This window comes from Aulonocara sp. 'chitande type north' Nkhata Bay, linkage group LG20 (assembly GCF_057382095.1).
Source record: "Aulonocara sp. 'chitande type north' Nkhata Bay isolate Kocher_YH1m ecotype deep benthic linkage group LG20, A_spYH_male_GT1.1, whole genome shotgun sequence".
In the NCBI taxonomy this organism is placed as follows: domain Eukaryota; kingdom Metazoa; phylum Chordata; class Actinopteri; order Cichliformes; family Cichlidae; genus Aulonocara; species Aulonocara sp. 'chitande type north' Nkhata Bay.
The window spans coordinates 16367856-16512034 of record NC_141363.1 but is presented as its reverse complement, the minus strand read 5'-3'; the positions used below and the strand labels follow the sequence as shown (position 1 = coordinate 16512034).

Below are 144179 nucleotides of genomic sequence, written 5' to 3'. Positions count from 1 at the left end.
GGCTGGGGGCAACTACTCCCACCTCAGTCAGCTGGAGCTAATCTATTAGACAACGCACACTCACACCTTGGGGTATTAAAGCATTAAAGTAAATATACCTACTATTGCAATTACATGGTAGTTATGTCCTTTTAGTATGCAGCTGTGTTAAGCACAGTCATCTGCTGCCATAAAGACACACACACACACACACACACACACACACACACACACCTCTGCTGTAATGGGAGAGCCTGAAAGCAACCGAAAATAAATAAATAAAATAAAACAAGAAGAAAAGGGAGGAGAAAATATCCCCCCTTCAACACGGTGATGAACACATTCCAGACACAATCACCCATCGCTGTCCTTAGTCAGATAAAGAACACACACACACACACACACACACACACACAGGAGGGAGAGCGGTCACTGGAGTCGCCTCAGTGGCTAGGCCTCAGAGTTGGCTTGGATACAAGGAGTGTTTTACTCATACATGTACAGACACACTCACACAGGACACATTCTTCTGCCTTTAACCCTTTGTGTAATCCTTGATTAGCTCTCACACTGGTGCTGAAAGCCTAAAAATCATTCATGAAAAAAAAGAGTGGGGAAAAGTCAACTTGTTTAAAGAGAGATATTATGTGGGAGATAAAATGAAGCACCTCTGGAGTGACAACAGTCAGCACAACACGTTGCTCTACAACAAGAATTTAAATTCAGTTTTAGGGAGGGTATATTGTTGGCTCTGCCAGTACATGTGAAGCTTCGCAGCCCCTTACAGCTGAGAGAATGAAATTAGTCCTGGAGCAGAGCTGCCAAAAGTTATAATCAAGACCAGTATTTTTAGGTTTGGCACCCAACTCAAGGACAAGGAAGTACCGGCAGCGACAGAGAAACAGACAATAGCACCCGCTGTGATAATGCAGGATTTCATCCAGAACTGAATGTCATTTTAATAAAACAGGGAAAAGAAAACCAAATCGTTCCATAAACTGACAACTTTGAAGCGTGACCTGTCCTGTGGATACCTGCCAGAGGAACAAGCCCTCCCCTCCGTTTAGATAAACAACCCGCACGTGTACACCCTGCTGACTGTGCTCAAACAGGAGAAAAAGCAAAGTTTACTTACGTTCTTTAAGCTGTTAGCCGGCTCTAGGAAACCCAAAAAGAAATACTGAACGTGTCAGGCTGAAGGAAGCAGGCAGCAGCTCCGAGCGTGCAAAGCTGTTCTCAGCTGCTGCGAGTTGCCAGTGAGCCAGTACTTGTGTATGAGCCAAATGAACACTAACCTGGAGGGAGTCTCTGCTCTTCAAGCTATAAGACTCTCCCCCGTCTCCTCCCACATCCAAGGGAAGACTCCACCTCAGGAAAAGACCGGAGGAGGAAAAAAACCCAACACTATGTGAACAGGAAGCCTGAGTTTTTCCAAGCAGTGACACAAACCTTCCTGACACTTTAACTCTTTGAAATTGTCCCGTCAGTTACCCAGAACCGTGGCACCGTTAATACCAGAAAAGGTAACGGGGCTTTGTGTATCGCATCCGGATGCTGAGGTATCGCCAGTCACTATAAGGGAAAAATCCGAGAAGAATAAAGCAGTTTCTTTAACAGCTTTAGCAGAATTATCAGTCTCAGGGGGGAAAAAAATGGTAAAGAAACATTGTAGGTCATTGAAACACTTCGGTAATCAGCATCTAGTGGAAGCAGTATGTAAACTGTATGTGTTGCACTCCAAGCAGATTACTTTGCAAACACTGAATTACTAGTTTTTACCTCTTGACCCTCTCGTCCCCATGAAGACTTTTCAGAGCAAATAAATAAATCTAAACTTAACTCTGTGGATTCTATTTTATCATCTCATCTTAACACTGTAGAGATAAACGGCCAGTCCCTCCGGAGCAGAGATGCACTCATCTAACATGTGGACTGTACAGAATTCTGATCTTGACTTAAAAAGCTGCAGCAGATATGAGTGACAACAGCTGATGGGACAGCAGCAGCTAGCAGGAGAGCTAATGTACTCCCAAAAATGCCTGCGACACAGTCTCCCTTTACTTAAATGTAAAGTTGGTCAACTGTGGTCACACCAAGTTGGTTTGACTGGAAAGTTCCAGCAAGAAGACGCCTTGGCCTCCATCTCTTATCTACTTTCACTTGTTATCTTTATTCAGAGAGACATTATATAAAGGTAGAAACTAGCAGGGCATTTGTTTGTGTAACACTTAAGTGTTGTCATCAACTCAATTATTGTTATTTCACTTCCTGCCGTTTTTTGCAGCTCTACAGACGGGTGGAGGGCGGGTGGGGGCGAGGGTCCGGAAAAGGAGAAACTAAACTGTAAATAACAGTTTCATGCAGCAGAGTAATGACTCTCACGCAGAGCTTAAATTAGATTTGTGCCTTAGATAAATATTGCCCATCTCAGGCCTAATTTGATTTGACATTTTCCTAAATGTTAAATACAGATTTAGTACATTTATATTACTGGATTTATTTGCAAAGTTGAAGCAAAGTTCACCCTGATGTTGACTTACTAATAAAAAAAAATAAAAAAATGATTAGGTGCTAGGTCAGTGTTCAGTATCTGTACCCAAAGCCAACATGTGCATCTAATCCCAAATGGAAACGTGGCATCCCTAATCATAAGGGCTTTGTTTGGTGTCAACCTCCAAACCATTTTAATGGTAGAGTTGAGAGGACTACAATTTTCCAGGTGGGTTCCATTTAATTTACCATCTGTGACAACGTCCAAATAAAAACACTCGTGGCTTTCTTCAAGTGAAATATTACCCTTTTCCTCTCCAACAGATCCAGAGATAACGATGTATGCTAGTAAGTGAGAAAGTCAGGAAGGGGAGTGGCTTAACAGACAGTGGGCGAATTCAAGAAAGCAAATATTATTATCAAACAGGTGTGGCTGAGGATATCCTGTCACTGAAGGCAGTAAAACAGCAGTTCAGGAGAAGCCTTACTACTGGAATACCTCGACAGGATTCCTGGAATACTATATATAAAGCTCTGTGTACTATATTTAAAGAACACAAAAAAGCAAAACTTACTTGTCTTCTACATTCAATATTTTTTTTTTGTTAACATCTTCCACACTGTGGCTGAGCTGCTCTTGCTCATTACAGTCTGAACACACAGCGGCGCTTGTTTAAAGGAGCAGTCAGGGCAGGCTGCACCAGACCAACAAACACATACACAGATTCAGGTGCTCACAGTCACAGGTCTGAGTCCGACACACATGAACACAGCGGTCAGTCATTCTTCTGAGGCACCAGCAGTAGGAGGGGACTTTCACTCCATGCTGCAGAGGAAACGCTGTCGACGGCTCTGCATTAACACAACGGGAGTAGGTTAGATAGGACAATAAATAGTTCAGCTGGGTTGACACATTCCAACACCTTCTCTACCTCCACTTAGGCTCTCCTCCCTCCCTTCCTTCCTCTCCTCCCTTCCACTTCATCACAAAAACTTCTCTATTCCCCCTGCGCATAATCTGCTAACTTTTATCCTGTGTCAAAAATTTTCCCCTTTTAGCCTCTCCCTTTCTGTTCCACATTCTCTCGTCACGCATGTAGAGCTACATGATCTCTGACCAGTATGACATATTAGCCTCTTTTCCCCACTACTACCTTCTCGGCTTGACCAGACCATTAGGGTTTTCAATTAGGTGGTAGGACAGGTACCAGGTACTTTTTAGTACCTACTTGACGTAAGCAGGTCGAGATGAAGGGGGGAGTGACATCAATGGATGAGTCATGACAGCAACTCCTTCACAAGAATCAAACCCGCCATTTTTGAAACCCACAACAAGTGAAATGGCTAAACACAAACTGACACCATGGTCCAATAATGAGGTGTTTACTATTGGTTTAGCAGCAGGTATATATAACGACACCCCACGCGCATTATGTTGGTTCTCAAATGTAATGGAAAAATGACCGAAACCCAGTAGAGTAGAGGCAGTGCTAGTGAACAAGAAGCAATTGTGAACACCCTCCAGGCAGAAAAAAAAAAGAAACCAGAGATGTGACAAAAACTGCAATTTCTTTCATGGTCACTTGAGTTTGGCTTTAAAAGGTGAGTCAATCTCAGAGGGATCCCATTTTAAAATACCCAGCTTAAGAGAATTATTACTTTATATATAAGCAGTTATCCAGTTCTCTGTAATGCACCTGTATAGTTTATTTGACTAACTGATGCTAGCAAGATTGCTAACCCAGCTTGCTAGCATTAGCTAATAACTTCTGTGCATTTATTTGGGAAGTTAAGCTAAATCATTACATTTATTTTTATGATTGCCACACCATAAAACTGCAGATCAGCTGAGCAAAAACAACAACAAAAGTTTACTATTTTAGGGTAGAGTCAGCAATTGGCTACTTCAGACTGACATCATTAGCCATCTCAAGCCCAAAAAAAAAACCCCAAACAAACAAATATAATGATCAATGATGAGATGAGAGATGATGATGAGATAGCCTTTATTTGTCAGTTGCAGGTCTTTTGCCCACAACTGAGCATCACATTGGGGAGACAGGTCAAATATCCCAGCATTTACAGAAAAGATCATTTAGAAGGTTTAGTGGAGTTACAAGCCAGCCATAAAATCTAGAGCTGACATATTTCAGAACGATACCTCTGTAACTCTGAACCTAAACAACGATGTAAAACTAAATACCAGATTTTATTATGAAATTATATTAGGATCCTATAAGGACAGGACTATATCGTGTAAAAAGGATGCTGAAGCACCAAGACAGGATCATACTTCTTTGCAAATGCGGAATTTTCTCATATATTTAAATTCATGACTGAGACAGAGACATGGTGCTCTAAGTATCTAAAGCAGTCAGAGAGCGTTCCCTGAACGTCTTCCATTAACACACATGACTGTGCTCTGAGACTCAGAGGAGGCAGGTGGATTAAATGTATTAGTGTGAATGTGTGGTGCCTTCTCATTTGGCAAATACTCTGATCTATGATACACAGATGCAGACACAGGCTCTCATACAATGTTGAGTCAATATTGACAACCCACTGGAAGTCCCCCCCCCACACACACACACACTTTTTGATTCCGAGACCACCGAAAGAGTGTGAGGGGGGATAAAGTTACAGCTCCACCCACTTTCTCTCATACCACAACTATAATCTCTGTCACTTGATGCACACACCCAGATACACTTCACAAATGCAGGGACTTGCTGGGCTAACATGTCACATTACTCTTCCCGTTACATGCTGGCATGTCCAAGCAGGCCCAGTGTCTGTCATCCTGCAGGAATCAAACTGAGGTAACAGAGTAGGAGTGTTCACATAACTCACAGAAAACTTCTCAAAAGCACTGCTGTAAGAGCTTGGATGAAAAGCACAAGAAGTTACGTTCCTGTGGTCCAAGTTTCTCTATAGATACTCCTGCTAGTTCGCACAGTGAAGGGCATTTGCATTCAGAGACCACAGAATTTCAGTGACACTGGACAACTTTAAACTTCATGTTTCCAGCAGTTATTTAAGTGGGCAGGTCCCAAGTTAAACTGAAGCAATTACCAAAGAGCGAAGGTTACCATTGATTGACATATGACAGGGCGGTAAATGGACATCCCCATACACAACAAAGTGCTGCACAAAGAGCAAACTGCTTTCTGTGTGGATGCACCTAAAGTGTTGACCAACACAGAGCAACATGATACTCAAGGACTCTTCACCACACAGTTCTTACTGAGGCAGTTACTCATTGAACATTTCAGGTTTTATTAGATTTTTGCAGGCACTGCTGTAAATGAAATTGTACGTCCCCACTAACCCAGGAAGAGGATTTTATTCATACTGCCCACTTCTACTCTACTCTATTAAAAAGGTACTCCAGAGATTCAGTAATGCCGTTTAAGTAGGAGAATTCACAGGAGGCAGATTTTAAAGCAGTCCTGTTCTGTTCACGTGCACATCCACATTTTAAATTCCAGGACTTGACTGTGACTGTGACACATGAATTGTGTTAAAAGGTACTCAAGTGAACTTTCTTCTGATTGCCTCCCTCACCCCCAGCATATACAAAACACACAGTAAGGAAACATATGATTGGTCACTGGTTGAAATAGGTATACACTGGATTCTACACTTCCCTCAAAGGTTCATCTCATGAATACTTTTTCCATCGTTTGGTTATTTATTTAAACAATTGTACATTCAACCATTTCCCAGGCATAAATACTCCTCAATAGCTATATTGGTGCGATATAAAATCTAAATCAGAATCCTTTAATAATCCCTAAGCAAATTATTTAAACAAATTGTAAACAAAACAAATAAATGCAGCTAATTTTTATATCTGAACACCTGAAAAAAAAAAAAGGTTGAAGCTCCGGCAACAATATGAGTGTTACAAAACTAAAACTACACTTTTCACCCAACAAGTGGCCTTTAACATCCAAACTCCTCAGTGCAAATCCTGTGATGTCAGAGTCAAGCTATGATCCCAAATTCTTAAAGAGAGAAAGAAAAAAAAATGGCAGCATAAAGAAGAATGATGCCGCTATGAATTCTTTGCTGGTTAATTACATTTTTACTTGACCTGCAACCACTCAAGCTCTAAAAACCCAGCAACACAACACGTACCAATGCTGTGCCTCAAAGCAAGGCTACTCACTACAACCCTGCACATAACTTTGCTAATGGTGCATCACGCCTTGTTTAACAACAGTAACTGGATGCTACAGGTCCATTATGGAATTAGTTGGAAGAACACTAATGACTGTGTACCAGATTACATCTGTGCTCATTAAGAACACCGTTTACTTAAGCTTACATCAATCCGCACACTGTTTCAGCGAGCTGGGAAAGGCAGCTCAGGAGTAAACCTGCATTTATTTGCTCTTAGGAGAGCCCCTCCTACAGAGTTGGAAAGTCATTTTCTGACTTGTTTTGAAGTCAGAAACAAAATTGCCCTTAAAAGACCGTGTGCTTTGTTCAAACAACATGTGGATAACAGTTTCCCAGAATATAGCTCATTTACCCGTCTTACTCACGTATGCTGATAATAACTATGTTTTCCCACTATGGTAAGCTACCCCTAACAATATAACCACAAATCTAACAATATGACATAAATAACCCGACAACCTGCATGTACTTATTTTAAAGCACCATGTTAAGTAACTTTACTTTCAGTAGTCACCAGTGAATAAAACTGCATTTATAGAATAAACAGTCAAATCTGACACTTTCTTAAACTTCCCTTCAAATATCAACTTCTCATTGAATTCTTTGCCATTTATCGTCTCACGTATGCATTTCTTTCCAACTCAAAAACTAACTGATAATCACGATCGGTCCTTCCTCATGAAATGGACTCTGTACAACACTACAAACAATTTGCATCTACATGAAGACAGCATTGCAAAAGTGATACTAACATGACACAGCAGCAGAGATCTATAGCATAGCGACATGTTAAAAGCTGTTTATTTAGTTAGTAGGTCAGTAGCCCCTGTGTAGAGGGGGCAGGGTAAATAATGGTTAACTAGAAGCCCGTTTCCAAATAATGACCTCAAAACAGCCAGAGGCACCGATGACAAGCAAGAGGCAGAGTGTCCCACACATGCAGTGATGAAACGTAGACCTCTGAGAATAAAGAAAAGGATGGGTGGCATCCAGACATCAGTCAGTTGTGTCAGCAGGGTGGAGCACATGGAAGATCCTCGCAAAATAAAAATAAAAAAATACAGAAGCGCGAACACACCGTATCACTCACTCACGCACTCACTCACGCACTCACACACACACACACACTTTCCAACAGGCGCAGTCATGTGTGTAGAATCCAAGAACTGATGAGCAAGCAGTCAGTGACACGTCAAAGCTAAGCACAGACTCACCAAACCAGATATTTCTACTTCTGTCGTTGCAACTACTTCAGTGTTAACTGTCTAGATCCCAGTATCTGATCCAACTATGATTAATGGCCCTGTGTGTGTGCGTGTGTGTTCCTGTCTAGCTATCTTTGTGAGGACTGAAATCTGCATTCTACTATACTTGTGAGACCCAAGAGTCACTTGTGAGGACACACTCACCGGTCCTCACAAGTTTGAAGGCCTTTTTGAGTCTCAAAATGTGGTTCTGTGTGTGTGCGCGCGTGTGTGGAGGCTGCTTGTATATAATAGCGCCAAACAAAAACACCATTAACTGTAGATACTGGGAACAAAATACCTTTTTTAGTAAATAAATGCTCGAGTAACACTTTCAGAAACTTGTTTTCCTCTTGTGGAGGCTCGCTCAGCTAGCAACTCCACTGAAAATAAAACTAAAAACAATTAAAAAATAAATTAAAAAAAAAAATCATGGGTTTTCCTTTTAATAGGTCAAGTTCCTCTCTGTGCTATACAGCATCTCTTAGTCACTACACCAACATGAGAGCCCCGAGCTGCTGACCTCGAGAAGTCAGGAGATACAGAGGCACAGATTGCCTGGACCAGAAGTCACACTGACCTCATTTCTTAGGAGGAGACTTGACTAAACTGTAAGTACGGCCGCATGACTCCTACCATCTGGGATATTTGGACCAGAGAGGGCTTAACCTGACTGGGAAATTCAAAGAATTCTCTCTGTAAAAAACAAACAAAAAAACAGCATGAACACGAAAAAAAAATAAACATGTAAAAATGTTTTTTTTGATCAGTTTTTAGAGCCTTTGGTTCTAAATAACACTTCTCAGACACTGGGGGCAGAAAATCTGCTTTGCTCAGCTATTCAAAAATAATAATTGGAAAAGACAAAAAAGAATGATCAATCTGCAACTGAAAGGAGACACTAAACAATCTCTGCAAGTATTTTCTTATATAATGAAGCATTATAACCAGCTCCTCCTCTGGTGAGTGCAGCTGGGAGTCACTGCAGCCCAGTAAGCCCATCGTAGAGACACATAAAGCAATTCTCCACTTGCTTTAGGCTCAAGTGTCCTTAAAGCCTTCAGCCGATCCTCACCACCATAGCCAGCTGCAGTACACTGAAATGAATCTTAAATATTCCCCTATTAACACTTTATGAAGGTTGTTGAATAAGTTAATATATCCACTAGACCATAAAAAATTCAACAACCTCACATTAACCTTCACTTACGAGTTCCTGCTTTTATCTCATGACATTAAAATATTGCAATGAAGGACTTTCTTAAAGTAGACCTATAATTGTTCCGTAGATATACTAAATACTAGAGGTGGGAATCACCATACATCCCACGATACGATATTATCACAATACTTAATGCACAATACGATATTATTGCAATATTTTTTTTAAAATATTTTGCGATATTCAGATTCTGTACATAAAGGTAAACTTTATCAATATTCATTTTATCTAATATCAAAGTCTTTCTCTTTCTCTCATTTCAGTCAGTTTTATTGTTTGTATTACAGTCTAGTCCAACTTAACTGAATGCAACCATCTGGTACAATTATAGCTATTCTGAACTATGCAATTTGTGAAAACTATGCAGCCCCTTCAGCAACTGAAGCATTTGAAAGTAAATTAAAACAAAATATAATTTTACATTAAATAAAAAAGTTTTAAACTTAATTAAAATAAAACATGTCTTAAATTAAAATAAGTAAACTGTCATGTTTATTGCTGCCATAAAAAAAAGTTAAACACATTTGGACAGTGAAGGAATGTCAGGATTCTTGCTCAGAAAAAGGATCAACATGCTCTGAAGTCAGAGTTCCAGTCCACAAAACCTTTTTTTGTAACAAAATATCGATTTCTGCTGTCCCTGTATCGATAAATTATTAACAAACAAAATATCACGATACTACACAATATCGATTTTTTCCCCCACCCCTACTGAATATATAAAATATATTTAATATAAAATATTAAAACATGATCAATGTCTAAAAGCTCATCAAGATCAGTGAGTGCATGTAATCTCTGCAAGCATAAAAAGCTCAGACTTCAGACTGCTCCTCATGTTTTGCTTTAGGGCTAGGGGTGTCCAACTCCAGGTCTCGAGGGCCGGTGTCCTGAAGGTTTTAGACGCGTCCTTGATCCAACACAGCTGATTAAATGGCTAAATTACCTCATCAACATGTCTTGAAATTTTCCAGAGGCCTGAATCATTTGATTCAGGTGTGTTGACCCAGGATGATATCTATAACCTGCAGGACACCGGCTCTTGAGGCCTGGAGTTGGACACCTTTGCTTTAGGCAGTCCCACCTGTGAACACAGCAGTCCTGCATAGCTACATTTCAAGTCTACTGTAATGGACAGCCAATCAGAAAAAAAAAAAGTTGCCTCAAAGGGAGCAGAGCTCGTTTCTGAAAGAGGAACTGAAGAGCTACACGAAGGCCTAGTAACAATAAGTAAGGATTATTTTTTAACTGTCCGGGAGTTGAAAACAAGCAGAATAGGTTTCTTTTAATGGCCAAGGAATGAGTTCAGTAAACTCATTTCAATGTACAGTATTGTGCAAACACTTTAAGTCACCCCTCATTTGATTTATTTTGCTTCCAAGGAGGACTTTGTCATTTTTAAAGTGGTCTTGAGCAATAGTTAACCAGGCTTTTCTGAAAGGCTTTCAAAGTTTAAACATTGGCTGTTCTTTTCACTCATTTTCAGTCCACACTTTGTACCTGATCATTTTCAGAGGAATGCTTTCTTTGCTAACCCACTTAACACAGACCCGTGAGTCATTCAAGCATAAAAACACACATAACTAAAGGGGTAAACCAGTGTTGTGTCTACACAACAGAGAATTTAGCAAAGAAGCTAAATTTCAAATTTCTTTAGTTGAATCTATGAAAAGATGGTTACACAGTGTGAACGGTATCCGAAAGCCATGTGCGTAAAAAACAAGAAACGAGGTCATTCTGAGGACCAGGACTGGACTCTGGGTGATCGATCCAAATGAAATATAATGAAATATTTGGTTCAAACTGTCATTAATTGCAGATGAGAGATGTACAACAGTGTCTACAGCCGTTAGTGAAAAATGGTTGAGGCTCTGTCAACCATTTTAACAGAGAGCCCAGGTCGATCCCCGGGCTCTCCACCCTGGTCGTTGTGTCCTTGGGCAAGACACTTTACCCTACCGCCTACTGGTGATGGCCAGAGGGGCCGATGGCACGATATGGCAGCCTCACTTCTGTCAGTCTGCCCCAGGGCAGCTGTGGCTACAACCGTAGCTTGCCTCCACCAGTGTGTGAATGCGAGAGTGAATGAATAGTGGCATTGTAAAGCGCTTTGGGTGCCTTGAAAAGCGCTATATAAATCCAATCCATTATATTATTATTATTATTATTATTGTCTGGGGCTGCATTTCAGCCAGTGCACACTCTGCACCCATTTCCCATTTTCTTAACAAAAATATCAGGAAATAATGGGTGGGTCAAGACTTTTGCACAGTACTGTATATATGGGCACAAGAAAAGATGCTTGACCTCTAATCGCCAGCACATTTGGATGGCTGTGACTCAGCAGACGACGGAGTCTGTGTGATCGTTAGAAAGTGCTATGAAAAAGTGCTTTGAGGGCTTAGACTCAAAAAGCCCTTCACAAGTCCATTTACCATTTACTTGCAATCAAAATGAACATCATATTTAGTGACATGTGAGTAAATAAATCTGATACTAATCTGGTTCATCCAACGTAAAGTAGTTCGTGGAACAGTGTTGCATAACGCCCAACTGTAGCTGTGGCTGCGCTGTATACTCTGGCCAAATGGAGCAGATTACCCTCCCCAGTCTGAATAACAGTGTCAGTGTAAGATGACCTCATCGCCATGTCAGTGCAGATAAACTGCAGGACAGGACGAAGATAAAATTCAAAACACAGGTGGCACCATGGAACAGATGAGAGCCAGAGACAAGTCAGGAAGCTACAAATACACAAAAGAGGAGAAGAAGAGAAAGAGACAACAAGCAGGACTTGGCAAACTCAGCAAAACAACGCAACGCTGACAGCTTCCAGGCAGCAAGTGTGAAAACGCAAGCCTCTGAGTCAGTCCATGTGACACGATGAATAATACCGACTGTTGCAACAAGCGTAGTGGGAGTCTTTGTGCCTCCTACGAACACACCACTCCAAACTCTCCCTTTGTTAATCTTGGCTAAACTCGACTAAAACAGAACTCATTGTAGTTTCTCTCAAAGATGAGTGTTTACATGTAAACACACACATACACACACGGAAACCCAGCGTGCACTCTGCAAAGAAAAACATTTTCCCTTGTTGTTGGCTATATTACAGTCTACAGCTAGTGGAGCATTACATAGCTTAAGCCACACTATTATTTTGGTGGCTATTTGTTGTGATGGATTGTGTGTAGGTTTCAATGGAAAATATGATATTTTGCAGCTAATCACAGGCTTGCTGCCACATAAACAGTGTGGATAAGCTGAGAGAAAACGGAACACGACTAGACTCCAGCGGTGAGCCAAACTATTATGAGTGCCATCTGGGGTAACTTTTCAGATGAGATGTTCCAGCATGTGTGTGTCTGTGTGGCAGCTATGTTGGGCACAAACTGTGACATTACAGTCACTGACTAAAAAGGATTGCTCCCCCCCCCCCTTCCCAGAAAGGCTAAAATTAAGATGAGGCACCACCAGAAGGACCAAAATACTGAAAAGTAAACAACAAGAAAGATTTTTTTGTTCTTAAAAAGATGCTCTGAGAGATTCTGGGACAGCAAAGCATCATTCTGGGTTTCTGCTGGTTCAGAATGACATACATCCCCTCCTCTTACATTAAAGTCCATGAGTCTGATACTTTACTGTGACAAATATATCCATCGTCTTATCTTTTCACACCTGACATTTTGATGATCAAACATGTCTTTTATATTTGGGCAAATATTATGAAATATGTTGTGCAAAAAGAATTTTTTTTAAACAAGAAAAACCTTGCTCATTTAAAGCAGATTTATAAAGATTTACAGTCCCGTGTTAAACGCTACTACGCAACTGGCCACTTTGTTAGGTACACCTGTTTAATTGTTCGCCAACATAGACACCTAATCAACCAATCACATAGCTGCAGCCCAGTCCATTTATCCAAGTCAACATGGTCAACACAACCTGCTGAAGTTCAAAGCGAGCATTTATATTATTTATACGAGCACAAAATCATAACTACAGTCATCTACAATATTAGATATTTACTTCTGCTTCAGGATGCATCAGATAACCTAAAAGACCGAGTCAACACGTCTTTAGAGGGGAGAGGAGGTTCATAAGAAAACAGTGGATTGCTACGTCTAACCATGCACCCTTATACAGTACACAAGCACGGTTTCCGCGAGTGCTATTCAGTGACACGCTCTTCAATGAATTAAAACAAAACCAAACAGCCCTTGTCATTTCCACCACTATTTTGGCACTGCTGGTACCAAGTAGCATGCAAAGTTTCTGAACTAGACAAAAGGCTCTTATCAATGTTAACGCAACATCTTCCAATCACATTAGAAGAGCAGGATCTCGTCTATTGCTTCAAAAACAGTGAAAATACACCCTCGGGCTGTGGTGGGTCTCCGTCTAAAAGCCCCATAAGCTTCTTTCCAGACAACACTAACCCACACTCCTGCTACTATTTGATGTTTCCTCTCTTCAGAAACAAAGTCTTTGCAAATTCTTCAGCAGTCAAATGCGAATACCAGTAGGCCAGAGCTTCACCACTGCTATAAACATGTTTGAATAGTAGTAATGTTTTTCCAGTATAGATGTAAGAAGCAGTCCCATCTACATTAGCTCAATTACAAGCCACAGCAACAACAAAAAAGTGGCAAGTGAGTGACTTTTCTAGGCTGCAAGACACACATTCCTATCCTGGAAATTATTAAGAATGGAAATTACAAGGGTGCGTTTGTGACTGTCGCCCCAGGTGAAAAGTGTTGCAAGGCATTTACCTCACCTCGTGCCCATTACTGCAATCTTTTACCTGCCTACCTCACGCGCAGAATTTTGTAATCAGGTCCCATTGTGGTATCTTAAAGATAACTCAGCTGACCTTTTGACCCTGGAGGAGTGGACAGAGAAATTACCCAACATGATTCAGAGCTTACATCACATACAAAACAACTCACTTTGTCTAGACATGCGTTTGACATAGATAGATTAGATAAAATAGACTATATAGATTGAAAGGTTTAAAAAAAAAACAACAAAAAAAAAACTTAATCAGCTGAAGAGAAGGCTGCTAGTGTCAATACAGGAAGGGACCTCCAATTCAACAGCAATGCATTTAGGGCCGTAACTTCCTCCTTTGACACACAAAAGGGAACCGTTTTCCTCCCCCCTGGCAAAAACCTGAGCTTCAATACATCAACATCCCGAGCACAGTGAAGCTCTGCATGACCTTTAAACCAGACTCACATCCTTTTACACGACTTCCTCTTCTTATGCAACACTTCTTTTGTGCACGTTTCCAGTTAAAGAGCACATTTTCCAGCATGGTGTTCTCCGCAACATTTGAGGCCTGCTGCAAGCTCAGTGGGCCATCTTCCTTAGATGCGACTCCACTAGCCAATACACTGTGGCAAAGGTGTATTCCTCATACAGGTGCGTAACATTAACCTATACAAATGAGCAGTTCAAAAAGATTACTCACCTGCAAAACCAACTGAGTAAAGCAAATACAGTTCGACGTTCAAACAGCTGTGTCAAAGCATTTAAACACAAGTAAACCAACAGCAAGCTAACGGCATTGGAGTTCACTTTCACGAAACTTTCAATGTTGGCGCGGACGAATCCATTAATTAACTCTGAACACACGGTTACATTTGGGCTTTTGTAAAAGGGCACATTTAAAGCTTTGCAGTCTCTCCAATAGCACTGTAATAATGCGTTTACACTGTTGTCCCTTTCATGTTGTGAAATTCCGAGTTCCTTTAATATTGCCAAGTTTCTTTGAGAAAGCTTTAAGGAGCACCCCTAAACCGGTTCCCACTTTGGTACGGTCCGAGCTCCCCTCATTGGCTAGCCGGAGGCATTTGCAATTTTTGGAGGACGCTGCGTGCCCGGTACCTTGGTAACCCCATTGCTCTCGCGAGAATAAAAAACAGGCTCAGAACCGAATTTTGAGGCAGAGGCAGAGCAGATTTTCCAGCAGCCGTTGTGTTCCATTATATTCATGAGCAAAATTGTGGAAATACGCATTTTTCAATGCTATTCTATATATTAAAAAAGGAATATGTATGAGAAATGTCGAACATGCCTGAAAATAGAAATGTTTTTCTAAGGGCTCTGTAATCAAGCAGCTGTACAATCCCCAAATATATCATTATATTCTATATATTTTAAGGGATAATATGCTTAATCCTACACTAACATGGAATCAAAATGACGGGATTGCTATATGACCGCTAGTGTGACTATATGCAAGAACAAAACAATATAGGTTGTAATAACGTAAAGTCGGGGGGAGTTGAAAGTTGGACATTAGTAAGGTTACAACTAGCAGCTCTCTCCCACTGGAAACACAAACTGTCCTTCATGTTCTTCCCACTGAGAGGAGACTAATGCAGGGACACAAGTTCAGCTAATGACAAAACAAGCTGGGGGATGATCTAATGTTTTGGCAACAAACTGCTTTAATTAACTAATTTAGGATGACCTCAGCTTCAAGAAGAGAGGAGTCCTTCTCTTGCCTCTCTCCTCACGTACGTGCAGAGGAGGATGTATCACTTACCGCACCAGTTCCCACGAATCTTTGTTTTCTTCTCCTCATTTTATTCCTCCCTGCATCATCCTTTGAGTTAAAGAGGCAAGGCTAAACGTCTGGATAAGTGTTGATAAGAATGAGAGTGATGCAATGATTATACTTAGCACACATCAAAGAGCAGCCAAGAGCTAAATGTGAGGCGATCATAGCACAATCACAATATAAGTGAGGGTGTATGATGGTGGATGGTTAGTTTCCATGAAATGTTTCTAGAAATGTGGTGATGTGAAAAACAGGATTTCTTCTTGTTCTCTTTATTTAAAAAAATAAAAGGGTGGAGAAAGAGAGTAACACTTGATGGGCAGCATGACCTTTCCTTTCCTGACCTAACAGCACACATCATTACACACATTACACCACCTGTTTCAGTGTGTAAGCTTGTTTGGTTTTCAAAGTAGGATCCAGTCAAGAACAATATAATGTTACACATCATAACAGATTTCAAGAACTATTGAACCTGAAAAGACTGGCTTTTGAAATGTTCTGGTTTCAGCACTAAGGCACAACTTTTATTTTGAAGGTTCTTTGATTCTTGTTTGTGTAACACTTTGCTGTGGTTTCTGTAGATTGCACAGAAAATGCCAACTTATCTGCAGACGCTTGCCAACTACTTAATCTGCTAGCAACTAAAGCAGTCGGAACAAGGTTTTCGATGCAGCACTGAATAGTCACCTACAGACAGGCAGCAACCACTGCCCATCTGGCATACTCACATTTCACCAATGGTTGCCAACCACTCACCAACTAGACTTTTATGATTAAAGCCATCACCTGTTAGTGGGTGGGATATATTAGGGAGCAAGTGAACATTTTGTCCTTAAAGTTGATGTGTTAGAAGCAGGAAAAATGGGCAAGTGTAAGGATTTGAGCTCATTTAACAAGGACCAAATGGTGATGGCTTGACAACTGGGTCAGAGCATCTCCAAAATTGCAGTTCTTGTGGCGTGTTTCCAGCCTGCAGTAGCCAGTATCTATCACCATTGGCGCGCGAGGAGGCATGTTTGGCACATGTGGTCTGATCCAACAGACAAGCTACTGTAGTTCAACTTGCCAAAAAAGGTAATGCTGATTCTGATAGAAAGGTGTCAGAAAACACAGTGACTTGCAGTTTGTTGTGTATGTGGGTGCGCATGTTGACCCCTGTCCACTGCTGAAAGTATCAACAATGGGAATGTGAGCGTCAGAACTAGACCACGGAGCAATGGAAGAAGGTGTTCTGGACTGAAGAATTACATTTTCTTTTACATCATGTGGCTGGCCAGATCCACTTACCTGTGGAACACCTACCATCAGGATGCTCCAGATAAAGAAGGCAAGCTGGCGGAGGCAGTGTGATACTTTGGCAAATTCTCTGCTGGAAAACCTTGGGCTCTGCCAAACCATGTGGATGCTACTTTGAAAAGTACTACTTAGCTAAGTGTTGTTGCAGACCATGTACACCCTTTCATGGAATCGAAATTCCCTGATGGCGTGAGGTACCATTGACCTTTACCCTGCAGACCTAAAAACTTTCATATAACACTATTACACCCAAATGACTTGCATACACCCATACAGATGATGTGAAAACAACACAACTTTTCTTTTTTATGGTTAAAAAACAAAAACACTCGGGAGAGTCAGAGCCAGGAGGTGCTGTTATGTCTTGAAATAGCTTTATTCAGTTCAAATTAACTGATAAAAGACATCAAATAAATAGATACAAAGTCAGTAGAGCGTCTTTGAGGTTTTGTATATAAATATGGCCAAAGGGGTTAAAATGAAAGCTCCAGAACTGTTTTGCTTTTCTAGTGATAGAAGGAGTGTTGTGTGAGTTTGATATCAGACATGTCATGAAATCTTTTTCTGTGACTCTTTATTTTTCATAAACAGGAGTTTTGGTATCAGGTTGTGTGATTGTGCCTTTATTTATTAGAGGCTTTTCTGATTATATAACTGTTTTATATTTGCCACCTGAGGCCTGCATCAAAATACACCACTATGTACCCACTCCTGAAAAAACAACTATCAGACCACACACATTCATAAAGTGAGCTTCCCAATTCATATAAATAGTATATATTTTCTAATCATTTGCCAGAACACTTACATTAGTTTCATATATAAGACTGTTTCAAATCTTATGTAACACAAGAACCATTTCCTCCATGGAGCAACAGTGACAACGTTAGATAGAAAGATCCAGTTAAACAGCAGGATGACTATTGTTTACAGCCTATGCTGGCTGATTGTATTTTCAATGACTTCCAGGGAATAATCAGGAAGCTCATGAGGACTCACGCTCCTTACCTTTTAGGAGAGTTTCCTGAAAGGTATTTCATCGCCATTGGTGGTGTCTGTTTTTGGTCACATGGGGTGTAGCAGGGTGTTGAGATCTTTTAGCCTTCTTCCCTTCCCATAAGTGATTTCTTGATTCCAAAGATCTGTCAGTAATTTTGCTTGGGTGAACTGAATTCTGTAACTGAAACCTCCAAGTTTGACAAATATGCAAAAATAAGAAATCAGAAAGGAGCAAATACTTTTCCACAGCACTGTATAAGCCTGTATCAACTAACAGCCTGTGCAGGGTATACACCCTGTTTGACAGCTGTGACAGGACCCAGCCCCTCAGTGGCTATGGACTGGCACAGTGGTTAAAAAACATGGATAGATGAATGTTAGAGAATGAATTTAAATTTCTGTTCACATAAACTCTTTTAAAGGGGACCTGGCATGCTTTTCTTTAATTTTGTATATTAGATATTGTCAGTAAGAGTGGATGTAAAAACCATCTTGTTTATGAGAGGCAGCTACTCAGTGGAAAGCTGGCTTAAGGAAGTAGCTAAAAAAGCTTTTTTAGGCAGTCAGGGGCTACAGTAAGGTTATGTATAATATAGATAATGAATAGTTCCTATTGTTACATCTTTCACAAAGTAACACTTTATATGACAATAGGAGAAAATACCTCAAGTTATAAAGTCTCGTTGTCTCTATTGTGAGGGGGGAAGCATGCAGGCTCGCAAAAACTCAAATGTACTCGGAAGCAGGAAAAGTTTCATTCAGATTTATAGTATAAAAGGGCTAAAGTGTATCTTATTCCAAAATGCAGCAGTTAATACTGCCAAAATCACGATACTTAAACAAGTGGTTATTGTGGGGGGAAAGCTGGTAAATATAGACAATAAGATGTTAATAAGTGCTTTATAATAGCTAATATGTATCCAACATCCTACTGATATAAGCTAAAAATAAATATAGTTAATGGTTAACTTAATGGTTAATATGTATAACCTAAGATAAAGTGTTTTATCCTTTAAACGGGAAATACACTTAAAAATCAGCCTCCTCTAGAATTCCTAACCAAATAGAGCAACTGACATTAGTGTGTGCCAACAAAAGGAAGTTCATACAGTCGACGTGCCACTCCCCCACCCAATAGTTTTGTTGTTTGTCAAGAACAATGATGTCGTGGTCTTCACTGCAACATACTACTTGCTCTGGAAGTTCCTTGGAAAACCTTTACTCCCACTTGTAAATTCCTTCGAGTCAGGAATGACATGATTTTGCTGAGTGGGCTGGAGCCTGATAAGCATCTTTTTCCAAAGAAGTTGGCCCAGATGCACATTTTTTCCTGCAGTACAAGTAAAATCAGTCTGTGTTTATGTAAACATCAGGATCAAAAGAAAAAAAATGAAGATTATTCACGTCATGTTGGGGTTTGTTTTTTTTCCATTGTACCTGGAAATGTTCAGATTGTTTTCCCTCTCACTTTGAGCATTTATGTTGATTTGTGTTGCTTCAGCTCCCTCCATCAACTGTAGCTGTTTATATGGCCAGTTTCCTGCTATTCAGAGGCAGAGAGGCTACTGCTGAAGAAAGGCTTGGCTCATATACAGGTAGTCCATCACTGCTGACAGCTTCTCTCTTTAAAGTTTTCCGCTCGATTCATCCAACCAGTTATGTCACTTCTCATCGACACTTCACAGTTTCCATCACAAAGCTATTTATGGAGCTGCAAAGGAAGTAGGTGTTTAAAAATAAAATTCTTCTGTTTACTTATCAGAACTCTAATCATTATTTTATTTTAATTTTTGGCACTGGCCTGTTGTTGTTTCTCCGACACACCATCAATCACGCACAGACTAGGGTAATTATCTGACATGGATTTCTACTCCTTTGGCTGCTTAACTTCAAGCCAAGTACGACAGTGAGCCCAAAAGGTGGAGAAAATATCACTAAACAGACAGCAAAAGCAGGGAAACAGAGAAGCTCGATGGGGTGAAGTCTCGAGCAGCAGCAAGCAGGAGTCTGATTTGCCTTGGCGCTCTGGTTAAAACGTGAGTTGCGGACAGAGCAATTGCCCCGGCAGCAGACAAGACTTCCAGCAGGGCCAACCACAGCGTTCCTCCTGGTTTTATAATGGCAGTGTACAGCTGTGTTACCCCCACCAACAGGAATGTGAGAAAAACGGAAAAACTGACACATGCATATAAAACACCAGTTGCTAAATTACATTCAGCCCCTCTGTGAGCTCATGGTAAAGTCAACAAATTTCTACACAGATGTGGCAGCAGCCGCTAACACGTGCTCACACGGTTGCCGTTATTTGTTCACTGTAAACAGCACACAGGATGAAGACGTCGTTACAAGTCAAAGTCACTCAAAGAAAACTTTCTTTCAGTGCGTTTCGTCCAGACCGTGACTGCAAAACGCCTCTGTCTCTCTTACTTTTTGTGGTATCTCGCTGTGCAGATAGTTTTGGGTTTTATTGGCCCTGTGTCTGAGATACCACTAGAAGACAGTGAAAAATGACAAAAACAAAATGTGCCTTTTCTGAAGGGTATAATTTCCACTGGGGATGCAGGAACACTGCAATCTCTTTGTGTCGTCTTACCTAAAGTCCAGATGAGAGAAGATAAACATGTTGATACAATCATCTCAATTATTGCTTTGTACTCTAGGCAATAAGCTTCAACACAGTACTTTGTTTTGGAGACTTTATGCCCCTGAGCCAATATTACAAGCTGCCCTGTCTTCTTGGCTGGAACTGTATGCGGTCTGAAAGACAGACACGCAACACTGGGTTGTTACATAAATGACCATCATCATATTCCGCATGTTTTCTGTAAATACAAACCTGGATCACAGCAGTTTGTGATACAGACACAAACTTTATTGTATGGCAATAAATAACAGTAAAAAGACTGTAAGGAGACTATTGCATACAGCCAACTGTAACTTCCTTTTACACTTGTAAGAGTTGGTGAAGATGCATTCGAAAGCAAAAAGGCAACTCTTTAGTTTCAGTTTGTCTTTTAGTGTCATCTCTCTGCGTTTAGTTTGTTGGGAATGGGTCATCCTTTTTAAGTCCCATGTTTGTGTCTCAGAGGGTCAGATTATAATATAAGGTGTAGAAAAGAAAATGAAGGAAACTAAGCAGAGTTAGAATAATATTGTTGCATAAACTTGGATTTATCTACACTGTACAGATTAGTTAGACTTGTAATAACAGAATACTGCTCATTTCCTCCTCCATTTAAATAATTTCAGGAAATTATTTAATTTTGTTGTCCTGGGACTTTTTCTCCATCGTGTTCCCAGTCACTAAAAATATGATGGAAACCTCCTCATAACAAAAATTAAAAAAAACAAAAACAAATGGTGGTTGCCAGGTTATTACACAGATTTTTTTTTTTCACATTTGGAAACTAGTTGCAAGTATTTACAGCGATCTCAGCAGCTGAGGGTGTGTTGCACACTCAAATCATGGGCAACCACTTTACAATCAATTGCAAGGTGATTGCACAGGAATCACCTTGCAATCACCTCTGACATTTGCAAATAATTGCTGTCTAATTTGTAAACACAGGCAGACTGCTAACACATTGCAATAAATAAGTTCTGATGAGTTCTGAATCTGAGCTAATTTTGTTTCTGGAACCAGCAAATTTAATTTGCAGTCATAAGGTCTGTCTTGATGTAACAAATATGTCATTATTTGTGATTCTGAAGTTACATTAACTACTTAAGCAAGTAAGTAGTTAATGTAAATTTCCGTTTAATGTAAGATTCTCTGTATGTAGATCCCATAAGAGATTTTTGCAGATTTTATCATAGTTTGTTGCATATTATCACAAAAGAACGCATGACATTGCTAACTTGACCCCATTCAATCGCAACCTGATAGCAGACTGATTCTGTTTTATCTGCATTTTATCGTCATTTTTTTGCAACAAAGTCACTTTCATTATGGCAACTGACTACAAGTGTTCGCAGATCTTGTCCCCATGGAAGCAACCATTTAAAAATCAATAAAATACTAATTCCTTGCACATGTTTATAATAATTTTGATTTCGAACTGTTTCCTCCAGTGTGACTGTAGCAAAACAGACATTGACTGTTATTATAAGATTGACTGTTTTTTACATTCATTGGGTTACAAGTGCACATCTTTTTCATTCCGATTTAAAATCTTCTAATTGAAGTGAGAGGATTTGATACAATCTGGTGTTTGCATCCACATCCTTTGTGCTGCACTTTCAAGTTCACTGAGTTAAATGACACAGTTAGGTAGTTCTTGTGTGTGTGCAGGCTCAGCAGGCACGTGTGAAGGAGTGGAGGGGTAAAGGTCAAGGTTGACCATTTCAGGTCAGGTGATCCAAGACAGATGGTGATTTCCTAGGGTTAGGGTGGCAGATTCCTTCTGGGACATCACAGATGCCCAGGGGGTCCCATATGCCTAAAGACAGAATGCTGAATGACTGTATGAATGAGTTATAGTTAGATTGGTGACGGTTAACACAAGCAAGATATTTATACAATATTGTAAACAGCATAGAGTATAACGTGGAAGTAGACCTGGTTCAAAAACTGGAAGGTTTAATGTGTCCCTGAGAATGTGTTGTCTAACATAGTATAACTTTATATGTAGTGTATCTGACTACACTCCAGCTCACTGGGATCACCCTGAGTCGTCTCTACCTAAAGGGTCTTAAGGTGATTGCTCGAGTCCACACCAAACTATCTTCTGGCAGCTGGATAGTGTAGTGGTAAGACTACATGTCTTGGAACAGGAGTCACAAGTTTGATTCCCACCCAGTATCCAGTAAGGGTCCTGGCTAGATCCCTCATGCTAACCACAAAAAAAATAAAAAATCCCTGGGACGGCGCAGCTATGTCTGCAGCCTGTCCACAGCCTGTCCACAGCACGGACACAAGAGCATTTCACTACACATTGTACCCTGTATGATAATACTGTATGTGACAAATAATAAAGTTTGTTTGTTGTTCTAAAACGAGTCACACAGAACAACAATACAAACTAATGCAGGTTTGAATGTGACCTAAAACTTACTAATGATTCCCTTACATGTCACTGTAAAATGAACATTTGGTGTAATAGGGAGTTATAAGGTAATGGAAATGTTTTATTTAAAAGCCTTTCCTTCCTGGAGTTATGAAGAACAGGTGGGCACACAACCACAACTTGCTGTTTTTTTATGCCTCAGCTTCAGAACGGATCACACAAACAAGAAGTCATCTTTCAAACCGCTGGTTTGATGATTTTTCTTTTCCTGTGCTTGGTTATCCATTTCTCCATTTCCACTCTTTGGTTAAAGATAATTTAACCAGGGTTGCTCCTTAGCTAGTTAAAAACAAATTACCCCAAAACGTGACGACTATTCCTGTAAGTAAGAGAACTTTGATGATTCCTAAAGAATATCCCTGTTTTCGATTATTAAAAACAGCATTTCACATTTGAAGCAAATGGTAGTAAATCTATAACTAATTTGCTATAGGGGCTACTGAAGTCAAGGATATCTGACAACAATGCAATCTGTGCCAAAGGTTACTGAAAACTCATAAATAAGATCAATTTTTCTATTATTCTTTGCTCCCCTCCTTCTCCCATATATCTATCCCTTGACCAGCTCCACTTAACTCTTCTTTGCAGACAAACAGCTGCTGCTCGACACCTCCACCAGAGCGAGGAATCATCCCCAGAGAGGAAAAGAGGAGAGGGTGGAAGGATGAGCAGGATAGAGGGAGGGAATGGATGGGTGAGACTAGACGCTCTGGGTTATAGGTCAGGCCTGCATGTGCTTGTGTGCTGACACATGTCCTGAAGACCCCCACACATCTCTGGAGGTCTGACACACACACACACACACACACACACACACACACACACACACACACACACACACACACACACACACACACACACACACACACACACACACAGGCTTCTAAAGGCTTTATGGGGATCCACATTCAACAGACCTCCCCACTTGCACACTTGGGGATTTTTAACCCTGGATGCAGGATACGGGGTTTAGCTTAACAGCAGATTGAGGGTCAGAGCCCAGGGGAGTCGAGGGAGATTTCCTAACCCCATCCACCACCTTTAAGACAAATACACACACCCTGAAGAGATAAGTCATAATCACTCCAATATTTCATCTCCCTCTTTCTCCAGTCACCTTCCACCTGGAATAATACTCATTCTCTGCCTTTGCTGTCACCTCTTTAAAAGTTTTGAAGAAAAGTGCTGCCTCAAACACCTTTTTCTTAATTAAAGAAAATCAGGTCACACAACTTCAATTGGTTTCTACTTGGCAGCCAGGCGGCTGCCATTAGCAAACACTAAAAATGCAAAATGCTTGACACACTTTCTAAAAATTTCCATAACACTGCAATAAACTTGTACTTCTGGGAAAAGGGTAATGGAGCAAGATTGCTGTTTGGTGGGACAAAAAGAGGGCTTAGGGTAGAAGTGTGAACGCTCTTTGAGGTGTGTAATTGCCTTTAAATGAGGCCAAGTTTTTATTCTCAAGGGAACTTTGGCTGGATGACAAATGTCTGATGATGGACACATTGCAGGCAAATGAGAACAGGAAACCTCAGCCATCACCAATGTGCCAGTCATGCTCCATCTGTTACTCCATCATTCCCATCCAAGTTAATACCTCATCATGTTTGTTTGCTAGATATGAAGCAAGCAGTGTATTTCTCAACAGTCAGACCTTTTCAAAAAAAAAAAAAAAAAAAGCATGTGTAAGCAGCACTGAGCATGGAAGTGCAGGTTACTCATTGTAATCTCAGGAAAACATGTACACCTGCACATTCATGAACTTATCCAATCATGCTGCAGCAGCACAGAAGAAGAAATACTGTGGCTACAGGTCAGCAGCATCGACGTTCCCATTAAGTATCGGAAACCAAACAAAATCCTGTTTAGATTCGACATTAAGATGCTTCTGGGTGATCTCACCATAAGTGTGAATGAGTCCAAGTTGGGTCAAAGATTTTCTGGCCTGAGTGATCAGATGTCTGTTAGCGGTGTGTATGCAGATGTGTGTTTGGCCAGATTGAAGCCGAACAGAAGCACACTCTTATTCTAACACATTTGGAAAACACAAATTTGGAAACACAGATAATGTGAGTTGGTTTGTTTTGTTTGTTTGTTCAAAACCAAATGAGCATTCATTGTATTCATTGTGTCAGAGGCCCGCACCTGCATCCCAAAGACTCAAAAGTATCTGCAGCCAATGTTCTGGAGTCAATAAACCATAGGACACCTAAGAAGACCTCTATTTTGGGGGGCACAATGAAGACTTAAACAAATACTTTGGCTGACAGATATAGACTCGGGCTGTGAGAGCTAATGACAGATGTGAACTGATCTACTATGAATTGCTCACTTATGATCGGATTCCTCGAGAGGCATGTAATGCTAGTCGTTAACAAGGCCTCTGGGATTTTGCCATGTTTGTCGGTTGGCAGACAGTTTGGCTTATTTCTGGACCTTCTGATCTACTGGATACGTCTTCACAACTCTTAAAAGCAGAAAAGTATGTCAGGATCGAGTAGAAATAGGCTTAAACAGCAGAAAACCATGCGCTTTCCTTCCTTGCTAACCGAGAACAGAAAACAAAGGCACTGACTTGCAGATTCACCAAAACTGGACAAATGTAGCCTTGTTTGATAAATCCTGACACAATATTAATATTGTGTTCCCATTGAGCTACACTGGGCTTGTTTCTTTAGGCTGTCTTCTGCTAGTCTCTACCTTCCCCCATATCATCATCCATTCCACAGCCATTACCCTATCATAGTGCATTTTCTTCAATTGTAGACCCTCCACTCTGCCTCCCTGTTAATCTAGGACATACGATGTGGAGTGTGTGGCACGTGCTACACTGCAGCAGAAGCATGGACACCCCCCCTGCAGACTCAGCTGCGTGCATATAGAGTCACTTCAACAAGACATGAATTATGGATCATATGAAAATGAATAATGAAAAGAAAATGATATGCATAGCTGGTGGGAGAAGCTTGCAAGGTCCCAATGTTTGTGGTTCATATGGCAACATATTATTTTTCATTTATAATAGTCAGATTCACAGAGATTAAGCCACTAGTTAGAAGCGGGGGAAAAAAAACATTAAAAAAATTAAATGCTGCTAAAACGAAGTGAAAACTCCTCCAGTTTTCTGTATTTTGGATGTGTATTTTACATTGCTACAGTGACTGCAGAGCAAACAAGCCACCATTGAAAATAACTGGGCAAGTGCAAAAAAAAGGGAAAAAGAATGAGGGAAAAAATGACAGAAGCAGGAATGAATTTAAATAAAGCACCAGGTCACTGAAAGTCAAAACATGGGAAAACCTGTACAGAAAAACTATTTTAGTTAACAGGAAGACAACAAACTATTTTTATAATCAAAAGTCCAGTTACATTCTCTGTTATACCTATTCTCATTTCCTTTAGTCTTAAAAGAAATTTTATAACACACAGTGGTACAACACACTTCAGAGCTACACGATATCTGGCACGCTATCTGTATGTATCCATAATGTACGATATATGTATCGTATATGAGTCAAAAACCCTGCAACATACTCAAACGACCTCAGGCCCAGTTCACATTAGCATCTCTCCAGGTCACCTGCTTGGCAACCTGGATACAAAAGCATTTCTTTTTAGAGACTAACCAGCCACGGAGGCTGCAAGCCAATGTACTACTAGTGCCGGTCCCAAGCCCAATTAATGGGGAGTGTTGTTTCAGGAAGGGCATTCAGCATAAAATTTCTGCCAAATCAAACATTCAGCTCATCGAGAATGAGATTTTCATACTGGATTGGATGGACAGATGTTAATAAAAGCACTTCCAGTACTGTTGACCAACAGGGTGCCAGTGGAAACTGTGCTACTGCTGGCTGAAGACAAAGGCAAAGGAAAGAGGGGGGGAGTGTTAGGAGGTGAGAGCAGGGACTTTAAATGAAAGAACTACGAAGTGAGAGCAGGTACAATGGAGAGTGGAAATCCAGTTGGTCCAGTTGGTTTTGAGAAACTGTTTATGTAGAGTGCTACACATGACTGGCTGTGCTAAACAAAAAAACCCAAAAAAACACTTGAACAGGAACTTTATCTTATTGAGTGTTCGTGGCATATTCAAATGATTTGACAGTGACTTGTAAACATGCAAAAACACAAAAGATGAAGTGATTGCATGCCACACTGCTGTGATTGTGCTAGTTATTTGAAAGTGTATTCATGGTGGAATATTTCAAACTGTGTTAACAAACAAATTCTTTAATTTATTTGTTCCACAATCACATCCCTGGAAGCATGTCAAGGTGTGCTTATACGGTTACCATGCAAGTCCTAGGAATAAGTCAACCGTATTGTTCAGGCTGTAGCTTGTTGGTTGATATGATCACTGCACGCCTGAAATTCACTTTCGCTTTTACATAAACACACGCGCACGAGGAAACCAGGAGCTGAGGGGATAAACTACGTTTTTTGTGATGATGATGGAGCAGTGAAGCTAAGTCAAAAGTTAAAGTGTGCACACTTGTGAGCAGTGGCAGTGTGTATGTGCATGAGCGTGCATGCCCACATGCCGCTATTCTAAGTGCAAGTGACACCATAAACGAGGAATCTTACATTTTAATAAGCGATGATCACGCTATCCCCAAGATCATCATCCATCAGCAGAACCCTAATAAAGTGTCAACAGTGGACTTGTTTCACTGCTGAAACTGTGATTTAACATCTGAGGTTGAAGACAAACGACATATTATGAAGCCAGTTCATTTAGTCTGGTTCTCATTTTGTTACTTGGCAACAGTAAGCCCAGCACATGTTACCGTAAATGCCACCCTCTCTTTCATTTGAGCAATATTTCATCACAGAAACAGCAGCAGGACACATGAATAATTATCTTTTAAATAAACAGATGATCATGATTTAACGTTAAATATCATCTCATATTCTTTGATACTTTAACCTCATCTAGTAGCTCTTCATCAGAGAAACTAACAGGTGAGTGGGTTGCATAGGTTCAGTCCCAAGCTCTTTTTCTTGTCCGTCTGTAAAAGAAAACCCATTAGCACTAATTGCATCAGCTTGGAGCCGTTTTATTCCTGTCACATTTACCCGAGGTCCTGCACATCCATGCCCCTTCACAAAATAGCCAGAGTTGACAGAAGTCAGCAGAGTCTGTAGATTAATTGGTATTAAGTTAATTACTGCGTAGATAGGAACCCCATTGGGTCAGGACCCTGGTATTGTGTCCACAGGTGATCAATCATGGGAACCAAAGGTTTCCTGACACAGAGGCTTTCAGCTTTCAGGACATAGACAAAAACCGGGCCACCACTGCCACGGTAACCAAGCCCACAAGCATATTAACAGAGTAAGGCCATGAAAACCAACTAGTTCAGAGTCTTAACAACATCTAACCAGACTCTGAATCTTCACAAGCTCCACTAGTCATTATTTTGTTTGTGTGACCCACTTACATCAAAAGGCTATGCACAAGTTTTACTTCTCCTTTTACTTCTTCTTCACAGCACATTAGTCAGCAGTAAATAACAGTGATGCTGTTTAGATGTATTAATTGCGACAGGATTCAGATTTCTAAGAGAAACACTATTGATACATTTATTTGATTTCAATTCCTGATATCATGATGGGAATTAGGTCAAATTTTCCAGTCATTTCATCAGCAAAGACTCCAACACAAAAAAGTAAATGGCAAACTTATTTATAGCAAAGCTGTGAGCTAGGCCGGAGGCTGCAGTTTGGGGAAAGTTTCACTGAGGACCAGCAGCAGCTCCCAGGCTTGGCAGGTCCAACATTTTCGCCTCTCGTTGTTTGTCAACATGTGTTGACAAACTGAATTATAGGTCAGTTGATTCACTAGCTTTGTTGGGGTAAAGAGTTAAGGAAAGTACACATCATAGGTTTTTACCTCTCAATCGTAAAAGGCTGATGAGGTATCGGCTTACTTGAACATCCGAGTTTGTGAATGCGATAACTTGAGAACAAAGCCATGTAGGATTTTGACATTTATACTGCAGGTGCATCTACTGAGGGTTGCTCCTGGCCACCGCCAGTATTTTTAAAAACTGCTCAACACAGCGAGACTCTTAGCTAATTAATCAAATGTTCTAGTGGTATGATCTATCAGTCATGCTAAACTATCAGATAGTAATATAGTAACATAAATTAAAATAATGCCAATTTGGATTACCTAATCGAGTAAGGAAAGCAATTCCGCGACTTCAAGCAGCGACAGGAGAAACAAGAAGTGGTGACAAAGTGGTCAGGTCCTGAGTTAAACTTAATCAACTCTGAGGAAAGAGGAACTACTAATTTGAGACCAAAGGATTACGGTCACTGACTTATATCCATCCATCCATCCATTCGCTTCCGCTTGTCCTTTTCAGGGTCGCGGGGGGCGCTGGAGCCTATCCCAGCTGTCATAGGGCAAGAGGCGGGGTACACCCTGGACAGGTCGCCAGTCTGTCGCAGGGCCAACACACAGGGACAGACAATCATTCGCACTCACATTCATTCGCACATTCACACCTAGTGACAATTTGGATTATCCAATTAACCTATCCCCACAAGCTGCATGTCTTTGGACGGTGGGAGGAAGCCGGAGTACCCGGAGAGAACCCACGCAAACACGGGGAGAACATGCAAACTCCACACAGAAAGACCCCGGCCTGATGTTGGAATTGAACTCAGGACCTTCTTGCTGTGCGGCAACAGTGCTAACCACCGTGCCACCGTGCTGCCCCCGTGATAAATGTCGTGATGCATGCTCAGTCATCCAGGTAAGTAAACTAGCACAACTGACTGAACAATGGGCTGTGAGGTCAGTTCCTTAATCATTAATATGCAAATTCTCATGACCATTGATCAACAACTACCGATCAAAGCCCAGTGCTGCTAGTTTCAGTCACTGTGCAATGTACCGTTTATAAGGTTGGGGAAACCTGCAGTCAGCTGAGACTGAAGAGTTTTTCCACTGAAAACGCTACGCCCAGATGAACAGAATCAGCCTTTTGGCAAGGTGATAAATATTACATTGTAGGCAACTTCATACCAAAATGTCTGCTAACAACCAACCATCAGAGATGCACGATGAATGAGTGTCTTGGAGTGTAGACAACCCTTTATGTATCACACAAAGAAAGTCAAGAGAGCAAGGTTGCTTGTTTGGCCAGACTTAAACACCAGTTCATATGATCGTCCTTGCACATACATGCTAACATGAGGTCATGACTGCTGAGCGAGGGAGACTGCTGCCTCGGTTGGTTTTGCAAAAAAATGTGAAAAACCTCAGCAATTGCTTTGTTTCCTGTTTTGGTTTGTATTCATGTTCCAAATGTGATTTTTTTCTGAGCTGGGACTACCAGAGGACTGCAGCACGTTGAGTATGCCTCAGTACAAGTATAAATAGTTATGGGAAGATTTGGCATTTTTCCATACCTGTACTTCTTATAAAAGTCTTCTAAGAAACTTCCTATAAAGAAGAATGAATCTATGCTTATGAGTTTAAAGCATTGTGCTGAATATTAGCATTCCATTAACCCTGTTGCTTTGGTTGCATTTGAACTAATCGCAATGAGCATGTTTAATTAAATTAATTATCATCAGGCAGTAATATCTTGGGGACTGAACACTCACAGAACACCTCCATTTGATGATTTTTGTAGTAACTTAAATATATTTCAAGGCGACTTGAATGTGCTCCTGTAACTTCTCTCAGTGTGATTTCCTTTTGGACAAACAAACAGCAAATCTGGATCAGCTTTCCTGGATGAGAGAAAATAGCCAAACCACAAAATGTGGGTGAGAGATCTTGCCCAATGAAATCAAGACAGCACAAAGCCTGCAGAAACAATGTTATCGCACTACACCAGAACTAACTTTAGAAATTTGGGAGCGAACTGAGAGGAGCACATTACTGAACAAGCTACTGATGAGTTTGATTTCTAAGTTAAAACGAATCAAATTATCTTTTTCATTTCAAACTAAAACATGCTGTTAAAATGAAACTCCTCCCTAGGACTGAGAGGGACAAGAAACTCTCAGGGTCAAATGTAGAATCTGTCCTGGGTCATCATGCTGTACGGGCTGTAAGACAACTCATGATCATGTCGCCAATGTATTTTAGGAGATAAAGTGTAAGCAGGGAATGTGGTGACATTGAGCTGGAAGTCAAGTCTATTCTTTATGGACTGAAGAATACAGCCAAAGTATGAAATGTATACGTGAAGAGCAAAGTGACCTCAGGATCATTTTATTTTCAGATGTTGCTGCTGTTTCCAATGTGAAGCTTTGCAGTTCATTGGGAAGCAGAAGAGATGAGGTCAGGGGCCTCCGAATCTATGGCCCTGAGGAGGAATCTGACCCTGAAGCAAAGATATTTGTCAGTGTACATGTTCATCTATGATGAAACGTTATGACAAGGCCGAGAGGATACAATACACACAGAAGGAGTCTAGTTTCCCTGAGAGGATTTACAAAGTTTCAGGCAACAAAAGACCAAACTTTAGAGGAGGCACAATTGTGTACAAGGTCAGTGAAAAGGCAGGTTTTATGTGAATCTGCCTTATAAAAGCACAGAGAGAAGTGTAGAAACTGAAAGACTAGAATTCTTATTGAGTTCTGAGCTCAGTGAGGCTAAACTAAATATGTCAAGCTTCTTAGACTAAGCTAAATATATGACCTTTTCCTAAAGCCAAAGTCTGTATCCATTGCTACCTAATTAATGCATATATATACAGTGGGTCAAAAAAGTATTTAGTCAGCCACCGATTGTGCAAGTTCCCCCACCTAAAATGATGACAGAGGTCAGTAATTTGCACCAGAGGTACACTTCAACTGTGAGAGACAGAATGTGAAAATAAAATCCATGAATCCACATGGTAGGATTTGTAAAGAATTTATTCGTAAATCAGGGTGGAAAATAAGTATTTGGTCAATAACAAAAATACAACCCAATACTTTGTAACATAACCTTTGTTGGCAATAACAGAGGTCAAACGTTTACTATAGGTCTTTACCAGGTTTGCACACACAGTAGCTGGTATTTTGGCCCATTCCTCCATGCAGATCTTCTCGAGAGCAGTGATGTTTTGGGGCTGTCGCTGAGCAACACGGACTTTCAACTCCCGCCACAGATTTTCTATGGGGTTGAGGTCTGGAGACTGGCTAGGCCACTCCAGGACTTTCAAATGCTTCTTACGGTGCCACTCCTTTGTTGCCCGGGCGGTGTGTTTTGGATCATTGTCATGTTGGAAGACCCAGCCTCGTTTCATCTTCAAAGTTCTCACTGATGGAAGGAGGTTTTGGCTCAAAATCTCACGATACACGGCCCCATTCATTCTGTCCTTAACACGGATCAGTCGTCCTGTCCCCTTGGCAGAAAAACAGCCCCATAGCATGATGTTTCCACCCCCATGCTTCACAGTAGGTATGGTGTTCTTGGGATGCAACTCAGTATTCTTCTTCCTCCAAACACGACGAGTTGAGTTTATACCAAAAAGTTCTACTTTGGTTTCATCTGACCACATGACATTCTCCCAATCCTCTGCTGTATCATCCATGTGCTCTCTGGCAAACTTCAGACGGGCCTGGACATGCACTGGCTTCAGCAGCGGAACACGTCTGGCACTGCGGGATTTGATTCCCTGCCGTTGTAGTGTGTTACTGATGGTGACCTTTGTTACTTTGGTCCCAGCTCTCTGCAGGTCATTCACCAGGTCCCCCCGTGTGGTTCTGGGATCTTTGCTCACCGTTCTCATGATCATTTTGACCCCACGGGATGAGATCTTGCGTGGAGCCCCAGATCGAGGGAGATTATCAGTGGTCTTGTATGTCTTCCATTTTCTGATGATTGCTCCCACAGTTGATTTTTTCACACCAAGCTGCTTGCCTATTGTAGATTCACTCTTCCCAGTCTGGTGCAGGTCTACAATACTTTTCCTGGTGTCCTTCGAAAGCTCTTTGGTCTTGGCCATGGCGGAGTTTGGAGTCTGACTGTTTGAGGCTGTGGACAGGTGTCTTTTATACAGATGATGAGTTCAAACAGGTGCCATTCATACAGGTAACGAGTGGGGGACAGAAAACCTTCTTACAGAAGACGTTACAGGTCTGTGAGAGCCAGAGATTTTCCTTGTTTGAGGTGACCAAATACTTATTTTCCACCCTGATTTACGAATAAATTCTTTACAAATCCTACCATGTGGATTCATGGATTTTTTTTTCACATTCTGTCTCTCACAGTTGAAGTGTACCTCTGGTGCAAATTACTGACCTCTGTCATCATTTTAAGTGGGGGAACTTGCACAATCGGTGGCTGACTAAATACTTTTTTGCCCCACTGTAGCTGACAAGTGACTGATGGGGACAGATAATCAATCAAGCAGTCAAATGTATTTCACAGAATTTTGCCTGCAATTATTCATACTGCTGCTAGAGCTGATTTAACTCCAAAATATAAATATAGGTCATAATAACAGATTTTCATGATGCTGCATCCTATTTACCAGGAGAGATGTGAGTGTGAGGAGCTCATGTCATAAGGTAACTCAGAATGGGTCTATTTCTTTGTGTTGAAAGGGGTCAGTTGAGGTGGTTCGGGCATGCTGGCTGGATGCCTAATGTTGATATATTCTAAGCATGTCCAACACCCAGAATGTGGAGGGATTATATACCCCATTTAGTCTGGAAACATATGCATTCCCGCAGGGCTGAGCTGAGACATCCGGCGAGAGAGAAGGACTAAAGGGCCATTTTGCTTACTCCAACCCAATTAAAGAGTAGCAAATGAACAGATGCAATATATAGAATTAAGCTCAGCACGCACTGCAGTAAATGATCCAAAAATCAAATGTAGCTCGTATGTTTGGCTACTAATGTGGATTATGCATGCAGAACGAGCACTTGATCCCAGTCCCTTTCATCCTTAGTCATGCTTTGGTGTTCTCTTTGAGGGGATGCCAACGAGGGGGCGATGGCACACTGCTCACCGATACAACCCAAAGCAGCAAGGCTCAATATTACAGAAGGGACTGGGAAGTGAAAGCGAGCACGAGCAATATTGCTAGTGTGGGGGCAATTGGGAGTATGCCCCAGTTATGTACAATGTTGCAAGGGCAGAAGTGGAGGGGACAGTCGTGCAGACTCACGTGCCAACGCACGCTGTGATATTTTGCCAAGGTCCAGACAAGTTATACAGGAAGAACAAGGCCAAATAAAACACGTTGAGACACGCTGAGGGTAAGCTGTGACAGACAGAGCCAGGCACGAGTCTGAGGCTTTCGCACACACACAGAGCACGAGGGCAGGCAGCGGCAGAAAGATCTGAGGCCACACGGAATCAGAATGAGTTCTTGCTTTCTGTGACCTACATACACCGTGTTAAAGGAATTAAGAGTTTGTTGTAGACGCATTTGTGGCTCGTGACTGACGAGCAGACGCTCAGTCCTCGATCCTTGTGGGTCTCTGCCCTGCGGCTCCCCACAATAACATATGATCAATAGCACATGAGGAAATGAAAGAAAAAAAGTCAAAATAACAAAATAACTTACAGAGTGCAGGAATCACAGGGTGCGAGTGACTCCCAGAATCACTTTCCTGCAGGGCAAACTCAGTTGATTAAAAAGATGTGATGAAGCCCTCATCTTGACAAACGGAGATGATAACTGATGACAAGGCACTTGCCATCAATTCCAAAGAGCGTCAGTGCTACCGTCTGAGATCAGTGTGCTGAGTGTGGCTTTTGTCAGGACATCAGATGGGAAACATGTTTGAGTAGGCAGCTGAGAGATCTGCCGTTAGGCCCATTTTTAAGGAGGCGTGTTGATGTCTGTGTGTGTTAATGTGCCAGATTGACTCCAAGCTGATTCCCTCCCTTCAGCCCTGATTTCTGCTGCTTTATTGTCCTAAAAAGGCACGATGGCTTAGTGGTGGACAAAGGGGAGAGAAGAAATGACTGATGGCAAATGCTTCTCATGAGAGATGGAGCAACATCTCCAATTCTAATGGGACAGCAGAGGGTGGCTGGGTGGGGTTGGGGGGGTCAAAACAAGGTGAAACCCCAAAGGAAATAAAGCACAAGTGTTTGAGTAGGAACGAAGGGGTAGGCTTGGGGATATCTGCCCCGTCACGGTCCTCATCTCATTTCCATAACTAAATCAGGGACGCGTGCCCTACTGTGTTTGTGTTGTACTGCCAGCTGCTGCCTTCGTTTGACAGACGCAGCACCCTCGCTAAATGTCACTGAGAGAGCTGCTTTGTGTCTGCTGAGATAAATGCATCTCACAAGCTTGATTTTCGAGAGTTTTATCATCCGTGAGGTTGCTTTGGCTGAAAAATGGAAAATCTGAAACTTATGCGTTTCTTTGATTCAAATACTTCTCGAGAACTGAAAGCTGAAACCTACTGGTCGGGCAGCATGTGGCTGCTTAATGACACTGACAGACAACACGAGAAGCTTGAACGCTCACAGGCGCATCTGCGTTAGCTATTACACTGATGTAGAAAAACAGGACAGGCAATGAGCTTCAGGGAAATAAGCAGTATTTTTAAGCTGCGTTGGAGTTCATGAATTATGAAACCATAAAATAAAGGTTTTGTCACGCATTCAAAAGTTACTTTAAGAGAACTTAACTGGTTACATATGTGGTGTTCTGAACGACTGTGCAGATGGTTTTTCTTGTAGTTATGCTACAGGCATAAATGTTTCAGTCAACATCTTCATCTCTGTCACATCCAGTTCTAAAAATAGTATTCCTGTTTTTATTCAGCTAAATCAGAAACTCGAAACGCTGTGACTGAATTCTCAAATGCTGAATGCTTTAAATGGTTGAAAAGGAACTTATATACACCAGTGAAATACGGCCTGGATCAGTTCCAGCAAGATAAATACTTGGCTTTGTTTCAACTCTAACTGACAAATGTGCCTTTTTTTAATGCTTTCATTTTGTAATTATGATGCAAGCAGGGTCGATTCTAGGATCAACCATAATGTTGCACATACAGTGCTTTGAACTTAATATTAACAGACTATGTTTGCAAATCTCTTTAGATCTCGATTCAGTTGCATACAGATTACATTGTTGGCTTCAACGCCATTCAATTTTATTTATATAGATTGATATTACAACAACAGTTGCACTTTATATTTTAAGGCGAAGCCCCAAAATACAAAATTTAGAAGCAACCCAATTAGCTGGATGGTCTACTGTAGTGTCTTAGAATAATTCATAGTAAGTAATCAATATTATTCACTAGATTTAGGATGGGCCCTTTAGAATTTTCCAAAGTAAGTTAAAGAACAAGGAAAGAAAAGAGGACAAACATACACAGCATTGTTTCAGTCTCTTAACCACATACAGCAGAGGCAGTCCACCAAATCATTAAGCACTTACAGCACCATTATTCAGCAAAGACAGTGGGAAATCACCCTGCCTCTCCACACAGCTGGACAAGGAGCGAACTGGTAACAGAGTCGGTTTTACACAAATGTTTTGTAATTCATACAAACCTGTATTGTCCAGACTCAACACAGAGCATTGTGTATTCAAAATTTCAAGAGTGGAGAATAGATTGTAGTCTGTCACATGAATGTGGACAAACATAATTTCTTGAATGTGACATGTCCATTCGTTTCTTTTTGCTCCCTCTCTATCCTCCTCTCAGTCTTTGTGTTGCCACCCAAAAGTTTAATGTAACAATGAAACAGAATATGCTACTAATGTCTAGTGATCTAGCTAAAGTCAAATATAAATAAGTAGACACTTTATAAGTCACAGCAATACCTCCACGTTCAGAACAGTTTGCACTTTTGCTATGTTTCAGTTGATGAAACATAGCAAACAACAACAGCAACAAAAGTCTTATTCAATAATGAATCCGTTAAAAACAATGGCATAAACTAATACTACATGCATTATTATGATTATTATGTTTTTAGTGGTGCTATGAAGAAACCTAGGGGTGTTTAGACTCTTTTTATGGGTGCTCAAACTCACCTATGGTTACAAATAAAGAGATCAGTTCGTTAGTCTAAGGATGTTTGTGTGGTACTGCTGTCTAGTGGGTGTATCTGGTATTACCCCTAAAAGCAAAAAGGGTAAAAGGTTAGTCCATCATTTGCAACTACAGTTTTTTATTTACCATTATCATTTTTTTTAAGAATAAAACCCTTTAAAGTCTCTTCTTGTTTTTAAGGTTCTATACTGATTACTTCAATAATATCCATCTATCCATTCTCTGCCGCTAATCCTTTTTCAGGGTCGCGGGTGGGAGCCTATCCCAACTTGGACTCTTCACCATTGGACCCTAGAACTGAAGAAACTTCTCGGATGAGAGGTAAAACGTCTTCAAGCAACTTAAAGAAGTCCAGAGGCTTTTCTTTCCAAACTCCTTAGACTACATCCTGGACAGGTCGCCAGTCTGTCACAGGGCTAACACATAGACAATCACTCACACCTAAGGGCAATTTAGATTTCCAGTTAAACTAACTGCATATCTTTGAACTGTGGGAGGAAGCCGGAGTACCCCGACAGAACCCACACAAACACGGGGAGAACATGCAAACTCCACACAGAAAGAGCCCGGCCTGATGGTGGAATTGAACTCAGGATCTTCTTTCTGTAAAGAACAGTGCTAACCACAATGCCACCCACTTTAATAATATATGACTTTTCTATTTATGTTTTAAACTGTTTTGTTGATGAATGTTAGGAACCACACTGTGTGTTGAAATTTGCTTGTGAAGGCAACTACTGCTACTGAAAAGGTAGCAGTAGAAAAGGTAGCAGTATATATTTTTTTTTCTTTCTTTTTTTCTTGCAGTGGCCAAGTGAAAGTCCAGACCGCCATTGATTGTGGCGAGGCTTAAAGAAAGTGGAGCATAACTCAGTTAACTCAATTGAGTGACTGATAGTGTCATACAAAAGACAATTACATAAAATTATTGTTCTAAAAGTTATTGTACTAAGTGTGCTCAGGTTTTCCACACACTGCTTTGTCATTTTGGCTCAGTTATTGTTAAGTGATGACACAGTGTAATGTGGCATGTGCTGTTGTTCATCTCATGTTGTATTTATCCAATTTTAAGACTTGATAACGACTAGATCTTTTTTATTGTGTCCAGATATGCAAAACTCTAGAACTGACAGAGAGTGTACTTTGATTATGACTACAGATGGTAGGGAAGGAAGCAGCATGGGCAGGACGTTCCCCCAACTCTGCATTCCTGCCTCACACTACCACCTGGCTGAATTCCAAAACTTAGGAGAAAAATGGCACTTTTTTACTTTGTTTATCTTTTTGATTTCGCTCTGGAAAGTGCATTTAAAATTCTTTATCTACTTAGATGGAACACTAAACAAAGATGGGATAATAATTTATGACAAGATTTCCTTTCTTAGCAAATAACTCTAGCTGTACTTTGACCCATGCTGGCTGGCTTACATTATCAGCCAGCTTTTCCTGCATTTCCCAGACTATAAACTCAGATAGTGTCAGTGAACCAAAGCGTATAATCTTAGGGTTATATAAAACAACATGAGTGAAAGAAACATTCCCGACTAGCTCCCTTGCTTTTTAATAACAACATGTCTGCTTTATTTTCCTTTTTTTAAGTCGAGTTTAACTGAAAAGTGCTTTTTATGTCCCCACCCCCTCATGAAGAAATGTTTAAAAGGTTAATACCACCTTAACTGAATTTTGGGTTCTAGGTATTTTGGCAGACTCACACAACTGAGCAGTGTGAGGTTACTATGAAAAGTCTGTCCTTATTTGACCCCTGTCCTCCTGCCTGCACATAGGAGACTGTTGACCAGCTTGTGCACCACATATAACCCAGTAGCAGTTGGTCACAGCTATGAGATTAATGAGGACCTGGTGCCAGCGTGCACTTGTGCATGAATTAGGGGTAAATCGTGGAAACTTTACCCTTTATTTCCTGAAATCTCTGTCTGACTGTTCATATACAAGCACTCATCTCTCATTTTGTACTGTAAAAGATAGCCCACTGTGTGTCCTAATGTAACCTCCACAAATGTGAGCCCAAAGTCTCCACTCTGGCTGAATGTAAGCAGTGAAGAAAGCACATGGAGATGGGTCAGTAACAGAAGTGTAATGTGCCCTTGTATTGCCTTTGTTCTGCAGTCTAAACTCTGCCTGGCTCCCTTCTTTGCTATCACATGCTTTGCTTGATTGTTTACTTGCACTAGTTTGGTCACTCTCAGTCTAAGCTCCCTCCCTCTCTTTCTCTCTACACTCTTCTTTCCATCCAGCCTCTCTCACCCACACACCAGCTGATTCCTGCTTAGTGTTATGTGGCGATAAGGGCAGAGACGAAACGGGAAAGAAAGCTCTAAAGAGACCTTTTCTCTCAAGATTTGGCTTTTTGCTGCTGCAGCTTTAATTCATCTACTGTGAGTATCTTTCTTTGCCCGATCCAATAAACAGGCTGTAGTGTTGTTTGGCAAGGAACACTTTAGGAAATAGATGAAATAATAGACGAGTCTCCCTGCTCACACAACCCCAAACTGCAAGGGAGAGGAGGCGGACGTGCAGAAAAGCAACATAGATTGAGCTGAGAGATTTCTAGAAGTGTGTCAAAATGAACAGCCTAAAAAACCCACACTTTTAATGCAAATTAAAGTAAATCAGCACTACTGGTTATTTTTGCAGAATAAAAACTGAACTTCAAGATTTGTTGATGCAACTGTATAATTTTTTGTTTGCCAGTGGGTCTTTGAGTCAGTTTTATTCTGCAGAAAGAAACGGTGTTGTAAAGGCAAAACCGAGTCTCTTATTTCTTTCCAAATATGTGTTTGTAACACGGTTTAAATGTTTCCATTTACCTCTGCCCTTGCAGAAGGTCAGCTCAGACACTTCAACTGACTCATGGCCAATTTCCACCATTTTCACTTGCTGTGTATGGGGGTGGGTGCTGAGTAGTGGTTTGCCAATATGAGTGAGGACCAGTTTAAATTACATACCATTAGAGTGAGGGCGTTTTTAGGAAAGTGCGGCACGACCTCACTTTGGCACGGACTTTCAATGCATTATTTGAGTGTTACAATTTGGTTTAGAGTTCAGTTTAGAAATGAGAAAAGGCTGGGGTAAGGGGTAGGGATGTAATTGTGATGGTTATGATAAGGGGCTATGGAATGAATTTCCTCTGTGAAAATCCTCAAAAAGATAAATGTGTAAATTGAGGGTGTATGCTGTGCAGACATACTTGGTACATACTTTGTAGGGACTTTGCCACCTAACAGAGATTTTAGAAACATGTAATTCATTGGACAGATACTTCTAAAAGGTAGTTATTATCTGAAATGAACTAGGCCACTGGTATGGACCCTGCAAATAATACCAGGTAACAGTTTGTTTAGGTAAACTTTAACTATCAAGGATCAGACTTAATTTCTGTCTTAGTGTCTTTCTGTTAAAGCACTGTGCAGAAGTCTTGAGCCACAACTCATTTCTATATATTTTGTTAGCAAAACAGGAAATAGATGTAACGATTTTTGAAACATCCAAACACACATGGAAACACAGTAAATAATATTTTTAAAAACTGCATTGGAAGTGTTTTTGGGATGATTTAATTTGTGCTGGAAAAATGAAGCCATTGCCAATCAGAAACTTCCCAAATTACACTGAGCGTGGATCAAAAGCTGATGTTATATTCCTGTGTTCATAATTTCATCATTGTGACAGAATCCCCAACACCAATGGCTGAAATGTAGCCCCAGACTATAACAGAGCCTCCACCATGTTTCTCAGATGGATGTAGACACTTACTGTTGCACGTCTGTCCTGACTTTACTCACATGATTTGCCTTTTCTCCCCATTTCCCTTCCTTAACGATGGCTTCTTGTCAAATACCCTTCCACTGTGACCATTTCTGGCGAGGCTTCAGTAAAAAGTTAGTGGTTCAGCTTAAGGGTAAAAGCTATATTTCGGGTCCTCGTCTGTTTTTTTCAGGTTTTTTTATCTTTTCCATCTTTTTTTTATTTAAATTTTATCCTTTTTATCATTTCCATTTCTTAAGTAGAATACTTCAGATACTGTTCATCAGATATTGTTTAACTGGGCTTAGGGCTGCTAATTCTACTTCTATCCTCAACTTGTCCAGTTTCCTAAAATCTTTTAAAGGACATGCTGCACACCATGCCGAGCTTCCAGCTAATAACTTTGAGAATCACTTCCCTGAGAATCCCTGTTTGGGTTCGGCAGACAGGGATAAAATTCTATTTATCTATACCTAGGCCTGTCAGACAGTTAAAGGGTTAAGAAACATATATATTTTTGACATAGTGCTAGTACCAAAATGCCTAAAGATACAATTTAAGTTGGCTCTTTGCTAAGCTATTTATGTGTAAAAGGAACACAGGTAGCTCTACTGAGCTAGGTACTACTTTATGCTTGAATTAGGGGCAATTGTAGGATCAAACCTTCAGTGAGGCCTCAATCATAATGTCATGCATACAGTGCCTTCTAATTAATATTCATTATTAATAATAATATTATTATGTGCAATGTTACCATCAAATCTAATTAGTTGGATGACCTATTGTAGTGTCTAAGAATAATTCAAAATAAATAATCACAGATTTCAATATAACAAAATACTTTTAGCCATGAAACCTGAAGCAAAGGCTCAATCGTCTTGGCCACAATTTTCCAAAGTAAGTTGAACTATTTAGCAGATGAAAAGCAGATAAATGGACAAACATGAACATGACTTCATTCTCTTAACCACATGCAGTAGAGCAAGTCCACATAATCATCAAGTACCTAAAATAAGACACCTATTTGTACTTGTTGACCTTATATCCATCCATTCATTTTTTTTCCTGCTTATCCAATTCAGGGTAATGGGGGTAGAGAGGTGGGGTGCACCCTGGACATGTTGCCAGTGTTTCACAGGACTTGACCTTATAACATCTTGGTTTAATAAACAACCCAGAATTTCATGAATACATCCAGTTAACTTCTTTCAGATAATCTATTATAGCAGATCTATTGACAAGTAATTAAAGATTACAACCTGTTCATCTGGACAATATAAAAACTCTATTAGCCCAGTTTTAACCTATTTTAAGCAGACACTTTCATTACAGTTAAGGAATCTCAAATATCTATTGCTCAGACTACTGCTACATAATGTTTGATGTGCACATTGTTATTTAAAAGCTAGCTAGAAATACCGTCTCTGCTTTGTTATGTGCAACAGGGAATCAGACGAATCAGGTGAATCTCATTAAGTGCTTTATAAAGGTGGCTTGGAAGAGTGCCAAATCCTCTTTTTGGTAGTCTGGCCACCTCATTATCTTTTGCTTTAGAGTTGCCAGATAATAAACCATAATAAAAAGCACCTTGATGCATACTCAAACATCCAGTTAAGTAAATCCCAAAAGGCTGATTCTGTTCATCTGGACGTTGCGTTTTCAGTGGGAGAAACGTTTCGCCACTCATCCAAGTGACTTCTTCAGTCTCAGCTGACTGCAGGTGTTGCCCCCCTGGTGTGACAGGTGCCTGGGAGGGGTGCGATCCTAGATCCCGCAGCTGTGTATTGACATAAAGAGGCACAGATCATGAACTTGTTTACGTTTCAACTGCAGGATTTATTCTGCAGATTTGCCTCCCAGGGGGGTTTACGCTCCTCCTGGCCGCTATGCGCCACCTAGTGGTATTTTTTAAGTAATGCCATGGAAGATGTAAAGTGTAATTAGAAAATACTGATTTAACACTGAACGATATAACAAAGACCAAAATATAACTGGGGTGTTCCCTTTTTCCTTGTATGAAGACATAAACTGAACTAACATCCCCATAAGTCTTTTTATCTCTTAACTTTTTAACTATTAGTGTAATCCAGAGGTTAACATATGTTAACCTTTTACACAGGCTTCCCCAACCTGCAGGTGAACGACTGACGAAATGTTTCTCCCACTGAAAATGCTACATCCAGATGAAAAAAAATCAACCTTTTGGGATATAGTAAAAGTACTAACAACAAAGTGTTATTTTGATATTTTATGACATTTTGCATTCCTAGAGATGGTACAGGATAGAATGAAAACAGATTTAACCCTTCTGTGTTCTTGTTGTCATGATGTTACAGTGCAGTCACACAGTCACACAGGTGTTGTTGCTTCAACAGTGTGGCTTGTCATTAATAAATAAGACTTCTGTTGCAGTGGCAAAAAGAAGATGATGAGGTAATTTCATGACCTAAATCACTGGTGCAGATTTAAAACACACTTTACATGAAATACAGCAAACATTTCAAAGTGCTCTGATAATGTGGGGACATTGCTGTGTCTGTGTATTTTTGCTTTCTAAACAGTGTCAGAAATGTTAGCTAATGTAGGCTAGATCACTAGAGATTATTAGCTAAGTTGGATGTACTTTATTATTTTAGTTAGTTAAAAGTTCTGTCCCTGTTCTGGAAAATTGGGCTTCATTATTTGTTTATGGTACAGCTCTAGTGCCAGGTAACAGCAAGTGAAAAAAATGTTGCCCATCAATGGACAGCAGCAGTCTGTATTCAATTTAGATACTGCTATTCATATGTCCAGGTGTATCGACTGTCAGGGTGTTTTTTCACTGTCTTTATTGAATAACGGTCATGAGGAATCATGCATAAATACTTACAGAACAATAAAACTGATGTAAAATTGTTTGATGCAGACAAGATAAAGGAATAAAGCTGCATCTAATAATCTACAATACCACTGTTCATCAGGCATGCACAAAGATTTTATATGCTCTTGAAAAGCTTAAACTCTCCTATCATCAATGCACATAGGTCAGAGGGATCATCCATGACAAGAGAAGTGATTAGTCAATAGACTGATTTCTTATCTGCCAATCGCTGATCTAGAACCTAACATGCTCTGGAGCAGGTTGGGTTTGCACCCTACGTTACTATAGCGATGTTCCCAAGTGAACCACTTTGGTAGTACTGAAAACCCAGTTACCACAGTGATGTTCCCAGGTAAGAAGAGAGCCACCCTGGTAGTAGTGGAAACCCAGAGTTAATCCTGAAGTTACCTGGATTTTAGTGTGCAATATTCAATACCTGCTGCCACTGACATCCAACCACCGCACTGTGAAACATTCTGTTCCGCTGCTATTAGCATACTGTACTATTGTATCATATATACATATAAATACATTTATTTATATCTAAATTATATTTCTTCTGCCTTGTATAGTGTATAGTTTCTTCTATGTTTGCATAGTATAGTTGTTCTTAGGTATACTGCATCTATTTATTTATTCCTGCCACGTCCACCACTGCTGCTGTAACAATGTGAATTTCCCATCTCTGGGACTAGTAAAGGCTATCTTATCTTATATGACAATTAATACTGCTTCTTACTATTACTCTAGTATCAGATCTAGAAAATTTTACATTGGGGGGGCAAGTCAGTCAACTCAGTGAAGTATGTGAAAATCCCCTATATGTAAATGGACTCAACAAAATATCCACAAAAGCACTTTAAAAATATTTATTGTTATTATGTCTTCTAAGAAAAACGTTTTTATGTAGGTAGACAGGTTAGTTTAGACAGGTGCTGGGGGGTAAGGCTAACTAGTACCCTCGAATGTTAAAAATATTGTGTCGGAAAGAGAGATGAAACTGTTTCTTTTCCAGGTTTTATAGCAGTGATGTTAATGCGACATTGCAGAGTAAACATAATTAAGAACACTAATTCTGGCCTTATTGTATTAGTGCTGTGCATCGTGGCTCACTGCAGTGACGGTGACACTACACAGTGCAGCGCCTAATTGTATTTATCAATTACACCCGTGTTCACCCTGCTAGCAGCGTTTGTACGGCTCCTGCTGAGTGTTTTCTTCTCTCTAAAGACTCCAGTGTTTAACCGTCACTGACCTGTAACTCAAGTTACCGCTGAGGTTTGTCTCTACGGTGTCTATGACTATATGCCGGTAAAGTCATAATGATGTTAATGTACATTTACCTGTTTCTAGATGCTGCGTTTGACTACTGGGCGCGTGGGATGCCTCCTGGCCAGGCGCGCGACAGCTGCCGTGACTACCAGCAGCACGAGGATGGCGAGCAAAGGTGAAGATCGTTCAAAGGGGATTTATAGGTCCACTATAAATATTTTAATCTTACTTTTATTTAATAGTATAAGTAAAATGGCATCTCTAAAGTTTTTTCTGTCTCACAAAAAACGGTAAATACTGACAAGACCTTAAATTTTCAGAGCATAAACTTAAAAAGAACAATTTCAGACATATTAAGCTAACATGGAGATATGAAGTTTCTATCACGGCAGAGATGTGGAATTTGAAAAGTAGGCAAACACAGGTGTAAATTAAGGCTTAGAGTTATTGATAAAAACTGAAGTGTTTACCAACAATTTCAAATTCAAATTTTATTTGTCACACACACACACACACACAACCATACACAGTATGACATGGGGGTGAAATGCTTGTAGCTGTACAATGCCCGACCATTAAATGACAGAAGAAAAGTTTTACAATATTTACAATTTACTACAAAAATTTACAAAAATTTACAAATTTCATGCTAAAATGGCTGCAGTTTATATTGTTAATATTAGTAATGGCCGAAACTGACGAAGATCGCCACCATAGAAAAGACGTGATCCAAAGGAATTATGGATTTAAGTCAAGTAATGTGATTTGTTAGTGGGGGGTTTCCCATCATGCAGTATACTGAGTTAAACAGCAGATGGCGCTTATGTACTTTCATAACTACACACTCATCTAGACAAGATGGTACCTGGGCTTATCAATGATGGAGTGGGTTGTGAGGGGGGACAAATGTACACTGCTGAGTATCTTTGTATCTGTGCCTCCAGAGGTGTCCGAGTCAGTGGACATGTCTCAGCCAATGTACTGGGACCGTGTGGACATCCCACTGCCTGACAAACCCTACAAAGATGTCCTGACTGATGCTGACAAGAGCCTGAAGCAGAAGGAGAAAGGACCCTGGGGTCAGCTGACTAAAGAAGAAAAGATTGCCTGTAGGTTCTTTAGTTTAGCTCATTATGCTCAGTAGAAGGGGGGGTGCTGTGTTATTGATGCACTCATCTTACCCCCCTCCTCCCCTGCTGCAGTGTATCGGCTGACGTTCTGCAAGACCTACCCAGAGATGAAGCAGCAGACAGCAGAGTGGAAGACGGTCATTGGGGGCATTTTCTTCTTCCTGGGCTTCACAGGCATAGTGATCTGGTGGCAGAGTGTCTACGGTAAAATCTGACTTTTGTGGTCTGAAAAAATTAAACCAGTCTCTCTCGCAACGTAACACAAGCAATGCCTGTGGCTGAGAACACCAAACCTTTCTTGTCAACATCACACACTTCAGTGTCATTTTTTTTTTCTCTCTCAGCAGACTTTCATTAAGGAAATAACTAATAGCATTAAAGATGGCTCTGGCTCTTTTCTAATCTCCCAGTGAGTCAAACCAGCTGGGCCAGAAAGGACCTGAACAGAGCCTGGCACAGCTAGATGAACATCAGGCTTTAATAATGCAACTGTTTAGTTGGCAAGTTTGTTTGGCAAGTTAATTACAGGTGATACTGGAGTGTGGAGCATCATGTGAGTTGCATTCTTTTGTCCTTGTAGTCTACCCTCCACGTCCCAGGACCTTTGATGACGAATGGAAGTCCCAGCAGCTGAAGAGGATGTTGGACATGAAGATCAACCCCATCCAGGGCATCTCTGCCAAGTGGGACTATGAAAAAGGCCAGTGGAAATAAAGAGGGCTAGGCAGGGGGCTGAGGTAGCACAGTCTGGACCTTTTACCTGAGTGTGGCTCAGTTTGACTATAGGAAGCTGCTATTGCTTTTGAATGCTGTTACAACTGTCAAAACCACTAGAAAGATGGAGCCTCTCTAGGGAATTGTACTCTGTTACCTCTAGCTTTCCAAACAGTATCTTCCTCTAAAGCCACTTTAGCCTTCAGTCACAGGGATAACTCTGTCCGTCCTGATGTAACAAAATAAAGCTTGGCTTTTGTCTGTCATGTGTCAGGTGTGTTTATTGTGGAGTCCTGTGTATAGTAAGTACTTAACTGTGCCATTAACATCTAAGAATATTTACCTCCACCACGGAGGTTATGGGATATGAATAGATTCTTAAAGGTATGGACTGATTTCAGTTTTTGCCAGCAGTGGAAATCATTTTAAAAGGAAATGACTTTAAGTAAATCTGGGTCCAATAATTGTTTTAAAGGATTGTTTTTATAAGGCAAGACTACTGGCAGACTCACTTATTTTGACAAATATGAAAACAAAAAGCCTAAATTCTCAGTATTTGAGAGCCTTTTGTCTAACTTGTAAAGATGCAGGCGATCAGGCTGGCTAAGAAAATGCTCTAGAAGGCTGCGTTCGCAAATGTAGACTGCACATCAGTTTAAAATATGGTAAAAGTACTTTTAGTAAGTTCTTCTATGGAGATTCTGCATAACAAAAACAATACTTGAAGAATACATGGATGTTGGGCATGATGCTACAGTTTAAGGAAATAACACAATATGCTTTTCCTGACAGCAGACTTGTCAGAGTCTTCCGGTTTTGTGTGGTTCATGTTTGAATTATTGGATAGTTGACTGTGTGCGTGCTCATTGCTGTTCTGTTTGAAATTTGGTTTCTCGTGTTTGACTTTCAGATCATTTCCCTGTGGTGAGTTTTAGTTCATGAATGAGTCATGATGCCTGATTTTGCTGTACGGTTATTCTAGTGATGCGTTCAGTTTTGCAATTCTGTCTTTTGATTTTTAGTACCTTTAGTTCCTTCAGTTTGTTCTGTTTCTTCCTCCCTCTGTCTGCTCTTTGTGATGGTGCCTGTTATGGAAGGTTACTTTTTTTTCACGGCTGGTATTAGTTTTACTTCCTGTCTGTCTGTTTTCCCCTGATTCCCTGATTGTTCTCACCTGTGTTAATCACGCGCTGTCTGTTCGTGTTTGTCCTTGTTCAAGCAGGCTCACTAAACTCTTTTATATTTTTCCCTTTTAACATTTGTAGTTTATGTGATTTTGTTGAACTATTTCGTAATGTATTTTATTGAGCTATACTCTATTACAGATTGTCTTTACCCCTCTAAGACCCAACCCATCAAAACATAGCAAGAAAATTCTATTTTTTTGGAACTGAAATGTTTATTAACCCTTGTAACAAAATCCTCTTTTTTTGCTATATCATGTTATGTATGACATATTTTTTGTATCGCATTTGATACATTGGGTGTTTTGTTTTTGTTGGCAACTTTTTGTTAACAACAGTGTTAATTTTAGACAAAATGTTTTTTAAGGTTTTTAAGGCAAGTATCATGTTGATGAGACAGAAGTCTCAGAAACTCATGTAGCAAATATGATACACATGGCATTACAGGGTTAATGTTTCGGCACCTGTAACACAGGAGTTTCACAACTTTGGGGTTAACCGTATCTGAGTTAACACAGTAATATAACAGTAATAACAGTAATATTCGTTTTATTAGATAACCAACGCACTCCCCTGACTCGGCTGTCTATTTATGCAGCAGAAGTTTGCATCTCTTATCTGAGATATTATCACTGCCTGCTGTGTCAGCCCCTTCACCACCCCTGCATCCACCTGCAGGCTCTGAGAGAACAACGTGACTCATGTCAGTGTCCACAGGCAAAATACCAAGTTTTACTATTTAACTCAACTGATAATAATAATAATAATAATAATGGATTACATTTATATAGCGCTTTTCAAGACCCTCAAAGCGCTTTACAATTCACTGTCACATTCACACACTGGTGGAGGCAAGCTACAGTTGTAGTCACAGCTGCCCTGGCGCAGACTGACAGAAGCGGGGCTGCCATATCGCGCCATCAGCCCCTCTGATGACTACACATATATATTATTATACTCTTCTATTGCAATGACTCATTTGAAACCATAGCTTTCTATTTAGCTAGTGAATAAAGTTAATAGAAGTTTAGCACTGTTGATCTAAAAGCTTGACTGAAATCTCCATTGCCTCAGTACATCATAGTTGACCTTTATTTTCGCAACTCCCATTTCCTCCCATCCACTAAGCAGTCTTTTGTGGCATAAAATTAACTTTCTTCTGGCTGATTTCAGCTTCTGGCAAATACCCTGAATATTTAACAGCATATGTTCACGGGCATCTCTGCTCCAACACTCCCCACCACTATCCAAGACATCAGAAAAAGAGACTCGGCATATCTTCCAACAACGGGCTTTATTAGGTTCAGTGTCATTTCAAATTTTACATTGGCATTCTAAAGACATACAAAGTGACCATTGGACATGACAGCAAACTTTAATTTAGACCCAACAGGAACACACCGGATAACTTTTTTTGAAAATGTTTTCTTGATTTGTTTGCATTTCTTTTCATCTACTAGCAGTCCAACAGTCCTAAAGAAAAGAAAAAAAAAACACGACTGACAGTGCACATGGATGCAACGATGGAATTTAAGGCCATTTGAAGGAGCACAGTTATGCTTTTTTTTTTCCTTTTTCTATTTTTTGACACCAAATATAAATAAAGTTGAAAGCCATCAGGTCTGTTTTAAATATTTCACTAAGCTAATACTATTCTAATCAGCTTAAATAACTAGCATATATATGTGGGGGGGTCGTGCCAATGCTGTCACACTTCCTTCATTTGTGCCTCCCTTCTGCCAGAAAGAAATTCACACACATGCTCCCGCACACACGCACGCACACACGCACACACATCTATAAATGGGTAAGAAAAGAGCTCGTTAGAGTCAGGGGCCCGGACAGCAGGGACAAGCCTGTGAGGAGCTTTTGATGGGGCTAAAAAAATAGATATATACTGTACTGGAATGTTTGAGAACATACCCTGGCTAACAAGGCGGTGAGGAGAACACGAGCAAACCAAACGATACTGATTATTCAGGCTATGCGTTTTGTGTGATTTTGGTGAAATATTCATAACCAGGTCAAAAATCAGGGCATTAACAGGAAAAATATGTGGACGGTAACATAAAGGAGCCAATATGTGACGTGAGTGATGAGTCCTTGTTTTGAACATGGAGGCAAAGCTGGTAGCTGGACACCATGATGGATGTCTCAACCACAAATCCTTTTTTCCTCTCTTGTTTGCATTACACTCTGTTCCTTTAATGTTTACTAGGTGTGGCTGAGTGTAGTGCCTCGATGAGAAAACAGCACTCGCCTGTAAAGCTCCACAGTGCTTTATTGTGCTGTAGGACATACTGTTCAGCAGAGAGAGGGAGAGGCTGTTTGGAATAAGATCAAATTTGGAAGCAGTGGGAAGATTCTGGGAACGGGAATGAGTGTACTCCCTTCTCCACCACCACCCCAACCCCATCCTTCCCAGTAAATTAATCGAGCAGTTGTTAGTGCACAACACGCCAGGCGACAAACACTCTTCTGACTTCAGCTTCAAATTAAAGATGGATAGGTGTCTCCTTCCCTTCCTCCATCTCCTGTGGACCGGCTCTGATTGGCACGTGCGTGCATGTGTCTGCGAAGCAGCAGGTGGGCCAGCTGTGACTGACACACGTGACTAAGTGCAGTGACAGCTGGGGGACCGCGGGAGGAAGAGGTGGAGCTGGATGGCGAGGGGAAGAGAAGAGACGGATGGCGGTTTGACAGCTCTGAAGCGTCTGGGGAGGACGAAGGAGGTGGAAAAAGAGGGGTGGGAGGGGTTTGTGGATAACTGGAATTGAGCGAGATGAGATATGAATGTTTAGATTTTGAGTTTCATGCTCCTACAGCCGCTGACAGCTGCTGATTTGCTCAAGATGGTACACAAACACGAAGTGAGACACATTTCTTTAGCTCGCAGACGACGCGAAGCAGAACCGCATCGTCTCCTGAAGGACAGCTGCTTCATCAGTTTGCTACATAAATCTGCTTGCTCCAGTGACGATAACACGAAGCATGAAGTGTGTCACCGATCAGTGTCAGATGTGACTAAAGGCTCAAAAATAAAAATTGATTAGGACACAGTGGGGAAAATAAACTATAGGGAGGAAAAAAACAAACAGCTGTGTGTTTGAACAGTGCAGCTCATGATTAGGATTTTATTGCAAAATAATCTGTGAAAATGACTCAAACACTTTCATCTACACCCCTCCCAAAAAAAATAAATCTTAAACGAATGGTCTATTTTTAAGAAGTTATGGCTGCATCTAGGGGCTGTTTTCATTGTCAGTTAATTAAAAGCAGCATTATAGAAGTTGGACCCAATGACTTTTAGATCAGTAACAATCATCAAACCAGTTGCACCTTAATTGATTCATAATTTTATAGTAATATAAAGTAGCTGTAAATCCTGTGAAGCATCTGCACCTGGAGTATGAACAGGCAATAGACGACTGCTATTAGAGCCACGCTGATAACTGCGTCAACAATTCTGGTAGACCTCCAGCAGTGTTGTGCAGGGGTCATTAAGTCAAATACAGAGCTTTTGGTCATTTATATCAACACTTTTATTATTTAAGCTCTTACCACATGATTATTTTTGAACTGCCGAATCCATCTTTGCTCTATGTGATGACGGCCATGAAGTGTAGTTGAAACCTTGTAAGTGGATCTTGATCATGTATGAATGAGGCCAGTCGCACTCATTCATACAGGATTTGTTCATGTGAGCTGTTACATTGTCAGTTACTGATTAACTGTTCATACACCTGTTACTGATGCCTCATAGGAATTACACTGCAGCAGTGTTAGAATATATGACGTTTTTTATACTGTTTATAGAGGAGGGGGTGTTCAAACAAAGTAGTACCAAACATATCACCCAATGACAATCTTGAAGTGGACCTATTAAGGGCATGACTCACAGTCCTTAGATCGTATACTGGGCTTTGATGCCATTTTAGCCCCCTTACACTTCCTTTCAGGGAAGTTTTATGATTGGCTGCCTCTTGTAAACACAAGGTTTAAACAGCGAATGTGAGTGGCTGCTGTGCTAATAGCAGCAACATTATATGGAGGAGGAGATATGGCACTCAAAGATTCCCAGATAAAAATCTGTGGGAGAATTCTGAGATGCTAATGTTGTTTCCCTGGCTCTCTCGCCAAAAAGCCAATCAGCAGCTGAAACTGGAGAATTATTAGCCAATCATGTGTTTACACGCGTCAGAGAGAAAGAGTTTCGAAACATTTTCACTGTGCGGTGTCGGCCACTTCTCTATCATAGCAAAGATGTTGGTGTTTTGATTTTTCATGGTGGGAGGAGCACAGATGTTGATCGCGTCAGCTGATGACGAAATGTTCTGAAACTCCGCACACTTAAATTTGAAGCCCCATTTAATATGAGCACCACCACAGGACATATGCATGATAGGTCCCCTGTGAGATTAAAGACACTTCTTTCAGTGTAGCCAAAGCATGCCTGGAAACAATGAAGCTCTAGCTATTGCATGAATTGCTACAGTAATGGCTGCATTCTTCAGCTACTGTATGGTGAACATTGAGCGTCTGAGCCATGGCACCCTGCTCCTATGAACTGTGGTTGAACTGATTCTGACAACCTGCCACACGCGATGGTCGAACTGAGGCCAACTATGACCATAAAGCACAGACCAGTCGGGGTGGGATTTTAATAGTTGAGAAATAAAGAAAAAACAAAACAAACAAAACACACAAAAACAAAAAACCACGCATCAACAAACTAGTGGACGCTAATCTGCATGAGTCAGTTTAATCTAGCGCTCATACACAAGCCAACCGGCATGAAAGATAGGGTAAGGGGGAAACCCCCCCCAAAAAACCCAATGTGTGAAGTGATGGGTTATGTTGCTGTATGTGACGGTGATCAGGATGGCTTGCAGGAAACTACGAAAGACTTACAGTAAACTTTCCCCTGACTTTGCTCTCCATATGGCACATACAGAGCTTTACAGAGCTGTGATTGTGGCGTCTGTAGGAAAAACAAGCTTCAACAGCAACACATCTGGAGCCATTAGATAAGTCTGGGTTAAACTGTAAGACTAGAATCGGTTTCAGCTTGTTCTGTTGATGAAAATGGAGAAACAAATTTGTTAAAACTATTACATATAAACAAGGTGTAGGAACGAGTGAAGAATGGAATGAAAGGAACAACTGGTTTCGGAGAATGGAAAACGAAACGTCTTTCAATATCTGTCTTCTTTCTTCTTCTCAACATTTGAGGATTCTTAGTCCACTGTGGGAGCGGATGGGGGGGAGGGATGCAGGATGGTAGGGGTTAGGGGAGTAAACATCGTCAGCAGCTATGATCAGACGAACTGGACCTTCATCTAAATGTTGAGGGTTGTGAAGGAGACGACTGGAGAGCGAGAGGGCTCACAGGCGTTTTTGCGCGATAAGCGCACCCGCCACAACGCCTGTCACCACCGTCATCCCCACCAGCAGCCACTTCTTGAAACTCTCCTGAGACCTCCGGCTTTCAGCCGCCGCATCCTGCCCGAAGATTTCAGCGAAGTGCTCCTGGAAAGAGAGACAAAGACGGAGTGTAAAGGGTTAATGGCAGGGCATCTGATGCACTCTGTGACATGCATGTGGAAAAACCGACAAGTATGCACACTTCCTAAAAATGCCCCATTTAAAAAACAAAACAAAACAAAAAAACCCCTACAGTATCAGGTGAATTCCCTTTGATAAAGGTCCCTCAGCCTCAAAAAGCTGCAGAGACATCCAATGCTGGCTATGACTATCACCACCCACACGCTCATATGTGGAAATTTCCATACAGGTAGGTCAACAGAAAAAAAACCCCTAAAAGACACCTGTAATGCCACATTTAAAAAAAAAAAAAAAAAAAAAAGGAAATAAACCACAACCCCCCTCCCCCCAAAGTCGTCCACTCTTTTCTGGCATCCCCTCAGAACCACTGTTGTTGTTACTGACATTCTTTCCCACTGTTGTCCTCAGACTGCCATGCCTACATTGCCGCCCACTGAAATCATTTCCTGGAATTGAGCTGCTCCGGAGCATACAATTTCTGGTTTCTTGCCACAGGGAGGCGCCAGTCAGGCTCTAATCCAAACCATAACAGCCATCAGTATTCCTCATCCCTCTCAGCTGACTCACTGGTGATGATGCTACATGTTGTTCACAGTTCAGAAGCATCAGTGTTTCACCTCAATAAGCACGATATGAGAGGCCAAAGACCAAATTGCGAGCACTCAATGAGAAAAAGTGAAAATGACTCATTCATATGTCTGATTCTTAGTCAGAGGTAAATACGAAAGGCAGCACACGGGGTCTCTATTCAGCGAGTGGTTGGTTGGGTGGGTGGCGTGTGGGGTGCTGTTACTGGAAACTCTGTATGTAGTCAGTGACACACAAAGACTTTTAAGGTGAAATAAGAGAGTTTGTGTTGTCACTGGAAACGGAGGGTGTTTTTGTACCATACTGAAAGAGCAACTCTCTGAATTTCTGAACACGGTGGCACGTAGAAAAGTAATTTACAAATCTCTAAAACAAACGGAATCCTCAGAGGGAGTGACGAGATGAGTTTACACCTAAGAGGACCAGAATGCAGGATTTAAGAGGCTATAAAATATATAGTTTCTCTCTTATTTATCAGTGCCTGACTTGATGTAACCCACCACTACTTCCAGGAGGTGGCAGTACTGCACCTATAAGGTATTTACATACCAGTTCAAACAAATCCAAGAAGGATAAAAAGTGAAGCTTGCAGAGCCAGACTGCTCTAAAGCCAAACATTTTCCAGGCTGATTGATGAGATGCCCATCGTTGCCTGAGCTGTACCGGAAACCTGATTTGTTCCACACATACTTGGAAAGGACTTCTTCCTGTTACTTCCTTTCATAATAAAAGTCCTTGACTTATACATGGCCTAATTTATGTGCATAAAATGCACATAGGCATGGAGAAATGCATCAAAGTAATTTAAAACCTACAAAAACAAAATTGTATCTTTGATTATATATGTATATTTTTATTTATTCATTTATTTATTATCAGTATTGTACATGTAATATAAGCGGAACGGTGTTCACACACACACAGTAAAGTGTGACTTTAAGATAAAAAAAAAAACCCTGCATCATTCACCAGATTTGATTCACTCTGTTTATAGAATAACTTTTAGCTGGACAGCGTTTAATGATCATATCTGATTGCAGATAAATATAAAAGAAAAGCAGCAATCAAAGTAGTTAACAGTAAACTGGATATTCATAGAGTCAGGCTGCTTGTTGGACAATTGTTTCTTTGCTACTTAGTCTAAATTACAGACAAAATGTCACTAAGACTAATGCTATAAAAAGGACTGCTCAATGCTCAAGCCAATATTAAAACCACCTGCTTTACATTTACTACAGCTTTTGTTTGTGCCTTCTGTTTTTAAGAGGCAACATAGCCACACTGGGCATGCTCAAAGCAAAGGTATTTTCATTTAATCTCCACTATAATGCATCTATGACAGGACCATTATATCAGTGCACTGATTACACTATATGAGATCACTACACATTCATTAACAGTGCGGTTATGTGTATAAAGCTGAGCATTGAGCCATTTATTATTCATCTTCAGTAAACCTTTCAGTAAAATGGCATGTCCTGGTGTAGCACTGCTAAACCACCACAAAAAACCCCAAATAGAAACAACAAATCTAAACAAGAACAGAAGAAGGTTATATGTTGTGTTATATGGAAAATGTTGTATTTTAATCTCAATTCGTGACGTTTGAATGTGAACGAACAGATCATTATTTGAAGAGGCGGTTCACTGAACAGATAATAGTAAAGACTATTCTCGGGCAGTGAGTTGATATCAGCTGGGATTTAGAGCTCTCTCTACCAAAGTTAATTCATTAAATCTGATATCAACTGGATCAATAAAGGTAATGAAGATGCATGTCTGAAAGCTCCTTAATCCTTTAAGGCTGATGCCCCGAAGCCCTTTCACTTTCTGGATCAGAGATCATATGGATCAGAGTGAAACCAGGAAGGGATGGGCTAATGTAGAGAGTGATGGAGAGCAGTGGAGGGGAAGGAAGAGATCCTGAGTCATTCATTGAGTTTCTATTCTGTTTGATCGCGAGCCCCGTGGACTGCTGTCTGGTGTATGATGCATCACTGATGAACCATTACAAACAAACAAAAAAAGGAACTCAGAGGTCCAAAAGTTTTAAGTAACATTAACAAGGAAATCACATTATTGAAATAGCCCAAACGTTTCTACGATGAAGTCATTCACTGGAGCGGGGACTTTGTCCTGTCTGCTACAAATGTAACAGAAGGTTTCCAGGAGGAAAAAAATCTGGTTTGCAGCCATTTCCAACAGTATGCAGTGTGACAATAGATAATATTTATATGTTTTACTATTGACATGTATTAAGTGCTTTCTCCATTTTGGCTCCAAACCTTATGTAAACTTCATAATTGAGACACTTCATTTTAACTACTCTACCTTAACACATTCATTGAAAGGCACAGCATCACTTTCGATCAGCCAGTGATATAAATTCTATAAACAGTGGTCAAACTGTGTTGAAGTGGCAGTTGACCATAGCTGAGCATCCTGAGGCTGGATGCTACAAAGTGAATGCTCTATTTGAGATGTTTGGTATTTACAAGATCTTTGGAAAGCCTTTGTCCAGATATTGTTGGAGTACAAGTGGATGAAATCAAATCTGTCTAAAAATGTAAATGTTTGGCATCATCATCATTAGCAATCAAAGTGTATTCTCAAATGAGATGGACAATATGTCCAAGGGAAAGGAGATGTATAATAAACTAGTGGACCTGAAACTGATCCCATAGGAAAAGTGTGCATAACTGGTAGATTTCTACAGGTTGTATTATAACATCAAAAGCACATGTAAACAAGTTTGCTACAAATAACAATTTAAAAAGCGAGTCCAGTAAAAAAAGATATGTTTCTCAATATTTGCTAAAAAAAGAAAAAAAAAACCTGCAGGGCACAGTTTTCACGATAAATGACTCATCATTGTATATCTGGGTGTGAAGTACTTAAAGTCTATTCATTAAACAGGCTTGAGGGAGAACCCAGAAAGCATGATAAAGAGTCAAAGCATTACCTACTAACACATTGTTTGTTTTGCTCTTTTAGATAGGATTTGTTAACAATAACAAAAGTGAAGTAAAGCAGCAGGCCAGATACCATAAAAAAAAGCTTTTCAGAGAGCAAGTCGAACTAGATTAAACTCCCGAATTAGTCAGAGTACAATATGGTGGAGTATGACGCTGTGCAGGCTAACTGCTTAAACTGACCAGGTAAACAACAAAATTATTCCACAAATTTAAACATTCTAGACAAACTTTTTTTGGGGTTACAAATCTGAACAGTACAGAAAGTAACCAGTGCTATTTATTTACATTGGACCACTGTGGTTTGTGGTCTCTGAGAGTGCGATTCCCAGCTCACGTTAGCTATTTTCATTGATACTTTTGCTCTAAATAAACACACAGCATAGAACCACAGTTACAATGATCTATGATGTGTGGAATTTGAAAAATAAAAAGTGTAACTATTTGTAATAGAAGCAGGTTTAAAAGGCTCACTGGAATCCTACCTGCCTCATTCGTCATGTGTTACCAACTGAAACAGCTCTGCATACCAACAGTATCACCCTCTCTACCTTCTTTAGGGACGGAAAAACATGCCAAGAAGAATGAAATACTTGTTTCTGACCTCACCCAGGACTTCCTACAGGCCTTGATATGACGCATTTTTAGAAAAGATAAAAAAAAAAACTAAAAAAAAAACTGACCTTCTGTTAGCAAGAACGCAAACCACAGATAACAGCATGGACAGATACAAGGGGCTGGGCTAAAATGTGCACTCGAGCAAAGTTGATCTTCAGCACTCTGAGCTACTTTAAAAGTAAAGCAAAGTGGCCACGAGGGAGTGATATATGCTACTTGGGTCAATAATGACGTAGTGTAATTACAGTGGGATACATCATGTAATATGTGCAAGAGTTTTATTGGAGCCTTTTCATTCGTTCTTAAGAATGGGTCAGTCTGGCCATTTCACATCCCTTACTGTCAAGCCTCTCAGAACAATGAGAAGAATGTGGGTGTAGAGAACAATGCTGTACCTTTTGATGACAGCTGCCATCAAGACATGCCAGTCACTGTGCAGGGAGTGCCTGACGAAATAACCTGGACTGATTGTGTAGTTTCTCTCAGTATTACTCAGCATTAGTTACATTCAGCCTTACACTCAGCATTAGTACATTTACAGTTTTTTCTTCAGTTATGGTTGATTGTTCTACTGCAGCTGTTTCACTCCAGTCGGACATTGATGTTCAATATTTTTTTTAAAAACTGTTTCACTGATCAATAATGGGTAGAAAAAGTTGCAGATGGGCTAAATTGGACTTTGCTTCATTGACAAAGGCTATGTAAAACATCAAAGTGGAAGATGGTAAATGGATAGGTTCTTGTATAGTGCTTTTCTACTCTACTTTAGCACTTAAACATGTCTCATTGACACATTCATACAAACACTTTTTTCTACATGCAAGTACCTTTTTATACAGCCAGCCAGGGATCAAACCAACAACCTTTCAGTACTCAAAGGAGCTTGCAAAGAAAAGCGTCTGGACTTCTTTAAGTTACTTGAAGACGTTTCACCTCTCATCCGAGAAGCTTCTTCAGTTCTAAGGTCAAATGGTGGAGAGTCCCAGATATAAACCTAGTGGGAGTAACCCCCCACAGAGGGACAAAAGGACCCCCTGATGATCCTCTAATCACCTGAGCCAAGGTGTGAAACTGGGTGTGGGTCCCAATCAGCCAGAGTTTCGGGTGAGTTCATTGTGAAACCTGGCCCCACCTTATCATGCGAATTCCTGAGATCAGATGGCCCAGGATGTGAGTGGGCATTAAGGCGTCTGGGAAGGGATCTCAAAACTGGATTATAGATGGCAGAGAGTTGGTGTCGTAAACCACCGTCTACGTAAACCACACCAAACGCATGACAAACGCATGGCCAACTCCAATCATATGTGCCACGCCTCAGTCTTTGGCCCACTTTTTAATAATACATCTCATATCACTTGGAAATATTCGTCCCATCTTCACATCTCTAGAAATTTAAACTCCTCCCTTTGTCTCTTTGTCTTCACTAACATAAGTTGCCAATATCTGGATGTCATACAAAACTCTTAGTTTAAAGACTACACAATGCAATGGCATGAATTTAAAAATCCAAAATGCATGGGTACTGTTGCTGCAAACATACAGCAACAGTACTAAAAGCAATTGGCTATTTTTAAAATAAAATAGCACAATTGTTGGGGACTATTTTCAGTTGAGAAGTTATGTGCTGCACATGTGAAACTCACCCAAAATAAAACACAATGTGTGTGTTCATAGTAATGAAGGAACATGTCAGCCAGTACAACCGTGTGTCACTGACTGATATGATTTTTATAGTTTTTGGACAACAATGGGCCCCTGTGGGACAGAGGAGCAAGATCATTTCATTGCCAGTTGTTTGCTTTTTATGGAAGTTGCTGACAATAAAAGAAATGTAGATCATAACCAGACGTAGCACAAAAGCAGAGGAAAACAAGCGCGGGGGTGGCTCTAATTGAATCTACCATGTTCAGCATGCAGGGAGATGTGCTTACAGGCTTGGGAAAAGAGTCAGATCAAGTGGTACAGATGATCTTTAGCTGTAATTTGCATTTCCAGAGAAAAAAACCTTTACGTGTTCTCGAAGTGATGGTGACAGGTTGGTCATCAGTGATTCAGAAGCGATAAACAAGGACACGGACAGACACGTAAAAACCCTTCTTATTTTTCTACTGTAGCAGTGTAAATTCAGAATTTGTGATCCTTGCTGTACCTGTAAAAACTCTTAAAAGTGGGTCCAAACATGCCTTTTTTATACATTGACACTGACACAAAAAACAAGCTACTAGTGCTCTGACACTGGACCACTGGGTACGGGCCAACCACTGTAGACAGTGACTGTGATGCTATAAATCACAAGCAACAACACAGCCTTACTACGGGTGGCAGTGGTATCAGAGGGACCTGGATGCTGCGGTCACGCAATTCAAATATAAATCACCTGCAGCTGTAGCTGCTGCTCTACACTTTTGCATTCAAACACATAATTCAAAGCATGACTTTTCCATTAGCTCCATCTGCGAGCAGATCCTCGTTTTACTTTTAAAACGCCATCAACTGAATGCCTGAGGGGGTCCAGATTTATTTCTATACCAGAATTATCATGCAATTTACTGTGCACATGTCAAGACAGGGCTGCTGGTTTGATACACTCAATCTCCTAAAGTCCCACCTGGCAGGTAAACCCTGTCTTTATCTGCTCTCCCCTTTTTCCTTTTCACACGGTCACGCCTTTATTTCTTTATCTCTGTGTGGCTCCCGGAGGAAATCAGGTGCTAGGCAGCGGCCTGCAGAGTACTTTCAGGCCTCGTCTGTGTTCCCCCCCCCCTTTCTTTTTCCTGTGTCTTTAACTTTGCCTTTCTTCGTTAGCTGGGAAGAAAGGATGGGGGGGATTAGCTCATGAAAGCAAAAAAGGTTGGATATAAGAGAGAGAAAAGGAGGGCAAAGTGAAGAATCACAGGGAGAGAGAGATTCTGCAGTTGGTTACCAAGGCTACTGGGAAGCAGCTGATTAGTGTGTGTGATATGTGAGTGTGTCTGGACCTGCAGGTCCACTTCTGTAGTTGATAAATGGTCCAATACTACATGTGGAGAAAGGAGCATTTTACCGATAATTAGCTGTAGCTTCCCATTCATCAGCTCTGACTTGTCGGTTGCTCTGATGTTGCACCATAACAAGTTGCAACGCTCAAATCCCCTGATGGCGAAACCTCCTGACCATGACACACATGCATAAACATACACACACCAGATGCACATTAACACCTCACACTCACTTCCTTTTTATACAAAATAGGGCGGAAGACAGATGGAAATACAATAACTTGGGGGGGACTGGAAAAAAAAAAAAATCTAGTTTTAATATCAGCAGACCCGTGTTTAATCATTCTGTCACACTGAATGCCGATAGCATCACTGTGTGATACATTCATATCCATATCAAAGTTATATTATCAGAAAGTGTTAAAACCTCAACTATTTACAGTAATAGAAGGTATTTATAAATGCTTAAACTACAGGAAAAGATATCTTAATGATGTCATAAGAAGCAGATTCTCTTACATGTTAACTCAAGCACAGGGAAGAACTGCAGCCCCACCGACTTGTTGACTTCTGTTTGCAAGGGGTGATCAATCATAAGAAAGCTGCCTGAAAGCAGTGGTTCTCAAACTTTTTCTGATATTTCCCAATACAAAGTGCAGTCCAGTCACTAAAAGAAAATCTTGTGCTATGCAAAATATAATAAGGGATCCTAATTTATAGGTAAAGTAAGTATTTTTTTAGATTATTTAATAGCAAAAAAGATTATGTATTAATAACTATATACATTGATTGGTATGTAATTATGTCTTTTAACAAACTAATTCGCATGAATTTAGGATTAATGCATTCAAAATACACAGAGTGGGCGCTGGTTTGTGGAAGCCCCCCATGTTTCCCCAGCATCTTGATACAGTGGCCAAGATGGACATTTCTGTTTTGCCCATCACCGTTTTATATTTGTGGCTAGAAACCGACCACGTGCATAGTATGTCTTATAAGTTACTTTTAACCTAAAGATCATAAAATAGCTCTTTCAAGCCATATATGATCATCTAACATCATCACATGTATATTTTTATCATCTCATTCTCATTTTACCTGCTCTCCTCCACCATTCTCTCTCCTCAGTGTCGATATCATCAAATAGAAGTGAGCTTCACAGACTCATTGACTCATATCGGACTCCTATCGCAAAGTTTTACAGCCTCCTTCAGACTAAATAGATGTGGACACATATTGACAGCTGGGGTAAAGAATGGACTGACAGCCTACACTCACTACAGATCAATGGCACCCAAAGTTGTTTGTCTTACAGTGGCCATGGTAGCTAGGATTACGCACTTGAATCAGGAGGAGTAAGAAAACAGACTTCGGTTAACTGCAATCTGCTTTTAAAGAATAGGGCTGTTAATGAATAGCGATACAGCCAAAAAGATTAATTATTTCTGAGTGCGGTTACTTTATCAGGTTCAGGAAGTAAAAGAAGATGAATCCCAGTAGAAAGTGTTGGGATATATGGAGCTTTAATGGTTTGGAAGTGGAAATGCAGAGAACCCATTGTGCAGTGTTGCTATATCATGGAAATTACTGCTGTGATGCTATTCTGAACCTTCTTTGACACTTTATAAATCACTATCCTAATTACTATATACTACTATTGGTTTTATAAATATAACCCTGTAACTCCATGTGTTCAATCTCAATACAACAAGCAGGTCATCTGTGAGTGTGGATTAAACCTCTGATCTAGACAGCTCACTCATCTGGCGAGGTGCACTTTCTAGTAACCTACAGAGCACATGATATCCACGCCACACTGACCACAATTGGTTGACGCACGAACAGAAGGCCACTGTGACGAAAGTATGCTGACGCTAGAAAAGACTGAAGGTGCAATTCACATGCATTGAGGAATCCACGGAGTGCACTTTGCCAAACTGGAAAATTCTCTATTATGACAGAAAGCTGACAAAGACACAAACACAAATATGTGCTGTTGCAGTGTTTGTGAAAGCAATGTGTGGACAAAAACAGTTCAGATTAGCCAGCTTTGCAGCACCCAGAGATATGGAACAAACAAGCACATAAGCCAAAGTGGAAAGTTACAGGATCTGTAGAAGGTCATACTCTGTGGGGAACTGGGCATCATAGCAAAAGAGAAAAACCTGTCGCAGCAACATTTTTGAGACTGAACATGTGGGTAGATTTTTTTTTTATTGTTTTTTTGGTTTTGTTTGTTAAAAATCCTGATGTAAAATATTTGGGATTCAAGTCTCATCTTCAAAACAAAACCCTGAGAAACATATCTGATATACATACACACATAACTATGCACTGCTCTGAGCATGTTTAGAATTCTTCAAGCATGTGTTAAGAAAGGCTTGTCAGTGTGAGAATAAAAGTGAGGAGTGCTTCCTGGTAGGGCTGTTCGATATGACGATATATATCGGATGACGATATAAAAACGTCTATGTTTCATTTTACGCTATCGTTTGTTTCGTGGTGTCGCACAATAAACTGTTTACGGCAATATATTTTCATCGTTTTGATGGTCACTGTAGTGGCTATATTCATTTCTCAAAGTTCTCTCTTTCTCTTATATAACCACACTACGGACGGACAAGCGCCTGTTTTTATGCGTTGTGGTTAGCAACAACGACGGTAACAGCATCACGTGTCCGCTTGCTTATGTTCCACATAAACCTTTCACAATAAAGCTCAAGATCTTGTTGAGACTTTTCAAAATAAACTGAATCACGTGAAAGAGCAGATTATTTACGGATGAGAATTAAAAAAGAACCGCCAGGTACTAAAAAATAAACCTTAGACTCAAACGTTAGAACAGGCTTTTCCCCGCAGCACGCTGTGTAATAAATACTCACAAAGAAAACGGCGGCTGTTACAACTTATGTCTAAAAATGTATAGTTTCATGCATCGGTTAAAACACTCTACTCCAGCTACATGACGCGCAGCTGGAAACACTTCCCGCAAGACGAGCTGCCCGAGATTCACAGAATTTACAAAAAATGTTACATTTTTGTGATTTATATCGTTATTGGGACGATAGAATTCGGGATATGAGACTTTGGTCATATCGCACAGCCCTACTTCCTGGGCACATCAACAGAAGTCTTTACATGAATAGGCAGATTGAAAGTTAAGGAAACAGAGACCAGTTCTTTTTTTAAAGGCTGCATTAAATCAGAGGCTGACGCATCTTTAAGAGGCGTGTTTCCACGTGAAACATTAATGAGTGAATCACGTGATTCATAAAACAGAAAAGCTGAGAAATGTAAAAGTGACAAGTGAGTGGTGACTGAATATGCTGAAAAGGGAAAAACAAAAGCCGGATTATTGTTTAGAGCTTACAGAGCAACAGACTGGTGATCTCTCTGAGTCACAGACAGGCAGAGCTGCCTCTTAATGCTCTTTAAGAAGTCATCTGGTCTTGGCTGTAGCTGAGCAACACATCCTGTAAGTTGCAAAAGTTGGAATGTGGACACGCGAATGTGTGGCCTTGAGCGCACATGCGTGCGCGCACACGCACACACACACACTGCAATTTCTCTGGGCTCAGAGTACAGCAACACATTTTTTCATGTGTTTTTGTTTATTGAGTAAAGTCACTGTTGGACAGATCTGACTGATGAAATGCTGTTTACAGGGAAACTAAAATGTGACATGCTGTTCGTACTGATGAAACAGAATGATGTCATTAACATTGTTTACATCAGATTGACGTACAGGAAGTGAAAGTGGACCTCTGCCTTAGTGACAAACCGTCCCAGAGCGGATCAGAGAATCACTGTGACTGGGCAAGATCAAAAAGAGCACTAAATTAACTAAGAGCCAGATAAACCTCCTGAATTCAATGTACTTCTAAGCTGTGAATGTTTGCCAGAGCACAGTCCATTATTCTGGCAACGAAAACCTTTGAAACATCCGTTTCATCACAGGGCAAAGGCTCAGAGAGCAGCTAGGAAGGGGCCTTTGCCAGGACATTCTCCTAGAAAAACCTATGTGCAAAAAGATTTTAAACAGTCCTCTGCAGAGATGGAAGAACATGACACAAGCCGTGCCCATTCCCAATATTCTTGATTAAAAGGTGTAGAGTAAGAGAAATCTACACCACCTGCTTATCATCTACGTAGCACATGCGAAAAACGCATGCTTAAGCATACAGGTAAGATAACACTAGAGTGACTTTGCTCTGAATGGCTCTATTAAGGAAAGCCTAAAACATTTTGGAACTGAGCTAACTTAAGATGGAACATTTTTGTGTTCGAATTATTAAGTCAAAAAGTGCTGGACTACAGTGTGACACGCTGGCTCTTTTAACCACTGAAAAGATGAACAATACAAATTCTCAGAAATGAAGTGTTCAAAGCTGCTCACCACAGTTTGTGCAGCAGTGACCAGACCAAAGGTTAAAGATATAGTATCAGGATCGACCTCTGCCAGGTCCTCATTTCAAATGATGTTTAAAAAAGGGATGCACCAATCCAGTAAATGGATTTAGCTAACTATACTACAGGGACAACTAGTTTAACAATTCAGTTCTCAGCTCTGTGCTGTGCTCGCACTAGTCCACGGACTGTTACAACCACAGCTTACATGCAAAAGGCTAACAGGAAAGGGTCAGCAGTTTGGAGGGATTTCACAGCTGTGATGCTTACAGCTTTTCTTTGTATGTTTGCAAAAGTTAAGCATAATGATGCCAAGTGTGACATGACTGAAAAGCTCCACTGCAGAAAGAGAGAATGGATTTGGCCCATATTGGCCGCTTTTCATTTGCTCCCTGTTAAACTCAGAATAAAACTTAAAATCCTGCTAACCAGGCCCCATCTTATCCAAAAGACCTTGTAGTACTGTATCACCCCAATACAGCCCTTGGCTCTCAGAATGGTATCTTACCTGCTGTTCCTAGAGTTTCTAAAAGTAGAATGGGAGGCAGAGTCTTCATATTTCAGGACACTCTTCCTAGGAACCGCCTCCCAGTTCGGATTCAGTAGAAAGACCATCTCTCTATTTTTAAGATTAGGTTTCAAACTTTCCTTTTTGATAAAGCATCTACTCAGAACTGGATCAGGTGACCTGAACCTCCTCTTAGTTATGCTTCCTCACTCACCTCTGTTCACTCTCTGTGTGTATACACTCATCTCCCTCCCCTCACCCCGTAATTAGTCATGGCAGATGGCTGCCCCTCCCTGAGCCTGGTTCTGCTGGAAGTTTCTTCCTGTTAAAAGGGAGGTTTTCCTTCCCACTGTCGCCAAGTGCCTGCTCATAGGGGGTCATGTGATTATTGGGTTTTTTCTCCCTATTATTGTAGGGTCTTTGCCTTACAATAAAAAGCACCTTGAGCCAAATATTGTTGTGATTTGGAGTCATATGGACAAAACTGAACAGATTTGACTTTTTATTCCTCTGAGTTACAAATACAGAATAACCCTTGTTATTGGATCAGTACTCTGTATTGGCAAATCTCTGACGTTCAAGGCGTGTGCACTTTGTGTGCTGACATTTTGAGCCTATCAGGAAGCAGACCCATAACACAGTGTTTTGCAAATGATTTCACCAGTGAAGGACTGAAAGCACCGATTTTCACAGCCTGTTGGCTACAATTTTGTACTGCGAACGGAAGCGTAGTGCTCAAACAGAAAATCTCCCTCTTTCTCGTAGGCTGCTGCCTTTATGACCCCTCTGTATCAGCACAGTGGCCCATTGAAAAGAGTGAGGGTGCTGTCCTTTTTCACACAGTGCTTACGTCACTTTCAACAAATCTACAATTCATTATCAGTATTATCAAAATAAAAAATTATCTCACAGTTAAAACTCAGCATAACATCCCAACTTTGGTCCTAATCTGTCGTCATCATCATCATATGATTAGACTGTTCATTTATTATTGCGAATACTACTTTTATCCCGTCAGTTTGAACCTTTATACTCAGCAATGAGAGTCCAGTTAAGGGGAAAAAAGTCAACAACGTGACTGCTTGTTCCTTTCTCCTTATCAATGTCTTCATCATCTCACGATGAGTTCCTGTTCCTCCTCAAGGCCTTCCGTTCCCGTTTTCATCCTTATCACAGTTGCTAAGGCATTTCAAGGAATAAGAAAGTCAGGTCAGCTGCCAAAAATTCCACATGACCAGGAAGCTTTATTGTAGAGCCAAACGCATTTAGATCTTAGGGATTTAGTTCACGCCTGGTGCCAGAAGCTCACAGTTTCCACAAGCAAGGAAGCTGGATAATACTAAAAAGTACAGGCATAATTCAAGGAAATAGGGAATCAATCTTAATCCAAAAAGATAGACCTCTCGAGCTAACAGTCAAGACCGTGAAAATGGACCCACTGTGAGAGGAAAATATGAAAAATATATGCTGCACTTGCTGATTCCTGAGGAATGGCGCATCCATTCGAATCGTGATGTTTCATATGGCTGGATCTGTTCTTGATTTCTTAAGCAGCTCTGGATGTGGTTTCCCCTCTACTCTGTTTTCTGAGGCAATGAAACATTTTTAACAATGGCTTGACAGGAATTGACTGTCGAGGCTCTGAAGCAAGTCAGGTTTAACAGAGAAACTCTTTCTTCACTGCCTTACGGAAAACTGATGCTCAGCTTACACAAAGCAGTCCCAGAGTGAGAGTAACCTGCACGGATGTTTAGCTTCCTGAAGTGATTCAGCCACTGAACTTCAAGTTCTTGGCTGCAATGTGACATCAGTGGCAGTGTTTAAATTGGGGAGAGGGGGGTGTACTGGATTATTTCCAAGCAAAAAAGGAAGCAAGCAAGAAAAATGAGGAAATTAAATCATTAAAGCACCCTTTAGCCGTGACACTCGCTGGTGTTGTGCCAGCTCCAGTGTGCTTGTATGTACTTTTCCTTCTTCTTTTGGTCCTTGGAGCTGACACTGTGTGTGCGTGTCTGTAAATGTGTGCGCACGTGTTGAGCCGGCGGTGAGACCATGAATTAAAGAAGAGATTAATGAGTCAGGACATGCAGGCTCAGACTCCAATCTGTTCCCTGCCCCACTCTGGGGGCCGTCTCTCTCCACAAAACCTCATTCTGTCAGCAGACGCATACACATACTGTACGTATACACCGCTGAGACCCAACAGGAAGGCCAAGGACTCGAGAACGTTTGTGTGTACATCTGACAGAGAGAACGCAAGGTTGGCAGAGTGTAAAGGCAGAGATAGAGGATGTAAGGGAAGCAAAGACGGCGTGGCAGGATGTCTTCGCTGATATAACCCACTGCCCTGTAGGCCGTCACCCCACCCAGACAACACACCGTAACCCTGAGACCTGCCATCTGTCCGGAAGAGCTGGAAGAGACAGAAATCGAGGGAGGTAACAGACTGAGACGGAACAAAAAGACAAAAAAGGGAGTCAGGGGGTGGGAGAGAACTAAATAAGAGAACAGGAAAGTAGAACACACGAACAAGGGTGAAGCAGGCTGCAGGGGGAAAAAAAGGCTGATGAAAATGACTGGAAACAGAAAAATGGGAAACCCATGATGAGAAAAGAATGTGGAGAGAGGAGAAAGTGGCGGCAGAGGCAGCTTTCCTTTAAACCACACTTCCTATCACTTACTGCTCACTTTCAGAAAGTTTGCCTACATGAAAGAAACCTGGAGATGAATATCTCCAAGCCTCCAAGTTTTTGTTCCCTCTTATTTTTTTCCTCCTTTTTCTTTAATATTTCGGAGCTGATGCAGATACGGTTTCGTCTCTATTGCTTTAAGCCCCTGAGGCCATTCAAACAAACCTGTGATGAATACAATGACGATGGCCTTGATGCTCTTTATCATCATTTAGCCTTATATGAGATTGGGTGCCACATTACCATGAAATAGTCATCAACCCTCGCTATCTGTCCCTCAGCTCTCCCACTTTAATACATGCCACGAGTCTCGCTAATCCCATGATATGCCTCATAATCTCATCACAGATATGAGCGGAGAGAGGGAGAAATGGGGAAAAAGGCAGTAAGAGAGGAGGGTGGTGAGGGATGAAATGCAATGAGAGAAGAGAGGCAGGCAGATATTAGATCTATGTAAAGACATAAGATACATCCATGCATCTCTCTCTGTCTCTCTCTCTCATATACATATGTTTGACATAAGACGAAGAGTGGCCTACAAATTGAGGGGGCAAGCAGACAGCAGGAGAGGGGAGACTGGAGAGAAAGATGTAGGGAGAAGGGGGGGGTTTGCTTGTGACCTGATTTCCCCACTAAGCCACTCAGAAGTGGAGCAGCACGTAGAGCAACTGAATGTAGCATCTCCACCGAGCGCTGCAAACATCCAGCTGTTCTGCTCGTATGCACTCGAAGTGCATGTGTAGAACCATCACGGTGCGCACAGACTGCACCACAAAGCCCGTTTAACTTACTGACCTACATGCATCTCATGCGCATCCTTGTCTTGCTGAGTCACAAGCCTCATGTTCCTCTCTGTCTGCATTTGCCTCTCTAGAAGTCCATGCTTCTTCATTCTGCCAGCGTTTTGGGTGGGTGGGGGGTGCGTGGGGGGTGCGTGGGTAGTTGGAGACACACTACAGTGGCAGTCTGATGTCTACCAGTCTGGCAAAACCGCTCTAACAGCCCGGCGTGCCGCAGAGTGCTGGCAGTATAGACGCACGCACACACACGTCTATTACACAGCTGGATATCCGTCCTGTGTACATAAACAGCGTCTGGATATGGAACGCACAGATGCCTCGCTGCTGTGACACCAGTCTGGGTTTCGAAATCAGAGAGAGAAGATGCTGATAAAGAGAATCAGATGCAGTCTAGATGCAGCACGTGTATTCATTAGGAGCATGTATTGATATCTCACTGCTGTGTTTTCCTGTGTGTGTGAGACGCTTCGGGGCCACAGGTCTCGTCTCTCACATGACCAACCAATGTTACACACACACACACACACACACACACACACACACACACACACACACACACACACACACACACACACACACTTAAAGACTAGCTCTTTCAGCTATTATAAAGCCATTTCATTAGGTATATCTGTTCAACTGCTTGTTAAAGCAAATACTTAAACCACCAATCAGATAGCTTTTAAGAATCTAAACCAGAATCCTTGATTGGTGGCTGTTGACTAGGTTTTCTGTTCTATTTTGATTTTTTTCCCCAGCAAAATAAATGAATAAATAAATAAACAACCACTGCAGTGGTAGCAGATTGTTAATGTGACTCTGGAAATTTGAGGGCTGTGATGTAGATATGGTAAAGAGGATCTACTGAAGCTCAAAGCAGGCTGCTCTGAGCTTTTTAGAAACTCCCAATCTACCAGGATTTTCCCACTCAACCGTCTCTAGGCTTTACTGAGCACCTCTCGGATGTGGTGGAATCGAAGATGTGCAGCTGACCTATCTGCAGCAACTCTGTGGCACTATCACGTCAACATTGAGCAAAATATCTGAGCAATGTTTTCAGCACCTTGTTGAATCTCTGCATGAAGGATTAAAGCAGTTCTGAAAGCTTAGTACTAGCAAGGAGTAGCTAATGAAATAGCCACTGTGTGTTTATATAAAAATAATCAAAGAAGAATTTTCAAATATTTTCTCTTTCCTTAGTTAGACGATGAGAAAGTAGAAAGCCTGAAATTATCACTCTTCCACAAACTAAATATCCATCAATACTCAGACACGATAGCTAACACAAAAAGCATTAGCAACGGTACAGCCCAGGCTTGGATTTCAACAATAAAGCAAAGCAAAGCAAGAAAACGTCCATAAAAGATGACTTTTTGAATGATTTATTGCTCGTATGAAGTTCTTTTTGTGAATCTCACATTTTAAGCTGATGAAAAAAAAAAAGAAAAAAAAAAAGAGCTTTTGGTCAACAAGAACCTTCCAGAGCAGGATTGTCAAACTCAAATACACAGTGGGCCAAAATTCAAAACTGGAACAAAGTCGCGGTCTAACATTAATATTTATTGAAAAAACAAAATCTTCCTCCAGATATAAGAATGAATCTTTTCTTATGGACCCGGTCGCAGCAGATGGCCGCCCCTCTCTGAGCCTGGTTCTGCCGGAGGTTTCTTCCTGTTAAAAGGGAGTTTTTCCTTCCCACTGTTGCCAAAGTGCTTGCTCATAGGGGGTCATATGATTGTTGGGTTTTTTTCTCTGTATCTATGAAGCGCCTTGAGGCGACTTATGTTGTGATTTGGCGCTATATAAATAAAATTGAATTGAATTGAAACAAGTTTTGCTGAAAAACTGAATATGGAACAAGCAAAGCTTAATACTAGACAATATATATATTAGCTGTATAATACCATCAGGCCAGTTATAATGGCTTCGCGGGCCAAATGTAATTAGGCTGCAGGCCAAATTTAGCCCGCGGGCCAGAGTTTGACACTTATGTTCTAGAAGAAGTAAAAGTCTTTCCATAGTTGAACCCGGGGAGTGTTTTTTACTGCTTCACTGAGGTGTTGGCTGATTGTTGGCTTCGGCTCCCCCATTGTCCTCTAAATATACACACACGAACATAAGCGCCAGACAACTTTAAAAAAAAACAAAAAACACACAACTGGTCCCTGTCTGATGTTCCTGTCATGGAGCTGGTGGCGCCTGAATCATACAATCTGTTTGCTGCCATCCTCAAGCTGTGATTCTGACACCCACCACTGACTACGAGCACGCGCGCTAACACACACGTCCGGTGTCACAGATCATGAAAAACTAATGCGCGAGCTTTAACGTATGCACACAGAAACAATAGAGACATGTCCACGGGTGAGCAGCTACATTCAGAGATCAATCTGCATAAAGCCGCCCACTGCAAAAAGCCAGTTATTGATGCCGGTCCAACAAAAGTGCCCGCCATTGATCCAAAAAAAGGAGGGGGGGGGGTGTCTCTGTGTGTGTCACAAGTCAAAGAATGTGACAATGACAAAGTTGCTTTCATATCAGCGAAGGCTTTGTCTGCGATGCAACGCTGTACCTGTGGGCACAACTAAAAAGCCAGTATAGCCCATTTTCCTCTGTGTTTGTGTCTATGTGGCCACAGGTTCTTTGTCTGAGGTAGTCACATGACCAGTCTGACTTGGCGCCGTCCCCTCCCCTCTGCAGTGCGCCACCATACAATAAAAACGATACGATATATGAGACAACAACCACCCACGCTACACGTGTGCTTACAAACAAACACCCCATCAGTCCCTGGAAACTTTGCTTCGTGAGCAGAACGCCATCCTTAATGCAAAAAAACAAAGAAAGCGCCACGAAAATATAAAAACGTGTCTCTTAATTGGCCGCATGTGAGCTATTAGTGATAAAGCGGAGAGGAGGAGGAGGATGATGTGGAGGGAGATGTTAAAGAAGAAGGAAGATGAAGGAACGGTGGCAGCTGCGTGGGAGGGGGTGGGAGTGAGTCGGGATCAAGTGGGAGGGAATCGATAGTGTTGATGATGATGTTATGGGTGATGTGGAGGACGAGCACGGGAACACGGGTGCACAGGGTTAATGGCGAGATTGACGAGGTTTGCGGCAATGTGCGAGCTGGAACACGTTTAGCTGCTGTGGTCTTTGGACTGGACGTAGCTGGGTGCCGAGGAGGAGGGAAAGGAGTGAAAAGGAGGACAAAAAGGGGAGGAAGGGCACAGATGGAAAAATATGGGACAAAAAAAATTTCAATTGTCGTAAGGAGCTGTGCATTTAAAGGAGAACGAAGGACACGGGAGGGAAACAGAGGGAGGGTACAGATACTCAAGGTTGGAAGGGGGGGTGGCGGTGGGGGTGGATGAGGGGTTGGGGGCTTTGAAGCAGCCAGCTTAGGTCCCAAGGGTGCGATTTCCTGCTCCAATACATTAGGACAGTCTGACAGACGACTCTGTGGATGTAACTGTGTATCCTATGTGCATGTTAATTACAGAGAGAGAGACCGAGGGTTAAGTAAGTCTGCAGAGGAGAGAGCAGCACAAAGGCAACTCAGGTGTTTCCCTAGTCAAAACAAGTCAATGCGCTTACCTTCTGTGGACCCTTAATTACAGCCTCGGTGTCTAACCACTCTACAACAGCCTACATTCATAATCACATACATCAACACTGTGTGTGTGATTAACAATCTCTCATCAAGAGGCTGAAAAATAAAGAAAAACACAACGACGTCTTGACTGTCTGTAGGTTTCGGGACAATCCCACCACGTACAGAGGAACTTCTGCACAGGAATATCCTTCCTGTAACTCCCTGCTATTTCTGCTTTTGTATTCAGAAGGCCACTTTTATGATAACAAAGAAACAAACTGTAAGAAAGTCAGTTTGTTTGTTTTAGTGCCAAAAAACGAATAGAAATTCTAACCCTACAACTAGAAATAATTACATAAACACTTCAGGACAAAGAAAAGCTGACTGAAATTACTTGAGGACCTTTTCTGAATAATTCGGGCAGCTCTGACAGAAAATTGAGAAAAGAGATAGTTCAGAATAGTTTTTTGTCATAAAACATGCAGTTTATTATCTGTCCTTTGCTTCCAAAGGTCGACATTTATTACATTTTATGTTCTGGGTTTTTTTGCTGTCTCTGTGCTGCTTAAAATAAATAAATATATAGCTACCAGAAAAATTTCTAAAACAAAAGGCTGCTGACGTTTCTAACAAAAGTCACTTACCATCAGCTCATTGTGGAGGGAGTGATATACTGAGTGTAATACTACACATTTGTGGCAAAGAACTTCTACAGTAGCTGTAAGAATTGTAACAGTGTATAACTGTTTTTGTCCAATTACAGAGCTTTACAACACTGAGGTTACACGTTACATCAGGCTGTAGATACAAACTAGGTTCTTGTTAGTAGGATCTGATGAGGTTTGTTCACAATAAGAAAAGCCAGACTTTCATTTAAGTGCGAGTGAAAAACGTGGCATATAGTGTGCACAGCCATAAGTGGCTGATTAAAAAAAAGAAGAAGCAAAGCTGAAGTAAGGATTTCACTGCTCATTTTTCTTGTAGTTAACTTTTCCTTCACCTTAGCAAAAACGTCAAAAGTACAAAGCACAACAACTGGACTAATGGGCTTCCTTAGTTTCTCTGCATACACCCCCACTCGACCCATCCAGCTCCAGCCAAGCATCCCCAGACTGTGGCAACATGGTTCTTCTAAATGAGTTTAGGCTTTATTAGTCTGTCAGGGAGGGAAAAAAAAGAAAGAAAAAAAAAAAAAAACATTGTTTCCCCCAGTAGCAGGTTGAGATATTATTCATCTATAATTGGTAATAACCCTGTACCCCCACCCTGAGGCGGCTCAATCTCCACTGAGTAATCACTGCCACTGCCTGCTCTGCTGGAAACAGCATTATTAGGTCGATAGCACTGTCTCTACTGCTGCTGTCTGCCAAGGAGGTTTATTATCAGACAATATATGGCTCTGCTCCTGTTGTTCTTTAAAAACCACAAGCTGTGGCTGAACGGATTTATCTCGCACACCGAGCTACCATTAAATATCGCGGCGTCCTGGACACAGGAGGCTCCAAAATAAGCTCCGGCGGGATCATTTAGGCTGAGGCTTTATCAGCTTTTATGACAGCGACACTTGATCAAAACACCGTTCACTTTACAATATTTAAACTGGCACCTCGGCTGATTCCACCAGGTCAAAACAATGTCACAGGTTTTCTTCGCATCAACGTTTTAAAAAGCAGCGATTCAGATTCCAACTCTCACACTTCAGTCTATAAAATTACTACTTCTTATTTCACAGAACCAAAGCTGAAGATATTATTTTATTTATTCACTTTTTTAAGCAAAAAGAACAATTCTTGCTAAGATTTCTCTCTAATGATGGTGGAGTGTTTAATTTTCACTCAGTGTGACATGCGTGACATCTCGTTTATTTCAAAATGTGTCAGGTTTATATATTAACTTGTGCTTTTACAATTTTCTGAGAGCGATCCTGGTTTGCACACCAACTTGGTTTGTCCGGCTCAAAATGGGCTCGACACGGTGACTGTGGTCATAGCCAGGATTAGTCTGCACATAACTTCTGTTACCTAACGTAGCACAAAACTGGACATTACATAGATGGATTTTTTTTAAAATGCATTAAAGCTCGAGTGACTAAAATCCAACTTGAAATTCACAGTACTTTAAAAACACTCCTGGGTTTGTTGTCACTAAATTTTTATATGCAGTAAAAACCCTGCTTAACAGCTCTCTGTCACCTGTCTGAATTAGCTGGCTTTTTATTTTATGCAGAAGAGTCAAACTACTGATCAGAAATCCCCTTTCATGGGAGTGCACACGTCGCCTGATAAAGAAATCCTGGGTGATAAAAAAAAAACAAAAAACAAACCTTATCACTGATAAGAGACGGGCTATACTGAACTTTCTTTGTAGTAGCCCTACTGATATTTAAGTCACTGAGTATTTTTCTTGGAAAAAAACTGAAACAATCTGTGTAAATCATAGACCATCCACAAAACTGTGCTGCATTTCTGCACAGTACTACTGGAAAACAAGCTGCTTTGATAATAAGTGTTTAGTCTTATGAATGCGAGACTGTTTCTGAAGCTTTAAAACCTGCTGTAAATTCCCAACTTTTGGGAAACTACCCTGAGCCGTTTGGTTCTTCCCAAACAGTAAAAACGTGCGATAATAAGATAATGAGAAAGAGTGATTGCTGAGTGAAACTGAAACAGTGACCTTGCTGCTGCTTAGGGCGGACTAATATTTCATCAGCTAACACTAAGGGCACACCTGCCTCACAGCTATACCCACATCTGCCAACGGTTTTGTGCTTCATCCCTGTGAGGAGGCGTCAGGGGAGGAAAGGAAGAAAAGAGGGAAATGAAAGACCAAAAAAAAAAAACAAAAAAAAAACAAAGTCTCATGTGGGTTTTACTCAGAGACTCTGGTGCGTTTCAGGGAAAGTGTAGGCTGTCTTTGAACAGACAAACCCACAAAAAGAAGGCAATGACACTGTGACAAAGGGAGGGGGGAGGCATAAAAGATAGAACTGCAGTGGTAAACCACCTCCTGAAGTTTGTTTTAGTATGAATACCTCGACTCAAAGTGTGTCAGCTCACAAGCAACTTACACAGGACACATGTCAAAAGCAGCTCTTTTCCCCCTTAAACGAGCCAGTGGAGCACCATTATGAAAGTGACTTATAGAAATGGAAGAGAAGGGGGAACAGAGGGAAGGAAGTGGCATCATGTGCTCAACATCAGGCAGAAGTGAAACCGTGCTGGCAGATGACATCCATTGAACATTTCAGATGAAGTCATTCATATCTCCGAGTCTAGGTTACACTGACACGCAGGCCACTAACCGCAAGCTTCTATCTTCAGCATCTTAACTAATTAGTCTAACTTGTTGCTAAGCAAAATGCCTTCGTGTTTGAGAGTGTGAGCGTGGGGTGCCTGGATCATTTCGACTATGAGATCATGGAGATCATGACATATGTGTTGATAAGACTGCGATGACAACACTGAAAACATCCATTTGCGGTCAGGATGTGAAAATCGGATGAAGCATCAGATTAACCTGTAAGCTCTCGGCTCATCTATCGTCACCATAAACGTCTAACACGTACCGAGTAGCCACTAACACTTGATTACATATTTGGAGAAAAACAGTTGTTAATAGTGATCGCACTTAGACGTTGTATAAGTTTAGGAGACAGTAGTCATTAACTACCGTAATGTCCAAGTGGTCACTGTGTCATTCAGCTATAGATACAAAAACAGTAATGTTTCCATGACTGAGTTTGGCTATAACTGTCAAATAAAATCGGATATTGCGACATTATTGCAGTTTGACAGGGAGCAAGAAGTGAGTGCGGAAAACTTCATAGCACTCAATCAAGAAGCTAATGAGATATTGTGCCACACCACGTGGCTACAAACAAAAAACAAAACAAAAAAAGGTGTCATTTTGAGCTCAGACCTACAGGTGCTTTGTCATTGGATCTCTCAGCAGATAGTCAAATAATTGCATTATTAGCATTTAAAAGCAGCAAAGCTCTTACAAATCAGATCCTTGTCAGTCGCTTCCATAACCTGACACCACTTGATAAGGTGGTGAAAGAAATGCATATTTTAACATCTACAGTATAAACAGCAGAGCAATGATCTTTCATGTTGTTTTTTTTGGAAGCTTTTCAGCCACAGGGATGTTGGTTTTTATAGAGTCGACCTTTGACCTGGTGTTATAGAGCACTGGTATAAATATAATCAGCCCCTCTTCTCCCGCTCTATTACATACCATCAAATAGCTGAGACAAAGGGAAAGAGCTGACCTTATCTGTCCTCAAAGTGTGCACGAGCACACACAAACACACGCTGGTACTGTCCGTACCAGTGTGGCTGACTTTAAAACTAACCCGAGGAGGAGGGAGGGGGGGGAACCTGAGCTTTCATCTGCATGCAGCTGCCTCGGTGAAAGACAACTGAAGAAAAAAAAAAAATTGCACAGATAAAATGATCAGAGAGTGGAAGAACGAAAAAGAAAACAAAAAAAAAAACAAAGCACAGAGCCGATAAACTGACCAGAGCAAAACAAAAGGGCTATCTGTAAAAGCCTTGGACTTTATCCTGCCCTGTGATGACAGAACTTCGATCCCCAGGCAGGCAGCAGGAGACTCCCAGAACCCTGATTTAGGCTGTTAATCTCCCACTTCGATTCAGCTCATTGAGCAGCGTGATGCTGATCAATTAGAAAACAGCTGCACTAGCTGCTGACCACACAGGCACGCTTGTTTTTACTGCTTTTAAAGACAGATGTTTCTTGAAGCCACGTGTGTTCCAATTTCCATCTTCATCAGATCCAATCTCAAGTCTCTTCTTGGCAGGTTATGGAGCCAGCCACTGTCTCATGTCGACTTGTTAGATTACCGAGACACAACAAAACGATCCTCTAGAGGTCAAGCCACACAGGCAGGAAAGCCTCACAACTAGCACAATGGAGCAAATCTGCTCTTGACAGGGAAACGGCACATATGATCAAAAACACCGCTATCACTATAGCAACAAAAGCAGGCGTAGATGGGAAAAGTAAGGGCAGGTTTTAACCTTATTTTCCACCTGACTGCATAGTAAAAGTGGCAGCAAGGAAATTTTCCATGCTGGCGACCTGAGCTTACCTTGCCTGTGTAATTAAAGGCCGCAATGTTAAAGAGCCCTTATATGAAAGAGGCTATACAAGCAAATGGCATGCGCGCTTCTGTGTGTGTGACTCACCCATCCTCCTTGGCTCTGGATCCAGGGCTGAATGTGGTTGTCTAGGTAGACCGTCATCCACTCTACGATCCTGCCCACCAAGGGGCTCATCTCCTTCTCGACGCACTCGACACACAGTGCCCCGCCGAACGCGAAAAGCCCTACGATGCGGCCCCAGTTAACGCCGTCCCGGAACACCTCGTCCATCACGTTCTCGAAGCTTTGGTAGGCCGTGGCCGGCGTGATGTGCAGCTGGCTGTGAAGGTCGCTGAAGGCACGAGCGTATCGCAGCTCGAACTCATTGGCCGTGTCCCGGAGCGCCTCCTTCACTGCGTCGAGGTCCGTCGTTGATGGCGGCTGCTGCTGCCGCCGCTGCGGGGATGCCGGTGGGGTCCCGGGACTCGTGCCATTAAAAGTCCCATTGGCGTGTGTGTCTATTCGCTGTTCCTCATCCAACCCCGCTGCCCCCCCATCAGTCCTGTTCGAAGGCTCGTTGAGTACTATGTGGTTGAGAGGATAGTTTCTCTGGGAGAGTTTATACCTTATGTAGAAAAGCACAAGTTCTCTGTTTTGAGACATTTTGTATTTAAATGTGCTTTTTTTGTTTTCCCCTCCTCTTTGCTCCGGCTCTTCTCTCTGCTGGTCAAGCCTCGCTGTGTTAGAGTGTACACACACTGCGCCAGGCTTTTTTTTTTCCTCCCGTTTTCTCTGCTCAGACCACCATGGTCAGCTGATATCCACGGGACACTTGGGGGGTGAAAACCAAACCTATACAAGGCTGCACAGCTCAGGCCCTGCAGAGACACAACGATGAAAGGTCAAAGTCTGGATTGCTTATATCCAGGATTACGTGTGCGTGCGCGCGTGTGTGTGTGTGTGAGACCGTGTAAGGAGAGTGGAGAGCGTAGGGACGACTGTGAACCTTCAAATTAAATTTGGACAGGTAGGGTCAAAGTGCGTCTCTCTAATTGGGCTGTTACATATGAAGCAGATGGCGATGATATTAATGAGACGACAGCAGAGAGAATGTGTGTGTACACACACGTGTGTGTGTGTGTGTGTGTGCGCGTGTGTCAGAGAGCGAAAGAGAGAGACAAAGTTAAAGGAGGTGTGAGGAAGGTGAAGCGAGATCAGAACGACAGTCTGGCTTGAAGCTCCACGTAGACATCCTAATCAGTGACCTCTGACCTCTGAGGGAAGCTTTCACACATCTTGTTTATCCCATCTCCAAGTACTCCGTTATTCTCTCGCTCACACACGTGCCCTTAAATCTTCACACAAAACTGACTCTGTCATATTTCCAGCCTCCTCCTCATTACTGGCATTGGAGGTTGCAGAAAGCATTAACGATGCATGTATATGAGCTTGCATTATGGGCTCTTCTGACAGCTTTAGCATGAACGTGTGGTGACAGTGTTGAACTGCAAAATAAAATGTGGTAATAAAAACTGTATGGGAGATGCCGTGCTGCCACTCTCCGCCGGCAGGTTTGTTCTCATCAAGTTAACTTACGTTTATGTTTCAGCGGCTGATTAAAAACAGCCTGAGCGTTGTTAAATATACAAAATGTCATAAACTTCCTCTGAACTCAAATTCTGGGAAACTATTAGCAAACACATGCAGCAATAACCTCAGTAATTTGGTTCTTTTAAGCAGTGATGTATCAAACTGCTCTTACTTAAAACATTCTGCTCAGATAGGTTACGCACAGGTCAAACATATGTTTGGTTACTTTGTCAGCGAAGGAATTTTTAAAACATGTGAACTACCACCGAGGAGAAAGGTCAGCATACCGAACAGGTACGCACCCACAGATCAGCTTCATATTTGAATTGGCCTTGTTGACTCATATCAGTTTACAGATATCAATATCGATACTTATCTTTAGCTGACAAACCTTAAAACATGCGTTTTGTTGTTGTTGTTTTTTTATGTTAACGTTAAGTTTAAAAATTAAGATAAATTAATTTGTGTTTCTGGAACAAAATGCAAACAAAAAGTTACAATAATAATAACAAAATATTTGTATTAGCTATCAGCCAAAATTTTATTTCAAACATTAGTATCAGCCATATTAAAGAGTAACAGCCCCCCCCCCCCCCCCCCCCCCCAAAAAAAAAGAAAAAAGAAGAAGCAGCTTTGATTAGAAATATATCCAAGTTAGGAGGAAATGAACATCCGTTTCTATCAAATCAAATCTTCTCCAGTTAACATTTTAGGCAAAACCGATTTCCAGCAACAATAATGTGGGGAATGAATGTTTTATTATTCACATGTATAACAGAAATTTGAATATATCTGGAGTTGTTCCAAATAAAAACATTTGGGTTGTGGAAAATACAGTCTGGCAAGGATATATCAGCTTTTTTGTCAGGTTACATTAACAGAAATAAATAAATAAATCACAATTCATATGTGAATAAGAAAGTCCGTGGAGAAAAGCTCCTGCAGCCTCAGTTATTACTTTCACATCCCTGACAGCAGCCTAATAACATTAGCGATGTTCAGTAATACAAACTGCTTTATTAATTATTTCCGTTCCCGTCCTGAAGCCTCTAAATTGAGTTTAGGTCCCTGAAACAAAGACTCTGAGAGCAGTTGACTGGTCAGCCCCTTCTGTATTCTGCTGTCACCGTACCACACTCACTGGTACACACAAAAAGACGTGGGAGGGACGTGACCCGCCGGTGATCCCAAACTGTCTGCTTATCGTGAGGGAGTCTGACCTTTCCTGTAGCAATACTGACATTTACGTTGATACGTGGCGGAACCTAATAATCAGGGTGGCCGACCGCTGGGAAGGAGTTCCATGCAAATAGCGCTGGTGTCATTACATAATACAATATACTCCTAACAGCACAATAGAAGCACGATACAGTGTCAGCTGGCTCCGAGCTATGGCAGAAACTGCCCCCCCACACACACATACACAAAAAAAACCTCACTGAAATACACCCAGCTGACTACTTAGTCCGCATTTGGGTGGTAAAAGTAACAGAAAGAGCCCGTTACAGCACATAAAGACCCACAAGGCAGCAGTGTTTACAATGGCCACATGGTCCCCAGCTACCTACACGTGGCTCGGGTTTTAATGGGCCAGCACTGATGTAAACACCACACAGCTCCTCAAGGAATACCAGCGAGTCGTGACCAAATGTAGCGCCCGAACGCGACATTAACTCAAACATTAACTTGTTTCAGTTAAACTGCTGATGTTTTTACGGTGGAATTTAAACTGTCCTTTTACACATTAACCAGTCAGAGCAGTGTTGAAACATGCTACTCCCTCTGGTGGCGCACTTAAAGCTTGTGTCAATTCCCCCACCGTCAGGATATTGATTATTATTTACATTTTTATTATTAAGTGGCGTTTTAACACCGTCAAAGATGTAAATATAATAATTAAAGATCATTCCCGAGCGTCTTACCAGCAACTCTTGATATCAAACCCGGGGGGAGTGCTCTTCTCCGTACACGGATCCTCTCGGTGAAAACGTCCCGAATCAGTCAGACAAGCCCGTCTGTCGCTTTACGTGTACAAAAGCTGTCAGAACACAAGATAGGTACTTTGTGCTCAGGACTGTATTTGCACGTATCCTCCTACGTCCCCCTCCTCTCTTTGCATGGACAGCCCTCCCCCGATTGCGTAACACCGACGCTTTTATGGATGCCTGTTCACGATCGTGTCGAAAATTCTCGTACGTGCACGACTTAAAAACAGTACACGTATGCTATTACTCGCTCCAGTAACCTCTTAGAGATAATCCAGGCGTTAGATATTTTAAATGTTAACAGCTAACAACACGTTAGAAAGATCGATGCAATTTATTACATTTTTCAATTCGATTCAATTGAAAGGGACGTTTCTTTGCACTGTCACTAGTTGTTCATGTATCTGCCTTAACGCGTTTAGCACAATAAATTACATATAAATAACAAACCTGAAGTACCGGTTTTCACCGTAGTTTAAATAAACTCCACTCTGTCTCTGTATTCCGCATACATTTTGATGTTTCTAATGAAAACTGTAGGGGATCCCGTGAACGCAACACAATTCCATTCCAAGACCTTTAATCGCGTCTCGTTAGAAAAAATGCCACTTTGCGACAACACCCTGCTTTATATAGACGACACCACCCCCGCAATTAGCATTGCAACACTAAAATTCCTAAGTAAGCCATTATGACAGAGACTGCTCCGCCTGTACTAACGCGGCTGTAGCCAGCTTGTGAACATGGCTGTCACTGTCATATACATGTAGTCGCACATTCGCAGACTGCAAGATTGAAAAACATATTTTCCGAGGCAAACCCTTTTACTACAATGAACACGTATAGTTTGCACAAAGCAGAATTACATTTGACCCCGAAAGCTTTGTGGAGGGAACGAAAGTATCGCTGCGCGTTTTTTCCCTAATCTGTCGACCTCTTTCCTCTCGCAGGATTCAGATAGGAAAATCCACCCTCTGCCATTCCTCCTCACGTTATTTCACCGACGCCATCAGCAGAGGGATCAGAATTACACTTGTACATCGAGCAGGAACTCTTACTTGTAGGGTGGTCTTCATAAAATCATGTCTGGTGGCTCAGAATCCAAACCCCGGCTGGATCAACCCTATCCGTCATTGCTGGCCCGTCTTGCGGAGGAGGTCCAGCTCAGCTACTGGTTACCGCAGATCCGCCCACAGCTACGCTTTCTACGTAACCGGTGCCAGTCAAGCCTCACTACAACTAGCGGGATCATTGCTTTTTTCTAACGTCAACACTCCGCCACAAATGCATTAACTGAGCCGTGCCAGTGTCGCTGAGATTTTCGAGTGCTTCCCAGCGTGAACTACGAGCTAGCCAAGGCTAGCTTGTATGAAGCATCAGCTAACGCTAGCCGGCTAATATTAGCGCTAACTTGCTAAAACTGCGCTAGTTGTATTGCTGAAGCGTCACATCTGACACACAGACATAAATTATTTAAGTCGACTATTTATGGCAACTATCACACATTTCATTGTTTACATATTAACTTTAAGGTTCATTTCTTTTTACTTTGTTTTTTGTTTTTCATAAAAGGGCCCATGTAGCAGCTGTTTGGCATTTTACACTTTAGATAACAAAAGACGTGAGAGGTCTCCATAGTAACCTTTGTTACCCCAAAGCCTAGCAGGCTTCAAGGTGACTACCAGTTTGATTGCAGTGCCACCCTGTGGACATCTTGATATACCCACACACTTCTACGTTTTTAAACATTTAGTGTTTAAATTGGCTTTATTTGGTCATATCATAAAAAGCACGTGCAATAACAGCAAATTTAATGACGACTCCATTCCACACCGCATTACCAGCTTCCCTTACCATTAGAACTGGAGGTCAGCAAACTCAGCGCTTAATGTTAGGTGGTACCACCTGTGTTGGTCACCCTCTAAACAGCTTTAAAACTGCAGCAACAGACACTGGAGTAGATCAGAACTCAGGTTTATTGATTACGTCACCAAATGCTTAGAAGATTACATCACAATATTATGTATAGAACCGTAGATCACTTTCATTTCTATGTATCTTACATTGAAAACTTTACAGTCTGTATTTTTTTTTTTCATTTACTGTATATATTTATATATATTTATATATTCCCTAGATTTAGGGAAGTAGACATCCATAGTTGCGAGGGAAGGAATGCTTTTCAAAAAATATTTAAATGCACTTTAAATAATTACATACATCCTTCTTTTAAAAAACAAGGCATGGAACAAACTCGAAATGATCCAGGATGCAGAGATGCTGGAGCCTCTGTGGATGCAAGTTTTGGTTTTGCTCTGTCAAACTAATGTGGAAGAGGGTCAACACTAAAGGGAGTTCTAGGCATCCAGTGCAAGTCGTTACACTGTGTCATGTTAATACCTGAACACACTGTAAAAAATAAAGATATGGACAACTCTAGTATTCTAGTCCAACTGATGGATGTGTGGAGGTTTTATGAGTCCACTGTACAGCCAGGAGAAGTCGACCCCAGTGTAAGGCTGACTGGGTCAACACACGAGGGAATGCACAGCAGAGGGAAGCAGCCAGTATATCAACCATCCGTACACTGTAAACCAGCAATTATCCAAACAATAACTAAAGAAAGTGAGCCAAATAAATATGTAAAATCTCATTGATAGGCAAGAGGTGACAAACGTGACGGGATGGCCGTGTCACACAGATCTCCCAATTAAAGAACGCTGATAGTGTTATAAGAGGCGCAGATGGGTTTTTCCTGCAGCTGTGAGGTTCAGCCTTTTCAACAACCTCCTTGATATTAACACAGATATGAGAGTTCAATAATGCTTCAGGATTGACATTAACACAAGGAACTTATTTTGATTAGATCACCTTTTTTTCTTTTCCCCAAACAGGCACAGGTGGCCAGATTTCATCTTTTACTAGAACAAATGCAAGGAAATCAAATTCAATGAGATTTTTCATTTCCTTTCAGCATATAGACATTTTTCTTTTTGTTTTAAAGTATTTAAAAAATTAGGCAGGAAAAAAAAAACGCTCAAAATCTGTGAAAGGGTTTGCAATAATATCAATAAATTATTTGTTTACAGTTTTTTCGAGATGAGAGTCAGGGGGATGATAAATGACTACAGTCAGCAGAGAGTGCCGGTCACAGTGCTGTTCATTTCCGAGATAAAGAGGACGGCCAGGGGTCCGGGCGAAGGCGTTTCTGGCTGCCGAGCGCAGCCAAAAACAGGAACACTCAATGCAGAGTCCCAGCAGGAAAGCTTGTCTTTATCAGCCATCTGTGATCCGATCCAATCAGAGGTATAGTGTCTCTCGGGAGCTGTGTCCACCTTCTCACCAGCACTCGCCGTTTCCCTATTCACCTGCCTTCTTAGGATGCGGGAGTCCGGGCCGGCGCGCCCTCTGGATGAGCAGCAGCGATGTGGAAGACGGAGCCGATGCGCAGGAAGAAGCGCCTGAGGACGGCCCGCAGCTCAGGGATCAGGTCAAACTGCATCATCTCACACAGGTGGGGGTAGTAGCAGGAAGCGTGAGGCTTGAACTGGAACAAACAGGAGAACATTTAACTAAAGACTAAATGACCAAAAAAACCAACCAAAAAAAAGTGTATTTGGAAAAATATACAAAAGGAGGGGTGGTTGCTGACCACTACGTTCACAGCAGGCTGTTTAATTAATATGTCGACAGTGATGCATGTTTGTTCCTGGTTTTTTCCTGCCTTTAACAACAATTTCACGGAATTATGAAACTTTCCCAAAACGCAAAGTAGGGATTGCATAAGAAAGCGGTGCCGGCCAATCCACTGTAACAATACTGGTCTAGTTTTTGTTGATGCAGTGGTTTGTTGGCTGGCTGCACGGCGCCAACATTTCCTACTACTTGTGGCTGCACGGTTCTGGTTTTGGTCTAAAATGACCTGGAAAGGCACCTCAAGTCATGCGCTGCCATGAATCGTTGTGCACATTCTCTAAATACATAATTCATATGTACTCACAAAAATGACATGAATTCAAAAGGATTGAACTAATAACATATTTTTGCTTGGGAAGAACTGATCTTTTTTTTGTACTTTTATTGTTATTCAATTCAGTGGGGAGGACGCAGCGTGAGTTGGAGTGTAGCACAGGTAAAGCTTTACTGAACAAATACTTTATCTAACACTAAACTACTACTAATACTCTTTCCCCAAGTTGTTACTATTGTGTATTTGGAGGTGTACTCTGTGTGTGTGTGTGTGTGTGTGTGTGCGTGCGTGCGTGCGTGCGTGCGTGCGTGTTCCTGCCTTGTCATCGGGCAGCCGCAGAGTCCTGGTGAGCAGCAGCAGCAGCAGGCTGTTCCAAGCCTCTCTGTGGCTCTCTGAGGTCAGACTGATGAAGTAGCCCAGAGCTTCATTACACACCCTGAGAGAGATGACACAACACAGACGCACATAGACGATTATGACAAACACAAAGCTGTCAGTATCAGCGTTGCTACACGAAACTGATTATCAATCCGCATCATCTTTATCGTAGAAGCAGCTATATCATGATGATAAACGTCTCACATGTGTGTTCTTGATGCAATACATGAGTCATCTCTTACAGCGACAAACACGACGAGGTGATATGTGCCCGGCTTTAGCGTGCCAATATATTACACGAAATGCGCACGCAGAGTACATTCATAAATTTATAATGAGGTATGAGCTGTGTGTCAAAACACAGGAACAAACAGCAGCGCTGCCCTTTCTGCCAGTGACACACTCGGTGCTTATTTATCCAAGGTTTAACATTTAACCGGTGATGACACACAGGAAACACTGTGAGAAAGTGCAGGAGAGTGCTTCACTCACAGCAGCAGGCGTGTCTGGATGTCAGGCCACGAGTCCTGCAGCTGAGGGTCCGAGTACATCCTGAACAAGATCCTGAGGCTGCAGGCCAGACTGCTGGTCTCCTGCTTCAGTAAGTTGGGCTTAGATTTCCCTTTAAACCCTGAAAGGTCACCAGAGAGATGACAGCTGTTAAAGCAGTAACAGAGGCTTGTAGTTAAGACGTGTTCACTGCATATCACGGTTTCCTCCACACTGCCTTTCCTTTCTGTATATCTATTGTTTATCAAAAAAAACAAAGGAAGTGAAAATAACACTGGGCTGGATATAACATTACTCTTCCCATAATTTACTGCTAGTTCTCCTCTATTTAATGTAAAGCTATAAACAAAGAACCTTCTGAACTCTAACGTGCACAGGACAGAGAATCCTGGGGGCTTTCCCTTGGTTTTTACCTGCCCTCCAGAGTGCCGTCCTCTGTTCGTTATTGGAGTTGAAGTCCTTAGCAAAGGTGTGTGACTCCAGCAGGCAGTCCAGCAGCTTGAAGAGGTGTGCGGACGTCATGTGTCTGTACATGCCCTGATCTGGACCCGACTCAGTCTCCGACTCCTCCAGAGCATCCCGCTGGCAGGAGGAAAAGACTTTAGCATATATGATTTTATAATAGTTTTAAAAATAAGGCTGTACAATGGGACACTGGTCATTTCTTGTCCCTAGGCCACTGGCGGCCTACTGAAACCATCTGGGACTACGTAGACACTTAATTGGATGAATTCGAGCTAACTACAAATTTTTAACAAAACAATTTTTTTCCTGAAACATTTGTCTGTGGCTGCTCCACCTTATATTAAAATTGTAAAGGTGAAGAGCAGTAATGCATTTTCACTCTCTTTTCTTTGGTTCACCTCTTCAGCTCATTCCGGGTTATGATTTTGTGATTACGCCAAAAAGTGACACATTGATAGAGTGGGTGAGGTGCCAAGCTTTACCTGCGCAGCAGCCATATTATCAGCATCCTCCTTCTTGCTGGTGGCTGGGTAGAAGACAATGTTGTCCACGGTCTGTATTAATTCAAGCTGCACGACACATTTGATCAGCAGGCCTGCAAACAGCCTCTGGTCTGAAACTCCTGCAGCAGAGAAAAGTATAAAGGTGTGGAGATATGAGCACTGGAATTCATGCTGCGATTATTCATTTTACAGATTGAATAAAAAAGCATGCGCTCGTGTGCTCACTGGCATTGCTTCTGCCTTTCCAGGTGTCGTCACTGGACATCTGGCTGTGTCCTCTCTCGGAGAGCGCTCGGTCGTAGCTGCTCTGTGACTGAGTGTCGAAATCAGCATCCTGGAAATGTACAGGAGCGACAAAATACACCATGAACACAGACACAGGTTAGTGTCTGATTTAGTGGAAACTGTGTGTAAAGGAGAGTTCTTTTCATTGGTTAAAAGTAAACTGTATGAAGCATGCGCAGAGCTGCTGCTGTGCATAGTCATCGTTTAGTCACAGGGTGAACTTGATGAGGTTTTTTGTTTCCTCTTACAAAGTGTTTTGCGTCAGCTGCTTCCTCATCCTGTCCAGCCGGTCGCCAAGTCAACAAACTGGTTTGGAAAGCAAAACAAAAAACCACAAACATGTGACAGCATAAACACAAGAGTAACTTTTACATACACCAAGTTGTGAATCCCCATTAACTCAGTGATGCCATCTTTGACACTTCAACTGAACTTGAGTATAGAGGACCAGCACTCACGCTTGAGGGCTGGTGTTTTGGAAGATCTCCAGCATACAGGAGCATGTGATGTCCCACACCTCAGGGCTGAACTTCTCCCCATTCAGGATCACCAGGTTCTCCAGGCAGTTTGTCCCGGACCGAGCCAGCTGCTCGTTGTCTGCAGAAAAGACAGAACAACTTCAGAACGCATGTGCTTCACACACACTGGTGCGCTGCCTGTCAAAACCTTAAAGCTGTGCATGAAGTAAAAACTGAGGAGAAAATTCTGCCCGCTCCAAGGTGAACCTGTGCGGCCTAAGAGGTTGACAACTGTAGTTTGAGCCTGGCTGGGGAGCTTTGTTTGCATCTCACCTCTTTATGTGCCACCATTTTTATGAGTTTTCTTTAATAAAAAATAAATAAATAAATAAAAAAAATCCCAAAATACAAAAAAGAAGACTCACTTTTATTTCATTTATTCATGTTCATACACATAACTGAAATATCACCTGCTCTAACTCTGGGCTGTGAACATAAAATTCTGAGTCTCTGTCCATTAGAGAGAAAAAAAACGCAAAACTATATTAATTCAAAACCATGTGATTTGCAGACTCTCTTTGGCACCTATGGATGCCTTTCAGCAGCTCTGCTAGTTTTCAGGCATCTTTCTGCAAGTCCTACTCTGACCCTTTACACTTTATGCCTCTGTAAAGTCTACTGTATCCCTGTTAAGTTGAAACTGCTAGCCATCCTCTTCCACTTATCCAATTCTGGGTCGCGGGATTTCTGGAGAGTCTATCCCAGCTGCTGTAGGGTGAGAAGCAGGCTACAGTCTTGACAGTCCTCGCTAACTGCATGTCACTGAACCCCCCACAGAGACACAGGGAGAACATGCAAACTCCACTGCCCTGACTTGAACCACTGACTTTGTTATGTGTCCACAGTGCTAACCACTATCCCAACACTATTTCCCAAAAAGCAGCAATCCCTTCAAGGTAAATTTTAATCATAGGGAAGAGAACAGAGACAGGGAACCTAATCTGATGAACAAGTGGCACATAGTGAATGGAGATTGTGTTGGTGTGGCCAAAATACACCTTGTGTCTTTTCTACTGTTCAGGAGAACTCAGAACTTTAACAGTAGAACTCATTACTGGTTGATAAAACTTGGAAGATGGATTGGTATTTGTATGCTTTAGGAGAGTTTTTTTCCTCATCAATAAAATAATCCAAAGAAAATAAATGTTGTTTCAGAGGGCAGAGATGTTCTGACCGCTTAGTATTCTTCCAACATGTGAGATATATCATCAGGACACCAGCCTGTACACCTAAAATAGAACAGGTGTTAGCGCTCTGCCTCATTTAAAGGTTGTTTGTCAGGACAGAGGCGTGTAATGAGCGATGACTATGATGAACACCTACCTTGCCTGACACACCACTGGAGTTGGGTGAAAATGTCAGCCAGTAGGATTTCACTGAGAGGCTCATAAAACTGTGTGAACACGTCACAGATGGCATACAGGGCATGGTTACACGTTGTCGTCATCCACTCAGTTTTCTGGAAGCAAACAATAGAGGAGCAGGGGTTTTTGTTTTTTTACTTTTTTTATTGCTTTAATTCCTCTGTACATAAATAGCTGAACAGCTGAAATCACACACAGCACTGACCTCTGTCTGCTGTTCGGGAAGCTTCATGTTGTCGAAGATGCGAAAGACAATTCGGAAGAGGTCGTGCCACCAGTGCTTCTCGAAGGTGTGACCGTAACTCTTCATAATCTCAAACATGACTGTGAGACCTCTGTCGGGAGAAACGGTAAACGTCAGTTTTACTGCATCATGGCGCAACCAGAACAGAACTGTTACTGTCTATAAAGTGCAAAAGATGCATTAAAACAGCTGATCCAACATTGTGAGTCTTTATGTAAAGGTCTGCAGTGTGACAAAGAATAATACTTGGCTTGGTTTGTTCCATTTAGCATTTATTTATACATCTAAAGTACTTTGCAAATATATGACCTCCATCTGATGGACAGTCTGACAGTCACATGTGTTCCTTCATGTTTCATCACATTACTTGAAAACTGTGTGGGTATTGTTCACTGGTAGGCTCAAGTTATCGAAAGAATAGAAGTCACTGGTGGAATGAGGCTCTATGTTTATTTGGTTATTTAAAAAAGAAAGAAAAGTACCCGATAGACTTCAAGGTTTGTCTGTATTCATGTGACAATCCTGGCAGTGTCTTGTGTGTTTTTGTAAGCCCAAAGAGCGAGTATTCAGCTCTGACTCCTGGAGGTTTGGGGTGGATCTGTTAGCTGTGCGTTACACCCTGAGCACTGTATTTTTAGTCTATATTTGTTTACCATTTGGAAAATGTATGACTGTGAAAAGCCTTGTTTCCTTAGCAACTAGCACACAGAGTATTGCATTGTAACCACTGAAAAACAGCCAGCTATATTAATTTTTTCTTTTTCTTTTTTGTATGACTGGGCTCGGTGTCGAGTTAAAGTGAGCATTTTATCTTCATGATCTCTGCACAGATTTATGGGTGCGTTTTATAGTTGGGTCAAACTCTACGACCTGGTGCGGACATCCAGCTTGCAGCGGTTGATGATGCAAGAAAGTTCAAACAGGATAGGGAACCAGCCGCGAACCCAAACCCGGTCGCCAGGGGCAACATTCATGTCGTCACTCGTGTATTCCCTCAGGGCCTGCACATGGACACAGCAGGAAGTCAAGAAATGAGGGGAAAAAAGGAAAAATAAAACAACAGAGTCAAGAACCAAAACTGGTGTTTTCCCAGCTCGGGCGGTGAGCACCTGTGGTCTGTCAGAGACGTATTTAGCACAGTGTCGGATGAGTCTGATGGCCTCCATGCTGGTGTCAGGAAAAGCCGCATTGCACACAAACTCTGACAGGCACTTCACTGCATCCTGGAAGGAGTCGATAGCAGCTGCAAAGTGCTCCCGGAAGGTGTTCACTGATAAAAGACAAAAGCATGCAAAGTAAGAATGATAAGGTCCTGATCTGAAATCCCTCTTCTCCAACTAAAGTCAAAGCAGCACTTACACCTCATGTCTCTGTCAGATGAGCACTTGGATGGTTAACATCCTGCTACCTTGTTATTATTATTGAGTAAACATACTCACAGACAATGTGGCCAGTGGTCTGGAAGGCCAACTCCACTATAGTCTCATCATGGTCCGACGCTGCCTGATGAAACACTGAGAAGATGTTCTTCCAGCCTGAACGGATGTTTGCCGCCTGGGAGTTTACCATCTGAGCCACACACCTGATCACCATGTCTCTGATAGTGGGGGATCTGAGGGGGGGGGTTAGAGCTGTTAGCCTCACAGCCAGTAAGCAAACTGCTACTCCTCTTTTATCCATAATATCTGATGAATATAAGAGGTTCATGTAAACCACTCTGAACCCTTCTTACTTCAATAACCTTTTATGAAAACGAGAAAGTACAGTTTCACATGACTCCATAGAAGCATTCGCTACCTGTTTTTCTTCATGATGTGCTCAAAAGGCCTCAGGAAATCTTTCTGGAAACGGAAGTTAGCCAGCTCTCCCTTCTCCAAGAACTTCATGGACAGCTGTCTTAGTGAGTCCACAGCAAAGATGGCAACATCCTCATTAGGGTTACAGCCCACCTACAAGGACACACCATAGATAGCTATCAGTTCAGTTCTGTTTTACAAAAATACTGATGGTGGCAAACACGACAGGACTGGCACCTGCTGCTGAACCCACCTACTTCAAGGTCTCATGTGTTGAGCATTTAGAGATGCTCTGCTGCAAACCTCGGTTGTAGCAAGTGGTTACGTTTGAGTTACTCTGGTCATTTTCTGACCGTTGACATCATCATCAAGGCATTTTTACCCAGAGAACTACCGCTCACTGGACATTTTCCTCTTTTTCAGCTTAAAACCCTAGAGACCACGCTGTCTGGCATCATCAACAATGCCCTGCTGAAAGCCACTTAAAATCACCTTTCTTCCCATTCTGATGCTGTGAATGTCGGCGGGTTATCTAAATCCACTGAGTTGCTGCCATGAGATTGCCTAGCTATTTGCATTAACGAGCAACTGAACAGGTGTACCTAATAAAGTGGCTGTGAGTGCAACTCTGAAGCAACAGATCTTAATATAATGACTGAGATTAGGGGGTAATATCAGTGCATAGTGTCATTAATGACAAATGTCAGTCTTGAAAACCGTCCTACCGAAAGACAACGTCATTGTCGGCACATTCTGTAGATACACAAAATTTGCAGGCAAACAACAAGAACTGTGGCGGTAATAAATTTGTGTCATCAAGGGTTCAATACAGGACAAAAGGCGGTGCACAGAATGATGGCAGCACCACCCAAAGGACACTTCAAGACAAGCCTTAAGGCTCTGCACTTGATAAACATTTTGAAATTCCAGCTCTGTGGATGCTTTGCGACACTGACCTTGTTGAAGTGGTCACCTATGACCTGCCAAATTCTGGACCACTGCAGCCTGATGCGGTTCATGTTGTAGTAGGAGATTTCCACAATCTTCTGCAGGCTGAACATCCTTGGCTGGTGTGCCGAGGCCAGCTCGTCCATGGACACCGCACACAGCCACCGCACAAAGTCCACTGGAAACAATTAAATGGGAAGGTGCTTTGAATTACTTTCTTTACATCAAACATGAAAAACCAAACGGGGATCATTTACACAGCAAAGTAAGACACACTCACCGATGGCATTTCCATCTAATCTGGTGGAACCAGTAAAGATCCTGCAAACATCAAAGTAGTTTTAACATTCAATCGTTATAATGGACAAATGATGTGTGTGTGCAGTGTCTGAAGACTCTGACTCACCTGTCTACAGCTACCACCACACTCTGAGAGCTGGTCTCTCCTACTGACTCCTGAATATGAGCCATTTGTCTCTTATCTTGACTTCCCACCAGGTTACCTGCAACAACAAAGACATTTAACACATACTTATATATACACACACACACGCACGCACAGGCAGCCCATAGACACACCAAAATATGTTTTAAAGACCCAGTTTGAATGCAGCATATGTTCTACATAATCCATTGTATCCTACCCAGGCCCAGGGGCATGAACTCCTCTGTGCCGGAGGGTAAGCCTTTGATGCCACCTTCCCTGTCCCGGACCACCCCTGAGATGTAGCGCGTCTTCACCCCTGTCCCAATCAACTGGGCAAGCTCCAGCTGACTAATACACCTCAAGATCTACAAAACAGGCATTAAAACAATAAAAATACACCATTATAGAGACATTTACGAAGAAACAGCCTACATGCAGACATTAAATTACATCTGTCGCTTGTTAAGAAATTTTAATTCGCACCTCATGCCAGGAGTTGCCCAGGTAGTTTCCATCAGTGTGGGCCACAGTGATCAGAGTCTTAATAGTGTCAATGTTCTTCTGCTTCATCTCTGTGATGCTGGAACTGGCTGTCAGGAGGGTGAATCTGGCCAAAGCCTGAACGTACGCATCTCGCTCCAACTGCAGACAGAAAGGGAGTGAACACATACTCGTGTTTTCACGCTGCCTGCACTGAATTGCTTCCAAAGGAAATATTAGAGATATGATCATACGTGAAATATAACCAGTTGGAACAGTTTTCTACAAACTGTGTGTAAACATGAGCAGACCTGCATACTGAAGATGCATGCGATCCTGATGGCACACCGAATGCCCTCCAGACACAGTGATGCTACCTCAGGGTCGTCGCAGTCCTGCAGGCCCACGCTGAATGCAGCCAGCAGTGGGGTCCATGCCAGCTGGAACACACACAAAGTATCATCTCATTTTACAAGTTGTATCAGTTTCTTACTTGTTATTAATTTCACAGTTCTCATCCTAGTTGCAATATTAGTGACAATGCTCCAGGGCATCGTCTGATATAATTTAAGGTGTTAAATATAAATCTGGCAAGAATCAGCACGGAAAGATGGTTGAAATCTGGTTTTCTGCTAGGTCACAGTAATGACAATGCGCTTCAACAAACAATTTTTGTGTCTTTATTGAACATTCTCAGTCCAGATGACTGATGTTTTCATTAAAGCTTCATTTTTGTTAATTAGGCCTTTCACCTCACTGAGCATTTTGCATTGTACCACCGGTGCTACCTTCGCTGTGTGCACACTTTCAGTGCAATCATGGAACTTCATTCTTTATTGATTAGATTGGCTTTGGCTGATGTTATAAGTCAACTGTTCCACATTTCATTTCCTAACTCAGCATGTGAATGCTTGAATGAATATTCCCACTGAGCAAGAACAACACGACAACTTTTCCTTGGTTATGCAAATGAGGAATCAATTAGAAATACCTTAAACATGGGCCTGACGTGCTCCAGGTGTGTAGCACTGAAGAAGGGCGCCTGAGCATGGCTGACCGCCTCCATTAGAGCTTTGGCGGTCTTCGCCATCTGTTCCATCTCCATGTTGTAGAGCAAACGACGCTGCTTCTCACTGGCCACACCTGATGGAAGGTCGACTTTAATGTTTCTGACTGATTAAAAATGCACAACAATAAAGCGTCACTACTGTTTCTACTATTTTGGTGAGTAATCCTGGAGTACTTACTCTGCTTGGTGGACTTTGGAGTGATTGAAAACTCTTTGCTCTCCTTCATGGCTATCTTCTTGCCTGCAATTTCATCATATATGGAGGACAGATACTCCTCTGGCAGGTCCTTACTGTCATTAATACCTCGGTTCATCTTAATGTACTGCTCTTTTGTCATTTTGTTCTTCACCTATGTAAACAAAGAAGATCAGGGCAGACAGTAGGAAGGGATTCATTAAAAGGAACATCTAATTGCATATAAACAGAACTTAACAACAACATAGACTATTTCTACTTTTCAGGGAACATTTGCAAAGCCTGTCACCGGTTACTAAAATGTAACATCAAAAATAATTTTCATGTAAATGAACAAGTTTCATCATATACATATCTGGAAGCAGTGACCTTAGAGGAAGTGCTTTCTAAAGATTCAGTCTGAATATTAGTGCAAAAGATACTTTAAGAATGATCATCCAGTTAGAGAATATCTATAAGAAAACATTAAATAGTCAGAATGTCAGATCAACAGAGTGACTGAAAAACTTGAAACTCGAAATAATAGAACCTTATTGTATATTTTAAACAATATTACGTTTTAGTGATTACACTGTGGTGGACTGTTTATGGCTGAAGTTAAAAAAAATAACTTTTTCGTCTGCAATTAGGGTATTTAAAAAAAAAAAAGAGTAAGTTATAGCAGATTCTGCAGGAAACACAATACACCTTTGTTTTCTTTGTCTGATGCTGTATTACAGTCTCTGGCTCTCAGTCTTCAGTCTGCATGCATCACTGCACACCATATTTCTCGCCTGCTTCTCTCAGAGTTTAAATTTCAAACCTAGTTTCCTCTGTTACGGCGGTCTGTCAGCAGCAATAATTTGGGGCGGTAGCTATTTAATGAAGGCAGCATTAAACCAGACACTGCCTGGCACAGCACCCACATTCATTTGAATGATGCTACTATAATGACACAACGGAGCTCTGCGAGCTAAAGGATTGGGCTCTGCTTGATGGGACAGCTCACAGTGACAGCTTGCTTGAGTTTTAAAATCTGGTCATGATCCTCTGTGCTTTGAATCCTGATAACATGTTAAAAATGTTGAGTAATGCTTCTTTTCTTCCATTTTCTCCACAGATAACCTTGCTGTCCTTCAATAAACAACAACACAAAACTGTCTCTTACTCCTCAGTGCCTACACAAGGGATCCAAGTCCTTAATGAACATTTACCACAAGCAGTTAAATTGACTGTGTGACAATGACTGGTGATAATATGAGTGCAAGGACACAAAAAGAATCAACAGTTCTCACCTGAGGACTATGCAGGTCTGTGGTGAGCATAATGATTGAGTATGCCAGCACGTACGCAGTGTCGGCACTGGCAAACAGAGTTTGTCTGCAAAGGAGGACGCATACCAACATTTAGTGGTTGCTCTGTTCTATTTAAATGCAAACTCCAGAAATAAACAGAAGTAAATCTTTCAAGCACAAATATATTGACAGCAACCCGTGACAGTAGTAGGAAACAGTGGCTCTTACCCCTGGTTACACTCCAGGTACCGAGCAGCAAACTTCTCCATCAGCCTGTCGATCTTCTGGGCCTCCCCTGGCAGCCTGAAGCCTTCCAAGAACATCCTAAGTGCAGAGACAAAGTCCCGGCCACAGAAATCCAGCTGGTCCACGTAGCAGTACATCACTTCTTTGTTGAACTTGATGTTCTCTCCCAGGAACTCGCCTACCTGCGTCTGTGGATGCACAGACGATGGGGATTTACTAACTTGAATTAAGAATGCAGCAATAAGTGTGCAAGTCTGTAAATCTGTGTAACCCTCACTGTGTCCAGTCTGTCTTCCTGGTGGAGGAACTGGGCGATATCCTCAGCTTTAGGACCCAGCATGCCCTGATCCTGCAGGTACTGGATACCACGCTTTGGCTTCTTGTTGAAGCTGCAGGAAAATAAAATTTAAAAAATCAACAAAACTTTTGAGTGGACAAGAACAAGGGGAAGTGCAAACATTGCACGCAGGTCCATTCGCATGTTAAACCACAAGCAGGCTGAGAAAAAGAGCTCACAGTTCAATGCCGTGCTCAATGATGTCCTTCTGCTGTTTTATGACCTCGTACTGCTCTGGGTGGTCTGCCTGGGATACAGCAACACTGGAAGAGATGGTAGAATCCAGCGAGCTGATGCTGTCCCGACGTCCCGCCAGCTGCTCTGGGAGCTTCAGCTCGGCCCCCTCGCTATCAGACGGATGCTCCTGACCTGCAAACCCAACGCACAAGAATAAATGCATCTAAACTACCCACTCTGATTTTCATTATTACTACATTCACTTTGGAAAAAACACTTACCCAAGTTAGCTTGAAGGTTTGGATTGACATACATGTCTTTGCTCCACTCCACCATACATTTAAGGATGGACACCAGACACTCCAAACCCTTTTTACGTAGACTCAGCTCCTGTGGAACAATACAAGCTCATGATTATGGTCACACGCTCATATAATATGGCCTGCAATGCTATAGCTAAATCCTATAGACCGGACACACCCAAGTCCAGAGGATAAAGCTTCTGGGTCTGAAATACCTGCAATTTTACTAATGGCCAGCAGGGGACAAATCAAGCTGTGAATACAGTCTTTGAGAAACTGAACCTACTTTTCACTTGATCCATTACATCGCCATGGGTGCCATCTATGGGCTACATCCTTCTTCTCTAATAACACTATGGCTCTGCCTCCTTACAACTACAATTTTTAATAACTAGGCTGTTAAACATAACTCTGAAACACTCAGGTGTTGCTAAGCAGAGAGATCCTACTTTGGCACAGATTATCCTAATGAAATGCAACACAGTGCACACATACCTGCAGGGGTGTCATCCCGAGCTCCTGACCACTCCTGCCCTGAGCGATCTTGGACAGATCATTGACAAGACGCTCAAAAATGTTGGCAGCATTCAGGTCACAGTCGTAGTTTACATATATGTCAACAACACACTGAGCATCTGGGAGAAAGGCAAAACGAATTAAGAAAAACATTTCAAAAAGGTTTTTATGTCATATGTCTTGAAAAATTCTGGACTGCCTTGAGCAACCCCTCGCTACAATAAAATGCTTAAACTAATGCTGTGCTAAATTCATTAGTGCCAACTGAAATAGCAGCTAAATTTCTGCATTTGATGAAAAGGTAACAAAAACCCAGAGAATGGCAAATCATCATTTATCAAGGCTATTTTGAGACTTGCATTTCTGCTACCACTTCCTACTGCTCTCTGCAGTTACAGAAATGTCAAGCCTGTGCTCTTGTTAATAAGCGACTTTCAACTACATCTTAGTCATAGAACTTAAGTATAATGAACTTGTATCAGTGGACCTGTACCTGCACAGATGCGTGTTAGCGTCTGGATAACCATCCACTTGTGCTCAAAGGAGCTGGTCGACGTCTCCAGGATGGTCAAAAAGATCTCTCGGAAAAACACCTGAATCGAGGAGAATGAGATACTCAGGCTTTAAAGATATAGCACCTGCTGTGGACAAATGTCCTTCAAGGTGATTAAATTAACTTTTAAATGAAGATTTTTTGTGCCAATCGACTCAATCCAGGAGACAATGCATATTACTATCCAAGTGTTTTACCTCAATCTGCATCTTCAAGTGGACTTTGAAGTGGGAAAGCAGGGTGAGGAAGATGGCCAATGAGAGTTCGAAGACCTCAGGTACAGAGGAGACGCCATTTTTGGACAGTGCCACACACAGATACTGCTTGATGGCATTCACAAACATCTCGTGGGTGCGAAACACTGGCCCGGCGCCCTGCAGCACGGAGAGCAGCAGCTGCAAGGAGACAATCTTGGACCGCAACTCATGAGACCTGCAGATTAGAGGAAGGGTAAAGACACAAGTTCATACACGTAAACGATGTATAGTTTAGGGGTTCATCTCAACCTGGTATTTGATAAAGGCTAGGACGCCTTCTCTTTAATCTACCTGGGCTCATTTTACTCTGCCCTATTCACACTGACTGGCCCAGCAACTAATGTTACAGTAATTAGAGAAGACAGGGTCACAGCAGGATGGAAAAGGGTAAGTTCACTCTGCAGAAGCCAGAGGCGGTGATATTTTTCTGGGCAAACTACAGTGTGGCAAGTAGATGCTAAATAAAGTGTCAGGGCAGGGGATCTAATGATATCATCATGGGGATTACATAAACTTAAAATTCATAATCAAGCATCCAGGTTAAGTTAAAATATTATGTGACAATGTCAGTCAAGTCATAAAAATGACTCACTTTGGGTCTGGAGGGCCATCAGCAAGGGGCTTCATGGAAAGCTTACACAGAGAGCGGAACACCAGAAATGCATCTTTTTGCAGGATGTGAGAGAAGCGAGCAGCGTTGTGGGGTCCCTGCAGGCCCTCAGCATCCTGAGACAGATGAAGAGAGTTAATCACACTCTATACCATACCTTAAAGGCAACAAAATCTCTAATTGGTCTAGCCTCAAGCCTTTATATACTAAAAGAGGCTCAAAGCAGAGCACAAGATGCTACATTAATGTTTTAAATGATAGCTTCATTTAGGGAACAACTTTAAAACAAAGCTCCAAAAGCGGAATCGAACTGAAACATAATAAAATCCCAAAGTCGAGAAAAGGGCCCAAGAAGCTTTAAGAAGATGTAAATGCACACATGGAGGTTCCAATTTAGTTTGTTTCAGTCACACTGCTTAACTTTTTTTCCTGAATTAAGAAATATGCTATTCACTCGGATTTTAAGCGAGACTGCACACTACTAATGAACATCTGATGACACTGACACTGCTCACCAGCATGTCTGTGGAGGACAGTGAAGACCGGTCCTCGATGATACCATTCATCTGCTGACCTTCTGTTCTGACTCTGGGGGGAGCCACCTCTGTCTGCTCAGTGGCAGGGTGCGGTGGGTGCTCGCCTCCTGGAGAAGAAGCCAGAACAGACGTTTTCAGGTCATTGCAATGACAACTGAGCAGACTGTGAAGAACAGAAGATGCAGGATACACTAAAAAGAGAATAGGAATATTAGAGGAGTATCCCACCTGCTCCAACATGGGTCTGTGTTGGCTGTTGCTCTCCCTTCTCTGCTGGGTTCGAGTTGCTCTCTGGTTTGTCCCCTTCGTCACCTTGCTGAGCTGCTGTGGGAGAAGTCTCAGCACCCTCCTCCTCAAACACTGAATCTGACATAAAGAGATAACTGAATTTATAGATTCAAAGGTTCAAGAAGCTAATCTGTTTGAATCATTGAGGATTTTCTTGAAGTGCTTCTTAGATTTGACTTTTATTACACAAACCTGTTGATGGTGTGACCTGCTCTGCTTCTCCATTAGGTGGAGTATTTTCACTCTCGACTTCTCCATTGACTGACGGTGTGTCTGGCTCTTGGTCCTGGTCCAGATCAGGGGCTGGAGATGGGTGTGTGGAGCTGCTGGTATTGGTGGTGAGATCTGGAGTACTCGCTGCCGGGGATGGGGAGTTCTGTGGCTCAGGAGTTGACGTATGGTCAGACCGGGGGGAGCCAGACCTCCGGCTGCTTGGGACAGGAGATGGATTTTGCTGGGGCAAACGTAGGCGCTCCTTCTCCTGCTCCTGAGCCTCCAAAGCCTGTGGAGGAGGGAGACGATGAAGGGACTCCCTACAGTGACACAAGCTTATCAATCCTCGGGTTGGATAAGCTAAGACATTTAGACATTTTGACACAGAGTAACTGTTGCAACAGTCTCAGGTGGTCGAGTCTAAATGCATTGAATGTAGTGTTATCAAAGTAGATGTGACATTTTATTTATTTATATATATATTTAATATTCATATTTATTGTTTATTTTGTCTGTCTGCCACAAGTAGGACAAATGAATGCTTGGGTAATGGTATAAGTCTTGGTCGTGTTTTTCTGGCCAGTACAGTGGTGTAGCGGTTTGCGCCGTCCCCTCACAGCGACCATGTTCAAATCTCCTGGCTGCGCTCAGTTTTCATGTTCTCCCTGTGACTGCAGTTTAATGGATCTGAGGTAGTTAAAGTGGATAAATAAAATACTCTACACTGTGGCTTGTAGTCTGAAGTGCTTTGAGTGGTCAATAAGGCCAGAAAAGTGCTATATAATTTCCTGTCCAATGAGCAGCTAATTGGAAGCTAATTATTACAGACTAATTACTGTTCCTGCCTGAGACAGGACAAGGTTACAGCTGTTTACAGCTCATTAGGTACACATGGCTTAACTGTACGGACTCTGGTTACTACTGCAGGTAAGGCTGAGGCTTCTATAATCAAAACTGTGATGGCGACTTATTTTCAGTGAATCCAACACTAATCAGTACAGTGATCCTTTAAGCAAGCACACAGTGCCCTACACTGTTTAACAGAGACTTTACTTTTTGAACAATAAGATTAGAACTTCAGGCTGCAACTGTTTTATGATGAGCAGCAGCGCTTTGTAACAGTGTTAGACTGACAGCCTGGTTTTCCATGCGGGTGAAGATAACGTTGAGCATCTGGGTGAGGGTGGCCTTGGCCGTGGTCTGGTTGATGAGGTTGCGGCTGGCCAGGTAGATGTTGTAGCAGGTCCTGACGGTGAGGAGGACTGTGCCCTCGTGGATCTCAATGTGCGGGGAGGTGACCGTTGTCAGCAGGGCCTGCACAGACAGAAGAGGAAGTTGAGACTTATCACACAGGATGTCTTATTCAGACCATGCTGCTGAATCATCGCTGGACTTCCCTACTACAGCTTCTCTACTCGTCTCCTCCATATTTGGTGCAGAATTAAAATCTTTAAAGGCAGTTTCACTTGATCAGTGTAAATGGGCTGTAATGACGGTCAAGGCTCCTTCTACAGTTTATGCAAACAGATGCTGATAATCTGTCCTATAAACCTTTTGTCAACAGTGATGAAACAGATTCCTTCTTACAGTAGACTTTGTCCTTTATGACCAACCAGGATGTTTATTTCAGGAGGTGGGCGGAACCTCAACAAGCAGCAGCAATGATAACCTACCATCTAAAACGCAAATATTAAGAAAGATGAGAAAATATAAAATGATGTGTGACATATCATGGGTGAGCTGACATCATCTTTCCTATAACAACGGTCCAGATACATAAGTTTAAAAAATATAATGACAGACATCTGACAGTGTTTAAATAAGCTAGGGGAAACTTGGAACAGCAGGTATTCTATTCATCTTTGTCTTTTCTTTGATCCTGAAATGATGAAGACACAAATGTGTCTGCAGTTTTACCCCAATAACCAATCCTCTCTTACTCCTAACTCACATTAGAGACACAGCATAGAGAAAGAAGCCTTTGAGCTTGGCGGTCTGGGCTCTGACATGTTAGTAAACAACAACAACGACAGCTGGATGATCTGAAGGCTGCCAGATGTGAGGTGAAGCACTGGGTATACCTTGATGATCTGTAGCTGGACTCCCTCATCGGTTTGTGGTCCCTGGAAGCAGTTGCAGATGGTTTCCACCAGTCGGTCGATCAGCCTCTTCCCAGGAGTTCTGCTGTCCGGAGCGTTGCCTGTGATGTGGCCGTAAGCAATCAGCTTCTGCAGTGGCGAGAGAGAGTGTGTGGGTCAGGGCGGCAGGGTGTGGAATGCTAGAGTTAGTGTTATTCCCCTTTTGGATACAGTGTTGTCCAAAAGTCTTGAGCCACCCCTCATTGGGAAATGGGTGCAAGGACTCATTGAAATAGTATGCAAATATAAATGAAAAGTTATATGTGGGACTTTTGACCAAAACTGAACTAAAGACAAATAAAAGAAAAAAAAAAGAAAATTGTGGAATTTAAAAATCTATCCTGACAGCGGGGCACAAACGAATGTAGTTTTTCTTTTGCTAAATGATTAAAATATTCACAAACGGATTTAATCATTTATTATGAAAGCACGAAGTGCAGTTGTGCTAGAAATGATAATTATTTGTTTTCAAAATCTACTTTTTTCCTACTGTCTTTTTTTTCTAAATACCAAAAACACCAAAACTACAACGTTACCCCATCAATTGGGTTGCCAATAGGTAGATATAGCGCGTCGCTCTGTAATGCAGACATATCCATCTATCCATCTCTCATTTAACCATTAATTTATCATGAATTGAACAGTTCGATCCCTATATGGACCTTTATGTAGCCACCTCTTTATACAAACCACTGGTATATGGACGGATGAACAGACATCAACCCAGGTCTGTTCATCCTTTCCTCAGTAACGCTCCAAATACATTTGAAAATGACTGAAGCTATGAATGTTTACAACTGAAAGAGATCTACACACACTTTGAACTCTAAACTATATATAAATATAGATCAGAGATCCTGTGTCAAATGTGAGCTGTGGAGAATCTGGAATTTCCCCTGGGATCAATAAAGTACCAGTTTATCTAGCAAAATGCCTTTCTCTCTCAAAATCTGTCTGTGTTCATTAAGCACTTCTATATCTACACGTTACTGTCCACAATTTAATTTGAATGTAGCAATTAAGAACCTGTGTAACAAACAAACAGGTGTTCTTTACTGATCAATAAGCAGTAAACCTCAGTATGTACGAGCAGTGTACGAGTGAAGGGTCATATTTTGGACAACCATGAGCCCAAATACCTCACATGATGTTAGCACCTCAATAACTCAGAGCACATAACAAGTTTAAAGAAAAAGAAAAAGAAAGGAAGTCTGTGTTTGCTTGCTTAGGCTGTTGCAAGTCAGTACCTTTGTTCCACAAAAGCAGAGTAAACGTACTTCACAGGTTACAGCTGGCACAACAATACAAGTGTAGCTACTATGAAAATCTCCTGACATCTCCGATTGTGGCTCAAGAGTTGGGAGTTCGCCTTGGGAGTTCGAGCCCCGGCTTGGACAGTCTCGGTCGTTGAGTCCTTGGGCGAGACACTTCACCCGTTGCCTACTGGTGGTCAGAGGGCCCGGTGGCGCCAGTGTCCGGCAGCCTCGCCATTGTAGCCAGGGTGGCTGTGGCTACAATGTAGCTTGCCATCACCAGTGTGTGAATGTATGTGTGAATGGGTGGATGACTGGTTCTGTAAAGCGCTTTGGGGTCCTTAGAGACTAGTAAAAGCGCTATACAAATACCATGCCATCTCCGTGGCACATGTGCATGTGTGCGTGGAATGCAGAGCCATTGTTCTGCGTAAATGTCAGACAGGTGTTTCAAGATTTTACCTTGCAACCTCCAGTTGGGTTATATAATCATTAAAAAAACCTTGCTGTGTTTTACTTACTGAATGCATAAGCACAAGAAGAGTGAGAGTGACAGGTGTTTGTGTGTGTGAGTGTGCGAGAGAGAGTGAACTTTAACCTGCAGACAATCCAAAGAGGTGCTAACTATCCGGGGGGACTTAGACTGACACGCCAACTCAAAAGGGAGCACATATTTATCAGCCTCGATGTAGTTGGCTCTGGGCGGGACCACGGTACCATCCCTGGAGGAAGGAAAGGAGAGCAAACAGCTGAGAGACCTGGCAAAGCTGCATCAAGAGCAGATTTCTATACACGCAATGTATAGAGTGTAAGCTGTGTAAGCTGGAGATCCTCAACTTCATGATAATGACACAGATTATGTGAATAATTCAAATGTTATGTCAAATCTCTTATTCTGCAGTCCTATTATCATAGTCCAGAACTCTCACAGCACAACGACATTCAGTCGAACAGGTGGCTCGTCTACGGCAGAAGGCACATTGCATTGCAAACACTATCCCATAATCTAAATAAAAATAGAATGCAATGATTTCTAAATCATTCAAACTCTATATTTAAAAAAAGCTGCAAAAAAGACATCATATCAAACACACAACAAGGATTTTATTTGTTGTCCCAACACACCCTTGCTCTGAATTTCATGTCAGCAATATGTTTCAATAAACTGAGACGGAGCCATTAAAGGACTGGACAAGTTCCACAGATCTTTAGAAAAAAACTTCCCTGATGGAGTAATTGTGTTAACTGCAATAAGTAAACTGATTAGGTATAAAGACAGGATCCCACAAAGGCTGATTCATTTAAAAGTAAATACAGAGGGAGATCCAATGCTCCACGTATTTACTGCTAAATTAAAGTAAACGTTTCTTTATGGATTTTCTCGTCTACAGTGCAAAATATTAACAACAGATTCAAAGAATCCAAAGAAGTCTGTTAGCAACAATATTAAATTGCTGTGACCTTGTAGGTCAGAAATCCTGCAGTGGAAATCACAACATGGACTCTTTTTGAAAATGAACATGGCTGCAGGCTTTTCCAGAAAGTAAAACAGAAATGTTGGCTGAGCTACTTTGAGACAAACAGGACAAAATAGTAAACCATCCTGTGATCTGATCAATCAATGTGGAGGTTATTTTTCAAAATGATGGAGTGCAGTTGAATTAATCCTGAACAACTGAGGAGCTGAAAGTCTGTACCAAGCAAAAACTGGAAAACAACTGGTCACTTCCCATATTTCTTTCAATAAAATGTCATCTTTTAACATTTGATATGTTGCCTTTTTACCATAAGGAATAGATTTTTTAAATACATTGTTTACAAGCAGTCCTACTATTGCAGTCAAATCACAATGAAATTCACAAGCAATCCTTATTTCAAGTTCTTACCCAAAATACCAAGAAGAAGGAAAAAAACTTTCAGAGAAAAAGAAAGCTTTGTATTTAGGAATACTCACTTTTGTTTCTCCAATTCTTCCTTGATTTCATCTGTTAGAGGAAAGCACAGGAGATTAAATGTTACTGAGGTCTGAACGCTCTGCAGCACACTGCTGCCACACCACACCACACCGCTGCGTGCCACAGCACATAAGTGTGACTCTTGATCCAGGGGTTACTAAGTTGAGCATAAATTGTAGTAGCATTATATGCTACACACAGGAAATTAGTATGTGCAACACTCACTACAAATGTCATAATCACTATTCTAGACTAATATACTTTAAATGGTGACAAAAACATGTGATTCTCCTTCCTTTTCACACAGTAAGAATGTGATGTGAGGTCAGTTCATTCCTCCAAAGTGTATAAATTAGTACTACACATAAATATATAAAAAGGTATGAATAATACTCACACGCTTTTTTAGTCACGTGGCTGCTGCTGACAACGTTCGTCTCTTTCAGCATACCTAGTTCATCATTAAATACAGTACCGTGCAAAAGTTTTGAGCCACCACTGAACCCTTTGTTTGTTAAGACACTTAACACTGACCAGTGACTTATTCAAGCATAAGAAGGCACCTAACTCAAGGGATGAACTAGCTTTTTGTCTACACATGACAACTTAGCAAAGAACCGGTTTTAAATTGGACCAAAAACACAATTTGTTTTCATTTCTTTAGGGGAATCTATGAAAAATGCCAATGATACCACAGTTTGACAGACATAAAGAATTATTGCACCAACAATGGAATTCCCACAGAACTATAACCCAAAAACTTTGCATATTTCACCATGTTGTGCATTGTGTCCTTAAAGGATTTGAGGAAAGTTGACAAGTAGAAGACAAAAGAAGTGGGAGGGCTAAAAAATAAACAGTATCTGACAATAATGTCCTTAAGAAAATGAGAAATTGCAGCACAGACCTGACACAAGACCTGAGAGATACACCTGACCCCAACCCTTCAGTTAATCCACCTACTGTTTGCTGAAGCCTCATTAGAATTGGTTTAAGTGGAAAAGGCTGCCAAATTACCCATATCAGGACAGAAAAACAAACAATGGAACACTATCAGTCACAGACTGGCCTCCACAAAACCCGACCTAAACATTATTTTCGGAATGTGGGATGATCTTGACAGAGAAGAGATCAAAAGGCAGCCAACATCCAAAGAAGAGCTTAGGAATACGCTTCAAGAAGCCTGGACAATTATTCCCAAAGACTGGTTAGAGAAATGCCAAGAAAGCTCGTCTAAGAGAGTTGAGAGAGCGTGGAAAAATAAAGATGGTCATAGCAAATAGTGACTTTTAAGCTCATGAGAGTTGCACAAACTCTGTTTCCACCTTATATCCTGTAGTTTTCATTTATGTTTGTGTAAGTTTAAATAAATTGCTGCACCCATTTCCCATGCAAAACAAAGAAATGAGGGGTGGCTCGAGACTTTTGCACAGTACTGTATAAACTAATGCAAGACAGCTTAGCTTTCTGAACAAGGTATTTGTGGCAGTGAGGGAGAAAAAACTGAGGTATTCATGAGACTTGCCTAAGGCCACATTGACTGAATATCGGGAACACACTAAACACAGCCGTGAGGCGTTGAGGGAACACGTGTTGTGTTCAAGTGTCACATATGAGAGTCAAACACGGACAGAGAGCACACAGAGCAGCCCCGCCTCGCCCACCACCACTCAAACACGTCCTTAAACTGCCTGCACCCTAATATTGTGGCACAAGTTGTTTCCCCAATTTCTCAATGATCTAACAAAAAAAAAACCCGACAGAGACAAGCACCTTAGAAAGCAACACCACACTCCGGGCAGCTTTTAATGTCTTTAAGTCCAATAAGACACTGGTCGCTGACTGTCACACAAACAGGCAGAGCAGTCTGAGCTGAAATACACACAGCAGTGCCGTAATTAAGTAAACAGCTCGGCGTGTGCAACACTATCTGTGACTGGGTTGAATGGAAAAGAACGAACGTCAGAATATCCTGGAGTTAGGTAGCGTGTGTGCGTGTAGAGCCGGACCAGGCTGTCTGGCTAGTTGACAGTGCTACGTACAACACAGGGATTGGTCTGTTTAACTAGCTAACCTAGCTACAACTAGCTAACGTCAGTTAGCTACGTTAGCATGTTACCCTGCCGATGCCCGTTTAGAATGCGGCTGTGGCCGGATATCAACATAACAAAGGTTATAATTGGGAGTGAGAATGGTGTCAACACATAATTATATGTCTGTAAACATCAACGGGGAACCAAACAGGCGATAAAGGCCATTCAGTTGCTAACGCTAGCTAACTGGGTATCTCTACCATAAAGGCAGACCTCAGAGCGAAATGTTTCAATGAAACGCGACAGAAACATAAGGCTCGGCGAGCCAATGTTCATAACAAACCCACTTACCTAGCGCCACCTGGCAGGCTTTACGCAGCTGGCTGTGCTGGCTCCTCTTCACCTCCTTATCCGAGAGGATTTTCTCCAGCGCCCTGGACAGAAACATGCTCTTGGTTTTGCTGTTTTCTGCCTTCGACTGCGAGTACTGCTGCTGCTGCGGTGGCCGGTGTTGTTGCATCTCTCGATCTTGTTGCCGCTCCTCTCTCAGGCCGTCATCTTCGGCCTGGTCCTGCGAATTAGCAGGTGACAAGGAAAAGCTAATGAAAACCAGGCTATCACAGTACGTCCAGTAGAGCTGCTACCTCAACTCAGCGCCGCCATGCTGGGTACACGTCATGTCACATCACGTGATTCTCAGCTGTGTGGATTTTGACAACGGCACCTCAGGTAATCGCTCAAACCTAGTTAAATAGAGTTATATCAATGGAAGAAAAATGTATATTGTTCGAATCAGACATAATAAATGATAAACATTCCGTTTTCAAAGACTTCGAGTTCTGTAACTTAAGTTAAAATACTCATTTTAATGTTGAATATTAAGCTCGCTCACGTCCTGGAATATCCTGCAGATGGCGCCCAAACTCCACAAAGTATTTATATGAATGCTACTCAGTTCATCTACCGCACATACTACCTGAAAAGCAGGTCAGTGGCATCTTCAGGATTTTTTTTTTTTTTTTTTTTTTTTAAATTGGAGCAGCACAGGAGGGAACAAGAACCAAGCAGGATGTAACAGCAACTGAATTTTTAATAAGACCTGCTTGCAAATTGGTTAAAAATTCAGCCACTTGTAACAGTTTTTATTTGTAGACAGACCCCCAGCTTCCATAACCTTGATTTAGGCCGCAACAAAATCCAACCACTGACTATTGCTACATATTAGTTTATTTTATATTTTATCCAGTTCCTCCAATCAGCAGTTACAGGTATATATATATAGATAAATAAAAGCATCAATATGAAAATACTGACAGACAATCTTCATTACAAGTCTAAAACATAGAATTTATCTGGCAAGCAACAATCATTGCTCGATCACTTAAAAAATTTCTGACAGAGTAAAACATTTAGCCTGTTTCAAGGTTGCTTTAATACATGTTTTTATTCCACAGAAATCATAATTCACAGTATGAAAAAAAAACAAAAACAATAATGGTGTCATGTCTTGCACAGACTCTCCTGTTGCTTCAGCCAGAACCGTAAAATCACCTACTGAAATCATCTCTAATGGACAATAAAAATCTACTGTACCGTGAGATTTATGACCAAAAACAACAATCACAGATAAACAATATATCAGTTATAAAAATAAAGTCATAAAATGTGTACAAAGAAAGAAAAATATGCCGACATCTGATTAGAGAATAAATAAAAATGTTGCTGTGGTTACAATCCCAGTGTCCTGTGGTAAAAGTAGAGGAAATAAATTAACAGTGACTTCTAAAAGCCTTCCATCCAAAGTACGACTCATCGCTGTGCTTTAAGATCGGGAATGAAAGAAGACAAGTCCCACCAGCATGTGCTGTACCATAAAAAGGCCCAAAACACAGTACCTTACACATAAGTTACAATAAACAAGTGGGTGGTTATACACAACCTGTGTGAAGGTTTCTAGTCAATGATTCACTGTGTAATAAACAATAAACAGAGCTATAAATGATAAACATTAGTGCAGTGGTGTTTCACTGGAAGTGCAGTGTGTGCCAGCCATGATATTGTGGGTGAGATAAAATCCATGCTAAAGTCAGGGTTAAAACTTTTAACAGGAAAAAAAAAATCAATGAAAGAAATAATAGACCATCTGCTCTCACTTCAGGGAGGCAGCAGCTTGTAATGGTAATGGTGGATCTATAGTGTGCTTTCAATAAATGTTGTGGATCTGCTTTATGAACAGGAACTGTGAGAGTTACTTCTTCACTCAGACATTGTGAAATGTCTGAGTGAATTCAAACTGAATGGTAGAAAAAAATCAAAGTAAACGGACGTTCATTACAGACAAGAAATCATCCTACTGAAACCACAAAAATGCAGGTCAGGGCCAAGATATTCTGTACACAAGCCAGCCCTGCCTCACCTTTATCAAATACAGAGAGTGAATCAGCTTTTGCCTTGCGTGTGTGTTTGTTTCACCGTGACTCAGTCCTACAAGGGCGTACTTTGGAACCAGGAAGTTTTTCACTTCTGACTATGTGAGCCATTCATTTTAACCCACTCCTTCATGTCAGCCTCTGTCAGTGCGCCCCAGGGCAGCTGCGGCTACAATGTAGCTTGCCATCACCAGTGTGTGAATGTGTGTGTGAATGGGTGGATGACTGGTTGTGTAAAGTGCTTTGGGGTCCTTAGTAGCCACTGTAAAGACAGTTGTTAAGTTACATTATCTTAAGTGATTAACTGAATTCAATAATAATACAATGAAAAGCAAGACATGTTGCAATGAGACGGCACTGAGATTAGATGTACTGAGTTATGGTCCAAAAAGAAGGAAGAGGGGAACACTATTGCAAACTAAATTAAAAATCCCATTCACATCGTTTCTTCTGTATACATGCAGCAGGGGAAATAGCCCTTGTCGTGATAAGCAAAAGTTCAATATGAATGAAATACAACAGGGAAATTAACTAGAAGATTTCCTAGTCCAACAACTTCTAACTGGTCAAATAAAAAACAGCACTGTCACTTGCGGGATCCAAGTATTAATAATAATAATAATAATAATAAAGACAGGATAGGAAAAGCCCAAGGACAAGATGTGCAAATATTTATCAAAATCACCAATCTTTCATTATCAGTCATTGTCACATCAAGTATAGACAGCAGTGTTTAATGCCATCTGAGCCAGCACAAAGAAAACAATACTTCTTCTATATGGGATTCTCCTCCCAAAAAAAATTATATATATATATATATATATATATATATATATATATATATATATATATATATATATATATATGTGTGTGTGTGTGTGTGTGTGTGTGTGTGTGTGTGTGTGTGTGTGTGTGTGTGTGTGTGTGTGTGTGTATTTTTTTTTCCAGAGCTCAGCATAGTTGTTTGCTGTGCCTTGTGAGGGAAAATTCTGCACTCATGCTGTGGTTACCTGGGAGAAGGCAGGCGATCAAAGCATGCTTCAGAGTGACAAGAGAAAAAGAAAAAACAGTGTTTTTGCTTTACGGGTGATATTAGCTTGTTAGCACGACTTAAAAAGAGGAAATATGTAATGGGTATGGATGGGCTTCCTATCTCTGCCCGCTAAAGGAAGTTCGGCGGAATAACAGTTATGGGATTAAAAACAGGTGTGTTTAGAATAAACAGAAACAGTGGACATTTTCAGGGGGGTTTTCTGTTGTTGTTTTTGTGGCTGCAGAACCAGGAATGGGGGCTGTCACTGCTATGGCACAAATATGTGGTCATTGGCATTCAGACGAGCAAAGTATGGGGGTGTAGTGTTTGATGTGAAAGGACAAATTTAGTAGGTCGAGATGTAATACGCAGACGTATGTTTGTGCTTCTCAGGTTTAGTCACTGTGAGATGGAACTGTACGTTCCTGGGTTTTATTTGATTTCTCCATCAACCCTCCATGTGTGTTAAAGTACAAGAGTGTTTATTTCTCTGGTCTCCAGTGTGTAGTGTGTAAAATGTCCAGAATGTCCAGTCTACAGCGTTATAACAGTACCGTCCTCCTCCAAACTCCCCCTCTCCATGGCTCTGTCTGGGGACGGCGTTGTAGCCTTGATGTTGCTTAGGGAACTACTGCTGCCGCTGGTGGGCAGGGTCCCATTGGTGTTAATGGAGAAGGTGGAAGTGGTGGCGGTGCGGAGGTTGAGGTGTGGTTCGTAACGAGGCAGTGAGCTCATGCTGTGGTTGGAGGCCACATGTCTGATTGGCTCAGCCTCGCCTCCAGCCTCGATTACCAAGTCCTCTTCATCTTCATCGCTCTCCAACTCCCCAACAGGGAAGTTCTGGATGATGTGTGGTGGTATGGAGGCTGCAGCACTGTGTGACGAGTAGCCGTAGTAACTGGCGCCGCTGTCTGATGAGCGTCCTGAACTACCAGATGCTGCACCCCCTCCTCCGCCTACTCCACTACGAACGATATTGTTCCGCTGGTTGGCAGGCTTTACGGTGATGATGAGGTTGTGGCTGTTGGCGATCATCATGTCTGTCACCTGATCCAGCGACTTCCCAGCAACCTCGATACCATTCACTTCCAGCACTTCGTCATTAACCGCCAGTAGGCCGGTGCTCTCCGCAAGCCCGCCTGGCACCAAGCGAGAGATGAATATTCCTGGAACTTTCTCCAAGCCCTGTGGGGTGACCCGTACACTGGAACCATCGCGGATGTAGAAACCCAGTGGTTTTTCCTGGCCGTGCTTGTACAGACGAACACGTCGGTGCGTCTCTGGGAGGATGTCGACGTCGATGATGGACGATACAGGCCGGAAGTCTTTAGGGAGGCTGATTATCACTGGAGGTTTTTTCTTGTTGTGATCAGGCCGCAGAAGAACCGCAGAAAGCACAGTGTTCTTCTTCCTGGTCAGGGAATCGGTACCAAATGTTCCATGATCAGCTTCCTCTGTTAAGTAGAAGACAGGAAGTAGAGAAATAGAAGAGGAACAGAGAAACAAAGAGGATGTTAATAAAAGCTGGTTAATTTTTTCAGTAATACCACACTAGGCTCATTACACATCAAATTGTTATTCAAGCTGACACAGTGTTGCATCATGCAGTTTAGAAGAATGAATAATGATTTGCTCTCAGCCTGAGGCATACCTGCAGGGCGTCTGTGCTAAACATACACAAGACACTGATCCCTATAGCTCCCCTCAGGTTGTACTGATGCAAAATGGCACAGCAGCTACCTCAAGTCAACTCCCATCAGCTCTCTCTGACACACAGCCACCCACAAATGAGCTTACTTATGCTGCATACAATCTCATGAACCGAGTAGATAAAATATATTACACACAAGATTTTAATCGGCATATTCTTGGTATCAGATCGTCAACATGCATCTGTTTTCTCAGCCTTGGATATGCATCGTCATTGAAAATAAATAAATAAATAAATAGAGTGCCCTTATTAAAATGAGCAAAGAAGAGTACAGGCATACAACAAAGCATTACATTCAGTTATGCTGTTATCACCACTGGAGGGAAGAAATTTAATTTTCATAGTAATGTAATAATTATTGTATTAATTTGCAAAGAGAACATGCAATTCTAAATTATAATTATAATATTCATGGATGCATTAATTTCATTATGCACACACCACTGCTATGATAAAGATGCTTTAGGAGTCATAGCAGCCATGACCCTGTCAGTGCACTGCAGTAGGCTAGGCCCTGATCCACAGCGAGTTTAGAACAAAGGCTGGGGACTTAAAGTTGTAGTACACATTTGTATGGGGTGCTACACTATGGATTACTTGCTGTGGTGACTTCCTGGACTCCATCCAATCCATACCAAAGTTCAAAAAATAAATTTAAAAAATATTACATCTTAATTAACAAACTTTAAAAGTGCTAGTAGGCAAATTTTTGTTAGGTTGCATATTTAACTATTAAGCTAAGCAAGGCTGAGCTAAGACGAGCTAAGCATCTCCTGGCTTAAATGATATCAATGTTATCATGTCACTTACAAAAAAGCAAATGCTGACCGTCTAACTTTTTACATCACACAAAGGTCACATTTGAAACAAAAACACTGTTGTGTTTTGGCTGTCACCATCATACAATGCAGTACAATTCCACCACGGCAAGCAAGACAGGCACTGCTTGCCTCATGAAATCTAAAAACAGAGCTCAATTAAAACCAAAGTGAAAGCAATCACTGTCCTTGCATTGCAAACAGCATTACAACCTATAAGCTTCCCTTTCTGCCTGTTTGTGCCATCCATTAAACTACTGCCATTCTGTAACTGCAGTCAGCTACTATCTTTGGAAGAAGGCTTAACTTTGCTTTGAGGCCAGCAGCTTTTTCTGGTTGTCTGCAAATGCTTGTGATCTTTGAAAGGACACTGATGGGAGACTAGCATGTTAGACAAGCTCTAGATTAATTTTTTTTTTCTTTTGATACAATTTGGTAAGTTATCACTTTTAAAATCACAACCAGGAATGAGTAGGGCAGGGATGCTAAATACAAGACCCAGGGGCCAGAATCACCAAAGTAATTAAAAAGTAAATAATATATTATATAACAGAAAACAATTAAGAAATAGAAATTTCAGGTTTGTTTTTTTGTTGTCGTTTTATTTTTTACAATGGGTAGTTAACTCATTCACTGCCATTGACGTCTATAGACGTCAATTGAAAAACTTACGTTGACTGCCATTGACGTCTATAGACGTCAATTACGTTTTCAATGGGAGGGGCTAGAATACAACCTCGGGCAGCTTGTCAGTGAACATCAGACTGCTTGAAATGTATTTTTCACAAAAAGCTCGTTTTCTCCCTTTTTTTTGGTCAAAACAGGCATTTTTGGTGGAACCCACCTCTTTTCTACAGCTGATTACTAAAGAACGGAAAATGGTAGAAACAAGCTTTTTTTTTTGGATGGAAGAAGAGAGTCTGTTCTTCATTTTGGTAGGTTCAGCGTTTATGTGATCATAACACACAGTTTTCTGTGGCTCTTCAAAAATGAGTAAAAATGCTCAAAAACCCTGGCAGTGAATGAGTTAAATGCATGGTTAAACTTTGTGACAGACTAAAAGGTCTGGCCCACTTAAGATCAAAGTGGGTTGTATGTGAACCTCTATGTAAAATAAGTTTGGCATCTGTGGAGTAGGGTTTTTTTAACAGTACTATAATTTCAAACTTGATAACCAGTAAAATACTCAGTACCATTTTGAATGCCGTGGGGAGCAAAAGATGGCAAAAAAATATTTTAGGCTTTATTTTTTAAAATAAAAACAATACAAACAATAACATTAATGGCACTATTTATGCTTGCCTTTTCGTAAAAGTCCCGACATGGGTGGCATTACAACAAGGCCCAAGGCTGGCCAAGGTAACAGAGGGAAAAATATGACCCTTGGCTCTCGAATAGTTAACCAGTATACAAGAAGCTAAACATTAACATCTTTCATACTCTTCTTTCGCCTCTTCTCCAGTCCCTATTTTTGTCTGTTTCTGGTGATATTTTTATCATCTCTATTTTGAATGAGTCTTTAACTTGCCCACCTTTTCCAAATTCATAATTTTTTCCTGTTTTGACAGCACTTTGTAAACTCTGCTTTTAGATAAAAGAGCGCTATTAATAAAAGAAAAGAAAAAAAAGGGAAAAAAACTGTCAGTCTTACACTGAATACCTCTCCCCTCACAGTTTGTTTCTCCCTCTGAACATGTATTTGAGTAATCTGGGAAAAAAATCCACTCGGGTGTCTGATAAGGATTCAGCTTCTCAGGTTCTGACAGGTACACACCTCACCACTCCCCTCTCCATCCCGAAAGCCAAAACAAAGGATCGACTGTCCCGAGAAAGAGTGGCTGTCTTATGTTTCAGTTCCCATGAGGCAAGAGTTAGTGTATACACTTTTACTATATCTTTGCCAGGCTTGATCTTATGGCTCATTTCCACATGAAGAAGAAATACAGCTTTCTTCGAAGAACTAGGTAAATGCTAAAACACATTTCATCATGCGTGCTAGGTTCTTGTTCCAAAGAGCAATATGCAAATAGTGCACAGATGGATGTTTTGAAACACTTGCACATGCGCATATATGCACGTCCCTGCACAGCCGACACAGAGGTTGTTCTTGCAGTGCAGTCATGCGCAGCTCCACATCTCATTTCACTCTCTCTAGACTTCTTTTCATCTAAACCATCTCTCCATCTGCACCATATGAAAGGACCAGACCTGACAATAGAGTTATATTTGAGTAAAAAGAATATGGCGGTCCCTCGGGGCCACTCACAGGCCCTCAGAACAACTAAGAAACGCTATTTTGGTATCAAATGGTGGACACTCATACCGCTTTCTGAGATCACCAGTATGCAACATATGCAAGAATCTGCAAAAACACAAGCAGGCACAAAAGGCAAGACAATATACTACACAGCATTTCATGTTTACGGAATTTATCTTCTATTGTTCTTTTTATTTTTAGAGTAAAACTCCCAGATTAGTCTAATTTAATACTCAAAAGAACAAACTTCCTGATGCCACATGGATGGTATCAAAACAAATTTTAATAGAGTATTGCTAAACCAATAATATATAAGGTAATGGGGGTAAAAGGAGGTCCTATTTTGTTTTTATCCAAACCTACATGGCTCTGTGTGAAAGAAGTAATTTCCCCCCTTTTATTAAATGATGAATTACCTGTCATTAACTATATTTTTGGAAAGCTTATCCACCAATTTCACTAGCCAGATCCAGGCCTGATTACTGCCAGACCTGCTGTATCAAGAAATCACTTAAAAAGAACCTGTCGACTTAAATGAAAATGAAATCATCATTTAAAAAACATATTTTGTATTATTTAGGTTCTCTATCTAATATAAAAAAAAAAATTAAGTTTCATGAAAGTTTCATTGTGACAAATATGCAAAAAAAACAAGAAATCAGGATTTGGTAAAACATGTTTTAGACTGTTCAATCGAGCAATTAGGTGGATGTTTATAATAAACATGACCAAGTTTTAAAATTATTAGGTCACCGGAGGTGGAAAAAGTACAGAGATTCTGTACTTAAGTAGAAGTACAGATATTAGTATTAAAAAATACTATTAAAAAGTATTTAAAAAATATTGTGTGTGATTTCCTGTGTTACTGTTTAGGCTCAGATGGGTTTGATGTTTTAAGGCTTGCACTGACATGAAATAATAACTCCCCTCATATAAGAAATATAAGAATAGTTTTTAACTGTGAGCTCAAGAAAAAAAAGCTGGTAATGAGCATTCTTCGGAAATAAGCTCATAGATACCGATATAACGTCAACATAATAATCATTTTTTACAAAATGTCCACACTTTTAAAAAAAATAAATTATGTTATGTATATACATATATTAAGTGGGTTATATGGTGTATATTAAAAATCTAAAAATCTAATGCATTATCATATTTATGTCTGTTGAAATAATTTAAATAATAATAATTAGCTTGAGCGACAATTACAACTGGCTAGCCCAGAACAACTCACCACAGAGCTTGGGGAATAGTGTATAGTTAAATATTTAGAGCATACCTAAAGAAGGACAACGTCTAGAACAGCTGCTTCAAAGGGTTTGGGTCTATTTTGGGTCTGTCACCCATATCCCAAAGTTCTCCATTCCTTCCTTTATTTAAGAAATTCAGAAGGGTAGTTCTGTGTTTGCTGTTGAGTGTGTTTGCATATGTTGAGCATACATCACTTTTATTCCCTCAGTCCTTGGTAAACACTTTGAGCTTGACAGTGGTCCAGTGCGTAGAGGTATGTGACTGATTTGGCTAATGATTAAACCATTGGAGGTGGACTATAAGGGCAGGAAACAGAAATATTTTATAATGTTCAGATTTCTGAAGATATTTATCACAAGGCTGCTGTTTAAACTCATAAAATTTATGGACACATTGGCAATAAATCAGTGCAGCCAGGAATGAGAAACACATGCTAGTATATTCATTGCCAAGTTGATCAAGTTTTCAGTCTTCACATACCACGGGTATGCATTTTTAAAATGATGAGAAAAGATGATTTGGCAGTCAAAACTTTGAATATTTGGGTTCTTGGTTTGAGCCTTAGATTTCAAATTTCATCTATTCACACGCATTCATACAACACTAAGCACCTTTAACTTAACGTTCAAACGCTCTGACAGATGCATCAGGGACAACTCAGGGTTCAGTACTTTGCCCAAAGACATTTCAGCATGGATGTTGGAGGAGCCACGGATAAGTAGACCTGCCCAACTCTTGAGCCACCCTCTATTGCAACTCCTCATATTATCTTAATATGGCTTAAAAAAGTAAACACAAAAAATGTTAGTGAAATTTGTTTTGGGATTTTGTGGTATGTTTGAAAGAAGAAGGGGGAAAAAAAACATTGGCTGACATATTGGATTTTGGTGATTATTAAATCGTCAGATATCATTATGGAGCATAAAAATCTTTGATATCAGTCATGCTCTAGGAATATTAGCTTTTTACTGAATGATCTTTCAACTACGAGGATATTCTAGGCACTACACTCTTTTTTGCATCAAGTTGAGGTCCTTGCAACATAGTGCAACACAAAGCCATACAGACCCACATCAACATGCGCAGCTGTGTGCTGTCATCTGTGGCCGTGTGACAAATACATGGAACAACCAGTAATGTGAGCTACTCGGATGTTTGTGATTTGGTGGTCCTGTAGGCAGAGAGGACACTCTTCATTTTTGTGGTAAACTCCACTTTCTGTTCAAGCCAGCCATTTAAACCAATCAACATTCCACTTAACATTATGGCCACTGAGCTGCACCATTAGATTTTGGAAGATTTTGTGTGTAAATGGGCTTCTGTAGCCTCTGCACTGGTTGGTTTCCCACAATCTCCTATTCTCAGCCAAAGAACTACACAGACAGACTCCAACACTAACCATACTGGGAAAATGTTTGGAAGATGTCAGTTATAGCTGCTTATGGTTCCATTATGAAAAATATCAGCTCAAAGCTTTGTGAAGGCTTGTCGACTTCCAGTTAAGTCATCACTGAGTCCCTAACGCTAAGCTATCAAAATGTTTCTTTTAATGTCCTCCCAAGTCCTTTTTGCTTCTCTCCATAACATAAGGTAACAGTTGGGTTCGTCACACATGATTAAAAAAAACAAAAACAAAAAACAATAAATAGACAAGTTCAAGATTTTAAAACAGCTCTTTACTAGCTTCTTTGCTTCCCCTGGCTCAAAACTAGAAATGTATGACAAGTGTCGGTCCAGAATTTCAAACCGGTGCTATCCTAGCTTTATTCCTTGCTCAGTAATCATGCAGTTTAACTGGTATCAGCGCTCATATTTGAGATATGATTCACAAACTCTGAATAGAAAGCATAATCACTATCCCCACACTTGGCATGGCTCTGAACAGGTTAGGTATTTCAAATATGCAGTGGCTGCTTTGATTTCCCACACTCTGAATGGAGTTAGTGAGGAGCAAAGGAAGCGAAGCAGTGGAGGAGAAAATGACAACCCAGCAGCACATAGCCACAAGTGAGGACACATGCAGTGATGCTCAGTCACCCCTCTCCGTAGCATGTAACTAACGCACACAAGCACGCACAGGGTGAACAACGAATGCATCTTCATCCTGACACTGAAAGAACTATGACATCTCTGCCTACGGAGAGGAGGTCACTCATTTCAAATGGCACGCACAGGTCAACTGCATCATTGCCCTAACACTCTACTTTTAAATGCCCTGGATCTATCATGCTCCACCTTTGTACTCTCAAATTGACCGTATTACTCGCACAGAAGTGATATGTGTGGGCAATCACAACATGCCATATCCGCTCACACCAGAATTTCCAGCTTTATTATTATTGTTATTATAGACTCTAACAGGTGAAAAACAATAGGCTATATTACACAATTATGCATCGGTGCATCTGTTGAGCTGCACCTTTTTCTATGGACATTAATGTACTTCTGTCTTTAGTAAAGCATTACTGCATTTATTCTAATGATGCTGACCTGTTCAGTAGTGACTATACTTATGATTATCCAGCATTATTGGAGGACAAGAGGCTTTCCCTGCTACAACAGTGACATTAAATCCATTACTTCCTTGTATTAGTTGTCCCAGGTGCAGCGTCAGGGAAACCTGACACCATGTTCGGGTGGAAGAACAAGATCAGGAAGGAGCTACAAGAGCTGCCATCATCAGTCCAGTTACTGTAGCCAACACTTTTGGCTCTATGTTTATATTCTTTTAAAAGGATAGTTGTGCACTCATCAGTGGTTCAGATGAGAGTAAAACTGTTTAACAAGTGCTGTCCATCAAGCCAACCCTCCATATAAAACGTATGGCATGTCTCAAGGATAGGAGTAAGAATAGCGCAAAGAAAAAGACGAGCAGGTGAAGGTTGTGGTGTTCTGGAAACAGTCAGGTTTGTTGATGACAAGCCTGGATGTTCACCACACAGCTGGTGCTGCGTTGTTCCCGACACAGAACGATACAAGAGAGGGGGAGGAGAGGGGGAGTACATGATGTGTGTGTCAGTGTGAACTTGGACAGATGAGAAAAAACAGGGATGGTGCCAAAAACAGAAAAAAGAAGCAGGAAGGAGAGACACAAAATGCAGAAAAAGAGAAGAAAAAACACAAAGAGGACAGGAGGTGATAAAAAAAATACTTTCAAAGGAGTAAATTCCCAGAGGGTTGCTATTCCTGGTGTGGTGAGCATACCTTCCTGGCACAGCTCAGATAAAAAGTGCCTTAATTCTGCTGATAGGGAAGGAGAAAGAAATAGAAGGAGGGAGGCTGTGCAGACTTGTAGAGGTATGAGGCGAGCTTGAGCAAAGGAAGTCTTCATGTAGAATTGAGTTGTCAATTTGAGTAATTGCTTATTAGATCCATTATCTAAAAGACTCCGGTCATGAACATGACTGCCTGCTCCTAAGCCTTTTCATACGATCTGTCATGAATTCTCCATTACACACATCAGCCCTGCTTTATTACCCTGTCTTGACAGCAGCCATTTATCAAAAAGACCAAAACTGGAGGGGGAATCAGCTGTAATGAAGCAATGTACAGGGTGGGCCATTTATATGGATACACCGTAATAAAATGGGAATGGCCTGTGCTGGCATTTCTCCTGCAGTGTTGCTATCAGTGTGTGAAGAGTGGGAGAAGAGGGTTGCATTGACAATCCAACACAATGGGCAGCACATTGAACACATTTTATAAACTTGTAAATAACTCATGAAAGAATAAAGTTACATTGAAACCAAGCACACCATTGTTTGTCTTGTGACATTACCAGTAAGTTTGATGTGTCACATGGCCCTCTTCCTATTGAAAAAAACAAAAGTTGTATCCAAGATGGCCGACTTCTAAATAGCCACCATGGTCACCGCCCATCTTGAGGAGTTTGCCCCCTCACATATACTAATGTGCCACAAACAGGACTTTAATATCACCAACCATTCCCATGTTATTATGGTGTATCCATATAAATGGCCCACACCCTGTACAACTAATAGGTTTAATGCAGAATTAACACACTTTATTTGCCAGCTCACACACTCTCAGTATGCATGTATGCGTGCTTTGGTCTTGTTCCTGCAGCATTCAGCAATTCCATCAATTTAGTTTGTGCTGGCACAGATGCCTCTCTCTTTCCTGTAATACCTCCTGACCTTGTCCTCCAGATGTTATTCCTGTTACCCTCACTCAACATGTCTCTTAGTCACTGCGGCCCATCTCTCAGCTTGAGTCCTTCTTTGTCTCTGTGGCGGGCCATGGTGCTGCTGCAGGGGCGATGGACACACCTGCACGGCATCTGCAAACGTGCCTCACCAGCATAAAAGGTCTGGTTATTGTTGTTGTTGGAGTGTGTGGCTGTGAGCTAAAAAGCTACAGCCAGTGTGTAAACAAGCAACCGTGAGTGATAATAAAAGCAAGACACTGAAAAGCATGAAACTATGGATATGTCTGCCGTGTGATTGTTACAGTGGTGCCGAAACATAGAAAGGGGGCACGGCAGACCCAGGACTGGGTCAGCCAGGGAAGGCGCTGGCCTGAATGGTGGCTGAACTCGCGGCCACACAACAGGAGCAGGCGGTGGTGTCACGTCGCCGGCGGGAAGAAAAGCAGGACCAGACTGAGCGTCATATTGAGAAGCTGGCAGCTGGGATACGGTCCTGACCGACACCGCCGCCTCCCCCACCGGCGTTCCTCAATGGTGTGGGGTGGAGGAGGTCCAGACTGTTCCGGATATATAAATATATAAACAGGATGTATTCTTAGAATCAAATTAGATAAGGGCCTCAAACGGGACTTTTTTCTACAGATGACTGTTTTAGATCTCACTGTAGGAAAAATACAAGTGACGAATTCAGCTGATTCACTTTCAGAGTCTGGGGACTGTTTATGCTGGCTCAAATGAAAATAAGGGACCAATCACAAATAATTTTAGTCATGATTTGACTTTCTCTACTATGACAAGCCAAAAATCTATGCTGTGACAAAGTACAAACCATTTCAAGGACAAAACGTGGAGATTTGGAATTTGCTTGTCAGAGACTCACTGGAGAAGCAGATGATTGCACTGCTCATTGTTTCACAAAGTGTTATCTAGCGACTATTTACTTAAAAGAGAAACTTAAAAATGGAATGATTTCATAACATAAAAAAAGTGAGTCTACCTCCTTTCAAAGTCAATCTGTGGGAAATATTGTTTGTGCTGGAATCATGTTACAAAGGGATCTCATTACAGTCAGCATGTGCAGGGAAAAAATGACATGTAATCTTCCATTATGTTATGGTCATTCAAGTGTTATTTTAGGATAGACTCATACTAGGGCTGGGCGATATTACCTAAAATTCATATCGCGATATAATTTGAAGCATGTGCGGTAACGATATATATCACGATATATTCTTTTCTTCTGTATAACGTATTTTCCACACTATAAGGCACACTTAAAACCTCAAAAATCGAGAGTGTGCCTTATGTATGAATTCTGGTTGTGCTTACTGACCTCGAACCGATTTTGGCGTGCAGAAATCTGTTAAAAATGTTTTGATGGATTGTCAGAGCATTATGGCTGCCGTAGTGAGGAGCTTCGCGGAGTAATCTGGGTCCAAAACTCCGTCATCTTCAGGTCCCAAAGTCAAACGAACACCGAGAGTTAAAAACGGTCTAAAGTCTTTCATCTTTAATAAAATGATCAGTGTTGCTGCTTTATCGGGTGTAACAATTAAGTTTAACATCCAGTCATCCATGAAAACAGAATTTATTACATTTAACGGAGTTAAAGTTAACAGGAAGTTAGCTCGCTAGTTTACACCTAAACATGACATACCATGTTCTGACTGAGAGATTTTTGAACCTAAATAAAACGTACAGCTCTGCTACCACTTCCAACATAAATGAAGACAGAAAACTAAACAGCAGTGGCGTTTGCAGGGTTACTGAAGTTGGACTACCTGGTATATAATGTTGTGCTACGTGATTGCTTGCGACACAGCTATGTTAGTATAACATTAGCACAGTGAAGCTGGAGGATGAACGCCAACTTTTTTTCCACTCCAAGTTAACGTAAGGGATTCTGGTGGTTAGGGACAAATGCAATCGCATAGCAGGATGCTATACACGGGCCAAACTTCAGTCAGGAGAACAACTGAGATTACTCATCCACAATACGAGGTTAGTTATTAATATACTGCAAAAACATGGAAATAGAACAGCTGCGAGAGAATTCAACATTAATGAATCAATGTTACGGAAGTGGAGGAAGCGCAGTTTTTGGCTTTCCCCATATTTCAAAAGTGCTTCATCTCTTTGCTATGACTGTCGCCCGCCATAATTTGCAGATGATAATGGTTGTAGCCGCTGCGATGCTTTCGGCCAAAACAGGCGAAGCTTGATGACATCATCAACATGCGCTATCGCGATAGAGCGATATAGTCAAAATCTCTATCGTTGGCCAAATTTATATCGTTTCTATCGTATATCGTTTATATCGCTCACCCCTAACTCATACCTATCCTATAATATCAACACTTCCATATAACTCTGTTAGAAAGAAAGAAAGAAAGAAAGAAAGAAAGAAAGAAAGAAAGAAAGAAAGAAAGAAAGAAAGAAAGAAAGAAAGAAAGAAAGAAAGAAAGAAAGAAAGAAAGAATACAAACAGTGAAGGTGGTTAGGCAACAGCTTTTGGGAGCTGCATGTCAGAACATAGCCAGGGTAAATATGCTACAATGGTGAGATTTTAAATAATAATAATAATCACAGATAAGCATATTGGTTATCACGCTTCAGATCAATATCTCTGTAGTTTAAAGCCCAGGGGGACACATGGCTTAATTAAAAATCGGGAAAGCACATCTTTCTGCTTGCAAGTGAACCTAAAAGTCTAAAGATCATAAATTATCCGGGAAATTATCTTGACATTGAGTGGAAAACAACATATTTCATAGTACATCCATGGTATTCACATTATAACAAAAATAACTGCTCTCTCTTTGTGTAAATTATTTGAAAATCATAAACAAACACGCGTGTCTGAAGTTTCTGTTTCAACTCATGAGAACAACTACAACATATCATCACGTACTTCTAAAATGTGCCAAGCCAACAAAGTTCAATCACATCTCATAACACAGTGTGCGTATCTCCCTGATCTTTTCTCCGACTAGTACAGTTCAGTTATAACCTCTCCATATCAGTTTACTCTTTGTGGTTTGTAACAGTAAACAGTCCACTTTTCCCAACTCCCCAACCCTCACCCTCCCCGTCATCCAACTCCTTCTCCTAATTGAATGTGCGGTTTCTCCCTTCTTCATATTTCTCATGCAGTCAACACATTTCCTTCCCTCTTTCTACCCATTCATTTATTCATTCATCTTCCTTAACCAACCCTAAGCTGAGAATTCTGACAGCCTCTATATAACAGAGCCTGGCCTCCTGCTGTCACCACTGCTCTTCCTCCATCTGCTTGCAGCCTGCATAGTCTCATTCAGTCAGGTTTCAAAGGAGAGACCGAGCAGGGATCTGGCTCACCTCTCTCATTTCTGTCCTCCATGTCCCTGCTTACTTTTATTTGATCTCCTTATCCTTTCTCTGCTCTTCCTCTGTCTACCTTGTTGACTGAGCTGAGCTGTGGAGCTGAGGGTCCAGCCTGGCCTGCTGTCCTGTCTAATCTAGCCAGCAGACGTGATCAGAAGCTGGCCACATTCCACCAAACCCCCCTCCGTTCAATCTTCCTCCCTTCTTCCTTTCCATTTCTTTCTCTCTCGCCCACCCTCCCCAGCGTGGGCCTCACTCTACATTCCTCCCTCACTAATACTATTCCCGCTATCCTCTTCCCTCACTCACTTATTCCCTCTCTTGCTACCTCTTGTTGCATTCCGATCGCACTAACACTACTCCCTCTCATCTCCCCACATCTCTAATTACATGCATTGCCCAAACAAAGCCTTATACATTACTCCCTCTTTAGTACTGTTTACTGTCCCTCTCTCTTTCATCCTCCAATCTCTTATTAAGCTCAAGTTCTGCTCCTCCTCCACACATTCTTCCTTAAGATCTACAAATTCATCATCCCCTCACTCATCACAGACAGCATCCTGGGGAATACATCATGCACTGTAGAAAACCTCACATCCAGATCAAGGGTGGCTAATTTCTGTTATTTTTACAGAAAGAGCTCCTCAGGGAAATGGCATCCTTCACACCTGCCACCATATCTCTCTTCAGCATATCCTTTCTATTCAAACCCACAGTAAAAGTGCATCTCTTTAGTTGTGGTGTCCTTACTTAATCTGAAATCCTATGCTTAGTCTATCTCTCCTTTCTTCTTCTGTGAATGTCACATTCCCACTCCATGTCTGTCTCAGTGCACTTTCATTATCACTCCCTGTCAGTGCCGAGCAGATTCAGGTTCAAGTTCTTATCATATTCAGAGACTTTGCATGTTTTGCAGGCTAGGTGTACTTTCACACTGAACATATTCCATCTCTGGCTGGGTGACTCATTCACTGGTTACTAATTAAAAGGCAATCCCTGCTGGGAAACACAAATACAGTCATTTCTGTCCCTCCCTATACCTTTCCCCTTTACGTTAATGGATAAGAGTTAGGAGCTGAAACTATGAGAGCAGTGAGCAACATCACTGAACAAACACACACCCTGGGATTGCCTGAAAGCTGCTACTGCTACATGGATGACGACCTGGACACTCTGAAAGTTGTGTGCATACAAGCACAAAAGGCGTTCTGGATGACTGATACAGACAAACATGTTGTCAAACTGAGGGAGAACTTCTTCTGTCAGCCATGTTTAAAGACAATTAAACACAAGGCTGAACGTGTGTCTCATTTTCCTGTTTCCCTGAAAAGAAGTATTTAATAATAATGCTAACTCAATATACACAGGCCAACAAAACCACTGAAATAGCACATCATTTTGTTGAGCAAGTTGCAACCCAACTATAAACTGGAGCAGTTCAAGACTGAAACATCCTGGGGCTTCTGAAAATGTAAAACAGAGCTACAATAATGAGGCATCCAGGCAGATGTACTGGCTAAAACGGTCTTACTGCAAATACACCTACATCAGTGCACAATTTGTTTTACTACTTTATAAGAGTGGTGGTATTAGGTTAATAATGTAGTACAGGCTAGGCTACACACTGAATTAAAACCACTAAGAGGTGATGTGAAACAGGCTGATTATCTTGTTGCTTATCTGGTTGGAGTGTAATGTTTCTGCTGGGAAATCTGGCATTCATAAAACTGTTAATTTGGCACATACAACCCATCTAATTATTGTGCATACCAGGCACACCTGTTTATGGCAGCAACACTCCTTGATGGCAGCTGTCTCCTCCAGCAGAACAGTGCACCATCCTACATGGCTGCACATGCTACAAAAAGCCTAAATGAAACCAAAAGCTGCACTTTGTCAGCAACCAAGACAGAAAGTGCTTACATGAGAACAACTAATAGCATTAATCACTAACTCACTCACTTTAACCCAACTTTACCCATTATCATTTATACATAGTCTCTGAGAGAGAGAGACACACCTCTAAGTAGTTACAACTGCATGAGATATATTAATAACAAGTGAAGTCGTCAAAAAACCTCAACAAAGACAGTCTTTGCAAATGCTAGCAATCATGCTCCCAGCATGCTTTGCAGCATTAATCCACCTATGAGCAGGCCTCTTTAGGGGTGCCATGACAACCAGTAAACAGTGGACAACTCACTGCCAGCCCAACAGTCATCAACACATTGTTCACAGATGGAGGGGTGGGGGTGGAGGGTGTCAGGGAATACCCAGTGCTGCTGGGTTGTATTTGTTGTGCGTTGAAGCGATTTCAAAAATGACCAGTAGTCAAAAACAGAGGCACAAACATTTCAGCCATTTCTCAGCAGTGAACAATAAGACATTAATGGCTGAATAGCACAGAGGCAGAAAAACAACAATGTAGCCATTATTTAACAACCAGACAACTACATACAGTTGCAGCCTAGTATCCATCGAACCATCTGCACGCTGACGAGTGGATGAAACCTAAAGCGCCCAGCCTAGGGTATACACAGCCTAGATTTAGTCTCTGAGACAAATAAAATTCAGTGCCAAAAATAACCCTCATTATACGCATGAGCTCTACAGTGCACAGACTAGACACACTTTTAAAATAAACACACAAATCATCCAAATCCCTGAATGTGGAGATTGTGGGCAGTTTTTTGTTCTTTTAGCTCCAAGTTTTCTTTCCCAGTCCAAGTTCAGCAGGATTTCACTGCACTATTCCACACCAGCCTAGTTGGAACATAATTTGGCCCCCACTGCTACTTTGTCTGAAGCCTTGCTCTTATGCAATAATGACCAATCACATCACATCTGACTGAGACATTTACATAATTACTCAGTTGCAGTCTTAAAGGACACAGAAGTCTAATAGCATTCGAATTGAACTGATGACTGGACTGCTAAACTTCTGAACTGATGCAGTGAGGTACACTAAACACAAACACAACTAAACACTGTGGTAGGGATCATGACCTCATGATCCTTATGCTATTTATAACTACCTGTTCATATGAAGATTTTTCATTTGGCTGTTGGGTCACATGCAGATATGGTAACAAGATCATTAAGTTCAGTAATACTATTTATCCAAAATGGAACACAAGACATCTCATTTCAAAAAGATCGGGGTTCTAAAAGATGTAAGAAGCTTTCCAGATAAACAAGCACTGAGTGTTAAAAAGCTTCCGCATTGGCCCCAACATGGACAAGCCATTAACCTGTTATAGAGCCATCATCAGAGATGAGATCCAGTGCCTGCAGATATATGATTTAATAAATTATCTATAAGCTGCGAATTTGCTGCTTCCACACAATGCACGGCTTTATATGTTCAGACCAACTGGTGCTTAACGGTAAAGTAAGGGGGTTTCCCTGCTGACAAATCAGGAGGGAAACCAGGGTTTCAGGTCAGGGGGTCTGCAGGGGGTTATGACTGCATTAATGCGTCTGTCTTCTGTTTTTGTTCTGGCTGGGATTCCTGCCGAGGCGGTGTTTTCATGCGTTTTTCATGTGAGCAGCAGTGAGCCCAGTGTGGGGCTAGTGTCTGGAGCATGTAATTGAAACACAGTCCCATGCAGCGATACACACTGACCCCACTAATCTTCTTCTGACAAAGTGGCTTAGCTTCTATAGGGTCATATGGCACAGGCTTAAACACAACAGGCACAGGCAGACCCTGTGGTCCTCCCCACATTCAACAGGTCACATTTAGCAACTTAGTGATTAGGAATACACTCCAAAATCAAAGGAGAGGTTAAACCTTTGTACGCATACTCTGACAGAAACATGTTTATGTAATCACTATGGATACACTGATTGTGAAATTATGGGCCAACAGCAGCATTTTGTTTTCAAATCTATTTACTTTACTTTTGCTCTTGCTTATACCTCATTTACTCCATGATAACAACAAAAAAAAAAAACCCTGACCCTTTCAGTTTTTTGTAACACAATCACTTAGCTCGTGTGAAATCTTGGAGACAGAACATATTAATGTCGACCACTGACATCAGTAAATGCCATGTTAATTGGCAATATGCCAATATCAGACACCAAGGTTGATATAGTAAGACCTGCAGTAATCATACACATGAAATAAAGGTAAGCCATACTTGAGAGCATGAATTTAGAGCAGCCACAACTTCTTCCTTTATTAGCTAAAAGATAAAAAACTTATCTACAAGGGGAACTGCAAAAGCAGAGCAATTATGGCAGAAATATTGGCAATGATTACACCAGAGCCAGCAAAGGAAGTTAGAAACTGCAGCAGCAGTGTTTACAGAAACACTGCTCGAAATACTTGAAACCCGTATTTCCAAAACAGTCAGACACGTAAAAAAATAATTGCCATGCAGCTACCAAGCTGCAATACAGAACAGTCTACTGGACAAACTCAAAGTGAACTCCATTCGTCTACTCTTGTTGTTTTGCTCAGCTCCTCATTTCAAGTGCATTCTTCCTCTCAACTTTTGTTGTGATTTGGCGCTATATAAATAAAATTGAATTGAATTGAAAAGGCCCCTAACCTTAGTTAACTAGAAATCAATAAGGAAAAAAATAGAGGCCAGCGGTTTAGTAGTTTGTTTAGCTGAACATGGAAACATACAACAAGTAGCCTAAAAACTGACAATGTAAAGTGACACTTAAGTTTTTATAACTCTGTCACAGCTATAATCAATAGCCTATCACATATTTCTAAGCTGTGCTTTTCAATGCTAATGACTGTATTTGCATTTCCAATGCAAAGCAGGTGTAACCAAGCAAACAAATGAAAACTTGGGACACTTTGTCCAAACACTTCCTCTGTGCATACCTTTCCTCTGGAGGAACAGCCTGAGTAGAGGGTTGGCTGTGGAGATGGCCTTGTGGTAATTGTCGTCATTGTTGATGGGCAGCAGGTCACCGTGCACGTCAGCGTAGCCCACCAACAGCTCCACATTGGGGATGCGATGCACGTGCTGCAGGAGACCGTAGAACTCATCGAAGCGGCCTGGCTTGGACCGTTCCAGAGAGAACCGACGAAACTCTGCACCAAACTGGGATGGGGCAGAAAGGCGTTCACATGTGATTGCAAATGAACACACAAATACACACACAGGTGTGACGTATGGCCGAAACCAGGGTATGAAACAGTGCCTGATAAGCCTACTTTGTACTGATGCGTAAGCCAAAGCACACCACGTGTGGTAAATTATTCACGTGTTTTGTGTATCTCTAGGTTTGCAGATAAAGCTTTTATCAAGCTACCTCACAGAATATTTATCCTGCAGCTATTACAAAGACAGTGTGCTTTCAGCAATCCCCACAAACATGTTGCTGGTTTACCTGTTTAAGCCTGTGGACTGACTGGATCAATGGCTCTGGACGCCTAATCTTTAGGCAGCTCTGTAGCTGAGACAGAGCACAATGCCTCATTGGTAGCGTTAGTGAGAGGTACCAGCTGTTGTGGTTACTGTTGCTCAGCGCTGACAAAAGATGATCTCCCAGCTTAATCAGTTATTTTATGCATCAGTGCAAAGCAGAGTTAATTTAATAAGTGGTTGGGGACATAAGGAAGACAATCTTAACTCAGAAGAGTCAAAAGAATTTAAATAACCCGGGATAGCTGAGTAAATAATAACAATAGTTATTGCACTACTGTAGGGAGGCAAAATTAGTGCTGTAGCTGAAAATATTTGACAGCTTGTGTCGACGCGTGCAAAAACTTCTAGAACAATATAGTCATTATTCATTACACTTATGTGTGGTCAAGCCTCAGCAGGGCGCGGATGGAGCCACGAGCCTGACGCAGGCCGTGTGACACCTGTAACCGCAGGCAAATAACGCGACAGGCAACGACTATCACCTTTAACCGAGGTAATTTGACATAAACTTTTGGTAATTTGAGTAAACTTTTCACGCAGATTTGATTAAGTTAAAGAGTTGGGTCAAACTTGAAGTCAGTACTCGGTAAACGAGCAGGAGAGTACGGCGGAGAAGGCTGTGACAGGTGACACTGGCTCACTGCGCAGTCAGCTGACAAAAACCTTCCACCTTGTCACAAACTAGCTAGCCTTTAGACGTAAAACGACCAAAAAACTACGCCACGGTTACCAATAAAGTTTTAAGAATTGTAACCAAATTCTCGGGTGGTCACAGTGGAAAAAAACCAAAACTGTTAGCTCCTCTTAAAGTTTATAAGCCTTGCTTCATAATAACCCGCTATCAAGGCTCTTTAGCAGGCTAAATTAGCAAGAGTGGATTTAATGAGGACGAAGGTTGTCTGGAGTACAAACACTGGAAGGATACCTGACAAATAAGTGTCCGTACCCACCTTGCTCTTCACCTCCACTGCATTCAGAGAACGGCTGCTCGGCACTCGGTGGTTTTTGTTCATGTTTCTCTAGCAGCGGGAACGCCGCCAAAGCACTCACACTCTCTCCCTGCTCCTGCCGCCGCCGCTGCCAACGTCTATCCACAAACCCCGTGTGTCCACCAGTTGTTTTTAAAGGTTTAGTTTAGGTTTTTTTAGTCGCACAGGCTACACCGCGTCTTCTCGACGTCCGCCGGTACAAGTGGTACCTCCACAGAATGCGACAGAGGCTGTCAATCAGCCAGCTTCAGCTCGTAAACTTGTCTCCTCTCATACTTGCCGCTGACACCGTAGCTACAGCCCCACACCGTACCGTCTCTGGCTTACCTCTGCCTGCGACTCTCTCTCCCTGCCCGTGCCCGGAGAGCCGGAGATACGGAACTTCAAAATAAAAGGCATGGTTTCTATAATACTCTGTGGCTTCAAAATAAGAGCACCTTCCACCTCACCAGGAATAGCCCACTCTGTCCTGGCACGGTGTGCCAACCATGCTCCAAATAGCTCGAACAATAATGAACAGTAATGCCTCATTTTTTGTTTTTAATGTCATTCATAAACAAAATACCCATTTTACGTAGTTTTTTGCCATCATGTTAACTGAAGCACTGATGTTGCACTTTCTCACTCTATTAACGTAATGATGACCATATCTCTAAAAACCCTAAATTAAAATCGTGTGCATTAATCATTTAAACAGTTATACTATACTCGGTAAAAACTAATAGATAGTGTGTAACAGAGATTTTATGATAGTTGAATGAAGTGTTACCTGCGTATGTAAAATTAGTATGGGTACAATAAATAAACTGAGCTATGATGTTGATTTTCCACCTCTTTCGCACAGTTGCTTTTTATTAAAACAACAGTTAAATCATGACTGGAAATCTACCTCTCTTTATAGGTATTTTAACCAATACTAAACTACTGCATGTTTCCATCAATACTTAAACCACCTAAACACATAATTGTACTTATTCCTCAAATTGGACACCCTTTATAAAAAACAAAAGTCTCACGATGTATCATGTCAATATTATTATCCTAAAATAAGAAAGCATTGCATGTGATGTAACAGAGAAAAAAAATAAACAAAAAAAGGTCAATAGGCATATGTTTCGTTTGCTAAATACTTTATTAAAACACAGTTTTCTATTTACATTTATGTTTAACATAAATTTGTAATTTTTTACTTCGGGATGGGGATGCATGATGTGCGTCCTGCACCACCCAAACGATCTGGGGCGTACCGGAGCCATTTCTGCACTGCTTGTGCAAAGACAAACTCGGACATAGAGTTTGCCCCTAACTGCTGCGTCAGACCATCTAGGACAAAAATACACACACACACACACACACACACAAACAAAAAAAGTGAATTAGAGCACATGAATAAGCTCATGTTATAGCACATGATAAATACTTTTTTGCCCCACTGTAACTGTCTTCAGCGGGGAGAAAGTATGTAAACTCCTAGGCTGATAAACATGAAAGTCACCAGGCGTAAATCTGCAAACTGCTGCATTTGATTCCCAAAGAGCTATGAGCGGAAAAAGTGATAAGTCTTAGCATAGTGTGCCGTGTATCCTTTAAAACAAAATAAACATGGGGTCCTTGGGCTGTACAAACTACAACCCGAGGACTAAACAAGCCAAAGACCAAAGACTCCATCTCCAGATTAACCGGACATGAAAGTCTTGTTATTAAGAAAGACAAAGTAATATAGCAAAAAAACGGTAAAACTTACCAAATATGCATTTGCAGAGCGCTGTATCTTTAAATGCCCTTTTTTGCTTTGTCTGGTCCTTGGTTTTTTTCCCTGCCCAGTTGAGGCCAGCTCGTTTGTAATGGCATAAGCCATTACACGGCGGACTCGCACCTCCAGTGTGGTCCCTCCAATCAAGGCAAGGCGTCTCACCTATAGACACATTTCAATAGATGGAATTAGCGTGTCTCATGTCTTAAATGTGTATGCAAGTGCTTGTGTGTTTAATCAACAGGCCGTTGTTATGTATTTAAATCACAGCTATTACACTTTATAGTTACAAAGTGTACATAAACTTTATATACTTACCATTGCCTTATTTGCCTCTATTGATTGAAGAGCTGCCTCTGCATTGTTTAGCTCCTCCATGTTGTGCAAGGGCAAATCCAGAGGCAGTACCCCAGCATCTACCGAATCATTGCAGCCGGTATTGCGGATGGCTCTGACCTCATCACGCAGTTCGTTCACAGCTCTCGTCAGGTCTGACAGCATAGTTAATATCTTTTGTGAGGTCGCATCTGTTTAAAAAAAAAAAAAACAATTCTAGAAAGATTAATGGCTTAAGCAGTGAGAGGCAAAAAATTAATATATCCATAAGTGACGGTGTAACATTCTGCATTCAAGTATAAGTTGTTCTAACTCACATATATTTGATATTTGTATATGTAGCTTGCCATCACCAGTGCGTGAATTATGTGTGAATGGCTTTGGCATGTTCCTAGCAGCGTTTTCCTTCATTTCTGCCTTTACGTGTGGACGGGATTATTTTTTAAAACGAAAACGGAAAATCTCAGTTTTCAAAAATACCCGTGTACGTGTGGACATAGCCTCAGTTTTCAGTTAATGAAAACACAGTTTACGTGTGGACAAAAGGTGCAAACGCAAGGTAGGTGAGCGTGCAACGTAAAGTTAGGTGAGCGTGCAACGTAAAGTTAGGTGAGCGTGCAACATAAAGTCTGAATTGAGTGCGAATCGAAGCGGGTGCTCACCAATCATTAAAAGTAACAAAGTCATTGAACACATTTATACAGTTACCTTTACGTTTATCAATCATATATCACAGATTTACAATTTTTTTGTAGTACTATGCTAAAAAGCAACTACAGAGTGAAAGTCTGGGTCAAGCGCCGAGGCGACGGCAAGAACAAAGGAACCCTCGAAGCGTTAACGCTAGTTTTGTAAGGGAATATAACAGAAAAGTATGAAACGAAAATGTTTTCTTTGTTGATAGACTTTGTTCGCAGTGCAATTTACTTGTTGCCGGATTGTAATAGACACGATTTCGGGCTCCCACATTTTGTCCGAAACTGTACATTAACCAGTTTTTTTTTACTGTTATTCAAATGCGACCGTGGAAATAACGAATAGAAGAAAATTCATTCATTCTTACCTTATACTAATCGTGGTGCAGGCCAGTGCAGTGCATGAACTGATGCCTTCTCCGGTCAATTCCGCTGAGAGTAAATCGAATGTCCCGCTCTACTGTACAAGACAATGGTTACCTGGAGGGATGTACCACTGAGAGGGGTGCTATGGAATAGTCCAAGTGGTGGCAGCTTCAATTTCCCGCTCAACCATAAATCATTGGTTTTTCAACGTGATTGTTGTCACCTTGTCAACTATAAATAGATCAACAATCAACGATGACAGAACAACAGTGAATCAATGTTATTTCAATGTCAGTGTCAGGTTTCATCAGTATTTCAATGTTGTTTCAACATTGGTTTTGTGTTAACATTTCAATCCTGACGATTCTGATGGTTCAGATGGAAAATCAACATCTGTTCAATGTCTCCTTGCTATCTGGGTAGTTCCTGCCACTGGCTTGTGATTGTTTTAATTTTATAGTGACATCTTATGGCCAAAAGCAATATGTACCTGCTGCAGCTGCTGGCTACCTGCCCGGTAAATGCAAATACATGCCTGGTATGTTTCGGGTCCGTTTTGACCCAGACCAAGAATTCCATCATAATAAATGTCTACAAGGTTTTGTTGTTGTAGACATATTAATTTACAATGTATAAACAGCCCATCTGACGTTATTACATGGCTTAGTGATGCTTAATTATTGTTTCCGAGACAAAGCATAGCTTTTACATTATACAACATTCATCTTTGGAGAAGGACATCTATTATCACGCAATGCCATCACCCTTTTTTTTTTTTTTTACATAAGACATAAAAACGTATTAGAAATAAATATTTAATTGAAAGTGAAACTGGCATTCTGGAACTTTTGGAATTTATTGTATAAACAGTTAAAGAACTATTTTAGCTGAATACAGCAAAATGATTCTTAGCAGGATTATTATCAGTGAGTGAAAACGACTAAAGTATTCCTTTAAAGTTACTTTACAGAGTAACATTTTGACTATGAATAAAATCCTAAAATCCATCTCTATTTCAAAACAAACAAACAAACAAAAAAGCAACAACAACTTTAGAAGTCACATGTACTTGATCAAATAACAAGAAAAAATGCCTCCCTCTGCTATTCTGCTTTCAGCTAAAAGCACTCACTTTAGTTCAGAAAATTAAAAAAATGATAACTTGCACAGTTGTACTAAGCATATAACAAACTTGCATCTCGACGTTTGCTCCTATATTACATGTAGACACTAGAGGGAGACAGAGACTGCGAAGGGAGATGCATGTCCTTGTTTTTAAAACTACAAATGTCTCGATTTGAAGCTGAAATATACACATATTTGACTAAGTGGAAAAAGCAGCAATGATTTATCGTCCTCCGAAAGACACAAAACACAACTTTTTTTTTCAAGGCTTATATGTGTGTAAGAAATAGTTGGAGTTCCTCCTTCTGTATAATACCTGCTTCATGTAGGTAAAGGATTCTTCACATGACTGGAAAACAGAAGGCAAATACAGGGTAGCTTGTGTTGATACAGTCATGTGCTTTTCAGTACAGATGGTGTTCCACTAAAAACAACAAAAAATTGTAAATCAAAATTATTGAAACATGGGTTTTCTTCTTTTACACACTTGTAACCTCATTGGACCCATCATAGGTTTAACCATATACATATTCCCACACAACAGAGAGCAGCTACCTAAGTTTTACTCCCACATTGTCTGTATATCTTGTTAGTAGTGCTGCAGCCTCATTTTGCCTTAATTCTTTGTGTCTTTGGTTCAAAAAGGTCCAGAAAAATTCCTCAGAGATATTGGTCCACATTAAACTCAGCACATCCCAGTTTAATGTGGTCTATTGGACTGGGAACTGGTGACTGCCGAGGCCATTTGAGTACAGTGAACTCACTGCCAGGTTCAACAAGCCAGTTTGATATGATTTAAACTTTGTGATGTGGACCACTATCCTTCTGGAACCAGTCACCAGAAGATGGGTACACTGTGGTCGTGAAGGGATGGTCATCAACAACCCTCAGTGAGGCTGTGGTATTTAAACAATGCTCAGTTAGCAGACTGACTGATCCACATCACGATGGATCCATGCTTTCGTGTCATTTACACCACATTTGTGATCCTATCATCTGAACCTTTCACCAGAAATCATGGTTCATTAGACCAGATAATGTTTGTTTTTTAACAATGAAAACATGCAAACTGTAGCCTCCATTACCTGTTCTTAGCTTACATGAGTTTGTGGTCTGTTTGTGTCTGGTTTGTGCTCTCCTGTCGTTGTTACATACCTCCACAATATCATATTAGCTGATATTAGCATAGCTATTAGGTCAAAATATCTCGTTTTTAGCCAATAAACAGTAAATGATGTAACACTTTGATGGGTCCAACAAGGTGCAGGAAGTTACTATTCTGCTATCTTTGAAGAGACAAGAGGAATACTAAATATTTAATTTATTAAATAATATTTCTCTGTTTTTTGGAAAGTAGTCTCAACAGCGACATCTGCAGGCTATGAGGGGACAGGTCAACCCGTGTGCGTGTTGGGACAGAGAGGAGGACAGCAGGAGTTTCACTGCCTGACCCATCGTACACCTGCTGATACCAGTTCAACATTGACTTTATTGTTGGAGATCAGGAGGAATGAGCAACCAGGGAATCACTCCCTGTTAGGGTTTTAGCTCTGACCTGCTAAAAAGGTCAAACCAAGAAGAGATCAGTTAAATTACTGCTAAACAAAGAGAAAAGCAATTCAGAATTTACTGTTAACTGTAAAGAATAAAAAAAAAAAATCAACGTGTATTTCAGCCACTGTTTATTTCTGCAAACTGGACAGGTATGGTGCAGAGGCAGTCAGCAAACAAACTGTCCATAATGGACAATCCTGGCCACCCTCTGCACCTATACTGGACAGTTAGTGCTGCACTTTCTCTAACTGACTGACTGCAACAAGGACAGATACAGGAAAATTTCTATACCTTGTGCAATAACTCTCTACATTGCAACCCATAACATAGAATCTGTTATTTCATCTCGTAATGCCTTTGACGCCTACAGTATCATATTTGACACATACAGTTGTTTGTGAGGTTTTGACGCTTCAGTAGAGTCAATACTGATATTTCTGGCTTTCCAAACAAGTGGGGAAATGAGGGGTGGCTCAGATCTTTTGCACAGTACTGGGCTTATTGTATTTTACTGTATTTGTTTTGGTTTGGATTAGTTTTACCTTATTGAGTTATTTATTTGGTTAACGTTTAGTTAAAATTAATAGTTAAAAATGTAAATAAAACAGAACACACTGATTTACAGTAATAATTTCCGATTTAATTCATAATAGAACAGAAAACATATCATCTTGAGCTAACAAGATGTGCCATTATTAGCTTATCGTTAATATCAATGAAAAAACAACTCAAATTGAAGCTGGGCACAGGTTCATCAAACAAACAAACAAAAATTGTACAAACTGTGAAACAGTTTCAGAATAATGCTCCTCAATGTAAAATTGTGAAGACTTTTAATATGTTATCATCTACAGCACATAATGCCATCAACAAAAAAGATCTGACTCTTCAAAGGCACCACAGGATCGCTCTTAAGGATGCAAACAACGGATTACAGCCTGCTGCTAGGAACAAGCTCTTCGCCTGCTGTGGCAGTATGTTAACTGTGGTATATCTCTGCGGTCTAGCCCAAACTCTTGACAAACTTTTCCATTTAATTTAATTTTCATTTAAACCTCATTTTTAAATGGCCTTTCTTAATGTAATTTAATGATTAATCTTTTCATAAATACAAAGGTTCATAAATACAAAGGTTCATAAATACAAAGGCAAATTACCAAGCGATTGGCCTACTACTGAGTAGTAGAAAAAAGATGTTAAAAAATATTCATACAGCTGATAGTAACGTTGACAGGCTTCTTCTTTTTCTTCTTCGATCAGACGATCCCTTTAGGGTTTGCCACAGCAGATTATTTGTCTCCATCTCACCCTGACCCCTAACGTCATCCTCTGTCACACCAACTCTCTCCATATCCTCTTTTACTCTGAGCTCTTCCTCTTCTCCTCATGCCTGGCAGCTCCATGTTCAGCTTTTATTGTTTCATATAACCACTTTCTATCCTCTGCTCACGTTCCTATCTTAATTTTTTCTCCAAACCTGAGCTGACCTACAGATTTCTAACCCTGTCCCTTTTTTGTACTCTGCTGCTGCTTGCTATAAGGACCGGAAGCTGTGACCTCTGACCTTTTTACTGTTGGTTACCAAACAAAGAAATCAATGTCATCTTTACAATTAAAAAAAGGAGGCATTTTCTTGCCCATTTGCTAAGAAAATTCAATCCCTAGACACTCAGCAGTAGACTGTTGCCCTATTTATCACCCCTCTCCTTTTGGACCTCCCTCTCCCCTGCCAGCTGTGTACAGATCTTTGTGTCAGACCTCCCAAAAGACCATCTCCCTCCCGTGCACCTACATGTGCCATGCGATGCAGCCGACATCCTTTTTACACCACCGAGCAGCGCCAGCAGCTGCCTCATTGTCGCTGAGCAGAAAAGCTCCTCACCGCTCCTCCACTTAAGTCTTACTGTGCAGGAGGCCCACAGACGAGCAAGGGCATTCTCAGTCTCTTCAGTGCACACGCCACCGCAGAGCAGTAGACCCTCAGCCTGCTGGGTTTCTCTGATTCTCTCTCCCTCTCTCAGGGGAGATGATGATGTCATCCGCTGAGTTTCTGCAGCCGCATTCATGCAACATCCTGCAAAGTTTCATTCATGTTTTGACAGGCAAATTGGAGGCTGTTTGCAATATACTGCAATAATCTGCCCAACACTCCAGGAACATTCCTTCTTCCTTAATATAGGAACAGTTTGGATTCATTTACTCTGAGTGGGAATGGAATTTATGATTGCTTTGTGTCTACGAGTCATGTAAACATGTAAAATCCTGATATGCCCACTGTGGACTGTTGATAACCATTATTATTGGGCAGAGGTGAAATTATGAAGAAAAAAACAATCACTGTTTTGCACATTTTTCTTCACTCTCTTCATACAAACAACTGTGATGTCATAGAGCATCAACTTCAGTTTGTTACAGGTGATTAAAGGTATGAGGAAAAAAAGATTTCTGTTTTCTCATTTTTATGTGATATAGATTTTTCACCTCTTCAGCCTTCTATAAATCCTTAAAGTTATACATAACTAATGATTAAATATCCTTGGGCCTTCGGTGGTGCAGGCTTTGTAAAGTACTATTCATAAGGTTAAAAGAGAAGCCAAAAGGAGACAAGAGTAACTCCATGGGGGAAAAAACGATGGTGAACTTTTATTATCAAAAGGTTCATTTGAAGCAGGGGTGTCAAACATGAGGTCCATGGGCCAGAATCGGCCTGGGAAGGACACCATTATGTCCCACTTGATGGATTTGGAATATGTGAAAGACTGCATAGATTTCAGTAAGAACCTCCCCACAGCCATTCATACGACACCGTGATGGACTATATAAATTTCAGTTTTTTACAATGTGTCCACAGTAGAAAAACAAAGAGACTGTGAACTAACAAAAATGTTCTCTTTTGATATTCCAGGAGTTTGAGCAATGAGAAACGTAATTCTAAACCTTTATTTTTGCTAAAATATTTCTTTCATTTACTACAGCAACATTTCTTTATTGTGTAGAAAAAACTGAGAAGTACTGTTGGATTTTTACTTTATTAATTGGTGTTAAATGCGTAGTTAAAAGCATTTCCACTAACAGAAAGGGAAGTGTCTCTGGTTCAGTCCATTTAAGATCAAAGTGTGTGAAGTGCTTTTGACATATCTGATTTAAAGGGACAAGACACAAGGGGACACAACAGGGGAAAGTACTGTAGCTGTGACAGGGATGAAACACTGGCAAACAGAAAAACACCACAAAAGTATGCAAAACACAATGGAAGTGATTTTAACATGATGGAAAAGCTATGGAGGTGAAACACATGAAGGATTACAGAAGAAGAAGTGTTGGGAGGGAGAAGACGACGCAAAATAATCTGTTTTAATTGCACCATTGATATTTTACTGTAGATGCACGCTATTAGCTGTTTACCACAGCTGTCTCCCCAAATTCACTTCCACTGTGTTTTGTGTCCCTTTTTTCAATGTTTTTCTGTTTGCTGGGTGTTTTTTTAAGTTAGAGTACCTTTGACCTTTCAGGGCCACCGTAGAAGAGAGAAAATCCAACAGAGAGAGTGGAAAACAAGATGAGATATAAGCTGACTCGCTGTTCTTTTGCCACCTGTATCCATGTCACTCCAGATCTCAGCCTCAGCGTAGATGACCTCTCTCCCTCATTAACAGGGAGCTTTCGTCTGATTTTTTTTCTCATTGCTTACTCAATAACTTCACTGTATTCTTTCCCTGAATCTCTTACAGTACACGTGTGTGTGTGTGTGTGTGTGTGTGTGTGTGTGTGTGTGTGTGTGTGTGTGTGTGTGTGTAGCACAACTGTTCTGACTGCAGGAGGCGCTAGTCGTGGGCCAAGTCTGCAAGCATCTCTCTGTGTCTCTCACACCCCACAGTCCTCCCCCCAGCCCCCACCCGCATCCCTGCCTCCATCACCCAGCACTGCAGAAGAGGCCTCTTGTCTCCCCCGCAGTCTGCAAGGCCTTTCTTGAGCCTGCCCCCCCTCCCATCTACACAACTCCACCGCCTCCTCTCTCTCTTTCTCTTTCTGTATCTGCTGGTGTTATTGTCCCAGTTTGTGTGGCACCTTGCTCCAGATGACCTCTAGCGACATGCAATATTCAGAGGATGAACGAGATGAAACCTTGCACCCACGACATCAAGAGCATCACTTCCACTGGCATATTCACATATTTTGCTCTTATTTAGCAGCCCACCTCTTTTTCTTTTTCTATGTTGTTTTCATTGTCGGGAAACTCATACTGGCTCCTGCAGGTTTCCCACAGGGTGCGCCATTAACAACTTCATTGCAGTTATTGTTATAGTCCAACCTGCCCACGTGTTCCTTCTCCTCTGCTCCTCACCTCACCACCTCTAACCTGTCCCACCTTTCCCTCCTTCTCTCTCCTGTCTCTCATGCTCTCACCGCTCAGGTGGATGTGGGCAGCAGGTCAGGTAGGAGCAAAATGTTCCACTGACCTGTGGCCAGTTCAGCCAATTCGCCTCCCTCCTGTTAAGTAGATGGGCTCTTTTTTGTCTCAGAAGCCAGTACCTCTTTGTGTCTGACAGCTGGAGAAGAGAGACAGGGTCTCCCTCTCTTTCTCTTCCAGCTGTAGGGGGCGCCAGTCACTACACCGCCACCACCACCAGCATAACCTTGCCTTGCTACCCCCCCGTCCCCCGTAGTACTTCCTACCCTGTTTCTACTTCCCACTTCTCCATCACCCTCGCCCTTCCTCTCCTCCCTCTGTGACTCTCTTTTTCTTCTTCACATCCCCTCCCCCCAGCTCCTTCACCCACCCCTTCCATTCCCTTCTTCTCCCTCTCGCCTCCCTTCCCCTCCCCTTCCCCCCTCTGAAAGGCTGTTAAACGCTCCTTCTGCACACAGCACTGCAGATGAGGCCTCCGCCTCCCCCACAGTCTGCTAGGCCTCTCTCTCTACTCTCTCCTTCAGACCCCCCCCAACCCACCACCACCTCTCCTTCCCTCCCTCTCCCTCACTCCTTACAACAGCATAGCAACACTGACTAGCCAGCCAAGGAGAGTCTTGTCTCTCTCTCCCTCTTGCACTGGGGTAATTTCCCTCCATTTTAGATTCCTCATCCCAGGGCATCAAGGATAGGATTTTAATGAAATACTTGGGAGGGGGAATATATGTATCTGATCTCCCTCAGTTCGCCTGCACTGGTAGAGCACTGTGACCCACTACATTTAAATAAGTCCCATCTGATTGATCCCTGCTTTGGCAGAACTCTCATCCAATGTGCAAAGGGTTAATAATGCAATGCTCCCAGTGCTTTTCCACAACAAGTTAATGGTAACATGCAGACTGGATCTACTTGGTACAGCCTGAGCACACAGGTATATTGTAGCTGTCAAACACCTCACATGGAGAACTGTGTTTCATCTTTTTCTTCCAGTGGTGAACATTCAATACCCTTAAGTTGTGTGACGAGGCATCACCCCGGGTCACCCTACCATCAAAACACAGTTAAATCCTTTGATATGACACCACTAACTGCCCCAGTTTTGTTTTTATAATCAACAACATACTGATGACATCATTGTTTGACTGCACCTATGACACCAGAGAAAAAGCTCTGGTTCTGTTGGTGATTTTATTTTTTTGTATTATTATTTTATGGTTACCAAGCAATGCTGGATATTCCTGGAACTATTTCTGGCAACACACCAGAAAAAAAGCCTGTCTTAACTTCAAGGTGCTCACCCTTTATGCTATGCAGAGGATAAATCTGTTTCTTCCACAAGATTTTATTTTAGGATGACATTACCCCCACTGTTTTCTCAAATTACAGCAGAATTCAAACCTCATTAAGATAATGGATATACTAAGATATTTAAGATCTGACTAAAGAAATATTTACTGGATAAATGTTTTGAAATAAGATCCAGTTTATGTGGACAGATGTCTCACTGTTATCACTGGAGCTTGCACACTTTATTTATTTTTTAGATAACTTAATGTAGAGGATGTCAGCACATGACAGTAACCCACAAATTTAGAAATGGATAAAAACATGGCAGTCATATTTTGTGCTAGTGTAATAAGGATTTTTTTTCTTTAGCTGCTAGCCTGAATATATTGTCTGCTGTTACCTTACTTTATCAGGAAACTCACAACCACAGGTGATATGTACGTGTGCTTCATATCCAAAATCATCCGGAAACTGGTATATTTATTGAGCATGTTCACACCAAAGCTGCTCTGGCCCACTGAGGCATAGACACAGAGCCGCTGGCTCCGAACCATTTTGGGGCACAGTGCCCTGCTGAGTAGGTATGCTTTGTCTGCAACCATGTTTAAGTAGGTGGTCATGACCCGGAGTTTCCTTGAAGAACACTGAATTATAACAACATAATCAAATCAATTGAAAATCTGATTAAGTTACAGCGACCCAAAGAGCAATAGAGCAATGTACATAAATGTTGGTGCGTTATAAATGTACCACAAGTTCACATTTCTTATTGAGACCTAAATCCTGGTCCAGTGTGGTCAATATATTTCAGTAGTGGGTAATATGTGGCTTGTGGCCTGTACAAGTGAATAGAGTGATACTTATGCCAGCTTACAGTTTTACTGTGGGAACTGGCAGCGATTTTTTTTCCAGACTGCATTTATGGACAGGCTGAAGTGGTAAAAGAAAACAAAATGAACAATTTTCTCTATCTCTAATAATCCAGTGGCCATTCAGATTGATGTCAGCTGAACCTGCTGGGTTCCATACCCATAACAGCTTTTCTAAACAGCCATCAATGCACCATTAACAGTATTTTATCCATCATTAACCATCAGACCTTTAGCTAGTATTGATAATGGTCCATCTACAGCACCTTTTTAAATCAAAGATTTGACCGCTACATGAGTTAAATACCAACTATTTGTCAAAGGAAGTTCAGAAACTTGAGTAAAATAAGATGTGTCTCCAGTTCTTCCCCCTAACTCACCAAACATTGCAGAGTACAGCACACGGGAAGAAGCACCTGTGTCAGTTTTAAGAAATCAGACAGGAAGTGAAGCGTCATACTTTCATTCATGGAGTAGTTTCCGTTTCAAACAAGCCTTACTTATGTTATAGCAGGCACTGATGCAAGCTCTTAGGATCTCCTCCCTTTAAGCCCCCTGTAAAACAAAAGCTTTGAACAGCAGGTAGATCCCCTCTGACATACTAAGCCAACAGCAGAAAAAAATACTGAAACACAGGGATCACTTGTGCCTCACTGACTCCATTATTTCAAAATTTAACAATGTTAAATATGAGACTCCACCACTGTAACAGTATATTTTAGAGCCTGACTGATACATCAGAATCAGAATCAGAATACTTTATTGATCCCTGGGGGAAATCAGCCGTGCTGATATTAGCCATGTGCCAGTGTGTCATTATTGGAAATTTTAAATTGACCAATAAATAAGAATTAAAAAATTAAAAAATAAAGATGGGAGAAACACCCTTCACCCATGTTATTAGTGACTGCATAATTTGTCCAGCAGAGGGCATTCAGCAAATTCTCCATTGGTAACACATATTTGGAACACAACAATCAATCCTTCTTGCCACAAGTCCTTGGTAAGGACTCCTAAATAACACAAATGCAATGCAGTAAGACTTGATACATTATTTGTCTTAAAGAAAAATCATATATCCACTGGTAACAAATACTGGTATCGGTCTTAAAAATTCTACATCAGTCAGATTATATGGCAGAAAATAAAGC

The 144179-nt window shown here is 41.3% G+C and overlaps 5 protein-coding genes and 1 long non-coding RNA gene across 15 annotated transcripts in view; 1 reads left to right on the top strand and 5 right to left on the bottom strand.

Annotated features, from left to right (window-relative positions):
• The window catches only part of LOC147305369 (protein FAM110A), a 25493-nt gene extending 10541 nt beyond the window's left edge, over positions 1 to 14952 (bottom strand). Inside the window, exons 1-2 of one of the 8 annotated variants that reach the window (XM_086278273.1) lie at positions 14594 to 14952; positions 13893 to 14002 (exon numbers count right to left, since the gene is read on the bottom strand). The gene's annotated coding sequence lies outside the window, so the exon portion shown is untranslated. Of the gene's footprint in view, positions 1 to 1114; positions 1251 to 3044; positions 3064 to 13892; positions 14003 to 14358; positions 14375 to 14593 lie in introns of those variants that run through there. The other 7 variants (XM_086278271.1, XM_086278268.1, XM_086278269.1 and 4 more) reach the window with 7 other exon arrangements.
• A 24334-nt stretch (positions 14953 to 39286) lies between these two features.
• On the top strand, positions 39287 to 47057 carry cox4i2 (cytochrome c oxidase subunit 4I2). The gene is made up of 5 exons (XM_086278089.1): positions 39287 to 39446; positions 45029 to 45122; positions 45892 to 46056; positions 46150 to 46281; positions 46658 to 47057. The coding sequence occupies exons 2-5, from the start codon at positions 45029 to 45031 to the stop codon at positions 46789 to 46791; spliced, it is 525 nt and encodes a 174-aa protein (XP_086134215.1). The 5' UTR covers positions 39287 to 39446; the 3' UTR covers positions 46792 to 47057.
• A 5654-nt stretch (positions 47058 to 52711) lies between these two features.
• Positions 52712 to 82711, bottom strand: bcl2l1 (BCL2 like 1). Of its 3 annotated transcripts, none has more exons than XM_086277809.1 (3): positions 82432 to 82711; positions 77904 to 78676; positions 52712 to 53504 (listed from the first exon to the last, which is right to left on the bottom strand). In XM_086277809.1, the coding sequence occupies exons 2-3, from the start codon at positions 78459 to 78461 to the stop codon at positions 53361 to 53363; spliced, it is 702 nt and encodes a 233-aa protein (XP_086133935.1). In that variant the 5' UTR covers positions 78462 to 78676; positions 82432 to 82711; the 3' UTR covers positions 52712 to 53360. The 3 variants fall into 3 exon arrangements, with proteins under 3 accessions (XP_086133935.1, XP_086133937.1, XP_086133934.1); XM_086277811.1 differs by lacking the exon at positions 82432 to 82711 and adding an exon at positions 81824 to 82399; XM_086277808.1 differs by lacking the exon at positions 82432 to 82711 and adding an exon at positions 81311 to 81777.
• A 468-nt stretch (positions 82712 to 83179) lies between these two features.
• On the bottom strand, positions 83180 to 107901 carry arfgef2 (ADP-ribosylation factor guanine nucleotide-exchange factor 2 (brefeldin A-inhibited)). Its single transcript, XM_086277807.1, has 39 exons — positions 107566 to 107901; positions 105181 to 105211; positions 103825 to 103948; positions 101917 to 102063; positions 100970 to 101149; positions 99815 to 100124; positions 99563 to 99700; positions 99314 to 99441; positions 98781 to 98914; positions 98129 to 98363; positions 97872 to 97971; positions 97358 to 97497; positions 96842 to 96950; positions 96563 to 96752; positions 96324 to 96435; positions 96029 to 96234; positions 95801 to 95885; positions 94509 to 94680; positions 94253 to 94404; positions 93573 to 93701; positions 93265 to 93423; positions 92999 to 93146; positions 92761 to 92857; positions 92635 to 92675; positions 92363 to 92532; positions 91408 to 91559; positions 91050 to 91222; positions 90720 to 90880; positions 90481 to 90611; positions 89572 to 89701; positions 89326 to 89461; positions 87943 to 88081; positions 87733 to 87790; positions 87425 to 87533; positions 87179 to 87318; positions 86645 to 86813; positions 86214 to 86352; positions 85662 to 85779; positions 83180 to 84920 (listed from the first exon to the last, which is right to left on the bottom strand). Exons 1-39 carry the CDS (start codon positions 107732 to 107734, stop codon positions 84750 to 84752), a joined length of 5532 nt encoding a protein of 1843 aa, XP_086133933.1. The 5' UTR covers positions 107735 to 107901; the 3' UTR covers positions 83180 to 84749.
• A 2613-nt stretch (positions 107902 to 110514) lies between these two features.
• pard6b (par-6 partitioning defective 6 homolog beta (C. elegans)) lies at positions 110515 to 130970 on the bottom strand. Its single transcript, XM_086277822.1, has 3 exons — positions 130594 to 130970; positions 129094 to 129316; positions 110515 to 112130 (listed from the first exon to the last, which is right to left on the bottom strand). Exons 1-3 carry the CDS (start codon positions 130654 to 130656, stop codon positions 111211 to 111213), a joined length of 1206 nt encoding a protein of 401 aa, XP_086133948.1. The 5' UTR covers positions 130657 to 130970; the 3' UTR covers positions 110515 to 111210.
• A 494-nt stretch (positions 130971 to 131464) lies between these two features.
• Positions 131465 to 134196, bottom strand: LOC147305364 (uncharacterized). Its single transcript, XR_015126657.1, has 3 exons — positions 132704 to 134196; positions 132377 to 132547; positions 131465 to 131955 (listed from the first exon to the last, which is right to left on the bottom strand). It is a non-coding gene; the product is annotated as an uncharacterized LOC147305364 (long non-coding RNA).
• Positions 134197 to 144179: the final 9983 nt, after the last annotated feature.

What these genes read in the sequence shown, in the direction of transcription:
- pard6b (XM_086277822.1), bottom strand. Translation starts at nt 130,656, where the DNA reads ATGAACAAAAACCACCGAGTGCCGAGCAGCCGTTCTCTGAATGCAGTG. An exon ending in CAGTGGAGGTGAAGAGCAAG is followed by an intron (nt 129,317 to 130,593) that starts GTGGGTACGGAC and finishes GCCCCATCCCAG; the next exon opens with TTTGGTGCAGAGTTTCGTCG. An exon ending in GCTGTTCCTCCAGAGGAAAG is followed by an intron (nt 112,131 to 129,093) that starts GTATGCACAGAG and finishes TCTACTTAACAG; the next exon opens with AGGAAGCTGATCATGGAACA.
- arfgef2 (XM_086277807.1), bottom strand. Translation starts at nt 107,734, where the DNA reads ATGCAACAACACCGGCCACCGCAGCAGCAGCAGTACTCGCAGTCGAAG. An exon ending in GCTAACACGCATCTGTGCAG is followed by an intron (nt 97,498 to 97,871) that starts GTACAGGTCCAC and finishes CCTTTCTCCCAG; the next exon opens with ATGCTCAGTGTGTTGTTGAC. An exon ending in TGGGCAACTCCTGGCATGAG is followed by an intron (nt 93,147 to 93,264) that starts GTGCGAATTAAA and finishes CCTGTTTTGTAG; the next exon opens with ATCTTGAGGTGTATTAGTCA.
- cox4i2 (XM_086278089.1), top strand. Translation starts at nt 45,029, where the DNA reads ATGCTGCGTTTGACTACTGGGCGCGTGGGATGCCTCCTGGCCAGGCGC. An exon ending in CACGAGGATGGCGAGCAAAG is followed by an intron (nt 45,123 to 45,891) that starts GTGAAGATCGTT and finishes CTGTGCCTCCAG; the next exon opens with AGGTGTCCGAGTCAGTGGAC. An exon ending in CTGGTGGCAGAGTGTCTACG is followed by an intron (nt 46,282 to 46,657) that starts GTAAAATCTGAC and finishes TTGTCCTTGTAG; the next exon opens with TCTACCCTCCACGTCCCAGG.
- bcl2l1 (XM_086277809.1), bottom strand. Translation starts at nt 78,461, where the DNA reads ATGTCTCAAAACAGAGAACTTGTGCTTTTCTACATAAGGTATAAACTC. An exon ending in TCCAGAGCCAAGGAGGATGG is followed by an intron (nt 53,505 to 77,903) that starts GTGAGTCACACA and finishes CTCTCTTTCCAG; the next exon opens with GAGCACTTCGCTGAAATCTT.